We start from the raw sequence: 143,293 nt of genomic DNA, 5'->3' as shown, positions 1-143,293 counted from the left end.
AGCGACACGATACTATAGGCGATAGAGTTCATTGACTTCATGAAAAGTAGTATTTTGTGCTACAGTCTTCTGCCCAAGTTCGTTGTTTTTAGGAAGCACAGGAGCGCTGCCAAGGTTCACGGTATACACCGCGGGCGAAAGTAAAGTCTTGCATTAAAGGAAGGCCCACAAATTTTCAGTGATTCAATAGTTTACGACCTTAACCGTTTTGGATCAGTGACGTACACGGGTTAATCCCACCGAAAAAAATTGGGGTTGAAAGCTACGCCTGGGTTATATATGCAGCGCGCCGTAGGAGAGAGCTGCGGATTAATTTTAACCACCTGGATGTTTTAACGTGCTCAAAAATTATCACACACGGTCGCTTTCGTTGCTGTTGTTCCATTTATTTTCATGGGCGCACATACGCTCACAGAGAGAGAGAGAGAGAGAGAGAGAGAGAGAGAGAGAGAGAGAGAGAGAGAGAGAGAGAGAGAGAGAGAGGGGGGGGGGGGGGGAAGCGCCCAGCGAGAGCAAAAATATCTTCCTTTTTTTAGGAGAGCGACAGCCCGTCAAAAGTGTTCTGTTCTAATCCTTTGCACACAGCGCCGACGCGGCAACTCGCGCGTCACATTACGGGAATTCCCCTTAATGTTTATTCTATGATAAAATATGTTGAATGCTTAGCTCGAGGAGTAGCATTAAGACCCCTTAGCTCTCCTCAAGTGGTCGCGTCAAATCCACTCATCCGGTAAGGTTCCTCAATCTTTGTGAACTATAGGCTCGCCGCAACTGTGCATGTATAATTGCTCGACAAGAACCGTCAGTAATGCCCGAACATTGCAACACCACTAGCTTCATTCACATTGTGTGTTCGCTTCCATTACTCTTATTAAGATGGGTAGTTATTTCGTGTTTATCAGCGGAACCATTAGCGGCACTGCCGACCAAGCAGTTTCCCTATCGAGCGGAGTAGCACTAGTGTTTCGCTCCGAATGAATTACAACAACGCAGAGTTCTTAAGTAAGCACGGGTCGTCGACTCAAAGGGCGTTTTTTTTTCTTTCGTCACGTTTTATTTTATCGGCAAAGGCCCCGCCGAAGCTTTAAATATAACCACCAACTCGTGCAGGAGATCACCTTCTATCAACCGCGGCTCCCGTATATAGAATCAGATCATTCTGCCTTTGCCTTCTTTCTTTTTTCGTCGTTATGCCGGGGATACGGAAAAAGCGGCGAAAGTGGGACATTACTGCCTCAAATGTGCAGATAGCGTTTTTATGGAGGTAGATTCGGCTCGAAGTAACGAAGCGAGTGGCATTAAAGTGAAGCTAGGTGCCTCTTGAATAAAATGGAGCGAAACGGAGGGTAAGCGTATACACCCAGAGTAACGTCGGCGAAATACGGTCCTGTGCCTATGTTAAGAGCCCGCAGCAGAGTGTGTTCCCATGGTGTATTCCATAAAATCTAACGTCGAGTGTACGTCTCAAAAAAGCTAAGTTTATTTTTATTTTTATTTTTATCGCCGTTTTCGCGTCGACAGAGTAAGGCTCGCGCTTTGCAGCTCAAACAACTTTTTTCTTGAAGTTTTTTTTTCGAACAAATCCGGTGTCTAGAATTATCTTGAATATAGGTATTTCATTCGAGGACTAGGTATTTCAAGTAGGTTACTCGAGGGATAAAGACAAGGCAGATTCAAGTCGTCTAAACCATTTTGTTCCCAATCAAGTCGTATCTCAATCTCTCTCTCGGATATGACAGGAATAACTGATAACACTCTCCAGCTGTATTTTTTTTTTCTCAAGACGAATATCACCTCGAGTCTTTTTCATTTTCCTTGTTAGTCAAAATGGCTGTTTTGTGTCTCTTCGAATATAAGGTAGTGCTTTTCTGGGTGCTCTGTATCTTTTTACATGCATTCGCGTTATTTTTATTTTGAAACTTGTTCATCGTTCTTTCTGGGTTTTTGAACGCTGTGTTCGTTTCTTATTTTTATTCTTTTCAGCACAGCCTTTTGTGACGGGTAGGTTTGTACTCCGTCCCTTTTTTTTCTTTTCCTTAATAATTCAGTACGCTCTACGAACACGCGGTGCTTGAGGGAAGGGAAAACGCGCAAACCAGGTAAACTCTACAAATGATGTACACACGCAGGCGAACGAACAGACAGATGGACAGACAGACAGACAGACAGACAGACAGACAGACAGACAGACAGACAGACAGACAGACAGACAGACAGAGTCCCGAAACAACTATAATGCATATGAATCCACTGGTTTCATTTAACAACTACGAAGCAAGTGATCTATCGCGTTTCACCCAATTGGCGGCGTAAGTACAATTTTGACGAGTGTTGAATTTGGTCGCATCGACGAGAAAATGCGCCCAACTAAAATTGGGACAACGGAGCAGGCGGTGCAAGACGGTTGCACGCAATTAAATTAGGCCATAAAAGTGGGCGCACACGAGAGCCCGCGAAGTCAATAAAGAAAGAAAGAAAAAACAAAAACACTTGCACAGAGGAAGGGGCCGCCGGCGAAGATGACACTGAGAGGATTTCATAATGCAGATAGCCTGAGTGTCCGCCGTAGAGGTTTCGCAAGAGCCAACTCCGTTTCACGGCGAGGCAGCGAAAAGGCGTCGTCACTTTTTTTTTTTTTCTTGCGCCCCGCTTTATCTCTCGCCGGTATTATGTGTTCAAAACAGAGAGACACGCCTTTTGGAGGGGCTGCTTGCGAACTGCAACCGTTTTACCTTCGGCTCCATCTCCGCCGATGTGTTTCTTTCGGTCGGAAACTCTGGTCGGCGTTCCCGCGCCCCGTGAGGAATTACCCGCAGCGTCAGCGTCGCCGTGCCGCTGGCTTCAGTCGAAGAAAGGAGAGACGAACAGAGCTCGGTGCAGAAACGGAAGAAACGAAATGTTTGAAGAAAAATTAGCAGGCGACAACGCGCGCTGACCCGCACAACAATAGTATGTTATTGAGGATATATATATATATATATATATATATATATATATATATATATATATATATATATATATATATATATATATATATATATATATGGAAATAAGGGTTGGCAGTCAAGAAAACCTCGGAAAGCAAAGGGGAGGTTGTGGTGGGTCATAGAAAGAGATGAAGAATTTTTTGAGTTGAAAAGAAAGTGATGAAAAAATGCCTGCCGGGTGGGATCCGAACCCACGACCTCCAGGTCGTGGAGGTCATGGGTTCTGGAGGTCATGGGTTCGGATCCCACCCGGCGGGCATTTTTTCATCACTTTCTTTTCAACTAAAAAAATTCTTCATCTCTTTCTATGACCCACCACAACCTCCCCTTTGCTTTCCGAGGTTTTCTTGACTGCCAAGTTCCAACCCTTATTTCTGTGTTATTTCTACGAGCCCCTCATTTCCTATTCTGATTCGCTATATATATATATATATATATATATATATATATATATATATATATATAGAGAGAGAGAGAGAGAGAGAGAGAGAGAAAGAAATGCCGGCATTTCTTTCTGTATTTTTCTAACGTATTTTCCATATATATTTTCCATATAGTTTGGAAATGAGGGGCTCGTTAGGAAATACAGAAAGAAATGCCGGCAGTCTACAACGTCAAACAAGGCATAGGGGAATGGTTAGACTATTTTTTTACCGTTAGTGACGTTACATTAATATTTTTTATTATTTACGTGAGAAAGAAAGAAAGAAACACACGCGCCTTTAGTGGGGACCGAACCCACGCCTTTCGATTAGATCTCGAATGCCTTACCGATTCGGCTATCTGGGCGACTGTGTTCTCCTTCACTTTCTGGGGTATTTATATTTACTACAACTGTATCTGACGCTTGAGGGTGGTAGCACCTTCTTTTCAACCCCCAGGGCGTGACTCTAACTTCTACAGCCTGTCATAAGCGGGTAACTGGCGGGAAACCCTCTAATGCTCTAACCTTGCCCTCGCCCTTGCTACATTTTCTGTATATATATAGCTCTGAAACGAACTTATTTTGTACTCTGAAGAAAGGGAGTCCTCTCCCTGAAACGTCAGTAAACTTATTTCTATTTTCTACGTCTTTCTCGTTTGTCTCTGTCTCTACTAACCTGATATATATATATATATATATATATATATATATATATATATATATATATATATATATATATATATATATATATATATATATATATATAAAACGGAAGAAAGAAAGAAACTGTCGAAATTGTCCTAGAGATCTTGGGGGGGGGGATCATTGGGCGGTGTGCTCGTGGTTGTGGAATCTTTTAGGGGGTGTCGAAGTCCTTCTGGGAGTGTTAGGGGGGTGTTGGGGGGCGTGTATAAATCCCTGGGAGACAACGCCAGAGTATGCGTTTGGTGATGACGTTCAGTGATGACGCGATCACTTCCTGAGGCGCACCAGCTATATGCGTCACCGCCGAGAAGACTGCCGTTCGCGCTGCGCTCAAACAAATTTCGCCTTAGAGAGCATCGTAATCATCAACCTAAATATGTTTTCTCCCGGTTAGTTCAGATGGTAGAACGACTGTATCTTCGGGTTCTATTATCCTGATGCACGCGCTACGGAACCCGTCGCAACCAAACGGAATTGAGCGTGACCCCTGGATTATCTGTTTTGTAGAGCACGTCGCATGGCTAACGCGAGACAGAGAAAAGTGAAGGAAGCTCACCCTAAAGCGTGAAACTTGAAGGTGCCGAAGCTGTACCGAACCTTCACGACGATCACGAAGTCCACGATTGCAGCCGATTTGCTTCTTCTTAGCTGCCGATGCGACCTTTACTCCATCACTGTTGCTATAAGTGTGAGCTTCTTTAATTTTTTTTTTGGAGGTGATAATCATTGTACATCATCTTGGAGTGGCGTACGCCATGACGTGTCTTCCTCGTTCCGAGCAAGTGTTGCCACGATGAACGCTGGAGTCTTTCTCGTTCCGAGCAAGAGTTTCCACCATTACGGCAAAAGCCCGACTTACTTTTTTTTTTCGATCTCGGCCAATCTCCCTTAGTGGGTATGCTTGGCTTGACAAACGTGCGCTGGGGACGCTGGGCGCTCGTCGCGAGGCACGTACACACGAGCGCTAGGCCTTTTCTTGGTTTTGTTAACTGCCGGGCGGTCGCCACGAGACCCGCGCTTTAGTGCGCGCGCCCGGCGATTTCTTGGTATTTTTAACTGCGAAGACAAAAAAATATGATTTGCTAAACAGACAGGCAGATAAGGGAGAAGAAAGAGTGGGCGAGGATAAATATATGCATATATACCGGACAACACAGTTAAAAGAAAACACGGCCACAGTCCAGTCCGCTACCTGGAAAAGGTCGAATAACAATTACCCGTATCTAGTAAGCGGAGTTTCCGGCTTTTACGCGTCCTATTCGGCGATGCCCGAGTGTCTTACGTGGCAGGCTTGTGTAACACTCGGCGGGGTGTGTAATGTCCTGCGCGTGCACACAATAGGGCGCTAAGACACCCGAGCACTCGGTTCTCCTCGTCGGTCTCCAAAGGCGCGAAAGAGAGCACGTACCTCGGGTGTTTATGTCCCGAGTATACACGTGCTGCTGGTGGCCTTGACAAAGCGTAGCAACAGTTCGAGGGTCGCCTCCCCTCAGCTTTGCACCGGCACCGGAGGTACCATTTGGGGAATTCAAGAAGGGGCGGCACCTAAAAATGCTTTAGCGACTGGAGCCCCGTTTACATTGACCCGACGAGGGCGCGTTGAGTCGAAATAAACAGGTTTTTTGGACTCGACACCCCCATGTATAAGCGGACGGGGTGGGTCAGAAAGCCGTCGCGGCGAGTCCAGTCAACTCGGAGGCAGGGGGTGGGTTAGCTCCCTCGTCGGGCTGAGTCGGCGGGCCGCGGGGAGCAGAATACCGTATTTGCGCGGTTCTAACGCGCCGCCAATCGTAACGCGCGGGTAACTTCGAGCAGGAAAATTCGAAAAAAAAAGTGTGACACTGACGGTACTGCGCAGATGGAAAAGACATGTCACCACGTACCTGGAAAAGGGAGATTTTATTTGGCGTATGCACCTCTGGAAGCCAAAAAACGAATTGTGCTTCACAAGGTTGCTTATCCAGCTGCTGCTGGAAATACAGTTATTACGGGGAACACTGAAGCTGCTTGCGATTTCAAGTGCCTTGATCTTCATAATTATAAGTGTTTGGGGCTAAGCAGAAGCACAAAAAAATGTGCAACAGCTGACCAGGGTATGCGGCACGCCATTGAGGAATCAGTGCGCCGAAATTCAGTCACGTTGTGTTGACGGATTGTTTTTATTGGATTGAGTTGGATTTTGCGGGTGCTTCGTGTCCGTTGCGCATGGCAATGCTGTTGGTCGCTTTAAAGCCTATTTCGGTTTTGAGCCCGATTGTAACGTGCACACAAATATTAAGCTACCTTTTAGCAAAAGAGGGTGCGCGTTAGAATCGTGAAAATACGGTAGCCCCTTTTCCGTGACCCCCGCCGCTCCCCTCACCTCGATTCTTTGGACGGGGTTCACATAAACTCGGACGCGTCGAGGTAAGCTGAACCCGCCACTCAACTCACCCCGCCCCTGTCGCGTCCATGTACACGGGACTTGGCACGTACTCTGAATGCTCTTTTGAACTGTATATATATTTCCTTTCTCCGGGTGTCAATTTTGTCTACGTCATTTACTTCTACCTGGTGTAACGGCGTAATTTGGTCCAGCACCGCTACTATTGAAGGATGAGTCCGGCGAAGAAGCACTTGAAGATTCCAGAGGTTCAAAGGTTAACTGGTTTAATTATGGACACTTCGATTTGAAACATAGCGACAAAACGTTACAACTGATACATAAAACAAGGAGAAAGCAGGCTATCAAGAGTACTTAACGAAACATAGTTGGCGGGCGAAGGGCTCCCGGCGTCTGGCCCCGACGACCGGCAGCAAGGCTCTGGTGCAGCTGCCGCCCCCCGCAATAGCCAGCGGAGCCGCGTTATATTCGCTTCAAGTGGTCCGGTGGGGGACGTATTGGGGGAAAAGTGCATCCTGGAGCGTGCGGACCTAATGGAACAAGGCTTTCTGCAGCCAATCGGCGAGACGCTTCTTAGCTCCAATCAGCCATGTCCCCGCCAAAGTGAAAAGGAAAAATCAAACACAGACACAAGGCCGAACCCGAAAACGCGCGCTTGGAGAACCATGGGTGTACATAAAGTAGTTTAGACAAAACGCACTAAAGTAAACAGGAAAAAGAAAAGGAAGGTCGTCTGAAGAACACTGAGGACATGGAGCCCGAACGCGACCAGCGCGCACTCCACGGTGGGGTATGGAACGCCGCGGCCGCCGTAACACAAGCCGAGACGATGGCTCGCTCCCCTCAACAGCCACGTCTCCGGTCGGTGAGCGCGCAAAGACACACACGCCGGAGCCGTTTCTCAGAAAAAAGTGGGCCAGGTCCCAGCCGCGTCCGAACCGTTGTCACACAAAACACTTGAAAGCAAGAGCCTTGGCTGCGGGCACAGAACTCAAAACAACCAGAAAACATCAAGAGACCTCCGCTTCGCGACACTGGTATGTGCCTTTTCTGCACACGCTTATTTATAGCAAGATTTATTTCTCTACGTTAAGGATGTGAGTTACAGAGACATTACAGAGTGTTTAATACGCCTGTTATACGCCTTTCAGATTTTGTCAGCAACATTGTATATTATTCTAAAAACAGTTTTATGCAGTTCTGCTTACGATATGTGTACTGAATTTTTTTTGTTATGTTGAGTGTTTTTATTGTATAGGGTTATTTCAATTATGTTTTACCTATGACGAGTGTCATTGATGCCATTGTCAACGGGGCTGGAGCCTCTGTCAAGCTGGATTCACAGCTTATAGCTCCAGCCCCCTCCTATCAAAGGAAGATATAAGAATTGAATTGAATTGAATTAGGATGATTAGTAAAGCATTTTCCAATTACCTCATTAGATTACAAAATCTGAAAAACGTTTAGTTCATACTCTGAGCTTTTCTTTCGGCCGATTTACGCGCATTTATAATGATGAGATCGGGCTCGGAAGTGCCGTTACCCTCGCACGGTCCTACCCACCAATTTTATAACGTTGGCTATGGCGACATAGGCCAAATTTTAGCGCATTGCTAGCATGTTTAACCTGTGCAACCTGCGCGCGAATAGAGGAAGGAGGCTAATGGCAGCAACCACAATGCCTTGCATGTTACCAAACAAAACAAGAAAAATTACACTTCCTTCCCGAATAAAGTTGATTAAAGCACGAAAGCTGAAAGTGCGTCCAATCGATCGTCGAACCTTCAAAGACGCAAATCGCAAACGAACGACGAAAGCCCGTTCTACATGGGGCGAATTTCGCTTGCGAATTCACAGCTGCGGCGCCGCTCGTGAACCAAAACGATCTATTCTCGTTGCTGTGGCGATTTTCCAAATGTTTGGAAGAGTCGAACTTCTCTTGTGAACGCCGCTTAGAATTTGGCAATATGTCGCAGCAGTGAAAATGGGAAAATAAATCGTTTTGGCGCACGGGCGGCGCCGCAACTGCGAATTCGCAGGCGAAATTCGCCCCATGTAGAACGGGCTGAAGCCATGCGGCGATTTTTCACTCACTAAGTATAAACGCTTCTACGAACGATCTAAATGTATACCGATACGTGTTTTATGGGATTAAAGTACACTACCCCTTCTTCACGATAGATGCGTTATTGTCTCATCTAGAACCATTCCCTTTTCGCGATTTTCAAGTAACCGTTTTGACACAATGGAAACCCGGTTTCACGCACGCGCAGTGTGTCCAGATATCTTATCTTTTCGGTCGACCAACCGGTCTACGGGGAAATTCATTAGTTTTTGACAAGACGCCATCGCTACCACTAAGAAAGCTTTCGCTTTAATATTCAGAAGGCCAAGATAGCACGAAAGTATACACAGGAAACCAGCGTGAGTAGTAGTAGTGCCAATGTGACGTCACAGCTTGTATGGGGCATTGTGATTTCGCTTCTGGCGCAAATTGGAGATAAACTTGCGCTAAACAGTCGAATAATTAATTACGACCTGGGTTAAACTACCAAATGCGGTCACAAATAAGTCTCCGACAAATTCACGTCAACGTCCCGAAGGAAAGGGGGGGGGATAAACTTAAACTAGAATTAAAAAAAAGAGCAGATTGTGGAGGAAGTGCTGAAGCTAAGAAGGTGACACACAGAGGTGACACAGAGGTGACACAGAGAAATCGCTGCCTACCAGAAAAAGGTTTTCTGGAATCCGTGAGCAACACAGCGCGAAAAAAAGACCGGGGACGAGACGAAGACTACAAACAAGCGCTTGTTTGTATTCTTCATCTGTCGTCCCTGATCCTTTTTCGCGCTGTGTTGCTCACGGATTACCAACTAGCCAAAACCCTCACGCTTTATACAATCCACGAGATCTCGTGACCTGAAATAGGTCCTAATTTAAACGCCGGAATTTAGGCTAGTCTAGCGCGAGCGAAAGCCTGAGAATATCTAGCCCGTTGAGGAACCTCTCTTTTCCGTTTTTTTTTGAGCTCATCGATTTATTTTTTGTAGGAGTTTGTGCGCACCGACAAACTTTTTTCTATAGTGTTTTTTTTTTTCGTGAGATTTGGATACAATACCTCGACAGGCAAGGCGGCGTACGTGTATCGTACGGATGAATAATTAACCTTGACGACACTTTTCAAACAGTATAGCTTGGCCTATAATGATACGAAAACAAAAATAACGGCAATTTAATTAGTGTGAAAGGGCAAGGAAAGGGAAAGGAGGAGGGGGAGGGAGAAGGAATGCGAACACACAACGCTTTCGACAGTTGAGCCTGATGTGCGGGCTACCATATCTGCACAATAAAAGAAAATAATGATGGTGGCTTAATCAGACATGTCATAGGTAAATTAGTGCAGGAAAAGAAGACGGGGAAAAGCACGCAAACGGCATGGCGCAGATTGAATATAAGCCGTATACAAAAATTTAAAAAAGAAAGCTTCGTACGCACAATAAAATACGACGCAAGCTTATAGCTCCACATCATAGAGCCACGCGCGAACATTCACGCACCCACGCAAGTTTGGATTAGCCATGAGCCGAGGAATACTTTGATTTCTTCAAAAGCAGGGAGGAGCGTGCACTTATAGAACTTTATTAAATATGCAACGCACTAGTTGCTCCGAGTTCTCGTCCCATATTTAGTGTACAGTCGGGAAATCATGCATTTTTCAATGTGGCGCTGCAGTTCTTGGCATTGTTGAAGCAGTCAGAAAACTAATACTTGAAAGTCGCACCGAAATCAATTTTGTCGATAAGTAGAATGTGAGACTGAAGCATTATTAAGATTGATTGATTGTGGGGTTTAACGCGCCGACGCAACTCAGGCGATGAGGCGCGCCGTAGTCGAGGGCTCCGGATTAATTATCTTTAACGTGCGCCGAAATCTCGTAACACACGGGCGTTCTTGCTTTTCGCCTCCACCAGAAAAGCGACCGCCGCGGCCGGGAATCGAACCCGCGACCTCGTGCTCAGCAGTGCAACGCCTTAGCCACTGAGCCACCGCGGCGGGTAAGCATTATTAAGGCGTCGTCCTCTCCGTGAATATATGTTCCATCTGAACTGTTGCGCGATATTTTTTTTTTAAATATAGTTTAGGTTGTTTAGCCGGTATTGAGAGATGCGCGATTCAGGTATAGTTCGCGCGCTACACCGCACTGAAGCACACCTGCTTCTTTCATTGTTGGCTACCTGGTACCCCAGTTTGCATGGGAGTGTATTCTTTTTAAGTGGACACGGGTTCGATTCCCGGCCGTGGCGGCCGCTTTTCTGGTGGAGGCGAAAAGCAAAAACACCCGTGTGTACGAAATTTCGGCGCACGTTAAAGATCCCCAGGTGGTCAAAAATAATCCGGAGCCCTCCTAACTACGGCGCCCCTCATCGCCTGCGTTGCGTCAGTGCGTTTAACCCCACAATCAATCAATCAATCAATCAATCAATCAATCAATCAATCAATCAATCAATCAATCAATCAATCAATCAATCAATCAATCAATCAATCAATCAATCAATCAATCAATCAACCAATTGACTGATTGGAACTGCCCAAAACGGAACTGCCCACTGACCTTTAATTATAGCGGGAAACCGGCAAACTACACAAGACATGACTTTGCTTGCCGCGGAATTCCCTGCGCTGCTTTGTTTCGGTTGTACACTGTTCGTTACAACGAATTTTGATGTAGATCGAATTTCTACTTTGGTGTTAAGTGCGCTATGATGACATAATACGACACTGTTTAATGCGAAAGAACTAGCCTTTGGCAACCCACCACTCAGTTCCATTCCAGCCGCGAAAGACGTCTTTTAGGCTGAAAAGAAAAACGAAAAGACGCACGAAGCATTAAAAAATTTTTCAAAATTTCGTGCTACACGACGTCACCAGTGACGCAATAGAGATAACACTGAAAACATGCTGATCAGTGTGCTACCTGCACGCTACACACTTTTTTGCGCCCTTTTTGGCCAAAAGGCTTAAGTGGAAAAAAGGTGTTGGGAGGCCATTACACCCCTTTTCTTGAATCTCAACACCCTTTTCGTAGCTCTACACCCCTTTTGTGTGGAATAAAGAGTGTTGGCCAACTTCAACACCCTTGGTTTTTCGTAGGGTGTTGAAAGGATGGGGGAAAGGTGTTCAGCTGCTGATTGATTAAGGCCATGCATGCATGCATAATTGCACTGTCAAGTAGAAGACATCTCCTTATACCCTTCTCTCCAGCTCATAAAAAATTTTCAAAAGAAAAAAAAACTGTTCGTCTACAATGATCGCTCGTTTCCATATATGGTGTGACTCATGTCCCAAGTTTAGCTTTGGCACGTGAAACATCAGTTCGAACTTTAAAAAAAAAAAAAAACCTATGTTTGTGTGGTGAAAAGGGTGTTGACCGACTGCAACACACTTGGCTTTCTGTAGGGTGTTGAACGGGTGTGAAATGGGTGTTCATTTGCATAAAAAACAGGAAAGCTGGGGGTCGACCTAGCTTCTTCCGGTGTTGCCAAGTTTTGCTGCGTTTTGCTAGGCTTTGCTTAGTTTTGTTAGAGTTTGCGTTGTGGTTGCTACATTAAAGCGGTACGATTAAACGGAACTGAATGTCCCACTGCAATCGCCCAGCCACGTTTTCTGGCGGTGCCTTTGGTCGGCGGCAGCCAGTGGTACAGACGTCATTTTGTGACGTCATAAGGACCCAACGAGAAAGTGGCCAGTGTTTCGCCTGTTTCATCTGCTCTCCTTAACATCTACTTAATTATGTGCTGGAGTTTCGTGACAAAGTTTGTAGCACTGTTATTTGACCCAATAAGTCTTTTCAATGAACTAAACTTGTATTCTAAAGCGAATTCCTTGTACCACTAGCCCCCAAGGGTTATGTTGCGACCGTTGGTGTCAACAGAAAACTCCCGCGAACAAATAAAAGACGTTACTGGCACCTCCAGGAATCGGACTTGGAAGGAACAGAGAAGCGGAGCGAGAGCCCGTTGTCTTACCGATTGAGCTATGAGCCCACGCGGAGACGGGGGAGACAGACGGTGCACTCACCGAGCGCATCTGGGGGTTTACCCCTGCGGTCTCGCTGAATTCCACGTGGTAGCGTCACGCGACCTCTCGCGCTGCTGTGCGCTCCGCCCAAGGGACGTGTAGCGGCCGTGTGCGCGCCTTGCGATTGCGCTAGGAGTTAGTAAACGTTAAAGGAAGCTCACACCGTCGCATGGCATCTCCCTTCACCTCCGTTTCTGCCGCCGATCTCGTCGCCTCCGTCGGCTGCGGCAAAGACGGAAAAGTGAGATCGTCTAACACCGGGTTTGAGCTTCCTTTTATTTTATAAAAAAAGAGTTTCCATTCATTTGCTTCACCAATACAACTCAACCAACCACCATTAATGGATCATGCATTGATTTAACCTTAGCAAAGAAAGTGTCATTGAAGTAATGAAGGGTGTGGTTAATACATTTCACTTGTCTCTGGTTTCACTCTTGGCAGAGCCACGTGTGTGAATTCAAGTCACGTCGCATGGGTGACCGTTGTGGGTGTCGTTTACAGCATCGCTTTCCAAGCACCTTCACAGTGTGGATTGGTGCGCATTTTTTTCTTCGTGGTCCCTTTGCCAAACAATTAAGAAAGCAGACGTCATAATCCGCTTACGTGCTTAATCTGACAACTCGGTTACAGCTGAAAACGCATATTTTGCTATAGATAGCTGCTCATGATTGATGTCGCTGGGAAAAACAAAACAAAACAAAGGAAATTTGCCAGTGTTAAAATGTTCGGTTCAGAATCGCGTGACGACGCTGTTTCTCAAAGCCATCAATCCGGTCAAGCAGCGCTGGCGGTCCGCATACAAAAGAACACACGCCTTGCGCGCACGCCACACGACTACCATGCACGGTTGGGTGCTCCTCAGAAGACGAAACTTATCTGCTCCAATACATGAAATTCAGATAATCGATTTGTTGACTGTAAGTACCTGTGCTTATGGTCACTATACATTCGTTCATAACAGATTTGCGTACCCTGAGGGCTCTACAAGCGTTGTTACGGGTACGGAGGAGTGGGTATTAAGAAAAATAACGTACAACTGCTAAAACAGGAAATGGCAGCACTAGGCACCATTCCGAAAAACGGTGAAGGAAAGCATACGGCTACAAAAACCGGCTACAAAAACCATTACACACATACGTACACACACACGCGCGCGCATTTTTAGCACAACCTACATACATGCATACATCCATACACGTACATACAAATACATACATACATACATACCTACATACATACATACATACATACATTAATACATACACACATACATACATGCAAATACATAAATGGGCGGCAGAAAGTTAGATGGGCGGATGAGATCAAGAAGTTTGCGGGGATAAATTGGTCGCAGTTAGCACAGGACCGGGGTAATATGGTGATTAATGGGAGAGGCCTTTGCCCTGCAGTGGGCGTAGATAGGCTGGTGATGACATAAATGCATACATACAAATACACGCATGCAAACAAACATTCGAATACATGCACACATGCAAATAGGTACATACATACACACATACATACAAATACATACATACATACATTCAAATACACGTATGTACGTACATACGTACATGCATACATACATACATACATACATACATATATACATACATACATACATACATACATACATACATACATACATACATACATACATACATACATACATACATACATACATACATACATACATACATACATGTAGCGAATCAGAAATGGGAAATGAGGGGCTGATTCTGATTCGCTACATGCATAGCGAGGGCCTCTGTTCTGCCAGTCTTGGTGCCAAAGGTAGCTTAAGAGGGTTCAAGGCTGGTCGACCACTCTCTACATGTCATAGACACTCGAGTCACGGCCCGGGGGTTAAAAAGAAGGTCCCCTTGACCCCGAGTAGTCCGAGTGGCGCTGGCTACCACCCCCAAGTGCAGGAAACAAAAAATACCTCAACATAAATACCTGAGAAGGTGGTGGGGAAACAGCCCCGCCGGTAGCGTAGTGGTTATCGCACCAGACCGGTATTCTGGAGGTCGTGGGTTCGGATCCCACCCGGCGGGCATTTTTTCACCACTTTCTTTCTGACTAAAAAAATTCTTCATATCTTTCTATGACCTAACGCATTCCCCCCTTTGCTTTCCGAGGTTTTCTTGACTGCCAACCCTTATTCTACATACATACATACATACATACATACATACATACATACATACATACATACATACATACATACATACATACATACATACATACATACATACATACATACAAATACATGCATACATACATTCAAATACATGTATGTATGTACATACGTACATACATACACACATACATACATGCATGCATGCATGCATGCGTGCATACATACATACATACATACATACATACATACATAAATACATAGAGCGAGTTAGCGGGTTTTCATTATAGTGCTATATATCTTATACGACGAGCACATAAACAGAACATGCTACACCAGGTTAAAAGATACGCAAGATGACCTTGAGTGACACTGTCTGAAGGAGAAAAGTTAGAAAATACACTCTGGCCTCTGCGCGCTTTCGGAGTTGTTCCACCGTGAAAATTTATTCGCTGATGAATATCCTAAGAACAGAAAACTACGAGCGAGTTTTGAAATGTTTTGGAAGAAATTATCGAAAATTACTTATGATGCTCAGGCACTTAAAATGCTCCCTTAATGTAAAATGCTCTCTTGTAAATGTTTGTTGCTCCAGTCTGAGAATGTGTTCGCTGGTGAATATCCTAAGAACAGAAAACTACTGCAGTTTTAAAATGTTTTTGTACAAATTATCGATAATTACTTATAATGCTCAGGCACTCAAAATGCGCCCTTGTAAGATGTTGGGTGCTTTATACGCACCTTAACGTTATCTGGGCCAAATTGCCTGTGCCATTGTAAACCGCTCATGAGACTAGCAGCTTCATAGCGGTAATGCGAGTGTGCGTTCCTGTATTATCCTGTTATACGCAAAATATAGGCAACGTCAATGAGAACAGCGCAGGTGCATAATCAATCAATCAATCAATCAATCAAAATTTTACTACCTTCTAAAAATTGTAAACGCCAGTTATATGCAGAAGGAGGTCTCTCGTAGTGAGAGACCTGCAATGAGACTTCCTGCTGCCGTGATAGGCTCCAGCGAGTTTCTTTTATTTCTCCGGCATCGCTTGGTCTGAAACAAAGCGTGTAGAAAGCATTGTCAGGACTTTTCGCTCCAATAATCGCTGTTTACGGTAAAGCAAGCGAAGCCTAGCTAAGCGACGGCTTCCAAAAAATAGACGGCGATAAACTCCCGACTCACGATCCACCTTCATTCTCACCAAACAGAAATAATAATTAGAAACACCAGGAAACAGAAAGCCTAGCTTTCTGCCTTATGAAAGTTAATATTCAGCATTCTTACCGACCGCACATCTGTCCGCCCGTCCGGCCGGTTCCAAGATAACTTTCGTCACGAGAAGCAAGACAGCTACGGCATCGTGAGAGGCTTGCCCTTTAGCACTGTCTTTATTTTACTTTTATTTTTATTTCAAATACCCTCAGGGTCAAAAAGGCATCACAGAGGGAAGGATTATAACAACAGTAAAGTTATACAAAATGCAGCTGTAGGTAATACATAGAGTAGAAGTTCCTAATTATACATTGTTAGCTAACAGGCTTTATAGCAAATGAAAGCACGGTAATTATGAAAGAAAAATTAGAACAAGAAAAGGAAAACGAAAAAAAGATAAACAGTTTACAGGAACAATACATTAGCAGGTAATACAATAGTTTGATGACTGGAATTGTACACAATTAGTTAACACACAAGGCCGCTACACGCCGCTGATGTCTGATCTGGTCAACGCGTTCTGAGTAATACTAATAACGAGTATTGCCGCCTCTTCTCTCACTTTTAACTCTTGTTTTCTTGCGCGTATACGATTTAGTGCGTGTTGTAATTGTACATAGGGCTGGGCGCTGGTTAAGAACATTAACATGATTAATCGGTAAGCTTTAATCGGTTTATTGATCGATTTATTGCGTTGGTTTATGGAGAAAAGAAAGTTTATAAACTTTATTTTAAATAAAGTGGAGGAAGAAACTTTATTTAAACTTTAGTAAAAGATAATACTTATTTGTAAATAATTGTAAGTAAATTTGCAAGTAAAAATATTTACCTTTTGGTGGGTATTTTTACTGTCACGTGGCCCACACGTACGCGTACTTCAGGCATTCATAGCGAGTTCGCGGTGCTCCGCTGGCAAACAAGTTAACATTTTCGCGTAATAGTATGCTCGTAGGCCTGCTCACAGACATTTCAGGTGATGTAAAAGCTGATCATAATCATGCCGCTGATGCGGCCGGGACGCCTATCACCGCGGTCGTCACTTATTTCTGGAATCGTGAACATCGGCCCGCGCCGATGTCCTCGCATGGGGCATCGAGCAATCGGGGTTCACTTACGTCGGTTCGTCTATCATGTGCCAAACGGTCCAAGTTCTTGTTTTCCGATTGCTGTACTCTGTATAGGTCCTTGTATTTGTATCATAAATACCCACTTTCCACGTCTGCCTTGGCTATCAGCTTGAGGTTTTTACCACTATCATCTCTCAGCACACCTGCAAGGTTTCCTGCTGTGACGTAAGGCCGTTTCTGTGAACACGAGTATCAACCTCGGCATACGCAGAATTGCAACATGACACTAATTCATGGTGCTCACATGACTTCAAGCGATTAACCGGTTAAAAAAAATTAATCTTGTCTAAAGCGTTAGTCGATTAATCGGAAGGTTAATCGATCAATCGCCCGCACCTAATTGTACACCTTACTGTTCTCTGAGAGGGCATCATTTCTTACTGCTACGTGTTTTCATTTTTCCTTTCTGGAGTTGCGACCACTTCTGGGGAAACCCTCAAAATGCCAGGGATTCAGTGACTACTGTTCTTTCTCCCTTTCTATCTCCCCGTCTCTCATAGTGTCATATCGTTCTATAGATATAAATACCAACTTAGTTTGAGTTCATACGCAAACGCCGCCACGCACAGACAGACTCGCGCAGACGAACCTCTATTTGCATTGTCACAAAAACGTTCACGAAACGAAGCCCTTTCCATCGAAAACAAACGAACAAAAAAAAAAAAAAAACAGCGCCACCTCTTCCTACGTTATTTATGCGTAGCTATGTTCGCAGAGACCGTTCGCTGTCGAATGCAGGCGTATGCGGTGTTTTTGTCATTTTATCCGGCGTTCCGTGTTGCGCGTCGTCCGCACGTGTCAGGCGCTCGGTGTCTGCGACTCCCGTCGTTGATCGCCCCATCTCCTCCTCCTCTCCTTCCTTCCTTCCTTGCCGAGAGTAAAAAAGGACGAAAAGAAAAACACTGAATGGTCTCCGCTGCGTTGTGTGTGTGTCGTCGACGCTCCTTCTGAGTGATGACCGTTTAAGCAAGCTGGAGGCACATTAAAGTCCATAGTGTTTTACCAGTGCCTTGCTGATATTATTCAACAGCGCATGGACGGGACAGAAGTGACAGACCGATCACTTCGTCTCAGTCTGAGTGTGAGCGCTCCACGGACACATTTGAGGCAAAACAAAACCGAGAGTAACAGCTTTCTTTTAACGACGGAGCTGTTAAGTTGCAGGAAAAAAATTGCAGGAAAAAATACCAAGAAAATTCCTAACGCTCATGAGCGCGTGCGTCGCGGCGACAGTCGAGTCCCCGGCTCGCGCGGTGGCATTAGCAAAAAACAAAAGCTCCAGCGCTGTCATCAAGCGCTACCGGACATGTAAAAAAATAATAAAAGAAAAACTCCAGCGCTAATGCTAAAGATGAGAAGACACCCTGCTTGGGAGGGGTCACTGCGGCCGCCGCATTCTCTAGAACCCGTGATGGATAATTGGAGACATGGCTACGAGTGTGCCAATCCTTCCCGAGACGACTTGCAGATCTCGCCACCGTTAATTGCCTCGAGTCGATGACGAAGAGGTGGTGGAAGTCTGCAATGCTGAGGATGACTTTGCATCCACAACTCGCCGCGTAGATGACGACGACCTCTTCGATGCATATGACGACGATTACTATCACCGCAACTGTGCAAATAAACAATGATACTGAAACTTAACTATGTCTCTGGCAATGCTCACCTGCAACAGCTCCGCCATTCAAGCCTTGCGCGTGCGTGCAAGCTTCCCTGAATATTTTTATTTAAGATACAAGTTGCATTGGCCTGTATCATACCAAATTAAGAAAAAAAACTATGAGTTATGAAACGGGTCCCGAGAGAGGCGAGATAAAAGCGAGAACGGAAACGAGACATGTCGGCCCGAGCTAATCCAAGCTCAACAAAAACAAATGGTCCCAACAGGTGGAGCGCGAGCAGTCAAACGCGGGAAAATTGAATTTATTCTGCGAGCCTCCATTGTCTTCATCACGGAAGTAGAGAGTGAGGAGGGGAGGAGAGGAGAGCATTGGCAGGGGGAGAGAGGAGACTGTGTTACGTAGGAGGGCTGCAGAAGACTACATTTGATGTGAAACAATCAGATACGCGGACACTTATTTCTTCATTCACTTATCACAGGGACGCTCTTAGCCTCTCGTTGGTCGGAAAATTCCATCTCGTTGCAAGCCAAAAACTCAGGCTTATAGTTGAAGGGAAACGGCATAGGCTAATCAGGCATACAACGTAGATCTCAGTATTCGTGTAAAGAAAAAAAAAAACCAAAACAAGCGCCGAAACTGCATTAGGGATGATGAGGCACCTATGAACAATGGTAACACCCCTCCCCCCACCACGTGTTCCTGGCAAAGATTAGGTCTGTCGCTGCTCTAGAGAAGGGGGGACTGACGTCATTCGAGGGCGAGCGCACAAGCCCGCCGAGACGACGAGGAACATTTTTTACCCTCCCCCATTAGCATGTGTGCAACAGTTTCGCTCGACATCCACTTTATTTATTTATTTATTTATTTATTTATTTATTTATTTATTTATTTATCATGCCCTCAGGCTCATAGGCTATCTAGAGGTGAATAGCTGCACTAACAAAGAGAAATAGCATTAGAATAGAGCGAAATACCAACAAACATAAGAAAATCTCCCTACCAACATCAGAGTTGCCGTCCCCATCCCAAGACACATGTACACGAAATGCAACAAAGGGAGAAGACAAGCAAGACCAAGATACTTAAGCGAGAAATTCGCCGACAACACTGATGTCTATTACACAGACGTCGCAAGAAATCCCGACCGCCAGGCCCACGTTGCAGTGGTCGTGGGTTCTGATGCAACAGCAATCTCAGCTGCAACAGTCAGAGCAACCGACACCGATGTCGCTGCAGAAATACCCATCGCCCTAGCGGCCACTTCCAGAAAAGCCCACTATTACCAGTCATCACTGATTCACAACAGGCGTGCCGGCATTACCCATCGGGGCGAGTATCTCTGGATGCACTCACTTCTACAACACGCCAAAGCTCTACCGACCATTCACATTGTTTGGACGCCTGAGTTAATTTTCGCCTCTCCATCTCCTTGGTGACTGATGAAGACGAAATTATGAAGTTCTTTTGATGCGTGAGCCGAGAGGACGATCTCGACTCGCTCCGATGACCGACGTCCGATGCTTGAAGCAAGTGAGGGTGAGGACTGCCTTACTTGCTGGATATTAGGCTTATTTACAATATTTACATTACTCCAAGTATTCACATGAGGACAGAGTGACGGTTACATTGTCACTGCCTGCAGCAGCCTGTTCGGCCGAGATCTATACTGAACTAGATCCCTCTCGACCGACCCCCAACAAAACCCAACACTCAGGTTTTCATCCCAAAAACCAGGCCTCCAAAGGGGGCGTTCAAGAAATAGCGAAAACCCCTTTCAAAATAATTAATATGAAGCATTGATTTGCCACAACAGCCAACGAATCCCACACATGTCCCCCCCTGCGGTCACGTGACCCAACACTCTCTCTCATGCACTCATAGTACGTTTCCCACGCACGTTGTTGCAACCGACCAGCAAGTACAAGACATCTGCACCCTAAAGTCACTGACCGCGCGGAGTGTACACACCATTACGTTGAGCGGGCGGCATCTGCTCAAAAGCCAAGCCGAAGGCTTAGAGCGGTCTCCGCGCGGCTAACCTCTTCCCGCGTCCTCGCCATGGCGCCTCGTCTGCGCGCGTGCCGGGACAATGAGGGAGTCGTTGCTAATCCCCTCCCAGACCAAGGGACGCCGCCGCCCGCCGTCTGACCCACGGGAAGAGGCGCTCCAAGCCCAGGAGACCATCTTCGAGGCGAACGACCCATCAATGAACAGCGCCGACGCCGGCTTCGCAAATCCTCAAAAACTACGCCGCGCGCCTTTTTGACAAGAGACGGCACCCTTTCGCTTCCCGTCAGCTCGTCACCGAACGACACTCGGGCCACGTAGAAAGAAGTATTTGACTCGGGCTAAGCACCCCCGTCTTTTGCCACACAAAAGGAAGGACACAAAGCATGCACTCGGCGGCCCCCAACTTCGCGTCCCGCGGTTGCATGAAAGGAACGCAGCCTGACAGCTACAAGCGGAGGCTAAGCCGATACATGAGCCACCGGCGGCTTTCATTAATTAAATGAGGAGCCCGAACTTAACAGCCTGGCCATGCACTCTACCCGGGAACGAGGCGGGCATTCCCAACGGAGGCCGACAACCGACCTCCAATTGCCTCCGCCAGTCTCTCAGTTCAGAAAAACATACGCGGTCATCTTATACCGTTATCCCCGGGAACGCCGTATTTACCCCCTCCTCGCCCATCACTCAATACACAAGACTCACGAATCTGGCGCCGAATTCAAACGCAGGCTTTCTACAACATGACAATTTTACATCCCATTTCAGAAGCTGTTTTTTTCCTACGACTGCGCAACCTGCCATACACCAAAACACCACCTATCACCTCGTCCGGGAGTGCGTCAAACATCATCACCATCATCATTATCGTCAGCTTGTGTACGCCCACTGCAGGGCAAAGGCCTCTCCCATAGATCTCCAATTATCCCGGTCCTGTACTAACTGCGACCAATTTATCACTGCAAACTTCTTGATCTCATCTGTCCATCTAACTTAATTTCTGCCGCCCCCTGCACCACTTGCCTTCTCTAGGGATCCACTCTGTTACCCTTAATGACCAACGGTTACCCTGCCTTCGCATTACATGCCCTGCCCACGTTCATTTCTTCTTCTTAATTTCTACTAATCTGTCGTTAACACGCGTTTGTTCCCTGACCCACTCCGCTCTCTTCTTGCCCCCTAATGTACACCTATCATCTTCCGTTCCATTGCTCGCTGAGTCGTCCTCAATTTAAGTTGAACCCTCTTAATGAGCCTCCAAGTTTCTGCCCCGTAGGTGGGTACCGGTAAGGTGCGTCGAACACCCCACCCCATCCCATCACCTACGTTTGGCCAGTGGGATCTTACAGCTTCCGGCTCGAAGGTCAGGAGTACCTCATCTCCCGGGCGCGGGATGCTGGGGGGCCTGAAGGCGGCCTGGACTAAGGCCGCCACCCACTATACTTTCCCCCGCCTCTTTCCCTTAAAAAAGAAATAAATGTTGTTCCTCCTCCTCCTGGTGTTACAATAGTGAGAGTGACTATCAGACGTAAGCGGTGAGCTCACTACGTGTGCCTACTTGTTTTAATGTTTGATGCATAAAACATTATTCCTTGCGCTTGTCTCATCTAGCTACTGCCGCGAAAAGTGCGTGTGCGTGTGTGTGTGTGTGGGGGGGGGGGGGGGGGGAGGGGGGGGTAGATATTTCGAATCTAAGAAACCCCCCTCTCTTTGGGCACTGCAATCTTGGAAAAAAAGGGGGTGCTTAGAATCGAGTAAATACGGTATATGCAGGAAGGCGGATCTAATTTCGGAATGTTCTAAGGAAGACTGGCTGGAAAAAATAGGTTGCGCTACCTTAATTGTTCTATTCCTATTCTACCAGCATGGTCGATTCGACATGATATGCGTATTGCGGCTGACAGATCAATTCGTTCGGCATGATTGGATGCGTGTTGTATGCAGTTTGTGCAACAAGGTTAAGCGAAATGTACTTCAATGGGCAGCTAAAAGTGCAAATCCGGTATCGAATTTTGCTGACGTCATACTTTCGATACGGTTTAAATTTGAGTCAATGTAGCGAGTGTATTTATTCTGGACCAGTCCAGGGACGGCAAGTACATTGTTCTTTTTTTGTGTGTGTATGTTTGTGACAAGGGTTCCGTACCTGTATAGCATACTCAAGTTTCGATCTGATTGAGATTTTGATACACATAGCATCAGTGAAACGTGCAGTTAAAGCGTAGGCACCCTAACACGAGATTAGCTTTGTCAGTTATTTATTTGATGTAGAGCGTGCGATTCAAGTTAGCTCAAATGTGGACACCCAGGTACAGTCGGTTGCAGAAGTGACAGTTAGATGTGTGTAGAAATTTCTCTAAAGGCGTCATGTGCCTCAAAACAAAATTAAATAATATCTAAATTAGACCAGTGTACAGAAATGACCGCTTCCGTGCACCTAGATAAATTACAGCGAGCAAGATATCCTAGTCTAAGTTTTCTTTTTCGCTTTTTTACAGTATCAGCTATCAGCGCCTGTATCGTTACCTTCGCTATCTCTGGCATCACTGATGCTCACGGAGAGAGAGAGGGAGAGAAAACATCTTTTTTTGCCCTTCTATAAAGCCTTCTGCGTTGCTGGTGGAAGGAGCTGCTGTTACCAGTCGCTCCCAAGTACTGCCTCAATATGTTGGAGGAGGGCCTCCCAGTGCTCTTCTTCTGTCAACCGTAATGAGGAAACGGTCAATTGTCGGACTTGGGGTGGGTACCGGCCGGCGCTTTTCGCGCGCTTGCGGAGAGCGAGTTTGAGTTGTTTTGGGGGGTCCTCTGGGGGGTCAAACCACTCCGTCCAAGTGCCAGGAGAAGGGAAGAGGGAGTCTGTGTATATGTTCCTTGTCTGTATAATCTCTAAGCAGTCCCACATGTAGTGCTGGTTGTTGGGGTACCCGTGACCGCAGCGTGGGCAGCTAGCTCACGGAATGTTGATGCATGGCCCATCCCGAAAACAAGCATCTACTATGTAGCGCATGCCCACAGAAGGAGACCAGTAAATATCTGATAAGACGGCTCTTAAAATCAATCAATCAATCAATCAATCAATCAATCAATCAATCAATCAATCAATCAATCAATCAATCAATCAATCAATCAATCAATCAATCAATCGATCGATCGATCGATCGATCGATCGATCGATCAATCAGCCAATCAATGTCACATATGGGGCCCCTTGTCTGACCCATTCCCGAAGTGCCCGAGATGCCAGGGCTACCCCTATCAGCATCAGTAAAATCGGCAAAGTGGCCGATCACCGTTGTGAGAGCCGACGTTGAAGCCGCGTCGCTCGCGGCGCAAAGGTAACCATCAGCACTCCCTATTCGACGATAGGCAAATTTAGTGTCCTAGTCCATCTCCAGACCACCCGGCCTCCGAGACGGAATATTTTGGGAGAGGCAGCGGTACCTGGCCCCTTTCCCCTGCTTACGCCAGTAGCAACACGTCTCAAAGCACCGTACGCGTGGCCGCCTGCAGGTGGGGTGGGGGTCGCCAGACGGGGGAGGTGTCGATAGCTGGCACCCTATCGTGGCGCTGCGCTTTGGAACAAAGCAGTGTGCAATAAAAACTCCAAGGACACCTGAGCACTTCGTATGGGCTGTGAATGCGAAACCGTTATGTCCAAGTGAATGCCGCTGAAACTCAATTTAAACACCACAGGGCACTCTGCCCCGGCTCACTGGTGACTGTTGCGCCGGTGGGCGAAGCTTGTGGCAGGTGAATTCGTGTATAATGTTCACGGAGCTCGAACAGCGAACAAAAGTAATTGGTCAGTCAGTTATACGCCACAAACAGGCACCGACATGCATTCATGTGAGCAACAAGCCGTAATGTCGAAATAAAGACGCTATTTATGCTCGGAAACACGTTTATTTACAGGGCAGGGTCGATTTGCAACACATTGTAATCACTCTGGGCCGACTTATTCTGCGCGGAGTAATGGAAACCAGGGAATCCCAGTTCGAATTAACCGTTCTAGATACCGATGCGTTCGAATTATCGGGAGTTTTCCCCCATTGAAATATACAGGACTGTGCCGTGACCAGGGCGTCACTTCGAATTAACTTTAAGTTCGAATTAACTGAGTTCGAATAAACGAGCTTTTACTGTAATATGTATGGGAGCATTGGGAGGACAGAATCCAAGAAACAGGTCCTTCAGTGTTCACGGGCGGTTCGCAAATGAGCTACGTATTGGCAGTTGTTCCAGCAGAGCCAACGACCTAGCAATTCGTGTGATCGCTAGGTGTGTCCGCTGTATACTTGTGCTTAATATGGTACGCGTATGTTAACCTTGTAGGGAGGCAGCGCATTTTGCTTTTTCAATTCTTGGATTGATGTATAATGATTAAGATTCTATTGATGCGGAATATTCGGCATGTACGTGGCACTTCTAAGCTATTGTTTTTTCAAGAGGCGGAAACGGCGACATTGGAGAGATAGAAAAACAGATATACGAACAAGGCGTCTGTGCATCTCTTTATCTGTACTTCTGTTTCTGAACTAATAAATCGCCGTTTGCTTCTGCTGCCCTCCTCGTCACACATGGTGCCAGCAAACACATTCGCGTATCTTGTTTCTCGGAGCTCTTCTCTGCCCTGGCTATGTGAAGCCGCCATATTTGTCTCAAAATTTTGAATATACGAAAAGGGTCTGTCTAAAGAGCTAGTTTATTCAAGAGGCGGCTTTGGCCGGACAGCAGTGTTACCAATTAACGCTAACTGCCAACAACTAATCTAAAAACAAAAACCCTAAAAAAAGAACAGTTGAGACGGTGGTGATTCATCAGCCACTTTTTGTCCAGGTCCTCATGACGTCACGGGAACTTGTTCGGGTGACTGGCGTCCGCTGGCAAAAGCAAGAGCTATATCCCTAGTTTTATCATACCACTTTATAGCTGATGTGTAGTTAACACGCTAATAGCTGTTTCTGTGTTCCCCCTGTTACTTCACTGCTGACGTCATGTTGCGCAATATTTGAACGCCTTTTTTTTTCACATTTCTTAGCTTTCTTCGGTTAAAAAGCGTATTTCGTGGCTGTAATTTAGTTGGGTGAGTTACCAAAGGCTAGTTCTTCCAATTTCCTTTTCGAAAGCTTGCTGTGCAGCATAATACGGGGAGACGAGCGAAGTTCTCTCTGGGACACAAACAGCACTCCCTCGTCAGAACAGGATCTCTCGGTTCGGAAAGGCAGTCACTGGAATCTGAACCCGGCAACGTTTAACGCTATGACTCTGTAGAGATTAGCAGTCGGCCGAGAAGAACACGTGACAGGGATTTAAGGCGTTAAATAGCGGGCACATTTTGTGTGCTACCGAGGGCACGGACAAAGGCAGGAGTTTCTTGATACACTAAGAGATAGCAGGAAATGTGATTTTACAGCATGGTTTTACAGCATTAGCGAAAGGGTCGCAACCGTTGTTAACAAGCTGAACAAACGATAGTGCAAGCCCGTGCACTGACGTCAAGCTACGATGACGATGCTGTATATAATGTCCACCAGGATGTCGAACCAGTGATTAATAAGGTAAACGCGAACTATACGATAGTGATGGGAGGTTGTAACGCAAACGTAGGAAAGGAGCAAGGAGAACGCGCAGTAGGAAAACTTGGAATGGTTAGTGGGAATAGCCGAGGAGATACACTGATGAGTGTGGACTGGCCGGCTGGTGGGTATATTGGCATTTCTAAGGCACAGCGCACTGGACCAGGGCACAGAGGAGGGACGCGGATTACATTGCTTCGTGAGTACTTGTTTTGCTTTTTTTTTTCAAAAGTATATATGTTCAACCTGTCAACAAAACCTCCAGTTGTTAGTCAACGCTGTGTCCGCGTCCCTTCTTCGTGTCATGTTCCTCAAGCGATACTTGCTGGGTTTGCCGAGAGAAATACCGTATTTACTGGATTCTAAGCACCCCCCTTTTCTCGCGATAAAGATGCCCACAGTGAGTGGGGTGCTTACATTCGAGAAACATAAATTAACCCCCCCCCCCCCCTCCTTCACACACACACCTTTTTGCGGCGGTATCTCGACGAGACGGGCGCAAGCAATGATGTTTCATTTGGCAAACACTCAAGAGAAAAAATTCTACAGACAGTGGACCCACTGGTTACGCCTGATACTCAGTCACTCTCACCACCACTTGAGTCCACTGCATCGTTTGAGCCATCGCACTCTGTATCCCACAGCAGGCCGTCTCCCGTTCGATCGACGTGCTTTGTGGTTGAAGAAAAATTGCAGAAAAATCCGTACTCGTGAGCTTTGTGATTGAACACATCGTAAATGACCTGGTCACGACATCAACTTAAAACACGTGTCCCAAATCCACCTTGCGATGGTTGCTTAGAAAAGAGGGTGCTAAGATTGGCGTGCAGAATTTTTCTTCTAATTTTTTTTTTTCTGAAAGCAATGAAGGGTGTATATAATAGGGGGGTGCTTAGAATCGAAAAATAACGGTACCCTCAAGAGAATGAATGCGTTCTTAGAAGAAAACCAAGAACGAAATCAAGGTCATCCTAAGTGGCCGTCCAGGTACTGCCCACGATGCTGAGGTGCTAGTCAAGATCAAGAGCGTGCAGTGACCACTGGAGGGCAAGGGGAAGCACAAGGCTTGATGTGAAAAGGGCAAGTATGAGACTAGCTAAAAAAGAAAGCAGTAAAATAGAGGCTGAGCAGAGGAATTTATAATAACACTTCGGAACAAATTCGCGGTCTTAGCCGGTGACATCGGAGATTGCGTAAACTGAATGACAACCTCACGGCGATAACCACAGGGTCAGCAGTAACTACTGGAGGAGGTTAATGTATAGAGAAGAAACTGGCAACGTATTCCAGGAAACGAAGTAACTTATTTTAAAACACGGGAATATGAAAGAGACAAGAGCAGAACAGCAAAATGAACTGACGGTAACAACTGCCCCTTCTGCACGGCTCCTGCCGAAGACGCCGAAACCAACCACCTGCTATGGACGTGCCCTTCCCTGAGTGCAGCGAGATCCCGACACCTTCGTGACACAGTCCTGCATCCTGGGAGACCCCCAATCTTCAGTGATGGCTGCGGGGGCCCCACCACCGCTGTCCTCTGGACTTCCTCCGGGAAACGGGTGCCAACTTGTACCTGTAGGACCTTATGCCAAAGGGCCTACTATCGCAATTAAAACAAAAATAGAACTGACGGAACTGTCGATGTTAACACGAATAAGGTTGGTGACATTCATACCCACAGCATGGCGAGGGTTGAAGCAACGTCAAAAAATAAAAAAAAAATAAAAAGGAGACTTGAAGGGTACCAAGAAGCTTGCTATTGGCAAATGCATAATGTGGGCAATCAGAGACGAAACAGGTAACATTACGCACCTTAACATTGCGCACATTCAATGAAAGCAGCGGATGATTTTATGCCTTGTACGGTAGCAGCTCCAGGCCAGGAGACAAGGAATAACTTGGTTGGCGTAGTCACCACCGGCGAGATGGAAATGCGCTTGACGTCTGCCACTGTAGGGCACGGATGAAACCAATGCACACTTCCGGTAATGACGCACGGGCACATAGACATTAAAACGGGTTTATCAAGAATTTCGATTTTGGGGAGGTGTCGAAAACCTATTGGGGGGCTTTTCGGGGGGGAGGGGGGGGGGGTGGGGGGTATAAATCCCTGTCTGTGCGGGGTGCAAGTAGTCGTGGAATCTTTTCGGGGGAGGAGGAGGAGAAAGAGAAAAGCGAAAGGAAAGGCCGAGATGTTATCCAGGCTTAGAGCCCGGATTGCTACTCGGCACTGGGGGAGGGGTGTTCAGGGGATAAAAGAGATGGCAGGCGAAAAAGGGGGGATAGGAGCGGGGTCGCGCACACACTTTAGTCCCTTCACTAAGCGCCTAGGAAGAAAACTTAGATAGGTCCAACGAGCAATCGAAAGGGGAATGGCATAGGAGTAGCTCTAACGGCTAGAAAACGAGCGTTTCATATCATAGAACAAACTCTGGTGGAATGGCGGAAAGTGTCATAGATCAAATCACGAGGGAGACGTGTAGTGGACTGGGCATGCGATGAGAAGTGACAACCACTGGACCACCAGGGTAACAGAATATAAATACCGTGATAGAGGAGTAGATGTAGGTGGAGAAGGAGATTAACTCGATGGTGGGATGAATTCAGGAAAATTCGGAGGAAAATAATAGACTAGCGCATCGCAAGACAGGGGTGGCTGGAGGCATACGGGAGAAGCCCTTGACCTGCAGGGGACAGAAATAAGCTGGTGACGGTGATAACGATGACGAAATAACGAGTTCTGTACAGAGATTCCGACAACGACCCATCCTGTTGGTGACGTCAAAAACCTCAAGAGCGCCTTAGACTCGCGACTGATCTTCATCAAGAGGGCTGGGTTCCAGAACATCTTCGAGTCGTTTTCCCTGGACCCTTTCTTTCGGACCCTTTTGCCCAACCCAACTGTATACAGGGGACAGTGCAACAGGAACACTTTACGTTCCAAGTTAAGTCGATTGTATTAAAAAAAAAATCAGAGGTACACTGCGACTCTCCTCCTTGTTGATGCTACTTTGGTAACAGTAAGACATAATTAGGACGACACAGAAATGGGAGACCAACTCGTCTTGTGTGGTCCAGCACTTAGCATCGCGCTTTACGCAGTGCATTGGCATGTTTTTTGTAACTTCGGTCTCATACACGTTGAACTCCGTGTAGAAATCGATGCATAGCCCCCTTGCCCCCACCGATCAATCTTTTTAGTCGAATCTTAAGGAGGGAGAAGCTTGGTTGTTCTGCAATGTGGTGCTGCTGCCTACCATTCCAGTGTCTGAAAATTCAGGCTGTATTTTTCAAGAGTCTCTCCCTTGTCATGGACCCCAAGACGATTCAGCTCTGTGCGACCTATCGCAGTTTCAATAAAATGTCCTGTTCGCTTCGTCTTTGTCTCTTAGTCACACATGCACACAACAGCGCAATTCACAACGCGTCATGGGGGACACATGACAAACCACTATGCTCGCACACATTTCTCCAAAAGCCCTCTAACAGAAGTGGTAGCGGAGATCGTTTGAGGGTTTTCTGACATGAAAAATGAACATTAATTCAATATGTTTTCATCCTCTGAATTCTCAAGTCAGCCTGTATGAACAAGTGTGTCCAGAGAACAAAAACACACGTTGTCTACCGCGAGAGTTGCGAGTGAGGATCTTTAGGGCGATGTAGTAGCGGCCACTCAGCACACTGTTGCAACTCAGTGCAGCGGCTTTAAAGGTCGTCCAGGAACTGCCGTTCTTTACTGTCCTCACTCATTGATCTGAAGTGCTAAATCATGAGCTTTGGAATCTCTCTCCTCGAATCACCTCCCTCCAAATTTCTGGGCGTTCATCTTGAACCAACGTCGAGGTCATCCTACCACTCCTGCCAACTATTTCTACTATTATACCCCTCAGTTTCCATAAACCCTCGCACTGTCGATACCCCTACCCTCACACTTACACTAGTACTGCCATTACTATCATCGTCGCCATTGTCATAACCGAAATAGTTTAGTGACGCCCACTGCTGTACGAAGTCATGTTCAGTAGACATCAAACCAATAACTTCCCTCAGTCAACTTGTAAATATTGCATATACCCCCCTCTTGTAACAAGTACACTTTGCCACATGTAAATATTACCCTTATCCAGCTGCCTTTAATTCAGTCCTTCCACCTTTATCTTTAGCCCCGCTCCTCTGTTCGAGCTGTGGACAAAGCCTGACGACCAGCGGCGACTTGGACGCCCAGCAACTGTTGGTCTCTACGGCTGAGGCAACATAATCGTGCCATGGTCTCCTAGAATTAGGGACCACTTCCTCATCATAACATCAGGCTAAAATGAAAGTGTTTTCAACAACAACAACAACTACCTGTTGATCATATCTTCCCTGGCTGTACAGTGTGCAGGCTGTGACCGTTGTAGACTACTCCCGTTCTTCGCAATTCCGGGGCCTTCTCGAATTTGTGGGGAAATGCGATTTGTATTCAGAGTCGCGTATACCGTTGCTGTCCGCGCATTTCCACCTTTGATGTTATCCCATATTATTTCGTTTCAGCCATACCCTACTTAATTATTTCCTTTGTTTGGAAATGGGAGAGGATTAAGTTCCTCTTGCTTTGCATTTCAGGTACTTTTTGTTCAGAAATGTCGGTCATGTTTATTCATTAGCTTTACGCCCTATAGAAACACTGGCGTCTGGTGTCGAGTTTGCTTTCACAGCATGCAGAGCTCTTTCCTATCAGCATTTTAAAATGTTTTTCCTGGCGAACGCATTCAACGTTTTCCTCCCCACGTCAGTATGAATATAGTCACGCTTCAAATTCTTGAGGAAGGCGCCGCGTCGAAATATTTATTCAGGCTTCCTCGGGTATAGCCTAGCTGCCTTCGATTGCATAATGATACGCCTATATTTGCAGTAGCAGTACCGGCCTCGCTGTTTCCAAGGTTCCTTGCCATGGCATCCAAGGAGATTGCCGTGTCTAATCCTTCGTCCGTAGTGTTTGCTCAGCATTGCAAAGTCCAAGAGACGGCACACTGTTAAGCGCACCACAATCAGGTCCATTTAGGCTGCTCTTTGCTCACGCGAGTTTTCGGAGATATGAAGAGGCGGACTTGATTTTCTGGCATCGAGTACGTGGCGTTGGCGAAAACTGGCAGCAACAAGAAGAACGGACAGCAGACGCTGTGGTTTGTTGTGTTTCGTACCAAGCAACCAACTCGCTCAACTTTTCGCATTGGCTGTCTGGCTGGTACTGTCTCTGCAGTCCTTCGTGCTGTCATGCGCCATTAATTAAAAAAATAAATTGGTGCTTCTTTGATCTGAAAGCACGATTCAAACGAATAAAATAAATAATATTTTGTTTCTCGTCGCCTCGTGGCTATGCTCTCTCTATTTCCTTAATGCATTTTTTGGTGTGCTTTTGCGGACAGTGACGATTATTAGCATTTGAGGTTCCACAAAAAAGGCGTCTTATCTCATCGCATAATTGAAAATGATGCTAACTTCATCGCGCTGCAGAGAGATCCAGGGCTTTTGTTCTAGGCAGTTCCAGGAGGTCTGGAGAGAGAGAGAGAGAGAGTAACCTTTATTTAATTTGCCAGGAGGTCTGGAATGTCCAACAATAGTTAGTGTTTCCGTCGTCCAGACGAGGGAAGAGGCCTTAGAAGACATCAATTTCTGACTTACCCTCTTGTTTGCTTCAGTTCCACGCAGGTCATAATTAGGCGAACCATTACGCCGGTCAGGGGTGCCTTTGTAACTCCAAGTTATTTTATTAATTGGTTATTTAAGTGACGAATATGCAAGGCACTGACGTTATGTGCTCCCTTCCAAAAATTTGCTCCTGCAACTGGCCGTTTGGCGTCATTGGGTAGCACACTCGTAGGAGTTTAGGGTGATTGTTTTTAGTTCTTGTTTTCAGTTTAAATTTATTTATCGTACAATTTCTTTCGGTATTATGTTAGCCTCGGCCTGCACGAACGCTCCTGACGAGACAATTAAACTGAATTGTATTTACCCCAAACCAAAGAAGATGTAAATGCTCAGTACATAAAAATGTTGTCAGAAAATCCGAAACAACAGTTTATAATAATTATCGTCTCCTGTGTTCTTTTAAGTCCGCGTTCAGTGTTGCTCAGTATAAAATAGTTGTTTCAATATATGTGTGCGGTTTCCAATCTTAGCTCGAAGTTGTCACTTTGGTCTGCTTCCAATTTGGCACGTTAAAACAGTTGTGCGCGTGAACGATAAACTGCCGATACAGACTTCAAGGGCTTAAATGGCGACTGACATGTGTGCATTTTACAAAGTGCCAAATACTTTCCGCTCGCTAGCTGTAGCACGAAGAGTGCTGGTGACGTGGGGTTTGCACTCACCACTGCAAGCGCTTTTCGCGCCCGTCATTTGTTATGCATGCTTTTATTTCACGAGCAGTGTTGGATTTGAAATCAAAGTATAGAAGGGTGGTTAGTTCGGCTAGTTGGTGTGGTAACACATGCAGTTCACGGAGAAATGCGCACTCAAAATTAGTTTGCTTCATTGTGGCTGATCAGTTTGAGGGATCCGGGGTTTGCCTTTTTTAAAATGTAAGTCTAGAATATCCGAAATGTAGGTATCAGCCGAGTTCTTGCAACTAGCACGCCACAAACCGAACTGCATTTTATAGTGGCTTTGTTACAAACCAAATCCCCCCTTTGGCAGCTAATTCATGCTTAGACTATGTTTTGTTCTCAAATTTTAGAGCCCTAAATATGCGCTGCAGCGCGGGAGACGAAAAAAAAATACCCCCAATAAAAAAACAGGGTTACGAGGTGGAGATGAAAGGTTTCATATTTTGATTGTCTCTATGCGGATTTCATAATCCGCTGCCAGGGAATCTAATTAACTAGGCGCGTTAACCACTAGCGACTAAAGGAAGTGGGGCGATGAAACACGTCACGAACTAATTAAACGGGCAGCTTTCTGCGCGAAAATTGAGCCGAGCGTCACCGTCGCGAGTTAAACACCAGAATTCCCGCTTCCCCTTTCTTACAAAGGCATTCGGCCTCCACAAAACATCGCCCGTTCATAATTCCCAAGCGGCATTGTAAAAATCGAAGTCTCACGTCTGCCGTTATACTTTTTTTCTCTCGTTACCAGCTCATCAATCCCTCCCGGCTGAAGCAGCCACGACCGACGGGACTTGAGCCAGGAGGCCACCAGGAAGTGATGGCGAACAAGCGAGGAGCAAGCCCCCATGGGCCTAGAATAGCAGCGAGCTCGGCGGCGAAAAACTCGGCTGCTGAAGGCTACTATCAAATTTCACAGCCAGCTTCGAGGCAGGCGCAAATGAGAGCATCTGTTGGCCTACGCTGCCCCAAAGTACGCCCAGGGGCACCAATAACCGTTTATTTCGCCACGCGATTCGAATAAAACGGCCATTTCTACTAACAAAAACCGCTCCCGATCGGGCGCGCGAAGCGATCGAAGCCCAACCGCTGTTGGCGCCGACATGCTGGCGCGCACGACGTAATGGCGGTGGGGTGGGAGCGTCGGCGGACGCGCGTTCCCCGAGCCCGGAGTGGAAGGCCCGAAGGACAGCCGCTATCGCAAACAGGCTCTCGGCGGCCCAAAGGTCGTCGGCGCCCCGTTTTCCAGCCGCCCCGGCTAGCAACGCAGCTGCTGCAGCCTTTTGCGTATCGCCGGCCCCCACGCCCTTCCCTGCCTTCAGCCAAAGCAAACAACCGCAAAAAAGGACAGGCGGACAGGTCGCCACGCCGCGTCATTTTTTCACGTGACCAGTCACGTGATCAAGTCTAGCGCTTAGCGCCCTCCACTAACAGACCCCGGCACTACGCCGTGGCAACGTTTTAATGCAATGAAACTTAAAACTAATTTAGGCTTGCTTGTATGACTATTTTCAAGCAGTGTTTTGGCAAATTAACCCATTTCTGTGGATAAAAAATGCACAGTTGTCTTATAAAAGTTGATTTGAGGGCCTTGAAGGTGGCCGGACTACATTTCCGCGCGGATGCGCCCCGACGCGCGTCGTCTGTTTTGAAACGGCAGAATCGGCGGGAAAACACCAGGACGCCATTTTGGATGTGAAAAAGTACGCGGCCCGATTTTCGTAGCGGTGTCGAGGGCCGCTTTCCAGATGAAACCATCGGCCGATCTCCACGTACGGGACTGGCTCTGATCGCGGGAGTGACCAGGGATCGCCGGGAAACACAAATAACCGAGGTAAGCGCGCCGTGGCGCCTCCAATTTGCTTCATTTCTGGGGGTCCCAGCGCCGGAGCCGCCAAGCCGCCGCGCTCCTCATGACATCTAGGGTGAAACGGAAGCACTACGGCGATAGCGCCTATTCCCGCTGGGCAATATTGGCGGCGGGCTAAGGAGAAAAAAAATGGTCGCCGATTGTCGGGCTGCGTTGGTTTTCAGTACGCGTTTGCCGAGCGTTCTAGTCGTCTTTCTGGTTGTGTATGACTTTGCTGGGTGGCGAAAACGCCGGCGAAACGGCACTGCAGGTACGGGCCGAGGTTGCGCCCGACTGTTCGCAATGGCGGATTTATCGCAGTCCTGGCGCTCTCGGCCCGACTTGCCGATGTGTCAGGCTGCTCGCAGCGAGATGTTATGGATTGCGCGCCAGCGTTGCGTCTCAGTTTGATGTTTCCGCGACGTTTCGCGAGCTGAAGACGACCGCCACTTGCGGGGCGATCTGCTCGGGATAATTTGCGCCTTATGCTCCGACAACGCTGCTCCCGTTCGTCGGAGCGGTTCCGTTTTGTTTTTGTTACTTGCTTTCTGCCCTGGCTTCCGTGTAGCCGGCGGCTGGGTTTTATAACAGGCCAGCTGTGCGCGTTTAATCGGCTCGTTCCACGCGAGTTAACGACGGCAACGCGTATCATATTTGTTGCGAGAAGCGTGCCCCTCCCTTCATGTCCGGAGAGATTCGATTTCGCTCAAGGTGGCGGGAAAAACGTACCGCGCGAGATCCGCTTTGGTAGTGAACTGCGCGCGCGGAACTGATCACTGGGAAAGGTAACGTGCAATAAGGCGTTCGTTCTCGACATATTGTGCTCCTGCAAAATAAAAGTGCGACGATCAGAAGAAACTAGAGGTATTTTCTACTTAACATCGTTTTGCGCATTCATACGGGCGCGTATTTTGTACAGGCGGCGTACCCATTGCCAATCTCGCTGTAAATTTGCGCGAAACACGCGGCAGCATTGGATACTTGATCTCGCCACCTCCGAAATATTTCAAAACAAGCAAAAGGGAGTATTGCAGCAGCATGTGTGCTGTGACCTTTGCAGATTACGGCGATGTGCTGAAAGTGTGTGCCCTGTGACGCGCAGTGCACACGCGATGTCATGTTAGTGTGACGTAATGCAGTTACTGTCGATAGCTTTCAGTGCACTTTTTTAGGGGTTTCCCGAAGGGGGAGTTATTCAATGGTCCTGTGCACTGACTTACAGAGAAGGAACGAATGAGCAAGCAGTTTGCTTGTAACTGAAGTATGCCAATTGTAGGGCAAGTTTGTATCACAAAAGGGGCCTTTTAGTGGCAGTATGAGTGGTTGGTGGGTGCTACTTGCTAACTGAAAGAAAGGGAAGAGAAGTGCCCTCTAGTTCTCGGAGGAGAACAAACAAAAAAAATTTCATTCAGATTGCACATTTTAAAAACTTTTTTATTGTATCAGTTTCTCAGACGGGGTCCTGGGTTCATAAATGCAGTAAATTAAAATTAAGTCCAATTTTTGCAGGTGCAGCACAAACGGGGGCTTAGCAAAAACTACTAACTTCAAAGATGGAAGTATATGCGACAGTTCTTATGTCGGGCGTTCCGACGAAGTAAAACTACTTAAGGCAAAAAGGGGGAATTACTACATTGTGTCTAATGTTGGTGGCTTTTGTCTAATACGTTGCCAGGAAGGAATTCACAGCTTTTATGGTCCAATTACAACTTTGCCTGATAACCTTTATCTAGCTACAAAAATATTGTGAGGGTGTGATTCATGGCTAATAAAAAAATACACCGCTTTGTGAACTTGGTGGCTGCATATTGGGGGAGGTTGCCTTTCTTCAACCCTTTTTTACCAGGTAAGGGGAGAATTTTGCTGAGTTGGTCGTCTGGTAGTAAAAAAAACTTGGCAACATTCAAGTCGAATGACCGTGCCTGTTTCATTACAGGTTTTCATCTGAGCCAGTATATATAGACAAAAGCCTTTTCCTCTTGTATGTTTCTTTCTAATAAGCATAAAAACAGCATGAGGCTACGTAAGGACTGGGTGAATGCTTGTCGCTTGGTTGATCTTGTTTATTGAGTTTAAGTTTTCGTATTGTAACACCCTGAAAGTGCTTATCATTGTAACTGTAGCAAACAATTCTGATATTGTGGAAAAAGGAAGTGTCGCCGGAGCCATGATATCGACGAGGCGACTTGCCTGAAGAAATGTCTCCTTGTGCAATCATAAACTCCAGCAATGTTCCTGTCTTACGATGATTTCTCATGATCTCAAGCCTCCATTTCCCCTTGAACAACCACCTTAATTAGACTTCTAATAGACACTATAGAATATCCTGAAATTTTTGTTATAGAAACTAGCATGAGCCGTTTTAAGGAAGCAATGGAACAAACAGATAAGATAGTTGTCCTTGGCAGGCCTTGCAAAAACTTGTGTAGAGGTCACAAGCTTGTTTTGGAGGTTGACGTGGCCCTGAGGCAAGCTGAAGAAGCGATGGCTGGATATTAGTGCTGCATTGCATTAATTCAAGAGATGAACTGAGGAAGCAACAGTATACGTGAACCTGTATCTGTCAAATTGGAAGGCCTTTGGAAAATATTTTGATATGTAATTTTGTATAGGACCAGTTTGCAAATGCAGGCCCGGGCATAAGTAACCGTGTAGCACTTTTTCAAAATTAGCACTCGCATAAAGTTCTTGTGATTAATGGGCTGCCGATGCATGCAGCCGATATTGGCATCCCAGCTTTTTATGGGACTGGGAGAAGAAAAAATCATTCAGCCTTGCTATGAATTATTGACCGCTAACTTACTCTAAAATTGCAGTTCAATAAATAGCAAAGCTCAAACTGAAAACTTATCTACCACGTTCGCCCTGGATTGACGTATAGGAATGGGTTTTATTATCACAGTTGCAAGATTCCAGATGGGCAGGGGAGAAGGGCAACGCTCATTCTCACAGATTGAACGTAGTGGAGTTAAAATGTTTTGATGAGACCATCGAATGGGTTGTTGGAAATGTAGAATGATGAGACAAGTAATTGGTTGATGGCAGTGGGTTGACTGCATTGTCAAGGGACCTGGCTCAAGAGGCCACTGCTGTAACTTTTTATTTCTTTTAACCAGGATGTCGAACCGAACCGGTATTTTTGCCGGAGCTAAACCCGAACCCAAAGAGTTATTTTTTGAGCGTGCTGAACCCGAACTGGAACTGAACCGAAAAGAAAATAGCGGTTACCGGTTCATGACAAAACGGTTCACGGTCAATGGCATTTGGGACTTTCCCCTTTCACGTACCATCAACTTTGTAACTTTTCGGGCACTTGTTCGAGCTTTAAATATAAAAACTTTTTAAGCACTTTCGAACACGTGACCTTGAGGAAAGGTTCGCGCACAATGACCCAGCCTGCCGGCGATATGAAACATTTACTTTGCCCTTCCCTTGCTACGACTGTGTGAAGACTGTCGGGTCGCGAGATTGCTGCACTACGCAATGGTTAATGCCCGCACCCAAAATGTGCATACGTTTTTCGTTTCACAATTTGCTTAAAAAGGGTCGTGCACCTGGAAAGTGTAATTGCTTGACAAGCATGATGCTGCTCTGTGGCTGGGCCATTGGCTGCTTACCGCAAGGATGTGGGTTCGATTACCACACCCGGGGACCACTTTTCTGGTGTAGATTAAAAAAACAAGAACTTCTGTGTGTCTAGATTTCGGCGCAGGTAAAGATTCCTAAGGCCTCATAGCACAGGAGTAGCTTCGGGGCATCGAATGCCTGAATATTTTTTGGCCGCTGTGTCTTTCCACGGGCAAACAACAGAGAAAAGGCCCACGATGTGGTTTTAAATTATTCTGTGCCAAGTTCCTACGCGAGTAATTGAGGCTCTTTTTTTTTGCTGCCTTCAACCAGTGAATAAGGAAGACCCCGAAAGGTAGATTTTGCTCTAGTCATCCCTTTGTTCGTCTAACCTTACATACCCAGACGTGTCATTACGGCGAAGGCAGCGAGTGCCATGGTGCCTGGGTATAAGTTTTTCAGGATGCGCAGAGCGGACAACTTCGCGTTTTTTCAACATATTCAAATAATGATTATAAATATAGCAGCCAAAACTGTTAGCATATGGCACTCGCATTCTCACTTTGCTAAAACTTGTGTCCCCGAACTTGCAGGCCTTACGTATAGTTTGTCTTCGAGAAAAAAAGTGCATTAAAGGCAGAGAGAGAAAGCAAAAAATTTTTATTGTTTTCTAGAAAAAAGCCCAGTGCTCATAGTTTTCGCTTGTCCTGTTTTGTCTTTTTGTAGGGCTGCATATTGTTTTCGGAGAAGCCCTTCACTGACTTGAAAGCTAGTCTAACTTGCTACTCGGCTGCTACTTATGTACTGGTTCTGAGTGTCTAAGTGAAGCTCACTTTTAGCGAAATTTTGGTTCATACCCTCCAGAAGGTGACAGCTAACAGATTGTCCTAGGTGGCCCAACAATTGAATTCATGAGTAGTTATTTACGTGGTTGCTGTAGGATTTTTTTATGCTACAGCCGACAAAGAAAAGCACACAGCTGCTGTTTAAACAAGTCGGTGGCTAATGTGTGGAGGTGACTGGCCGGTACGCAGTTTTAACTCTAGGGGTTTAACAGGGAAGGTGATGAGCGATTGCAGAGAGAGTATAGAGACTTGAGGTTTCAACAACAACGAAAAAGGAAGCCGGAGAAAGCATATTTGTGACAGTCATGGTCCTTGGTGGTTGCTTCAGGTAGTCCCTGGGACAACGTAAGGGCTGGTTGGCAACGTAGCTGGTAAATCATCACCACTTCATCAGTTTTTTTTTACTGTTTTACTTAATTATTTACTGTTGTCTTTAAAATTGCACATCTATTATTGGGGGAAAAGCAGTATTTTGAATGCACCAGAATTGCATTTAGTCTTTAAACTACGAAACATTTTTTTCATGCTTCGCTAATAAACTCATCGAACCAGTTAAAGCGTGCAAACCGGTCGGCGAACTGATTCGGATTGTGATTTTGTCGAAGCGGAACTGAACCAGTACAAAATGAATTCACCCGAACCACATCGGAACGGGTATTTCTTTTTCGGTTTGGCACACTGCTTTTAAAAGTAGTGGTCTTTTTGACCAAAATATGTAGCTGTCATGCCCCCTAACAGCCGGGATTACTGGAAGCAAGGTCCTGTATCCAGTATTGTTTGCTGGCTTGCAGTTATCCTCAAAGCAACACCACATTTGCGAAAAGCCCTCTTTAATCGGCGTGGTTTGCTCTTTTGTGTATCAAACTACTGGGGTGCTCGGGGTTTGGTGTGGTGCAGACAAAACACAAGTTTGGTTAATTCAAAAGATTGCCTTGTTAGAATCATACTGACACCACTTTTAATGCACATTTCGCTCAAATAAGCTATATAATTTGGAAAAAAGGGAATGGCCATGCAACCCTCTAGCTCATTTCCCGCAACAGAACCTCTGATGTCGTATGCGCAGCCGTGTGATTGGGTGAGGCCGGCAAAAGCAAACACAACTTAGGCAGGGCTTATAAACTTGCAGAATGAGCTGTTTTCGTTTAAGGGTAATGCACATTCCTTTTATAGCAGTCAGAATGGTGGGGGAAACAATGGATGTTACGAAAGTATGTGTAAACATAGAAGTACCAGTGCGTACTGCTGTTGGTACTGTGCGCGCTTATAGCTGCACAGCAGTCCGTCACTTGTTGTCTCAGACGATAGTAGCCAATTAGCGTAAGTGACGGTGTCTTACATGACCATATTTGTGGAACATGTTTCACGCAATGATTACTGCCTACCACGACAAAAACAAGCCAGGTGCAAATACGGTTAAAAGCAAAGTGAAGGCAAATAGTGGTGCGGAGCAGTATGGTGGCGTCACCTTGGAGGATGGATGGTAAACAAGGCTCCGCAGTATCCACACAGCGCGCCTCCGCTCTAGCCTGGCTTGAAGTTCGTTTGAAGACCCGTGCATGTGACGTTACGGCAAACGTCACGAGACACACGATTTGGTGGGAAAATCAATATTTTAACTCAAGTGGATTAATTTCTCAGTGAACAAAGCATCACTTGCCGCCAGAAAAGCGCCGGGGGCGCTATAGAATACCAGATCTTTCGAATAAAACAAACTTGTATTTTGTCTGCATGGCCCCTTTAAGCGTGATTTCCGAGCGAATCTGGGGACTGTTTTCCATGGGCAGTAATTTGAAGCAACTGGGTTTCATATGAACGAGTCCGACTGCACATTTTATTTGCGGGGGAGTGTTCTTTCATGAGGGCCCTGACGAAAGTTAAAACTAGTTTGGTATTTGTTAAGGCTGAGATGGCAGGGTTGAAGAGGGTCCTGGATAGCCATTCAAGATTGCAGTTTCGTGAGATGCACAGAATTCGAGGCAGTGGGAGTGCCATGCTTGTAGTGGATGAAAGCAGCAGCTGTATTTTTTCATCTTGTATGCTCGCTAAATTATGGTCCCCGTGTTTTTTACTCTACAGCGTTATGGGGAAGGTCGTTGTAGGCAGAGCTAGTTGGGTGCTCTGTGCATGGTTGTGCGAGCACCCTAGGTAAAAAGTCTTCCATTTGACAAGTTATGGGGTAAGCTTGCTTTGTCCCAAGGCAAAGAAAGTTGGTAAAAATAGGCTTGAACAGGGACAAACAAGGATGCAAAAAAAAGTACACGAGGGAAATTTTTTTGCTACCACTAAAAATTAATTTTTGTGCTTGCTAAAAGACCCTGCCCTGAGCCATATCAATTTTCTTCTCAACACAAGCCAAGCTAGTCTACAAGCTGGCGTCGTCTACACCATAACAGGTTCTATTTCGTGAACTGTATTGTTTCCTTTTGTGTGTAGCATGTAACAAGAAGTATTTTTAAAATAAGAATGTCCATAAATTGTTAAACCAAGAGTTTGTGATGCACATTGAAGCCATCTCGCTTCAGCAGTCTCGATATACGTGGGACATGCTCTAGGTCACTCGGCCATCCTGGAAGCGTCGTCACCATCATGATTTCAAGCCGTGTACCAATGCTACATCAGTTGTAACAGAAATACTTTGTGTTATTTCTGTACTGACATCATTTATGGACTGTAAAGCGACAAATTACAGTAAGGTTGAGTCGATTACGTAAGTCGTAACTTTAGTTTCTATTTCTGGTTCTGTCAAGCAAGAAAAAGTTTTTACATTGGGTGTATTTTTATGTTTGTGTCAGTTTCTGTCTGACGTGACGCTAGTAGCGGCTTGACAGTGCAAAAGTACAAGCTGTAAGGAGGCGACGTTAATGTACCACAACCACATGCATAAACAGTGCGGAAACCACGTGTCCGGCTCTCTAGAGCTGTAAGACGAAGAGGTCATAGCTTGTTGGCAGAGACGGGGTCTGGTCCGTGCCGTGAACTGTCCATCTTCAAAGCATCTCCTTCACTGTGAGGGGTTTGCCTAGCGCTGTAGAGATTTTCATTGTTGAACACTCACTAAGGGAAGGCCACACTAACTTAGGACTGCTTGGCTGTTGAATACGACAAGCAACGCCCAATATCCACTAATTGAAAGTTAAATTGAAGGTGCAATCACAAAAACAATTTTGCAATCTTGTAATTCAGCTGGTTGACCTGCTGACTGTTGTCAACTGCCGCAGTGGCCGAGCGGAGGCTCGAGGAGGAGGAGGGCCGAGGGGGGAGGTGAGGAGGCGAGCGGGCGGCCGGCGGCAGCGCCATGTTCTACGCCCACTTTGTGCTGGCCAAGAAGGGCCCGCTGGCCCGCATCTGGCTGGCGGCCCACTGGGACAAGAAGCTGACCAAGGCGCACGTGTTCGAGACCAACATCGAGAGCAGCGTGGAGGGCATCCTGCAGCCCAAGGTGAAGATGGCGCTGCGCACCTCGGGACACCTGCTGCTGGGCATTGTGCGCATCTACTCGCGCAAGGCCAAGTACCTGCTGGCGGACTGCAATGAGGCCTTCATCAAGATCAAGATGGCCTTCCGGCCGGGAGCCGTCGACCTGCCTGAGGAAGGCAGGCAGGCCGCCCTCAGCACCATCACCCTGCCCGAGGTGTTCCACGACTTCGAGGCCACCATGCCCGACCTGGCCGGCATCGACATGGAGGCCGCGGTGACGTTGAACCAGAGCAGGGCGGAAGACATCACGCTCAAGGAGGACTACGGCTCGCTCAGCCTCATGCACGACGACGGCTTCATGGGCGACATGGGCTTCGACGACCCCGAGATGGCGCGCGAGGCCACCAACATAGACGAGGCCTTCGACCAGGCCAGCCTACTGCTCGGTGGATCCATGCTCGGGGGTGGAGGGCGCCCCTCCGAGGCCACGCCCCGGGCCGACCGGGGGGACGACGACGGGGCGGGGCCCTCCACCTCTGCGGCAGCGGCGGCAGCGGCGGAGGACAACTCGGCGCTCGGAGCGCTGGCCCCGCCCGGCGACTCCATGGAGGGCGCCAGGAATGCCGGCCGGGAAGCGGAGGCAGCGGACCCCTTCGGGGTGGCATCGAGTTCAGCCGACGCGGCCGGCGGTGCCAGGGAAGAGGGGCTGCTGGGTGAGTGCTGCGACCTGCAGGGGAAGACACGCTTTTTTTGCATTCTTGATTTGCAGGCTTAGACAGTAACTTAACAGCGTGTGGGTTTGAGCTAGTTGGTAATCCATTACAAGATTACTAGCGCATGTCTAGATATTTGGCACTTTAAAATCTGATATTACAGTAATTGCTCTGTTTTCACACGTGGATCAATGATTGTTGGCGCTAAATCTTGCTTTAAAAGGGGCACAGGCAGAAGTTGCGTACAGTCATGGACAAAGGAGGCATTACTGCATAGGAGGCATTACCACATTGCAAACCACTGTGACGTCGTTAAGGGTGCATAGGGTTCTTGCTCCCCCTGGGCTTTGCAAATAGGAGTAAGGCCCTAGACTTCTGTTAAGCACTCAGATCAGCGGTTATGAAGTAAAACTATATAATGCAGCTACAATGGCTGGAGGCAGCAGAATTCTGTGATGTCATTGGGGTGCTTTTATAGTAGTGCGAAATATTGATTGCGATGGTGCTCTGATTGGGGCACCTACTAGGTATTTGGTGATTTGTACAGTCATTTGCAGCTTTGCTTTGAGCAGCAAGTCTCCAGTATTTGGATTTCAGTGTTTCCTATTGACAGAGACCTGTAATTATGCACAAGATAGCAGAGACCGGGTCAGGGACTGGGTATGCCCTGTCGACCTCGGTGGATGACCTGAAAACGATATTGTTGCCGTAGTAGTATATCGGGAAAACGCTAGTTAGACGTTGTTGTAGCAGCGAGATGTTTGTGCGCTCTTTCTTCTCGAATTCCTTAGTTCCCTCCTCATTGTCGGAAGGGGAACATGTCAGGCTCGTTTTGAAGCCGATTGAGTTTCCTTGGGAGTTGACTATTGTGTCTCTTGTTGCAGAAGGTGAGCCAAGCGGGCTTTTCGAGCCAGCAGGTCTCTTTGACGACGCCCCTCTGGGTCACGTGCCGCTCGATGGCAGTGGGTCCGACCGGGACGGTCCCCTCGGGGCCCCGGCGACCGCACCAGCCGGTCCTGATGTTCGGCCTGCCGAAGAGAGTGATGATGACGACGACATGTATGGTGAGTCCTGCTGCTTGCTTGCTCTTAAAGGGTTGTATCCACTCCGATGGTCCGTTGGGGTGTTGTGGCGCAGTCATGGCTGGGGTGATTGGCTGGGGGCGTGCCTGTTTTAAATTAGGTCAATCAGTATACGAGGGGTCATTGAGTGCATATTACTTCTCCTTTTAGGATGTTCTTAAGTTGTTTTTTTTTTCTTTTTTAAGTGAGTGACCTGAGGTGGTTCAGATTAATCTGTAGCCCTCCATGCAGCATGCTTCATGGGCCGAGTGCAGCTTCTGCAAGTGTTTTCTTTTTCTTGTTGAATTCGAGTATTTTCTTTCTAGGCTGCTCTTTTCATGCATGCACATAATCTGGGATAGTGGGTAACAGGCTGTGTTATGGCATGCGACATCTGTGTTCGATTAAGGCTGTGGCGGCTGCTTTTCTGTTGGTGAAAAGCAAGAAAGCCTGTGTGTTCGAGATTTAGGTGCACGTTTAAGATCTCCAGGTGGTCCAAATTAATCCGGAGCTGTCCACTATGGCGTGCCTCATTGCCCCTGTAGTGCCGGCGCATTAAACCTCGTAATCAATCCCTGTGTTATTGCACCGGTGCCTGGCCAGCCGAAGAATTTGCTTTGTCGTGTGACGAAGACGTGCTGCTCTTTGATGCTTCCCCACAGACATGGGCCCTCCGTCGATGGGTGCGCCATCGGGGCCTTCCAGTCCCGGAAGCTCAGTCGGGGATGTCCGGGACCTGGACGGCGGAGCCAGCACGTCGGCAGCCGCCGGCATACCCGGCCCATCATCTTCGGCCATGCCTGCCCTGGACGATGGCCTGGCCGACCAACAGCTGCTGGAGCAGGCGGCGATGCCTCCGCCGCCGCGGCCGCCCTCTGTGGATGCGGCTGCGGCCATGGGTGCCGCTGAGCCTGTTCCCGGAGACCAGACAACGCTGCTGAACAATGAGGATGAGAGCTTCGCCCTGGCGCCACTCGACGCCACTCTGGTCCAAGGTGGGAGCCGCTGTTGCCTTCTCGAGCCCTGAACTGCATTTCTGAGATTGTGTGTACAGTCCTCACTGTACTCCAGCCCTGTGGTTGTTAGGCTTGTCCGTGATTAGGTTACCTCCCTAAAACAGCTAAGCTGAATGTAGTAGTTTTGTCATTCATCGGAACATTGGCATAAATTCAGTTGAGTGGTAAACACTGTAGTTATTCCATTTAATGTCTTGGACTCTTCGCGCACCCCCTGGGAAGCAGTCTGGCATTCATTTTAAGTGTAGAGCACTTTAGGGGCTCGCCTTGGCGTCGTAGCTCGCTCGCTTGACCCAATAAGAGCCCCATGGCGTTCCGTCGTAGCGGCTGTCGTCACGGCGTAACCCAGAGGCTTCAAAAGCCAAGCGGTTTATATAGTCACAAGCGTTCAAAGCTCGTGAACCGCTGGCTCTTGTCATGTCATACATCTCCCCGTTGTTTAGCTCAAAGAAAATTGTGGGTACATTTGAGGCAAAATAACTGTAATTAACTGGCAGCGCCCGTGTGCGTTTAGTTAGGGATGCTTGTTCGGTTGGTTTTTACGATAGCAAATGCAAAAAAGGTGGCAGTGCAATGCTGATACGTGCGGGAGGAATAGCAGGCACAAAAAGAACAGAACTCCCGTTGGCGCTGATTCAGGCAGGGGGTGTGCATTCACTGCGAAGGCGGGAAATTTAAATGGCATTGGGTGGTAGCAGCGAGCGAATAACGGCGCTGCAGCCCATTATGGCGAATCACTGCTCTGCGCTTCCGACGGCATTCACATTGAGCGGAACGGCCTTAGTTTTTATTATATACCCCTATGGCATCAGAAATTCTTGGACTACTTGTGCACTATCTGCGGTGAGTCCGAGACTCTACACCGAAGAGCCCCACTAATTGATGAGCAGCTGAAACGGGATTGAGAGTCCCGTGTTGTCGGCAGTGTCGGGTTCCCCCTCCCTCACCCCGCCCGTCACACGTGCAGGCCTGGAGAAGGCTCGCGCCAAGCGCAAGCGCAAGCTGATAGTGGACGAGGTGAAGAACATCTCCGGCGAGGAGATGAAGGCCCAGCTGTCGGACACTAGTGACATTGTGACCACGCTGGACCTGGCCCCGCCCACCAAGCGCCTGATGCACTGGAAGGAGACGGGCGGCGTGGAGAAGCTGTTTGCCCTGCCCGGGCGGCCCATCCTGTCGCGGGCCCTGTCGCGCCTCTACCAGCGCCACCTGACCACCCGGGCCGTCGAGAACGAGCTGGCCGCAGGCGAGGAGGAGCCTCTGCTGCAGCAGCTCGAGAACGAGGAGGAGGGGCCGCAGCACCTGCACCTGCAGCAGCAGCAGCACCACGAGCAGGACGAGGGGCACATTCAGGAGAACACCCTCGGTGAGCGGTTTGTACAGTGAAGCTGTTCACGGGTACGGCTCCATGGGTTCTTTACGTTCGTCAACAAATCTGGCTGTGTGATAAACTCGGCTGCCAAATGTGATGCAAAAGCAATGAGGCATTCCGATGCGCGAGGGTTTATATAGCACGAGTGGTTCGCTTCTGAAGCGCGAGGCATGATATAGCATGGGGATTCCGTGTGTGTATCGGTCTTTGAAGCACGGGGTGTTCTAAAGTGCGAGGCTTTTATGTCTGTGCATTTGTATTTGAAGTACGAAGCTTTTGTGCGAGTGCGTTTGTCTTTGGAGTGCGAGGCATTATATAGTGGAAGGCTTTCGTGTGTGTCCATGGGTCTATGAAGCGCGGGACCTTATATAGCGCGAGGCTTTCGTGTGCATGCTATGGAGCATGAGACGTTCTATAGTGCAAAGCTTGTGTGTGAGTGCATTTCTCTTCAAAGTGCGAGAAGTTATGTAGTGCAAGGCATTTGTGTGCATGCGTGTGTCTGGGATGCATGAGACATTATATAGCTTGAGGCTTTTGTGTGCGTGCATTTGTCTATGAAGTGTGAGACATTATATATCCGAGGCTTTCATGTGATCTGTCTATGAAGCTCGAGACATTATATAGCATGAGGCTTTCATGTGCGTGCATTTGTTTATGGAGTGAGACATTCTATAGTGCAAGGCTTGTGAGCACGTGCATTTGTCTTCGGAGTGGACGTTATATAGCACAAGGCATTCGTGTGCGTGCATGTGTCTGGGAAGCGTGCAACTTTAATAGCGGAAGGGTTTTGTTTGGCGGTTCCTAATATGTCAGGGGAACGAGTGGCAACAACAGGGAAAAAAAACGACCGTTGAGAAAAAACGACCGTTAGCAGTTCTGTGCACATTTTCAGGTTGCGCTGTAGGGTTTGGAACTTTCTATGGCACAGCAACAAGTACATTGTTATCAGGAGGGTGTTCAAAATGGGTGCACTTGGAATGACGTATCCTTGTGCAGATGAGGCAGAAGATGGGGATTGTGCCATTGCTGGAAGTAGCGACAGAACCATTGGCAACACCAGATTTAGCACTGCCCTGTGGACAAATTTTATAGAACGCTTTGTGAAACTTGTGGTTGGGGTAGTTGGTTTATAGTAGAAACATTCTTTTTATGTTAACTAGTGCAGATGAGTGCAGTGCCGTGCTTACCAGGGCAGAGCTAAATTTAGAAAAAAGAAAAGAAAAAACGCTCTGCTATTCACAAAATATGTTAGTGCTGAACAGACAGAACACAAGAGAGACGGATAGGACTTGTGCCCCCACTGCTGCTGTTGCAGGCTGGACATGTGTAGTGTCCTGAACTTGGCTCCATGCGTTGTGTTGGCCCAGCCAGCATTGTATGACTCCGGTGTTCCCTGGTCTTCTCGCCCGGTACATTCATAACCGCCGGCTCTGTCCGTCCTCCCTCCCCCCTCGCAGGGCACCATGCCAAGCGGCGGCGCCTGGAGGAGGACCTGATGGGCGGCGGGGCCCACCACCAGGGAAGCAACGGGCCGTTCGACCTGGGCGGCGACTTCCCCCATGGTGGCCCCCCGAGCCACCTGAGCACGCACGGCGACCCGTACGCCTCCCACATGGCCCCCCCTCCGCCCATGCACCAGCAGCACCAGCAGGAGTACCAGCAGCCCCAGCCGCAGACGCCCCTGCAGGACGGCTGGCCCACGCCGGCCGACTACACCTACGCCCAGCCGCCGCACACCCCGGTGCCCGACTACGCGGCGTACCAGCTGCAGCAGCAGCAGCAGCAGCAGGCGGCCATGATGGCGGCCGCCCACCAGCACCACCCCATGACCCCCCTGCACCACCCGTCGCCCCTGCCCCACCACTTGGAGGACGAGCACCACGCCCACCACCAGGCGGCGGCGGCACTGGTGAGCGGCACCCACCCTCCCCCTTGTCACCATTGTGAGGAGCAGGTTGTGCTGTGGGATAGTGATTGCACACTGGGTGGGGTGGGGACCCTACCAATGTGGGGCCACCCCACTCATGGTGAACCCACTCTTCCCATGGTGGAGTCACTCCGCTCAAAGTGCAGTGGAGTGAATCCACCTTGCCCATGCGGGTGACTCACCATGAGCGGGGCTATAAGGTGACAGCTGGTGGCCAGACGTGGCAAAGATTGTAAGTGCGTTGCAAGCATTCGTTTGAGAGAGAAATTGGGGTGCCTGGAATTAAAAGGAGTGCTCATGTGTGGTAACTGCCTATGCTCCTTGCCACTCTTTGGCTTTGAGCATGTGTGCTGCTGACATCAGGTGAGCACTTTTGGGCCCACCAGCTTCCTTGCAATTTTTAACGCGGAGCTTTAATGACCTGCGTCGCAAAAAAGTCGGCGTTGTCGGCGGCGTTCACTGTGGACGAAAAATCCCTTAATGAAACCATGCGGCACCCACTGAAACCCCCTCTGTAGTGATGCACTGCCCCAAAAGATGGTGTGCGAGCAGGAGGGAAAAGTTTTCACGGGCACCACCAGTATGTACAATGACGTCAGCACCAACACACAGTTGTGTGCTCACTTTTGGTACGCGTGTAAATGGTGCGCTGCTTCCTGCCTGTGCCGGACGCACTACTGTCTTGCTCTTCCGCAAGTACGGTTTTAAAGCCATCATGTTACACACTGAAAGGCTAAGTTTGAAGTATTCTCAATTCATTGAGACGCCTGTGCCCCTTGCAGTTTCCGACGCTCCAGCCAGACCAGCTGCAGTCCGAGTACCCCGTGCACCCGGCAACCCCCGTCCCCGCTCAGCAGTCGCCCCCGGCGGCCATGATGCCCCCGCAGACACCCCAGCAGATGGGGCCACCGCCCACCCCGCAGATGATGGCACCGCCCACGCCGCAGGTAGCGTGCACGCTTCTTTTTGTGCGTGCCGTCAGCTTGCTGCTGACACTCTCTCGTCAGGAGGGAACTACTTGGGGTTCCCTGGAGGCACCTCAAAAGGGAAGACAAAGATGGGCCGTGGAAGGGAAGATGGTTGGGGATAGAAGGGGAACTTGGGGATCATAGAGGCTAATGCTAGTATGCACTAGAGGGAAATGTGGCGCCAGTGTCTAGGCAAGCCATGCTTCAGCTAGCGTTCCATCATGTAGTGGGAAGCTCCTCTTGACCTTGGTGCGGCCCACGGACAGGCTCAAAAGTTGCCTCTGGCTGCAAAAGAGCAACGGGATTGTAAAAGATCATTTAGAGTTTAATTATTGGAAAAGCGGAGCTTTAAAAGTTATTAGGCAGGAATTATTTGGAAGCTTCATGCAGGATGAACAAGAAAAAACAATGTTGCCCTTTTGTAGCCCAGAGGCGCTCCAAAGAACAGAGCCCACACTGGTCATCAAGAGAGCAGAACGTCTCTTTATTGCCAAAGCCAGGCTCGCTCATATACAGTTCTAATGTAAGAGAGGAAAGGGACGAGGGAGAGGAGCGGCGATAGCGGCTGCCGTGCTTCAACGAAGGATGCGCACTTAACCACACGCGCAACGTAATGGTGACAGTGGCGCAGTGTGTGCAACACTTTTTTGACATTGGTTTCGAGAGCGAAAAGAAGCCATGTGGCTAGCCAAGGCAAGCAGGAGAGGAATGCAGCTAGCTGCTACGATGGCAGCCACAATGGCACGGTTGCAGTGACAGATTTTCCTCTGTTACATGCTGTTCCTCTGTTATATGACCTGACCTGGAAGGCATCCTGGTATGGAGAGAGCAGGTAGCGCAGTGGGTATAATGGAGGGGAAGGAGTGGTGGGCTGGTTGGACCTGCAAGGCAAGGACACCAGCACACGGCCCCTGGAGTCCCAAGCCTCATACCAGCATAGGACATAAGCTGCAAGTGTTCAAAGTAGCTCTGTAGCGGATGATGTTGCACCTGGCGGAGGGTCGCCGAAACAAGTTCGTCTGTGGGCCAGTGACGGAGAGGGGAACCTGACCCGTACGCTCCTCCAGCAACTGAACCGGTTTGCTTTTGGATGCAGGGAAGCTTTTGCTGGGATTTTCTCTGCTACACCGCCACACTGTACCATTGTCAGTGTATACATGCATGCCTCACCTGGTATTTTCCGCTCGGGGTTAGGGGGAGATGCGCATCAAAAGATCGACTCTGTCTCAAAAATTTTCGCTTTTGTGTGTTTTTTTTTTGTATTATCATCTTTGCACATTCAAGCTTGCCAGTACAAAAACTGAAGGGGAAATTCTAACCAGAAGTTAACAAAAAATGCACCCAAGTTGCTGCTCGCGGCAGCAGTAAAACACCGCGAAAGTCTGCGTCTTTTCATTCCTTGCATCTCGAGGCAGCGGCACTGCCTGCCATTTGCAATCACTCTTGCATGTAGTTGGTCGTGCCCTGTCGAGCACAGCTCAGGATAGGAGCGTTTATGAGGTAAAAAAAGGCATCACACGTGACGTCGCGTGATGATGTAGTGAGCGCGCCATTGGCTAGTGCAACGCCCACTTGTGGCTACGGCACTGAGCAGCGTCTCGAACAGAGTTGCAGAATCTTTTTTTCGATTATCTGCACATTGAATCTGCTTGAAAACATGCCTACAAAACTGAACCACACCCAAGTATCACTGAAAGTGTCGGCAAGTGCGTCGGAAGGAACGGAAAAGACTTCGCGCCCACTGGCCTAACCGCAGCGTCAGTGATGACTTTGGCAGCAGCAAGATTGACACTGCCGTGAACTTACTCACCGCTTGTCAATTGGGTAGGATAGGTTTGTTTAAAAACAACCAAAGGCAAGTGTCAGGGACCAGAATGCGTGTCAGTGCTGTGCGAAATCCAGTGCGTTGATGGTACTTGTGGCTGACGCAACCAAGTACTCGCTGTTTGCAAGCAAGCTGAAAGGGGCAGGGGTCGAGCTCGGAAGGTCCTCACGGAAGTTATCTACAATTCGGGAAGAGTTGCAGGCCTGCGTGGGATTTCTGGACATTTTGTTTGTTGACTGGGGGCAATTTTGAAGGGGGGATGGAGGCTAAAACCAACTAAAATTTGTGTTTTTTTTATTATGGTGCCAAAATACGATAACATTACTCGAAAATGTCCACACACAGTGGCATCCGCCAAGTGTGCCCACGCGTGGCCCTGCCTATCTACTGCAAGTTCTGTGTGATGTGCAGTGGTATTTACTTTGTTATTTTTTCTTCAAAAACACATAATAACGTTTAGTTATATAATTACTTACAAATGTGACGCTTAGTTACTTCAATCTTCGGTTGCTTCAATGGCTGTGTGTTAATTCAGTGGCGCTGTTACTTTAATGGTGCTCCGTTAATTCAAATAGCATATTGTGCATGCATTGCGAAATGTTTGTTTACGTCTGGTCAGTTGTCTGTCATTCTGTCTGCGTGCACGTAATTGATCTCTTTTTTGACAGGTTAGAGCAATTTTTCACAACTAAAGTGCACTGTGCTAGTAGCACTGCCTCGCTTTTCTCAGAATACGCCAAAGAAGAAAACGAAAATGAGCCGAAAAAAATGAAACGAGAACTTTGAAGTGGGATTTCTCAAAACACGATTTTCACTGAGAAAAGGACCATGTTCTCCAAGTATTGGAGCTTCCAAAACCATTTTTTTTTTTTTCAGAGTTGTTTATCAATGCTGTTTGCACATTGTGAACCGAAATAATTATTTTCTCATCACAATTTGTTTTTTATTCACACTTTTTTTCTGTTGAAAATCATTAAACTTTGTGTTTGTACGAAGTAATATGTGTTAAAAATCAGCAGTTGTAGCCTTCTGGTTGAGAAGAAAGCCTGAGGTATTTAACGCAAATGGAAAATATTTCCGCTCTGTGTCTATAAAAACATTTCTGGAAATGTTCCTTAAGGTGAGAAAAAAAGAGCTAAAGAAACTCTAGAATTTTCTTTTAAAGCCTTTTAAAATATTTCTGTATGAAATTTGCACACACTTAGTATATGTTCATTATATACGTACTCCAAAATGTCAAGTTGGTTGCTTGAAAAGCAGTGAAGTTAGCTGCAGACGTAGTAGGACACCTACGTCCACTATCTATGGCCCGTTTAGCGTATTTCAAATTTCAAATGAAAGTTTCAAGTTCCTTTTTCTCCCTTTGTAGTTTCCAGCATTTTTTGTTTTGTTTTGTGCATACATTTCAAGTACTTCCAATAGTCAGATATTGATGAAGTTTTGCCCACAGCCCCTACAAAGTGTATACTATTAATAAGAATGTTTATATGAAATTTTAATATCATATTTTTTTGCAAAAATTTAAAGTGTTGACTTAGAGTACCCAATAGAGTGACTTAGAGTTAGAGTACCCAATATAAACACTTTTGGTGTTACTGATTTTTTTTTTTGTGAATATAAGAATTATGTTAAAAAATTTCAGGTAGCTTTCCTCGTACTTGACGTAAAAAGCAAAATGAGCTACTGTAAGCTGCTCTAAAGATATAAAAAAAAGTGCACGAAAAGCACTACTGTCGAACCTGGATATATCGAACGCCAGGGGGATGACATTATAGTTTAAAATATTGATAATTCGAAATATAAAATCTGCCTGTTGGAATATTATCTGATAACTCCGCACATCACTAAGAGCTTTCCGAGACTGTAACAAGCGGTAGGTTACAGGAAATTCTAACCACAGCGCAACGACCACCACACTTTATTTAGCATGAAAAAAAGTCTCGGAGATTTGCTTGCTTCTTCCTCTGCGTCATGAAGTTCACCAGACAGCCTTCAAGCTTACGTAGGCTGTTCATATGAGAAAATCTGGCATTGTACACTGTGCCACAACAGGCGCGAATGTGAACACTATTGTCAGCTTGGCTGCAGTAGCCGGTTGGGAATGTTCTCAGGACTGGTAGTAAGGTGCGCTTCTTCGGCATCGGTGATGTCCGCCACAGCCTGCGCATTGTCGTCAGCACTTGGAACTCGCGTGCCATTGTGTCATGTGGAATGGCGCACGGGAATGCTTACCGCTGTCAAAATTCACTCTCAAGGCACTCAGAGCCGTCTGGAGCCGCGAAACGAAGCCGCTTTGTGCACGACACGCTCCAGAACGGCCGGGCCGTGACTGTGCTGCCTTCGCCTTTACGTCAGGGTTGATGCGCAGCATCACACTAAAAAATGCTGCGAGAAATGTCGAGTACCTCTGCAACTGATATCTTCGCTGGCCCGTACCCATCGATTGGATGATGTCCGCTTTCGTCGCTAAATTCGAATTTTTCTGTTTTCATGGCCATGGCTCCGAAATGCGTGCCGCGGGCAAAACAAAACGTGCACCATGCCGCTTCGGTTCTTCAGCTAGAGCCACTACTGGTAATCACACAAGCGCACAAAAAATACCAGAAACCGAGCACTTCCGGTCAGTTTCCCATTCACACCCAATCACTCCCCGCGTTCTTGCAACCTCGTGGCTGCCTCCATGCTAGCGTGCGAGCAGGTGTTGAAAAAGCCATCAAAGCGACACTGCGGGAAGTCATCATCATCATCGCCTCTACCCCGTCAGGAGCAGCGCATGCCCGTGAACGGGAGTTAGATACACGCAAGCAACAACGCTATACTTTTGCGGGGGGATTTCCAAGGAGATGTTTACGCTGTTTGATATAGACAACAATTTGGTATATTTGGGTTCTATATATCTGGGTTCGACTGTATATGGTGCTTGTGCAGGCACTCTTAAAGAAGAAACAATAAAGCCACGCCAAAACTAAGGCCATACTTAGAACCAGCATTAAAAAAATTCAATAAATGATGTAAGTTTCGCAACCATTGGTACAATATTGAAGAAAAATCTTTTTTCAGGTCAGAAAAACCCAGAGTCTGAAGTCTGCCAGACGGTACACAAAAGGAAGCCGTAATGTAATGTCCCAGGAAAGCAGGCACATGGAGGTAACTGTATGTGGAGTATTTGCAAACAAACCGTTGCACTGTTGAAAAAGAGAAAAGATTTCATTTTATGTATGAACAGCATGTTAATGCCGCAGCTGAAAGCATGATACTAATTTGCAATCGTGCTAAGCAGAAAGATTTCACCGTTTCAAGCTAAACGTCACAGACCAGATCGTGCGAGCAGACTGAAAACAGTACTGGCAACAAAATTGATAAAAAAAAAATGAAACAGCAATAAGCCATGTCGTAATACTTTCAAACATTGCTCCAGTGGGGTTGTGGGTATTATTCCAGCGCACACAAGGTCAGTGGCCTAAATAAATGTTACCCGTGACTTACCTGATAGGCCAGGTGTGGCTTTGACGCTTAACAACACGGTTAGACTGTAATTTGGTGTTGTTACTGGTGCAGTAGTTGACATCCCGTCTTTTAAAACTAACTGCATGCGTAGCATTGTTAGCATTTTTCTCAAAAGCAGCAATAAACAGTACAATGCTACGAACTTGCTTCTAGGGTTAGTAGAACTTCTCTTCACTTGAAGGCAACATTATTCTTCACAAAAATAGCTCAAAGTGCACATTTATTATTGCTATTGCATCTGCCCTAGAAAATAGAATAAAGTAATAGCACCTTTTTAATAAATCCTTAGCTTGATCACTTGCACTCTAATGCTCAATATTTGTTTTATCTTGGCTGGCTGGCGCTCTTTGCCCTCAGTCAGCCTTGCGCCACAAAAATCCAAACATATTTTGGCTGACAAAATCTGCACTAAGGCCACACCCACTGCTCACATCTCTGTAAAACTGCTCCTCTCCGGGAAAGTATTTACCATATTTTGGCGCGTATAACCCACTCCAGCATATAATCCGCACTCCCACTTTCAGCCCGCCGGAAGAGAAAAAAAAAATCCTCACACGTTCCCGTACATTTGATACAGGAAAGGCTGCACCAAAGCTACTGCTCATACTGTGTAGACAGCAAAAGCGGATGCTTAGCAAGTAGAATACACTGACTGCAAGGCGAAAGTCGCAATTCACTAATAAAATTCAGTTGTTAGAGCGCGCTTGTCTTTGTTTTTTCTTCCCTGTCCTTGTATGTTTTGCACAATCGCTGCCGTGGAAGGCTTAGTCAGTGTTACTGCGTAGGAGCTTCACGGCACAGCGTGCATTGCCATCAAGCTGCACTAAAGGAAAAACCCTGCGTATTATCCGAACCCGTACTTTGCCGTTGAAATTTTCGCATTTTTGGTGCGGGTTATACGCGTGAAAATACGGTACTTGTGCATAGTGTTTGCTTTGGTTTCTCCGAAAGGAAAATGTCATGTCAAAAGTAGGCATACAATGAACATGTTCCTGGTGTCGAATGCTTATAGCTAACAAACAGCTGTAGATGAGTTACTTTTTTTGCATTTTAATTTTAGTGCGTCGCCTAGCTTTGTCAGGGGGTATAGTTTCAGTCCGATTTTGCAATTTCATTTCTAATATGCAGTCAGGTGAAAATTAGCTGAGCTGACGTACACAAAGCTTAACGACGTATCGTAAGCACAGACTGTTGTTGGCCTTCGCCCGGGCCCAGTTTGTTCCCCGACATGAGCGAGATGATAACCAGGGCTTCTAGGCTATTCAAAGCCGCTTCGATATTTTACTAGCAAACAGCTCTGTCAGTCCAACCACTATTTTGTAACTGGCAATGTAAAGGCTTTCTACCCCTGCAATAGCGAGCTGTTTAAATTGCTCGTGTTTCTGTTTAAGTCATGTTTTCTTACAGTAACCACCGTTTTTACATGTACTTAAATGAAAGTACGTTTACGTTGTCTAAAATCTGAGTGCAGGTGGCCTTTAAGAACAGGCATGCAGCGGAGTACCTCACTGGCAGGACGAGGACCAGGGGTTGCGAGGTTGGTTGGTGACATGCGAGAGCCCTCTCTGTTATGTGTAAATGTGTAATGTCTTGTGAAGTACTGTACACCCTCATTCAAAAGCCACAACCTTTTTTTTAAGTGCGGAGCACTTTAGAGGCCAGGCTTATCATATCTCGTATCTCATCGTCATAATCTCATCCGGGGTCACGGAATCTAGTCACCGTAGTCATGCGGAGTCACGCACCCAAACAGAGGCTACAAACATATCAATGCTTCCCCTGGCCGGGAGCAAACCTGGGTCTCTTTCGTTATGAAGCTGATGTCAATCCCATTGCGCCACAGAGGCACATGTTACTCATATGCAAAGTGCTGGAGGGTATCTTCGCGCTGCGCCGTTGCCACGGAGGCTGACGTTGCTGGGCCGCGAGTGAGTGCACAATAAATATAAAGTAAGGCAAAAGTAATTAATGCATTTATTACCTCGAGTTAATGAAAACTCAATCCAGTGTGTCTTTATAGGGCTGCGGTGCCCTCCTTTGACTACTTTCAGTATCAAAGCCACGCTGATACTGAAAGTAGTCAAGAGAGGGCGCCACAGTCTCTCTGGCAAATCACTTGACATCTCTCAAGTTCAGTGGAACTGCTTGAATTTTTTTTATCCACCATTCACAATTTATGTGAGCTTATACGGGTTGAGGCCCGTACGTTGCCATTGCTGGTGGGTTGCCCATGCGCTGTTTGTGTTGGAGAAAACCACGCCTGTAATGAGCCGCGTCACCGAATATTGTCATCATGTAGCCTTCATTTGCGCACTGGCAGACATTGCTTTTGCCCTTGCTAAGGTAGACTGGGCATTGCGTCGCAGAGGCCACATTGAATGCACTGCCACTATCATCTCTCCATAGCTGCCTGTGTTGTCTGATTGTCATAGATGCTAGCACTGTCTTGTGAACGTACTCGAGCCGTGTGCAATATATGCTAAGGTGCAAAGGGTCCTACTGCAATGCACCAACTGATACCGTCATCAGGGGTGCAACAGGTGTGCCAACTTTGCCATTTTGATACAATTTCATATCTTCGAGCCAAAGTGCGCCAAAACCATGAAATCCGTTCACATTGCGCCTCACTGCGCCCGAAGGCCGGACTTGGCATAAAATTTTGTTTCACTTACTTTAACAGAGGACGCTTTGGCAACCTAAGGTTTGTACATCACCCAATCTAGTCGCACAGACATGCGCAGTTGTGGAGGAAAGGACATCTTCCTTTCCTTCATGTATGCAGTCCATAGCCTATGCGGCCTATGCCTCTTCTAGTTTGGTATACCTATGGCAAAACTGATCCCCCAAAAGTGTATGAAGGGACTTTAGCGCCAACAAGTGCTTGGCGGGCAACCAGTGTATCATTGTGTCGTGGATCGCTGTTCAACGCACTGCCTTTTTGTAGTAGCAGAGCTTGCTTGCACGACATGTTAATATGTACCCGTTTTGCGTAGGGACTGGTCGACTAATGATTTTGACTTCAGCATGAGCGTGGTGACCCCTGTACTGTTAAAGTGTGGGAAAATGGCGAAGGCATGACTGACAGCAGGCACCAACGAGCGCACCAGTACAGCTTATCTCCAGCAAGGAAATCTCCATAAGCATCTTCCGCTATCTGTTCGGAAGTGTGTGTGGCATAGCGCTGTTGGAGCTGCTGTAAACGTATCGCGTGCTTTTAATAGGATGTAGCGTTCGCTGCCACCTTCTTGTGCATGACCGCCAAGTGCACCGCGGAGGCCGTGGTTGGCGTGTTGCTTGCAGTAACGGAAGCAGCTTGCTGTATATGTGCACGCGGTCGCAAGTGGAGTGGGTATGAATAATTTTCCCACGCAAACGTGCTGCTGTGGTACATACACCAAGCACCCCAGTGGTGAGTGCGTGAGCTTAATAGGTGGCGTACCGCACAAAACTTGCAGGTGATCCGAAGCTCTGAGCAGACTCTTCGATAGCTTGGTGAACTCTAAAATGTCAAAGGCAGAGCATTCATGTCGTATAATGAGATCTGCACTAGTGTACCTGAATAGTTTTGTCTTATTCGTATGTAGCGTAGCCAGAGGCTGCTCAGGTGGAAGAGCTATTTGGTGTACAATTAGGTTTAGTGCTGAGCATTATTTATAAGGGCACTTTGGAGTATGAATAAAAATATCATTTCCAGTTCTTATATCACTCCCTTCTTTTTTTCTTTCTCTGCTTGATCTTCTAAATACTTTAAGCATTCAGATGAACCTGCTTTGCAGATTGGCACACGTACATACACCAGGGCTTGCGGCTTTCGGCAGAATCGGTTGGTCACTTTTTCTGGACCTGTCCACTGAAGCTAAAGCACATCTGCACTGACGTGTTATGCTGCAAATGTTGGATTAGGTGCTCCAGAATGCTCCAGGTAATCCAGAATGTTGGATTATGTGCTCCAGAATAACCGGCTACAAATTTGGATGTTCCTGCTCCAAAATTTGCCCACATCCTTTTTGGGCTGCTGCACCCCATCTTCATAGAAGGGTGTTATTCTGCGCTGGACAAGGGCAGTTGACGCCTGGCATTGCCCCCGGCTGCTCCCCCTGCTTCCAAGTGTAGGGGTGGCCGTGTTATCCCCAAAAGAACTGCAGATGTGCATAGATCCGTACCGCCGTCACTGTGATGTTTGTGCCAGCTGTTGCGGATAACCAGCGCCTCTAAGACTCCGCTCACAATGTGAAAGGAAGGGTAGTCAAGATAATACCCTGGGGTGTGCCCGTCCTGCAGGTGGAGGGATTATGTGATTTTCCCCAGTGGCCCTTCCCTGAGTGTGTACAGCAGGCAGCATTAAACTGTGGTGAAGTAGCTTGCTTAGCCGTGAAAGAATGGTGGCGAATTATTTTTGCCCCGGGCTCCCTCGTTCCCCCCCAGATGCAGCCCGCTCAGGAGGAGCCGAGCATGGAGCCCCTGGCGCCGCCTTCCGAGTTCGACGCCCTGGTGGCCTCGGGCTCTGCGCTGCACGGCTTTGGCGCACCCATGGAGCCGTCGGCGACCATGTCTGAACAGCAGCACCACCAACACCAGGACCAGCAGGAGCCGCAGGAGCAGCAGCGGCTTCCCGAGCCGGAGCCGCAGCCGCAGACGTCGTCCGAGCGGCATCCGGAGGAAGAGGGGGAGGAGGAGGACGAGGAAGAGGAGGAGCGGCGGCGACGGGAGCAGCAGGAACAGCAGGACCAGTTGGCCCAGCTGGACGACGACGATGAGGACTACGGCGCCCCAGCGTCTGTCGGACCAGTGAGTCTCTTCTTTCTCTCCTGCTGGGGTCCGTCCTTGTGGCAATCAATCGCTGGTGCATCGGGGGGTGGGTCCCGAAAGGGGCTTCAGTGCTTACCCTTTCCGAAACTCTCAGGCGGGGAGGTTTCTGAAAAACTGGCCAAAGGAGGTAAACTTCCGTTTCTTGATTTAGATTACAGTGATGGGACGTAAGGCTGAGGTGAGCCTGCATGAAGAGAGAGAGAGAGAGAGAGAGAGAGAGAGAGAGAGAGAGAGAGAGAGAGAGAGAGAGAGAGAGAGAGAGAGAGAGAGAGAGAGAGAGAGAGAGAGAGGGAGGGAGGGAGGGAGGGAGGGAGGGAGGGAGGGGGAGGGAGGGAGGGAGGGAGGGAGGGAGGGAGGGAGGGAGGGAGGGACTGGAAGAACACCGCCAGTTAGCTCCAAAGTGGCCCCCCTTCCCTTTAATGAAGGCCTTGTAAATGGGCGACCGAATAGAGAGCATTAGTATCGGCGGCATTAACACTCTAGGCTCCCCAAGTGTTTTAGGGCACTGCACCACCACGCATGTGCATAGCCCAAGCTGTCGTTGGGGCTTTTTCGGTGTGTGCCAAGCACGCACATGCATTGCCGAAATAGCGAGTGTCTCAGAACTGGCCCCTAGACAGTTCTGGCCCTTGCGCCCTCCTTGCAATCAGCGAGACTCTGCATGAACATGGAAGAAGCGAAGGCTGCTACTGCTTTTATTTCCAGTCAACATTGTGGACTACGGTGATAGCTTAGCAGAGTTTGTAAATTTAGTGCATATTTTGCGAGAAATGGATAAAGCTGAAGAGCACGAAGTGTTTTCTGGGTTGCTGTCGTGCCTGCTCTCCTGAACTGGTGTAGGCTGCAGCAGCTGCAGATTATCACCACTTCCCAGAATGGAACTCATGGCAAAAAGGACGTTACCATCATTCTCAAAGGGTGTTTAGGGAAGCAAGAAAGCTTTCTCACTGCGTCAAAACCCTCGCTAAAAGTGCGTCCAATCAATCGTGAAACCTTCAAAGATCCAAATTTTGAACGAACGAACCCATGCGACAGTTTTTCGCGTGCTACGTAAGTGCATCTACAAACAATCTAAACAAGAATCGATACGTGGTTATGGGATAAAAAGATGTTACTGTACTCTTTCTTCGTGATTGATGCATGTACTGTCTTATCTAGGACCATTCCTTTTTCGCGATTTTTCAAGTGACCGTTTCGGTACGTTTCATGCACGAGCTTGTATCCACAGATCTTCTCATCAGAGCTTTTTGGTCGATCAACCGGTCTATGGGGAAATAGTTTTTTGACAGGACGCCATCGGTTCCACTACGAACGCTTTCGCTCTAAAAAAGCAGTTGCACATGCAAGACGGGGGATGATAGTGCGGAGAAAAACAGTGCCACGGATCATTGTCTGAAAGTGACTTGCATATCTGCAGCAGGGCTAGGCCTAAAGTTTCTGATGCAGACTGGCCACGGAGGGTGGGGGCTGATTCGTGTGCTTTGAAAACGGCACTATAGGTGCGCCCTCCTCTCTCGTTAGAGCAGTCAAGCCCCGCCCATGTACTGCACATTTGGACCTTGGAAGCCACGGTGCTTTGCGCGGGAAACTCAAGCTGCCTGCAGGCCGTTGGGAAAACTTGCCTTAATCTAAGACTTGTCACAACCGTTTGGAATGTGGTTGGATTGTTGCGATTAGATTACCGTTTCTTATTGGTGCCCCCAAAACTGGAGGCTCCCCTATTCTACAGAACAAACTCTCTAGTTCATTCACTGGTTTGGTTTGGCTCTTTATGTTAACCCCGTTTTGTAGTCTCTTTTTGCGGGTGAGGCCCATGGCACTGCAGGTGTCGCAAGTGCCCGGCAGGCGTGCGAAAATGACTCGCAGTAGGGGACAGCTGCAGTGTTGCGGTTTAACTATAAAATGGCAAGGTAAAAGTCCTGTGGCCAGTTTGGTGTGAAAATAAGATTACACTGCCCCTGAAGTAGCAGCAACGCAGCCTAGTGCACATGCTGCGAGTGTTCCCAGTGTGCAGAGAGCGTCTGTGTGGAATAGTTAGTGCGGGTACACGAGGTAGCAAAGCAGCGCTTGAAGCGGCGCTCTCCTTTAACAGGCCGAGGAGCAGCTGGCGGACGAGACGTATGAGCAGTTTGAGGAGCGCATCCTGAACAAGCGCACGGTGCACATGCTGCACATGGTGCGGGCGCCGCTCGAGGCCGGCCGCCAGGTGCGCTTCTCCGACGTGGCACGCGGGGGAAACCGCAAGCAGGTGAGTGGCGGGCTGCTTCTGCTCCTACTTTCGCTGTCTTGTTGTTGTACTGGAAGCAGTTCTTCCTGGATGGTGGGCCGTGAAGGCAAAGTGCAGCTTTGTATGATTTGAAAGATCAAGACTTTCATGGTCATGTTTCAGGGCGGTGGCTTTTGCTGGCAGCCATTAATCACACTAACAGGTCTGTCACAATCGTAAGGATCTGGCACATGGTGGCGGGGGGATGGCCACTGCTTCCTCTGTTTTCCTTAGTATACGGATGATTTGTTTGAAGTTTGCGATGAGATTGGCATCCTTGTTGTTTTTAGCACTGTTTTTAAGAAACCAAATTCGTACGTATTTTGACCTCATGGCCCCTCCAAGCCTCAACTGGTATTTACCCCCATCGGTGATTGGAAGGGGTCGTGATTTCTTTGTTTCACGGGTACGTCCTGCGCCTACTTGAGCGCAATTGATGAATGGGGAAAAAATTAACTGTGCAGGTGATCTCGGCAACACTGGCTATTGCATGTACCTTCTGCAGGGGGCGAACACAATTATATCTGTCAGTGTGAACAAGAAATTGTGGATGCACCATGAAGTTCCAGTTTTTGGAAGGGCCTTTCAAAGGGTGTACAATTTGTTTCAGGCCATCAATACGCGTGTTCAACACAAGTTAAAAGATTTCGTGAACATTGCCTGGTTGAGAGAGATTGGATTGGACTGGATTGGATTGGGCGAACATAGCTGAGCAGTGCTGGTGGGTTCTGCGCCCTGTTACCTCAGCCACCAAAAGGACAACACTCGCCAGTGTTGCTGCAAGCCTGCTTCTGTCTCTGAGTACATGTGGCGCTGTCGGTAGTCTGTCTCACAAGCGATGTGCAACATAGTCGGAGGTGCAGTTCCTTGAGCCCATGCCTATCTTATAAAGGGGCCCTGTAGCCCTGATACAATTGCAACGTGTGCCCGCTTGCGTTGACGCGCTTCTTTGCCCCGCGTGCAGGTGGCGCAGAAATTCTACACCTTCCTGGTGCTCAAGAAGCAGCAGGCGGTCGAGTTGCGGCAAGACGGCGCGTTTGCCGAGCTCTTCATCGAGCGGGGGCCCAAGTTCGAGCAGGCCCTGCTGGCCTGAGAACCTGCCCGCTTCCCCACCACCACCACCACCCACACCATCATCGTCTTTGGAGAGCACCCACGGACGACGCCACCGCATCATCACCCACCCCGACCCCTCTTTCAGTCACCTTTCATGCCACCTATCACAGTCACCCCAGATGCGAGAGTCGCGTAACTCCGCTGCCTCCACCCGTGCCTCCTTTCGGGCGGGGGGGAGCGTTGTAAAATATTTGCCGCGGTGTGCTGGAAGAGCCCGCCGCCGCAAACCGCGTCCACTGCGCATGCGGTTCTTAGTCTTCGTCCCGGACACGCCGTGATGAAACGAGGGCAGCAAGGTGAGAGAGCACGCGACATAAAAACAACCCAGCAGAAAAGGGGAAGTTGGCAGGCGCGTGACATTTCGTTGTGTCTGCCACTTGCTTTTCCGCGCGATTCGCGTTTGTGTTGCGTGACAGCGCGCTGACGTGGCGAGTGGAGAGCCCTCTGGTGGAGTTTGCCGTTTATCGTACCCGTTTTGCGACGGAAACACTTGTCGACGACACCGCGGCAGTTTTAGCCTTGTACAGCAATTTTTGACGCTATTCTTTTTTTTTTTTTTTTTCTTCGAAACTTGTGGTGCACAGCAGAGAGGGTGTGTGTGCTTTTCGACGACCCTTGTCTGATAGCCGTCGGTTTGAGTGTGTGCTTGTCAGCGTTTCAAGCAACCATTGTTGCGCACTGCAAAAGCAAATGGTGAGGAAGAATGAGCAAAAAGCAATTCTCGCTCGAGTATTACCGAGGAATTTTGGAAACGGGCCTTCCAGCGCATCTAATTGCGGGTAGTGGGGGCAGTGGAGTCGCAACCCCCTCCCTCCATCTCCCCTCTCTCTCACTCTCTCTCTCTCTCTCTATCCCAAGAGCAATCACCTTGCCGCCATTGTACATAGCTTGCTTCATCTTTTCACATCGGTGGGCCCCCCCCCAGGAAGGGGGAGGATTGGGCATCGTCATATCGTCTTTTACGTTGAGGTCCTTATTGCCATTCAGTTTCGCTTCTCCTTAATTAAGCCTTGTTTTTCTATTCAGAGTCTTTTTTTTTTTTTTCGTCATCTTTTATTCAACTTCTTTTCTGTCGTGCCACAAAGATATTCAATCATGCCAGAACATTTGTCTGCGCCGGTTTCAAATTCTTTTTATTGGACCTTTCTCTATCAAGGCCTTAGCTGCTCCAAACAGCGGCGTTCCGAAAGGAATTGTCAGTTCAGAGACAGTTTGTTTAGGCTTAGTGGCCAAACTATGAAGCAGCCGATTTTTTATTTCAATCATAACTTTTTCTTTAGATCGTGATTTTATCTTTGGACTGCTGTATGGTGCGGTTACGTTGGATCCAGGATTTTTATTGTCGAAGGTGAAATTAATCGAAGGCGATGTGTATAGCGTTGGAACCACAGTGACGCCTTGGTAATCTTCGACGTTTTGTCGTTGCTCGAGGTTCCTGGGGCGACAAGCTCTCCAAATCAAAACGACGTCTGCTTAGCGCCAGGGAAGGTGAGCTTTGCTGCTGGCAGTAGCTATGCAGTAAACAAATTTGGTCTAGTCGCTTGCTTGCCTTGTTTGCGCCCCTTTACCTTCGGAGGCCATCTTTTATGTCTTCGTTGAAGTGTGTTGATTGGTAGGCATGGCGAAAGTTTGGAAGTCAGCCTTGTTTGAAGCGTATTTCGCTACTATGCAAGCTTGAGTGGGAATCGCTGCATTTGAGATTGTTTTAGCAAGCGCGAAAGGCGTTGTAATAGTGGGTGTGAAAATCCGAAAGTGGAACACTACACAGTTTGCTCCATTTTTTTAACAGTTTGCTTTTAGTTACATTTAATATGGGAACTATTTCACTTTCAAGTTTTAGATCTTGCCAAGACGGGAAGATCATGGTGGATACCGGCATCTGCCAGAGTTTGTGAAGGTTCTTAGTGGAGTCTGCGTTCGAGTGTGTCGAGCTTTTATCAGCGTAAAGCTTGAGGTCGCGTGTGAAAAAGAAAGCAAAAATCCTTTAACTTGGTAAATTTCCTTCGAGGAAAAAAGAGTGCTGTTTTGAAACTGTCAAACCGTAGAACGATTCCAGTGACTATAAGCGAACAAATCCTGTCCCTCGTTCTGAGCTCTTTATATTTGCTACCACTCATGTGCAAGAACATAAGGCAGTAATATTGTGTACAAAGCTTGTATGTAATTCAAGGAGTTTGTCGTTTTCTTCAGCAAGCATTCAAATTTGTGGAAACCAGTTCTTGCTGATTAATACCTGGAGTAGTGATTGTTGCCGTGGGAATTCATTGCAGCACCATTGACAGTCAGCTGCTTGTACATTTTTAACTAAACTAACCGTGGCACTAGCTCCGATGCTTTTTGCTTGATGCACTGCAGCGTTATGTGCGCTGTATGCGCGCAGTTGGTCTCGATGCATTGTAATCACTGATACACTGCGTTGTTGGCTGTAACATTTTTTTTTAGAGGCCAGCCTGAATTGAGCGACGTGATGTGATCATTTGTGTGTGATACTCGTATCATCCTGGCGATTGCTGTAATTTCCAGCAGGTGTGGTGTTGTTTCTCGGCAACACACATCGAACCTTGTCCCCAGCTTCATGTTAAATATTTTTTTTTTGTCTTTCGGTTTTGTATGTCTGTTCTTTCAAAAAAAGATCTCCCAAGAGGGCAATTTGAATTTGTTTATGAAAGAATTTTGACCTGCGACGTATGACTGAATTGTTATACATGGCTCCAGAGCATTGAAATTTTGTCAAAAATGTCCTTGGAAATCGGAGTATATCTGCCAATCTCTTGCAGTGTGCATATGTCTGTGTGCATGATGGAACACTGCTTTTTTCGACCAGTATTGAAATTGTCTCTCTCAACGCCTTTCATCTGCAGCCCTGTACTGCACTTTCATCCAACACGCGATGCGAACTCTATTAGGACTGGACTTGAAATTGTCTCGTTCATTCTTGTTAGGTGCGGTGCAAAATTTAAGATGGTCTTAGGTATTTCCAACTCTGCACAGTCCACATGTTTGTAGTACCGAGGAAAGTGAAATTTTATTACATATTTTACCTTCTAGATAGGCGCTACCAAACAGAAGGGCTGATTACTGGACAAAAGTTGGAGTCGCAGTCCAATGTGTGTGGCACAGTTCATGTGACACCGTCTGTGTAAAGCTTGCTTCCTCACTAGAGCTTTGGGGGGCATTGGTTTTAAAAGTGGCACGCATTCTGGGTTCTAGGTGATGGCGTGTCTGTTGTGGGGCAGGGCTTGTTTGCGTGTGTCTGTTTAATCGTTGTTTGTCGCAAAGGTGCGTCGAGACTGTCTAGTTGCGAACTCATTGTGGTGTGCGGAAACAAAGCGGTCATCTCGAAAGCGCAACTTTGTTTGCAGATCATTGCGGCAGCGAGTGTTGTTGCCAGTTGTACATTTCCAGTGAAAACAAAAAGAAAAGGGGTGGGGAGATCTCGGAGCCTTTGGGGGCGCCATGTAAAACCAGAAATCAGTGCAGTGTATATAGCCCATTAAAACTTGCACATATTGAAGAAGAAGGGTTTGGTCATGTCAATGCAAATCTCTCTGCCATTTCCATGTTTTTTTTGGTTGCACGGGAGTATTTTTGTCTATTTGGCACGAATTTCTTGCCGGCAAAAGAAATGGCAGAGGAATTGACCAGAGGGGGAGGGGGTTATGTTTGCCTCCCCCTACCCCCCTTCACTCGTGCTGCTGCAAAGTACATGCACATTCTTATGTTGAGAAGCGTAGCTATGTTGCTGACCAGAGTGAAGAAACACAAGATTCTTACAATGTCTAAAGAGCAGTTATAGCAAAAGCATATTGTTTTCTTTTGTATGAAATAAAGATGAAAATATATTGTGAATACACCATCAACACTCTGTGTGCCTCAGTTTCATTCATGATGTTTGTGTGCTTCTGGGTATACGGAAGAAAAGTAGCTTTAGCGACGGCTTTGATGTGAAAACTGCTATGGGGCAGTGCAGCCCAATGTTTGCAAATGCAGTGTTCTGTCCCATGAGAACACACCAGCTATACCAGTGCTGGTGTTGCCAGCTTCACTAAGCAAAGGGCCTGGCACGGAATGTTCTGGGAGTGTAACATCGTGCACAAATGATGACTGTCCTAAGGTGCTTAGGGGTAGTTATAGAACACACAACAGCAGCAGTTTTGAAGTTTTTGTCTTTACTATAAATTTGAGAACATTTACAACAAAGTTGGCATTAATAAGAATGACACTGGGGCAAAATACAACAGTGCTAATCATCATGGATGTCCGAGCTGCAAAGTACACGTTAGCGACGTTGATCACAAAAATCAAGTTCAAATGTGCACATTGTTTCACTCTAGCCCGAAATAGGCGGAATTTGCCAAAAATTTAACGAATGTAATGCAAGTACGTACGTGAAAAATAAAATGCAAGGTACTTCAGCTATGACTGGCGCAAGAAAACTGCCGCATTATTTATGACAACACATCGGTGAACTGGCACAATGTTTTGTTCTATGCAACATCAGTATGCTGCGATTTGAGTCTGCAAATAATTATGCTGTGACAAGCTTCCTAAATGGCATCACAGCTGCCAAGTCCCAGCTCTACCCATATTTCAGAGGTGCATCACATGGCCTAAGCTACACAGAATGCTCTGTTGTGTGGCCAATCACTCCAGTCGCAACTTCATTAATGTTCATATTCATACTTGTGCGCTAATGGGATTCATTAAAATTTCATCTTGCTAGAATTCTATTCTGTTTAACTCTCGCCAGCTAACGTACAGCTGCGAGTTCCACTCAAATTTGTGTTGGTTTCCACAGGTTCAATAGGTTTTAGTAGGCACATTGAAAATATTTTTTCCACCTGGCAGACGTTTAATAACCTTACATTATTCACTAACCCCCAAGTATTAAAGACATCACCTAAACATTACTATCAAATGCAGTGCGCAGCCTTCACAGGACAGGCCCAATAGAAGCAGAAACACAACACGTACATCATAATACGTGATGACGTATGCATACGTAATGAATACGTAATGATGTACATGGTATACAACAAATTTCTGTTAGCGAATGAAAGTAAAAGAAAAACTGGTTTCATCTCTGGCCACAAGTTAAGATAAAAAAATGGGATAAGGAAAGGTTGAAAGGGTGCGTCGTGGGCTGCGCCACGACAAGAGGGGAGGGAGACACTTGGGAGAAGGGTGTTGCGTTGCTATACTTGAATACGCACAATACAAAAGATTCTCTCAGCGCACAAAACTGTCATTCAAGCACGATTACTTCCGAAAAGAAAAGAAGAAGTGCCTTTGGCTCTGGCCGCTTGAAAACCAGACGAGAGACTCGATAAATGGAGACTGACAAGCAGAGTGGTCAGTTCTGGTTGGCGCAGGCCGTGGAGGAAGATCAGGGGGCAGCGGCCGAGGGGTTCTTGGCTGCCTCGATCTTGCGGCCGAGCTCCTGACCGCGGCGGGTGGCCGCCTCGACGGCCTCGGCAAAGGCGGCGCGCACGCAGCGCCCCTCGAGGGCCGACAGGCCGTAGGCGGTGGTGCCGCCTGGGGAGCACACATTGTCCTTGAGCTCCTCTGGGTGGTAGCCGCTCTCCAGGGCCATCTTGCCAGCGCCCTGCATTGCGCCGGTCGTTTAGTGTGGGCTGTCACTTACACTATGCTGTGACCATTGGACATCACCCTCAATGACAGCAGCCACGCTTATGCACTCCATCGTCTGGAAACTTGCAGATGCAGTGTCGTCTTTTTCTGACTGACTGAAATAAGCTGTTGTGGTGGTTGTGCAGCAAGTATTTATCGTTTCGCAGTTGCTCACCAAAATGAAAGTTTAATTATTCGAGACAGTTGTCAAAAGTTGTAAATAGTTGGTAGATTTTTGGATCACCTAATTTCAAGTGACAGCCACTCTTGCTTCAGCAACCACAGAACTTAGCGCTGCTGACTTCGACCTGAGCTTTGCAACGACCATACAGCACCAGTAGAATGAGGTGTGCTCAGATATAAGCGTGCACAGATTAGCCACAAGTGGCAGTTTGCGGCTTCAGTAGGGTTGTAGCCTATGCCAAGGGGCCCACCACTGTTAGGCAAAGCGGGGTTGACAAGGACAGTATTGAAGGCCCCACGGTAGGTATAGTGCCAAAGACATTGGCACTCGCACATATCTCACCCCCTTTTGCTGATATGCTGTGATGACAGAGGGGCGCACTCACCATGACGGTCTGAGCAGCAAACTTGAGTGCCAGCTGCCTGGGCATGCCCATCTTGACCGCCCCGTCTGCCATGCCCTGGATTACCAGGAACACCTGCAAAGGGGGAGGGGGGCACCACTGGGTCTGCACTAGGGGCACACCACTGGGGCTCGCCACCAAATTAGGGCTCCCGCAGCTAGCCATTTGTTTACGCAGTTCGAAGCACAATTTCATGACAACTTCATGATGCAACTCAAAATGTAGCATTCGGTGCAAGGCGTAAAGAACTGCACACGCTCGGTCCACAGCTCAAGCTGGCAATGTGCCCCACAAAATTAATACAACCACCTATATGAGTCGTCACAAAATCTGGACCCTTCATTCTTCGATAGCCAGCTACATCTTTTTTCATCTTACTGCTGTGTTCTTTATAAAGCAACAGTGCAGAAGACACTAGTTGATTGATTGATATTGGGGTTTAACGCGCCGACGCAACGCAGGCGATGAGGCGCGCCGTAGTGGAGGGCTGCGGATTAATTTTGACCACCTGGGGATCTTTATCGTGCGCCGAAATCTCGTACACACGGGCGTTTTTGGCAGAAGACACTACAAGGTAGTTCAAGATTACACCAGCCGTGAGATGCCATAGCTGCCCGGTGCGTATTTTGATTCCCCCAAGCCTTCCAGCCCTGGTGTTGTCATTCGGTGACACCACACAAAAGTGTCCTCTAGCTCCTTGAGAACAAAACCTAAACTGCTAGTTTTCTGGGCATGAGTTTCAAGGGTGCCTCTTGCGATACACATCACTACTATTGCATTTTCGCGCAGCTCAAGCTATAAAATAGGAGAAGCTCAGTGGACACAGCGTATAAGGATGGGGTGGGTAAGAAAACTGAAATTTCGGGGTGCCAAAATGTCCATAAATCTCTAACTGCTTGCTTTATTTTTTCTCTCTAGGCTCAGGGTGTCGTAGCTTTTAGGAAAACACAAAAAAACTTTTTCTACGTGACAGACACTTGCATTGGCTAATGATTTATTAATTGTCATGGCTGTAAATTAATAAATACTTGCATTATCACCTTGATTATTTGTTTATACACTTAAGGTTGAAAACTACTCTAATTATTCGATTATAAGGCGGTCACGATTATAAGGCAATCACGATTATAAGGCAAGGGGCAAGTCTGGACAGTCAAAGAAATCGCATATATATGTACTGAGCTTCGAATATAAGGCAGGGTATGACTTTGAGACTGGATTTTGGAAAAAAACCTCGCCTTGTATTCGAATAAATACGGTATACAAATACACATAGCAAAACAATTTTTGTATGAAATAAAAGTTTCAGGGCTAAAAGGGCTAAGTGTACCATATTCCAAATTTTCGGGGTTTCATACACCGAAGATGCACTTGGGCTACAAGGCGGGTGGTAGCAGACAACTACAAATTACTTTTAGGATCTTTATGTACGCTAAGATCTCGGCACACTTTTGGCTTTTGCCTCTATCAGAAAATGGCTGCCGGGACAGGAATCGAACCTGGATCCTCGTGCTCAGCAGCGCAATGCCTCATCCGGTTAGCCACTCTGGCAGCTAATCTGGCAGTGGTATCGAACGTCCAATAAGCTGAGCTGTGTCCTCTGCTTGAAATGACCCAAAGCCACTACACCGCCCTCGATTCTGATAAAAATGGACAGAATTACTGTAGCCGAACATTTTTGTTTTAGAACAAGTCATTTTCCCCACCGCCCCCTGAAAAAAAAGAGTTATTCCACTGTGAAAGTTGTCAGAAGTGCAGGGCAGTGATTCATCATAATGGGCTGTAGCGCCGTTATCCGCTCACTGCTACCACCCAATGCAATTCAAATTTCCCGCCTCCGCTGTGCTCGCGCACCCCCTGCCTGAAATGGCGCCAGCGGGAGCTCTGTTCTTTTTGTGCTTGCTTTTCCTCCTGCTCGCGCCGGCATTGCACTGCCATTTTTTTTCACTTACTATCATAAAAACCAACCCAACCAGCGTTCCCAACTAAATGAACATGGGTGCTGCCGGTTAATTACGTGTATTTTGACTCAAATCTGCCAGCAGTTTTGTTTGCGCTAAACGGGGAGATGTATGACGAGCACCAGCAGTTCATGAGTTTCGAACGCTTATTTATGACTAAGTAAACCGCTTGGCTTTCGACACCTCTGCAGGAAGCCCTACGATTGATTTATTGATTGTAGGGTTTAACGCGCCGACGCAACGCGGGCGATGAGGCGCGCCGTAGTGGAGGGCTCCGGATTAATTTTGACCACCTGGGGATCTTTAACGTGCGCTGAAATCTCGAACACACCGGCATTTTTGCTTTTCGCCTCCATCAGAAAAGCGGCCGCCGCGGCCGGGAATCGAACCCGCGACCTCGTGCTCAGCAGCACAACGCCTTAGCCACTGAGCCACCGCGGCGGGTTACGCCCTACGATGAGTACACTAGGCTCTACTTGGGTCCGTTATTTTGCTGCGCCACCTGATTCCGGCAGTCGCGTGACATTGAGTGTTACAGCGAGCTACGATGACAAGGCGAGCCCCTAAAGTGCTCTGCACTTAATAGGAAGTGCCACTGCCAGAGCACTCACGTAGGCAGGCCCCGAGCCGGAGAGGCCGCAGACGGCGTCCATTATGCCCTCGGAGACCTCCTCGCAGATGCCGATGCTTCCCAGCAGGCCCATGACGAGCTCCACGTCGTCCGCGTCCACGTTGGGGCCCCGGCTGATGGCGCACGTGCCCGCACTCACCGTCACGCACGTGTTGGGCATGCAGCGCACCACCCGGCATGGCGAGTGCAGCATCTGACGCGAGACCAGAAAACGTCAAATTCCGATTGACCTTTCGCAGGGATGTATCAAACATTTGGGGTTAAGCATGTCGGTTTGAGATGGGTGGCGAGGCAGTGGAAGTGGTAACAGAATATATCTATTTAGGCCAAGTTGAGACCCCGGATCCCAACCATGAGGCAGAGATAATTCGAAGGATAAGAATGGGGTGGAGTGCGTTTGGCAGACATTCTCTGACAATGAATGGCAGCCTACCATTGTCCCTGAAGAAAAAAGTGTATGACAGCTGCATCTTACCAGTACTCAGCTACGGGGCAGAAACTTGGAGGATCACTAAGAGGGTTCAACTTAAATTGAGGATGACTGAGCGGGCAATGGAGCGGAAGATGATAGGTGTAACATTAAGGGACAAGAAGGGAGCGGAGTGGGTTAGGGAACAAAACGTGTGTTTATTGGTAGAAATTAAGAAGAAGAAATGGATGTGGGAAGAGCATGTAATGCGAAGGCAAGATAACCGTTGGTCATTGAGGGTAACAGAGTGGATCCCTAGAGAAGGCAAACGTGGCAGGGGGCAGCAGAAAGTTAGATGGGCAGATGAGATAAGAAGTTTGCGGGGATAAATTGGTCACAGTTGGCACAGGACCGGGGTAATTGGTGATTCATGGGAGAAGCCTTCGCCCTGCAGTGGGCCTAGACAGGCTGGTGGTGGTGGTGATGATGATGGTGTCTCAAACTACAGCTGGGCTGCGTATAGGTGCGCCGCAGTGGAGGGGGGACTCTGGATTAATTTCCCCCATTTGGGGATCCCTAACGGGTATCGAAATCTCGACACACGGTGCTTTTGCTCTAGACTCCTCTCACTGTGTGAAACTCTACGACAGCCCCGTATGGAAGATAGATTCTACCAGCTAGTGAGGCAGTTGACGGTGCAGTGCATACCGCAGTCAGGTGGGAGATCTTGACGGCGGCCGCAACGCTGATGACGAGGTGGTTGGTGGTGAGGAACGGGTGGATCTCGGCAGCCACCACGTCCACTATGTGCGGCTTCACGCAGAGGAACAGGATGTTGCACTTCTTGGGCACGTCAGTGTTGCACTGCGTCACGTTGTAGCCTTCCTCCTGGGAACGGGACGGAAGATGAGGACGCTGGGATTGACAGCCTTGCATTGACAGTCTTGGACTCACAGCGGACAGTGCACGAGTAGTCTAAAGACCCTCCACACCGTATAAATACACGTGCAAAAACAAATGTCGGGTTGCTTCTCAGGGAGTCCGCGGTGAGTCCAAGACAGATGACTGAAGAGCCCCCTGATAGACACTAATTCAGGGGAATCGAAAATGCACTTCCATTTCATGCCCAACTGAAAGCACTAGCTCGGAAACGTTATGATATATTGTAAGGAAAGGGAAGTGATCTAGCAAATTTTAATGGGTGTTTGTAACTGTGAAATTCCATGAATGCGAGCGCATCCTGGATCGCCCTGCATAGAGTTAGTGCTTCTACATGTACTCATAAGCTCACACGGACAAGAAAAAACTGTGCAGAACTAATGGAAAGCTCATGAGCTATTTTAAGAACAATTGACAGCTAAAACATTTGTGTTAGGCTTGCTTTACACCACCTTTACTGTTGGTAATGCAGCTATTGGGACAGACTTCTAAATTGCCTTCTCGAATGGAAAATTTTATGTGTTGGTTCTAGCTGCAGAAAATAATTTGACAGCAAGCTGATGATGGTCGCACTGGTGGGACCGTTCTGCGCATGCGATTACTCTCGCTCATTTCGTCCCTTTCCGCCGTGGTAAGGCGCTGACCCACCCTACAATCGGCACTTCCGCAATCTTATTAGAACTTTACCACCCCCTTCTAAAGAAAGTTGGGAGAAGCGTGAAAATTTTGACATCAGAACTTCATCAAAAGTGCATCTAAACCTTCGCTAAAAGTGCGTCCAATTGATCTTCAAACCTTCAAAGACCTAAATCGCAAACGCAGAACGAACCCATGAGACGATTTTTCATGCACTAAGTAAACGCAGCTACAAATGATCTAAATGTATACAGATACATGGTTTAAGAGATAAAGGTATACTACTGTGCTCCTTCCCAATCGGTGCGTGTATTGTCTTATCTGGAATAGTTCCTATTTCACGATTTCCAAGTAACTGTTTTGACACAATGGCAGCCTGGTCTCACGCAAGCACCATGTGTCCAGAGATCCTATCAGAGCTTTTCGGTCGACCAACGGGTCTATGGGAAAATGCATTAGTTTTTTGACAGGACGCCATCGGTCCCACTAGAAAAGCGGTCGCTTCAAAATTTGCCAGCCACTCCACTCGGTGGAGGCGGTTGCCCAGGGAAGCTGCATGCATTGGGAAGTGCTAACACGGTGCTTCTTTGGCGAGTGTGTGTCGGACTTTTGTGTCTGCGGTCTGGTAGTTACCAAACCAGTCTGTCGCACACGTTGCAGCTCAAGCCGAAATGACGATCGAGACAGTCTCTTTGGAACTGGGTGTACGCACCTTTGAACTCTTCCAAGCTGGCACCTCGGCGCCGAAGGTGCTTTGCGGCATTCTCTGACTTATGATATGCATCGTTGGTTCTCGCTCGTTGCTCACCTACTATCGCGATACATTGAAATACAAACAACGGAGCGCGTGGCTTTCAGTACATGCCGCGCAACCTGGCGACAGGCTGCGTATGCGCAGAAGGAACAAGTTATGAGGGTTCGTGATCAACCTTGGTATGAAAAGACCATCGTCTTTCCATCGTGTGTTGGGTGCTCGGGACGAAATAAAAAAATAAAGAAATGTAGGTGTGTGCACTGTTTTCACTCAATGCAGTGCCAAAGTTAGCACTCACATGAGCTGGTACCAAACACGGCAAAAAGGCAAACCAAAATGCTTACTTGCATAACGATGGTCTTTCCATACCAAGGTTGGACACGAACTCTCGTAACTTTTTCGTAGTGCTCATACGCAGCTCGTCGCCAGGATGCATGGCATGAACTACAAGCCACCACTCCATTGTTTGTATTTCAACGTATCACGATAGTACATGCCGTCTCACAGGCACGGTTGTTATCGGCACACCATCGACATGTTACACTCGCATCTTTGCTCGGGCCTTGTTCGCATTGCATTTTTCTTTACGAGTACATTTCACTGTGCAACACGCAATGCGGGAAAGCCAGCCCACAAGGACCAAGCTTGCACCGATCTCCTTATAATCACTTCTAAACAAATGCATTGGTGGGAAGACAATTTTTCAGGGGCAATATAAGCGGTCTTTATCAAAATATGAACGCCACAGGACCTCATCCCTGTAAAGGCCCGTTCACACTGCGACGAAACCCGACAATTAGATAAAAACTATCGTCGCGCGACGGAGTTCCCGTCGCTTTCGTCGCAAGTGTGAACGGGCCTTAAGATTGGTCTTCGTAAGCCGGCTTTCCCACATCGTGTTTTTCCGTGCGGGCGCACTAAAATCCCGCATCCCTTACATAGACAGCTTCGCTGTAAAGTGTTGGCTGTAGGGCGCGGGAGTGCATACGCCACCGTCGTGCGGCATACGCTTGCTGGCCCTTGAAACGAAACGCAATAGCGCAGACCACTCCAACTACTTCGGGGGCAAGGGGAGTTTTATGTCGCGCCAGAACTGGGCGACGGAGCTCTGGCGCCAGAGCGATTTTGTCGCTTATCACTGTCGCCAGCAGTCTGGTCAATAGCAAAAAACCTTCGTGGTTACGCCTTTATTCTGTGGCATATGAAAAGCTCGAGGGATTGGTAACGGGTGTGCGAACAAAATTATACTGCATGACCTACACCCGGTGGCACAATTAGTAGGCTTGTAATTAACGTATGCGATAGAGATGCGAAGTTTTCAAACAGCACGTTTCTTGCGTGCTTGAAATGTCAGGCTTGTTGGTTGGCGGTAGGTGAAAACAGACCACGCCCCTCGACTGTTGTTTTTCCGTAATTTCACATGATGCACCTTTTTACGGTTTGCGAACATCCGTTTTCAAAGTTACCGCTAACGCACATTCAGTGGTAGGAGCTTTAAATTTCCCGCTTTAAAACCCCATGCCGGTGAAATCGACCGGAGCCATACCACACGCGGCTGACAGCCTCGCGGAAGAGAATGCCAAGCGCACAAACCTTTAAACCGCTGAGGTTTTTCATAGATGGAGCACTGATCCATATGCTGCTGGCCGGTGTGCCTGTTTTGGGGCGAAAATTTAGATAGAAGCGTCAGTATCGTGCAACTCGCTACATTCTGATAGACTGCGTAATCTACTTGCCTGCGGCTTTGATGCCTTTTACGATGCACTGGGCCATACTGCCGGCTCCTATAAATCCCACATTTTCCACCTTCTTGGTCATTTTCGTCTCTGTACCCATGGGCGAACGGAAAACGGACACGATAGCCCGACGAAACAGAAACTGCGATAAGCGCCGTCTTGAGAAACCGGTGACGTCATTACGAAACAAAAAAAAAATGAACATCTAGAAATATACCTCCACGAATTCGTTGCTGTTATGTGTTCAAAAATAAAATTATTAAAAAAAAATGGAGATAAGTTTTAAGTGAAAGTGACTAATTATGTTCATGTTGTTAGTTTGTACGCAACTATCATAGGACCGCCAAACGCGGAGGGGCCGAAACGGCTTGCCCGCTGCAGTTGATGCATCTTGTGCGCGTCCCTGCTACAGCAGCTGAGTCATTAGCCGCATTCGAGGGCCGAAAAATCCGCAAAACCAACCCGCAAAATGACCAGGGGACTGTTTTTCGGCTCCACGACGGGCAGCCAGAGCCACAGCAAGTATCTCGTCGAGTTCCGAGCCGGCAAGATGACGCTGAACGGCAAGATGGTTCATCCTGACAAGCGCAAGGGAACCGTCTACCTACACCAGAGCGAAGACTCGCTCATGCACTTCTGCTGGAAGGACCGCACTTCGGGAACCCTCGAAGATGTGAGTGAACCGCGCGCGCTTTCTCAGCCTTGCCGTAAAATGGGGATTGCAACTACGCCGCACTGCGAAAAGCTTAGTAACGAGGCGTAGCGAGTGATGAGGTTTGCTCTTTCAGCCGTAAGTTCAGTCGCCTCCAAACAGTATCTTGTAGTGTTGTCTTAACTTACCAAACACGCGCGACGTAAAGGCAGGACACAGCTTGTTTACCTACGGTTGTATTGGCGCCGTTTAGGCTGCGATCGGTGTGGTTAATGGTGGGTCGAGTGTCTGCGTAGAAACGTAGAAAGATTACTCTGTTTAGAAGCACCACGGGCAGGACGCACGACGTTAAGCCAGTGGCTTGCCGACGGGATCGGGGTCCTGTCAGAGGATGCCCGTTCCTCCTCTCCCAAACGCATGTGCGGTAGGTGCTACCGGGAACGGGACAGAGTACGATGAAGCGGAGACGTGCAGCGTCATTCTGTCTATTGCGACCGGCTCCGCTGTGTAGAGGGGCTTGAGATTGAGATGCTGCGCGAGTGAAGAGTCAAAATTATTTGACATTTCGCCAGTTAGCTCAATTAAAATCAGTGCATTCTCTCTTTGCACGCTTTGCTTATGGCGCAATACTTGGGACGACATACAATTGACTCACACAACACATAACATGGAAGTTGTGTGTATTATGGATGGGCCACACACATTCACACCTGCTCACAGGATCTTCAAGACTCCTGTGTAGCTGGTGCAGGGAACACCTATCCGTTTATCAAATAATGTGAGGCACTTGACACAACACGACACAGGCACTTCTCAGAACTGTACAGACAACATATTCCACTGCATCCATCATACTTTCTAGCCAGTGATCCCATGGTTCATAAGCGCATTTTAAAATTTTTTACAGGGTCCAATTTTTACACTTCATTTCATATTGCGCTCAGTCGCAGGCTGGTCCAGTACACCAGTCATAGTAGGTCTATCCAAATTTTTAGTATGTATACTTAAGGTAGTGTATTATCATGGTAACCGTGAGAATGTTTCACTGCAGTCGCCGCTTTTTTCATTCTGGTTTTTACTTGGTCAAGAGGTCAATGCACATGACTTCTAAAGTGAGTTGGATTAGGTTTAATATAGGTTTCCTTCTGTGTGGTCTGGCTGGGTTAGGTTAGGTTTTCTGCAGTGGGGTTGGATTTGCGTAGGTTATGATACGTTCGGTTAGGTTTGGTGAGCTTAGATTAGGTTACGTTGGGAGGTAATATTATTCAGCGAATTTTAGGCCAGCCAGCTATTATGGAAACTGCCATGAGAATTTCCCGGAGGTAATTCTCACGGCTGCCGTGGGAAGCCTGAAAGAAGAAAAACTACCTTGCGCGGTCTGCGGCGGCTGCAAGAACTAAGGCAGTGACATCCATGCTAGGTGCTACGTGATTGGACGATGTCCAAGATTAGAATTCACACCAGTTTCGGTTCTGTGGAACAACATGCTTGGCATCCGATGTCATTGCTGGCTGGGCATTCTTGATATCTCAGTAACTGGCATACCGCGCGTCTGCCATGTTGTCAGCTGTAAAATGCGTCAGATAAGCCTGCCAGCACGCCTTGGAGTCGTAACGATCACTAGCCGAGGCGTGCGCTGTGGGTGAACGCTCTCTGCGTTACCGAACACACTCAAATGCATTGCGCTTCCCCCATTTTTGGAGCTTGCCTCGCTTGTGCCTGTATCGTAAAAAGTGTGTTCGCACCAGGCCAAGGGTCCGCTGATTCGGGACAAGCAGTCAGTGCTTATGGCAACACCATGCCAACGAGAACTCGCCAGCGCGTTAATGTCAGTCTGCACACGTTCTGCAAACTCGCTCGTGGTGCAATGAATGTTACAGCGTAAAAATGGTGAATTCAGTATAGAAAACACTGCCCAAAAACAAATAAATAAACTTAAAAGAAAACAAAAGAAATGCTCTCGGGGATTCGAACTTGCGAACTGTGAAACAAGGGGCTAATGCTACACACCACTTAGCCATAAACCAGCACTGTCAGGGAAGAATATATAAAGTATATATTTATTATATAGCCTGTTTACATTTTCATTTAGTTTTAGCATATCAAGCAGCTTAGATGACTATTTCTTCAATAACGCTCGTGTAGCAAGCGTCCCCAAAATTTCCACAAACATCTCACCTCTAGTGACTGCATTGCTTAGGCGGAAAAGCGTTTGCAGATGTCTGGTGATGCTGCTGACCGCTGTGCTTGTTTCCCCATCATAAGAAAGTGCTTCCTGCATCCTAGTTTTACGCTGTACGGTAAAAGTTTCAGTTGATTTTAATTCCTTATTCCCTATATTAACTTCGCTGACTCTTCCGCCACCTTTAATATTGCCTTAGATTTCTCTACTACCTGCCACGGTGGCTCAGTGGCTAAGGCGTTGCGCTGCTGAGCACGAGGTCGTGGGTTCGATTCCTGGCCGCGGCGGCCGCTTTTCTGATGGAGGCGAAAAGCAAAAACGCCTGTGTGTACGAGATTTCGGCGCACGATAAAGATCCCCAGGTGGTCAAAATTAATCCGGAGCCCTCCACTATGGCGCGCCTCATCGCCTGCGTTGCGTTGGCGCGTTAAAACCCCACAATCATAGATTTCTCTACTAATGTATCAGTCAGTGAAGTGTCACATGTGCACTTGTGTAGGGCTACTTGGACTTGGAGCTAGATACAGTCTACAAACTAACTAAAGGCATATTCTTCCAGGCACAAATGTATCATTAGTTTCAACTGACCGAACGAATTGCGACGACGTGCCGGCGGCCGACCGACTGATTCTGTAGGGGGTTCGGCGGGCCGTGCAGTAGTGCAGTGAAGCCAAGCCATCTCATTTGGAAGTCGTACGAAGCGTCATAGGAAATTGTCTAGGATGATGCAGAGAGGAGGACAGCATTTTCAAATTGACTATTAAAGTCGCGTAAACGCAGCGAGAGTGGTTGAAACATGGCCTATAGACTCCAAACTACCATTTCCGCTAGTAATACCGTAATGTTTAGGAATCACTTCAGTGTCCCTTTAACACCGCTTTTATTTAAATCTTCTTTTTTTTTTTTTGCGCTGCTTACCCTTGGCCGTGCGCCATGAAACTGATAACCATCATTATCAACATGCATGATAATCGTTCTGCTTGACAACGAAAGGCAGAGCTCAAAAGCCTTTCTTATGTAACGAAGAAATGCGAGCCAATTGCCCATTTTTGCCACCTGTATGTCTAGGAGATGGATTTTTCGATAGTTTCGGTGGCCTGGTTTCTGTAGTCGAAAGTGAAAGTTATGGAACAGAGCTTTTGCTGCGTGCTGGAATAAGAGGACATTTCTTTGTGCTGCACAGGATCTGATCATCTTCCCGGATGACGCCGAATTCAAGAGGGTGACGCAGTGCACCACGGGTCGGGTGTACGTGCTGAAGTTTAAATCGTCTTCACGGAGGTGCTTCTACTGGATGCAGGTGAGGAGGCCACGGTGGCTGCAACCCACCGCGGTGGCTTAGTGGCTAAGGCGTTGTGCTGCTGAGCACAAGGACGCGTTTTTGGTTTATGGCCACGGCGACCGCTTTTCTGATGGAGGTGAAAAGCAAAAACTCCCGTGTGTACGAGATTTTGGCGCACGTTAAAAGATCCCCAGGTGGTCAAAATTAATCCGGAGCCCTCCACTACGGTGCACCTCATCGCCTGTGTTGCGTCGGCGCGTTCAACCCTACAATCAATCACGGTGGCTGCATGGGGTTGAATATGGGGGGGTTGTAGAAGTTGTGCAGCAGAATCTCTGCAAATAGAGCGGTTGGCTTGCGCGTACAAGCAGTATCGGGTGCGCGAGGTATTTGAGGACGTTATTCCTTATCGCCATACACACCGGCAGCCTCATCGTACATATCTAGGCGTATGGCTTCTTGTTCGTCGACCCCTTATCATTCATACTGCGCAGTTTGTTCAAAGATGGAAGGGTACGAGTTGAAGCAGGAAATGAAACGTCATGCAGTCCTCGTCGCCCTGGCCGCGCACCACAGCCACTTGGAAATTGCCACCTTCCTGAAAGTAGCAAAGTCTTTCGTTTAAAAGGTGCGGACCGAGCTGATTTATTCTGGCGGTGACGTGGCATTTATGGCGAAAAGGAAAAAAGCGCAGTCAGCGGTCAGACATCATCATCATCAGCCTACCTATATACGCCCACTGCAGGGGAAAGGCCTCTCCCATGGATCTCCAATTACCCCGGTCTTGTGCTAACTGCGACCAATTTATCCCCGCAAACTTCTTGATCTCGTCTGCCCACCTAACCTTCTGCTGTCCCCTGCCCCGCTTGCCTTCTCTAGGGATCCACTCTGTTACACTTAATGGCCAACGGTTATCTTTCCTTCGCATTACATGCCCTGCCCAGGTCCGTTTCTTCTTCTTAATTTCTACTATGTCCTTGAAGACATCATCAGAACCCCTTAATTTCTCCGGCAGTGGTGTTATCCGTTGTCTGCAATGAGGGTGACGGCATGCTGGCACACTTTTTTGCAGGACTCCGCATTGATGCTGCCGGTTACGTGGATGTGCTTGTTACCGTTATAAAGCTATGGATAGAGAGTGTTTCGAAAGAAAGATCATATGTCTTTCAGCAAGATTCGGATCCTGTCCACACTGCCTGCATCACCCAATAGTGACATGGCCGTCAACTTCTGCGACCGCGGCACTCCCAACTTGTGGCCTCTTTGTTCTCCTGGGCCCATTTGCCCGCACGCATAAGTTCTCGATTACGTTCCCGCATACGAATAGGACGCCAATAAGTTAAAGTCGGCCACGGGAAATAAGCCGGTTGCCAAAAAACCTGACGGAAACGCTACCTTAACCGAGCGTTTACATCAGTTTCGGGCAAACGACTTATTACCTAGACATCCCTGAAATCGTAGTTGAGAACTTATTCCCACACTTATCGTGTTCAGGCAAACGGGCCCAGATTTCAATCTGCTCGTCTACTATGCCTGGGGCGTCGTTGAGAGAGAGAGGCCAACAAAGGCCGCGCAAAACATAAGACTTGCTGAAGGCCGCCCTTTCTCACTCAATGGCCAACATCTCTAAGGAGCACCTGATCCGTGCTTGCAGCCATTCGCAAAGCCGAATCGAATCGCTCATTGCCGCCGATTGCGAATTCAGTGAGTGGTTATGGAAATAAACCATAAGAGAAGTACTTCCCCTAGTTAGGTGAAAATATGTCTGATTTTCCTGGAGATATTCTGTTGTGCCTGATGCCAACGTTCTGTTCTCAAATATCTCGCGCACCCGGTACTTGTTTGTGCGAGTTGCTGGATCGTTGCTGAAAGTGCAGGGTTTACACGAAGACAAACGTTTCTTCTTTCCTTCTTTTCGCTAGCTTGTATACTGCCTTCTTGCAATGCTATTGTTTTCTGGAGTAAGTTCGGTGAGTGTTGAATCAGATTGATTGGCAAAAGTTTGACTAGGGATGTGTAAAGTTGATTAGGAGCTCAGTTTGCCCAAGGCCCATGGTTTTTTTTTGTTTTTGGCTATAAAGTTCAAAGACAGTTGTAACGTTTCTGATTCGGAAAGTTTCAGACAGATGGCAGATGCAATTCGCAAACATGGCTTGTCCCCGTGTTCAGCCTTGTTGGCATAAGATGATTTTCTGTTCAGATAGTCTTCTTTAAACCTCTCCAGCACCACCTGGCCAGATGGGTTTCGCTTTGCAGGAGGGAATGGCAAGTAACCTCGTGATGCGGAGTCATTGGTTTGGTTGCCGTGGTCTCTGCTCGGCTTTAAATAACAAGGTTTCCCCTAGAAATAACGTTGGTGCTCTGTGAGCATTGATGTGTCTTGATTTCGAAAGGAGCGTGCATCATGGGAGAAAAGTTCACATGCTCGCATAACGCTTTGCTGTATAACCATTGGCAACAAAGAGCTTTGATCACGAATAGTAGCTCACTTCTTATGTGCTGAAGCGTGTGAGCAGTTGTAAGAGCTACTTTTTTCCTCCTAACAAGCACACAAGTCCACTTGTTTTAGTGCTTACGGATATAAATCACTGTGCAAAAAGCACCTCGCTGGCATTAGAGGTGCCTCAAAACACTTCCGGTGCATCACAGATAAGCCTGCAATGACATTAGAATACACGGCCACAAACATCTGGGCCAGTGATTGCACTGTGACATACAACGAGCGATGGGCAAATTTGAATAAAATTTCACTGTGCTTTCAATTAAAGCTGCTACACCAATAACACGGGTTATACCAGGCATTCCGATTTGAGGTATTTTGGATTTGGGTGGTGGAGGCCTTTTGAGAAGGTCAAATTTTTTGTGTGAAATGCGATCCTCGAGGGTCAATTTTTCTTAATGCTGATTTAAATTCTACGGACGAATCTATTTCGATAAAAAAATGTTGTGATATTTTTAGGGCGAACACAAAGTGGCAAAAAAAATCGTTTGTGTTGTCACGTACGCGTGGTTTATTCATGAGTAACAGTAGAAAAATTTTAAAGAAGTTTTGCGAGCACAAAAAGGGGAAGAAGCGCAAGAAATGTGTTAGGCGGGCTCACGAAGCGGGAAGCACCTGGAGGATGAAACCGTAACTAGCTGGAGTGCGCCTGCGTGTCACCGGATATGCGAGCGATAGCCAGTGCACGCCTGTTGTAAAGCATAAAAAAAAAAAGGACCATCGGCGCAAGAAAAAAATTTCTCACATTTCCTTGTATGAGCACATGCCAAGCGAGAGAAATGACTGAAAAAAGCACGCTTTTTGAATTTGAACATACAAGTGATGACGTGCATGTACGGCATTGACCATTTTGAAGGTGTTTGCAGGGGACGTGCATGTACGTCGTTGACCCTGAAAGGGTTGAGCGTGTGTTGGGTGTGCGCAATCCTCACGCAGGAGCCCAAGGAGGACAAGGACGAGGAGCTTGTGCGCAAGGTGAACGAGTACCTGAACAACCCGCCCGTGCCCGGGTCGAGCCGCGCGGGGGGCGGAGGGGGGGCCGGGGGCGGGGGCTCGGGGGGCCACCTGCACTCGGAGCTGAGCAACATCGGGGACGACGACCTGCAGAACCTGCTCAACAACATGAGCCAGAACCAGCTCGTCCAGCTGCTCGGTACGAATTATTGGGGGGTAGATGCGGCCGTCTCTCTCTCATTTCGTTACTTCGTGCAATGCCCAAAGAAAGAACGAAAAGTAGAGTTATGTACCGAAGAGTAACCACTGTTCGTTGTGTACCGTATTTTCATGCGTATAACGCGCACTAAAAATGTGAAAATTTCGGGGGTGAAGTGAGGTGCGGATTATATGCGAGGTATTTCCTTTGGTGCAGCTTTACAGCAATGCGCATTGGGCTGTGATGCCCCTACAGCAGTAATGGCGACTAAACCACTGTTATCCCTTTGAGAGTGCTTATTTTGCACACACAGCTCAACAATACACCAACCTGAAAAAATGTATGCAGCAAGCCATCTAGTTGCGTAACCAGTTAGGTGAATTCTTTTGCATAAATAAATGTGTATAATGTTGTTTGAGTAGTAGCTTTGGTCTATCCTGTTATGTATAAATTATGTGGGATACGGAGGGGTATAATTTTTTTTTTTGTTCGTCGACGGAAAGTGGGGGTGTGGGTTACATACAGGGGCGGGTTATACAGTTAAACCTAGATATAACGAAGTCGTACTTGCGGGCGAAAATTTCGTTAAATCGAGAATTTCGTAAAATCGAGGTTTCGATTTTACAGTTAATTTAACCAGTTATTGAGGTTTCAACACCTTGCGCATCGCTCAGAAACAACTGCTATGTAGTTACCTCTCCACTTAAAGCGAAATCTGTACTAAAACTGGCCACGAAAATTGTGTGAGTTAAGAGCTTCAGCAATGGAATTCGGATATCCGACATTAGTTTGTGTCGTTGTAAAACCGGTGCTTTTTCCGCAACGCCTCATTAAATATGATAGAACACTAGGTTTCCACTTTTTCTTTTTTTCATTTCGGTCACTACTTAACGCCGCTGTTAGTCAATTGAACCCGCGTCCATGCCCCATGAACTTCACCCCGGCGAGGTGCTGGTTCGAAGTTACGCCTCTTTTCGTCTGTTCAGTGGTAGGCTTAGGTGCGGCGTTGAGGGTTGCGGCGGGCCAACAGCGGACGAAGCTTTCGAAAGACTTTTTTGATGCACAAAGGCTCTGCAGTATGGGCGCGTGATGCAACCACGACACTAGAGATAAAGCCATCATTGAGAGTTGAGTGGAGTACACACGGACCTCTTCCCGTTGTAGAGCAGCACTTACGTGCTCCCGCAAAAGCAGAAAGCTTACATTAAATACCTTCTGGCCAAATTTGAATACGCAATTACTTTTATGCCCGCTGAGCCCTAAGAAACCGATTTCTCTACATTGCAGCTGTCTAATGAACACGTTCTGACCACGTTCGGAGAGCAATTTATTGCCACCAGCACTCTATGGTCAAGCCGTAGTGAAGAAGTCTGTAAGCAGTGCTTGGCGTTTCTTGACCAGGGTGGGCTTTACGCGACGCTCGTATGTTGACAGCGTTAACAAGGCTTGCTCTTAAACATTCGCTTGCGCCCGCGTGCCTCCGCAGAACGTCGATGGCACCCCATCACTTCGGTGGCCTTCAGTTTCACTGACACTTCCTCAGGCTCTTTTACGGAACACTTTTCTTTCTCTTGGAGTGCTCATGCTGCTTATAAGACTCATCTAATGATGGATGAACAAAATATAATGTGGTTATCAGCGAGCACAACCTGGAGCAGCCGCACCGTGAGCAGGGACGTGTAGAAAAAAACACTTGAAGTAGGCTTCGGCAGCCTAAGCATAGACGGCGCTGGCGTAGGCAACGATGGAGACGTCAAAATGGTGGCCGCACTATTAAACCGTCCATGACCGCTAACGGTTATTGAGCAGCTTCTTTCATCGCTTTTAATTGTTGTCAACCGCATAATTCACCGCTTTTATTTCATTTTAACCTTTTAAGAGTTAATGTGAGTACTGAATGTTTTCAATGCAGGCTCTGAGAGGCAAACTAAAATGTGCCTCGACCGGAATTTCGTTCTTCCTTTCTTGCCATGACTTCGTTAAATCGAAAGCACCGCACTAAATTACTTCGTAAAATCGGGATAAAAATACATGGATTTAGAAAAATTTGGACAGAAAACTTGAAAAAATTCGTTATATCGCGAATTTCGTTAAATCGAGGTTCGTTATATCGAGGTTCAGCTGTACGTGTGAAAATATGGTACGAGGGTCGTGTGTTGGAAACCGTAGTTGATTGAGGCAGTCATGATGCATGGCACTTGTAGAAAAGTTCACATAGGGCTAACTTTGGTGTGTCCATGTTCATGCCTGCTTACACAGACCTGCAGAGGTTAATGGGCTTGACCTTTCGAACCAAATAATTTCGAGCTGTCAATTACGGTCAGTGAACAGTGTTGAAGCAATGAATCAAACAATTTCACTCGCGCTATTACACTCAGTGAACTGTTCCAATCAACTGGTTAATGTTAATTCAGTCAATTATGTAATTTCAGGTGGCAGAGAAAGTCACGCCAGCTCTGGCCCCTCAATTTTCATTGTAGTAGTAGTAGCGCACATCACAGACACTTCTGTACTCGTCTTGGTGCAATCTTGGTTTCTTGGGTGCAGCTCGGTTCGACAGCATCCTGGGAGTAAGTGAATGCCATGTCTACAGAGTGCTATTCTAATGGCAGCTCTGACATATTGTTGGGGTGCATCCATCGAAGATTGTTGGATTCTGCCTCACTAATCAAAATCGAGCGTCTTGACTCTATGGTGGCTCAAAAATTTGAAATTGCTTTTTTCACAGGGCTAGGTACTTTATGTTTGTTTTTTATCTTGGTTTGTTATTACCTATTCTTTTTACAGCGTCGCTATAATAGGCTAGGTTTGCGTATATTTTTTGACGTCCTGATCTTGCTGCTACATGTGCAGGGGTGAGACAGTTGCACATATTGCGCACTTTTGATACAAATCTGCTTTCCTGCGCCAGGCTGCTCCAAAAGCTTGAAAATTGCAAAAATTGCGCCAAACTGCTCCAAAACAGTCTGAGAGCCAAGGATTTTAACGCTCCCGCCAGTTTCAGTGGGGGAAATGCTTACTGACGGCATAATTTTCGAGCACCCCCAAGATGATCCTGTTTGTAAAGGTTTAATTGATTGATCATTCAATAAAAAACCCGCATAAAATTCTCCCCAAGATAGTTTTTTCGAAGGTCACCATGTCGGGTTTTATTAAGTTTTCCCATGAAAAACAACTGCACGGTCCTGTAGAAAAAAATACGTATGTGTACTGAGGCGACAAACTACTGGTGAAAATTGATGAAAAGACGGCAATTTTCGGAGCGCCGTATCTCCGGAACGACATTACTGGGTGCCGCCATCTTGGTGTGGTGCATATAGGAGCCATCTTGGTGCATATGGTGTGGTGCATATGGTGCATATATAGGTGCATATTGGAAAACATGGCCGTCGGGCGAAGCCGTTTTTCGTGGTTCAGGCAGAGTGCTCTTCGCCCATTTATACTGTGGTTTTGGTTATGTGGGTGGCTGGGTTTTCATTTAGTCGTTTGATCTGTTTAGGGAAGTTGCGTGACTCGAAGAACGGGGTCGTGTTCATCAAAAACAACATGGGGCCCGCGAATTCGCCGTGTTTCGGCCTCGAGTGCGAGGTGCGGTGCGCGCTTGAAGTGAAATTTCACACTCATTGCGGTGTTATAATAAAACGCTGAGTTATTGCTGCCTTTGACAGCGAGCTTGCGAGTGGCGGAAATGGGACGATCGACACTGCAGAAGTGGCGGCGCAGGCTACATCGCCGCAAAATGTTCTAGCAGTGGCCGATAATGGCCACTGCTGATAGTGGCCGGGTTTATTCATCTGAAGTGAAATTTAATGCCAAGAGGCAGGTGGTTAAACTATACCAGCGTTATTCAAATTGCGATCGTAGTGAATACGCACCTTGGGGATTGAAATGGGCTGGTGGGGTGCGAAGATTGTCATCTGGCTTTGCGCAACTTTTGCCATGCCTCTACAATTGTGTGTAAAGCAGAGTCTGGGATTACAAATATAATAATTTCAGCATTCACATGATAATGAAAATGCCTTGCAATTGCTTAGTTTTTCGATTCGATGTTTTCAACGGCACTCCATGCTATCTATGCGTGGAGCCTAAGAATTTATAAATGGCTTGTAAAAAGGTAGTGCAGTTCGCTTCTTGTGATACTCTAGTAGAAAAAACTTAATTGAAAGGCTGTTTCAGTGTTATGTACGTTCAAAACCCATTAAAAAGTGCACTCCCCCTTCCCCCCGAGTTGCCAAAAATTTGATTTTTAGGCTCGTAAGGTGACATAATAAATGTCATCATTCTGCTCCAAATCAAGGTTCTTCTGCTCCAAAATCGAGATTTCGCTGCTCCAAAAACTGCTCCCAAATCTGATTCAGCTGTCTCACCCCTGCATGTGCCTTTGGAGCATTAAGTGTTCGGTAGCACAAAGCATTCGATAATGCATTTAACAGAACAGCTGCTCATTTAGGCTGACACAAATTTGTCCGTCGCACCAAAAAACCTCGAAGGTGAAGCCTCAAGAAAAAAATGGGGTTAGGGAAGTCCCGGGAATCCAACCCGGGACCTTTACGCTGTGAAATTAGCAACCTAACCACTGAGCCAAGTACCAAAGGCCCGATGGGATGTGTACGAGATTAGCAGGAGGAGGGAACATACGCAGCCAATTAGAAAGAAAAAAAGGTTGTGTTGGCACACAGTGCACACAACCGGGCTTTGTCAAGCTGCAAAAGTGGCTTTTACCCGAGGAACCATCCACTTGTGGAAAATAAACTGAAACTGAAACTGAAACCTGCAAGGAAAAAAAGGCAGATAGACTTTTTCTTAAGTATTGCAGCCAAATGGGTTAATTTTTAAGCGGGGAAAAAAAAAATAGCACAGCTGGGTCTCCAATGAAGGGAGAGGGGCTGCCAGCTCTGCTGCTGTTTCTCCAGCCTTGCACCAACCACTAATGCAAGCTGTGCCAATTCTTTTAACTTGGCTGTAGCAAAGAGGGACTGGTAGCGGTGCAGTGTGTAGAAGACAGATGAGAGCCATTTGGAAGTGTATCGCGGAAGCTGATTGTGAAGCAGATTGTGTCCAGTGATGAGAGGACAAAGTCTTTTGACAAAGTGGCCAGGAAGCAAGGCGTCTCAAGCGTTCAATTAGGCATTAATGCTTTCCACAAACCCTTGAGAAAGCTTTAGGCATCCTTAAACTGTCGTCAGACACTGGGTAATCGTTGCGATGACACTATCTGTGAGGTCGTAACTGCCGATTTTAATGTGGATGTATTGGGACCAACAAAAGAGTGGTTTGCACGGTTTTGTGTTGGAGACGTTTGGGCAAGCAGGCTGGTTAGGGCATGTAACAGCGATGATGAAGCCATCGCAACCATTTCTATAAAGTGACAGTGACTGCACAGTTCCACTGACCATTCGCATTCATAGGACAAAAAATGGGCTTGAATTTTGGGGGGGGGGGGAATGGAGCCACACGTTTTTGGATACGACTGTAGTCATGTTTTTGCTGAAATGTGTTGAGCTTGGTTGAAATTGAAAGTGGCAAGCTGAAGGTCCTTGGCCGGTGTAATAGCAAGTCGATGTGGGTGCCGAGAACTTATGCTGGTTTCTCTTCGTTTGTTTTTTCTTAGGTGGCATTGGTGGGATGAGTGGAGTGGCCAACCTGAGTTCGCTGCTGGGTGGAGTGCGGTCGGCCTCCCAGAGGTTTGTCGCTCATTTTTTTCTAACGTTTCTCTTCGTTTTACTTTATTTGTTGTCTCTTGCTGCCCTTGCCTGTGTCTGAACCTAATGTTATTAACGTGCAGTAAAGAAAAAGCAAAAAGTGCAGTTTCACTAATTGACACACGATTGCGGCTTGCTCCAAGGTGCGATGATTGCAGGGAGGCTATGACTGAATCGGTACCAATAGCAGGATATTGGGCAGCTGGATGTGGTTGTCTAATTCAATAAGGATTTAGGGAAAAAAAAGAAGCCTTCATGATTCAGTGCATTAGAGGCGTGCTGTTAAAAATAAAATGGGGTGTGTAAACCACATTTTTAAGACCCTATTTTAAAACCCCATTTTTAAACCCCCCCCCCTTGCAATCCAGTGCAACCATGCAAAATTGTGCTGGATTGCAAGGCTTAGTTTCATCTAATCTAGCCGTGATAGCGAGGCTAATGTCATTTTTTTAAGAGGTACCCGTGATCGTTGACTGGTGGAGGAATTTGGCTTGTTTTATTCACTTTAACGATAACTGTTTAGCAAAGCTGTACAAAGGGGCTGGCTGGTCTGACATGAATAGAAGAAAATGTGCAATTGAGATAAGGCCTTTGCTGTGTGGTGTTTTTCTCTCCTATCTGTCTCATCAGTGGCGCATTTCCTCCTGATGGTTGCAGCAAAATAAGGAAGACCGGATAAAATGTCGGTTCAGTAAGGAGTTCACTCACAAAGCAATCCTCGTTGAAAACACCTGGCTTGAAGATGAAACCTTGCGGGTGAACTCTTTTTCGTATAAGTGGTTTCTAGACGCATGCACAGGGTTAAAGCTTTGAGAGAAGGCTTCCAGTGAAAGCTCCCCGGGCAGTTGTAGTGATAAGACTTCTGTCAGTACTCTGCTCTTAAAGGGGGAACATGGCTCCTAAAACAGCTTCATTTAATCGATAAGTAAACTCAGTGAAACTTGTCCGTCTTGCTGCTTTTTTCCACTGATTTCAAATGCACTCAAACCTTGTAACAACGTAACGGGATATAACGAAATAATGGATAAAACAAAGTAAATGAAATTCCCCTCGAAATCTTCTTAGAGAACCATGCATTTGAAACCTCATTGTAATGAAGTAAATTGACCTGTCAATGGATATAACGAACTAATGTTAGTCCCCCCCCTCCAAAAAAAAAAGAACCCGACCATGGTGCGTGTAGTAGTCCGCGGAGCTCGACACTTGTTCGGCGCGGTTGTTTTAAAATTCCTGCGTTGACCTCACAGCCAACCGACAATGCTATTGTCGCTGATGGCACCGGACAAACCGATGCAAGTGATGACAAAGACGGCGTGGTCTCCCATGAAGACACGGTCGACGTGCCAATGTCGTAGGAAGCACTCGATATGGTTGACTTTCTGCGTCTTTTCTTCGGCGCCCATGGCGACAGCGAAAATGGTAACAGTACGGTGGCCACTGCTGAAAAGGAAGTCTTTCACTTGCGATGTCCGAAACAAAGGAGCATCGCAGGCTTTTTCCTAGCTGTGTCTAGCGGACAATAAAATAGGAAGTGGGTGCATTGAGCGAGCAAAATGTTTGTCTTCTATTCGATATACGAAGCATGCGTGGTCGCCTAGCAGCTACAGTGGGCCGCGAGGCGGTTTCCTTCTTTGCATGCTTATCAATGTGCACCCAACTGAGCACACACTGGGGGAAACTGTCATAATTGATATAACGAAATTATGGATATAACGAAATAAATACAGGTCCCCTTCAACTTCGCTATAACGAGGTTTGAGTGTACGCCAATATTTTTTGAGTAAGTCAATGAGTTACCAAGATAATTAGAGATAATTAGCCATTTTTGGAGGAACAATAGACAAAACAGTGCTACTCACAGAACTGTACCCTTTATATTTTCCAATACTATGAACCCTGGGGAGTGCAATAAGAGATTCATTTTTCTGATGCGTTGCTTAGAACTAATTTTACAGCTCATTAAATCTTGGTGGCACCAGTGGCAAGGAACCATGTTGAGTGCCCATTTCAAACACCGAAGTTTAATGAGCTGTAAAATTAGTTCCAAGCGATGCATCAAAAAACCGGTTCTCTTATTGCACTCACAAGGTTCATAGTATTGGAAAATGTAAAGATAAGTTTTATGACCGACACTCTTTTGTCCATTGTTCCTCCAGAAATGGCTAATTATCTCTAATTACCTTGGGAACTAATTTACCAGCTGAAAAAATAATGCCATTTTTGAAATCAGCGGGTAAAATCCAGCAAGACTGGCAAGTTTCACAAGAGTTTACTTAACAGTTAAAAAAAGGTGTTTTAAGAGCAGTGTCCCCGCTTAAACTGCCAGTGAGAAGGGCATACCTCTGCTCAGCACCCCACACAGTGTCTCCCCTTCCTCCCCCAAGCGTGTTCTTTCCTGGAACTGGATGTTGGCCGCAGTGAAGACAGTAGCGGAGGAAGGAACGGTGTTCAGTTGTAGTATCACAAGTGTCTTCCCAGGGGGAAAGTAATTGACGTTGCTTTGTAGTGCGTGGTCTTGGGACGGCCATGATGTACAGGTGACGGCACTGGTCATGTTTCATTGGGCCGTGCGCCTATTTTGCTGCTATCCATTGTCGTGGGAGAGAACTGCCATCTTAAGCTGCCTTTTCGAGGTTATGCATAGCGATGCCCAGAGGTTTTTTTTTGTGTGTGTTTGTTGTGGACGGCAAAGAAACTACGCTTCTGGATTGTGTGTGCTAATGTGCGCGCATAATGAACTCATAATTGCCAGAAAGGCCTTTTGCCACTGCACTGGGCTTTCGTGGAGGAATAGGGAAGGTGCCCATGCGTGTGAAGGCCCATAAAGTGCAAGAATACAGTGTGGGGTGCATTTATGGATGGTCACAGTTTTGTCGGGAGGTTAGTTTCCTTGACCATAAGATGGTCGTATGCAGAGAGGTGGATTTTAGTTGGTGGAAAAAGCCACACTCAAGTTTTCAACAATACCCAGCTTTGTTGTTAACACAGTTGGAGCAAGCGATAAAAATGCCGTGCACTGGACGTTACCAGTATTGAAACGAAAACTACATCTGCTGGGTTGGCTTACTGGTTAAAGCGTTGTGCTGCTGAGCCCTAAGAAATAAAATTGGACCGCGGAAGCCATTTTTCTGTTGGAGGTGGAAAACAGAGACACCTGTGTGTCGAGATTTTGGCATGAGGCGGTCGAAACTTATTGTCCTCCTTTGAACGATTTTCCTGCTACTTGGCAATAGAAAGAAAAAAGGAGCTCTTGCCTCAAGGAGACCACTCAGTCATCGTCAGTCATGTTGTGTTCCATTCTGTCATGAAACCTATTTATTTAATTATTCATTTATGATACCTTGTTTATTTATGATACCTTATTTATGAAACCTAGTTTGTGGAAATGGTCCTCTTATCTGTGTCGTTAGTAAAGCACATATCCGCTACCCCCCAATTTGAGAAACTGCTGATAGAGCAGTGATGTGCAAAGGCATTGACTGACATTGAAAGAACGCCGGCCCCTCTGTCCTTGTGGTTACTGGGTACCCCTGCAGCAGTGCCGTCCGCCAGCACTTGAAGCAACCTTCACACACTTGGTCCATTGGAGGTAGTCTGAGCGCTTCCTTCAGAGCAGTGCCGTTGTCTGGGGTCAATGCTCGCGAATGCTTCAAGCAGGGGGGGGGGGACCCAGTGGATTGTTGCCGTTTCTCAACAACCCCCGTACTCTGGTTTGCAGTGGAGGAGGGGGAGGAGGTGGCTCGGGTGGCAGCGCAGCGGCTGCCTCGGACAGCACTGCCACCACCACCGCGACGTCGGCCACCAGTTCGGCTCCGGCCCTGAGCACCAGCTCTGCGGCTGCTGCCCCCGCAGCCGCATCGGAGTCCACCAAGGCGGCCACCCCAGCTGCTGCCACCACTGGCGGCAGCACAACCACCCCGTCGGCTGCGGCCACCACGGCGGCTGGCGGCAGCGGGGGCTCGGGCAGCACCACCCCAGGGGCGGCCATACAGCTGAGCGACCTGCAGAACATCCTCTCGGGCATCAAGAGTGAGTCTTTGGAATGTGGGATTGATCAGAGGGCCACAACTCTGATCAATTTGAAAGAAACTAGTTTTGCGAAACTCACTCAGCTCCATTTCAGTCACGAAAGATACTTTTCTTTGCTGCAGGAATGTTATACCCCTGTCACACGGGCACTTTCATTGAGTCGATCCGGATCGAGCTCGATCCGGATCGGGCCGCTGCTACACGGCAGTTTCAATCGCGATCGAGCTCGATCCCGCTTGAACTCAATCCTGGTTTCTCAAGCGCGATCGAACGAAAGCGGCGATACTCTCGTCCCCGCTCAGCAATGGCACAGAAGCTGACAACTTCAATTAACGCAGCAAATTGTGTCAAATAACTTGACCGAAATAAGCGTGTAGTAACATTTACATACCGTATTTTCCGGTGTATAAGTCGCGTTTTTTTTCTGAAATTTTCGTTGGTGCGTCTTATCCACCGGTGCGACTTATGTATGGAATAAATCCAGTTGGCGGCGGTCACGCGTGGCCAGCGGACGTTGAGACACAGCTCTATGATCTAAATGAATCCGAAGCCCACCGCTACGGCGTTTCTCATAGCCCATATATCGCTTCAGGACGTTAAACCAAAGAATTTGCAACATTTCTAGTCAAAAACAATGATAATGGCCTGCAACAACTGCGCGTCACTTTCTGCCATGCGCAGTAACTACATTTCAGAATAAATTCAAAGTAACATCAAACTGGGTTGCAAAAACAAAATGCAGCTTATAAATTATTACAGTTACTCTGAAGGAGGTAAACGTGCTGCTAAGTTTTAAAATGACAGCTTGCTGATAAGTTCTGAATTTTGGTTCGCTTTCGTTCGCGTCACTTCCGTCCGCCATGACACCTTTATTGCGCGGATTTACGACAGCACGCCAGAGACTTGCGACGTTTGGAGAGGTGGCCAAGTCGGTCTCCGACTCTTGGGACTCCATTTATACAAAAACAGTTGCAGCTGGGTTGATAAAGGCCGGAGTGATCCGGTCCGCGAGTGGTTACGATGTTGCCGAAGAAGACATCAGTGAGTCGGAGGACGTAGCTATACGCCCGCGGAACTCCACTTGAAGTTGCTGAATTATTTGTTAGCGAGTTTGCGGAAGAAGACTTCGATGGTTTTGCGTAAACACCTTCTGTAAGTACACGCCATCTGTGTGTATCAATAAACTATTTTTCAGAAGTTAGTTCTGTCTAGACTTTGGACGGTATATGCACGTCTAGCCCTCCTTACCGGGGGATGCGTTCATAGGCGGCGGCCGCCGCAACAATGTACTTTCGCCACACTTTTTAACGATCTGATTCACTATGAGTTAATTAACAGGTGCGTCTTATACACCGGTGTGACTTATATACGTTTTTTTTTTCGGAAAAACTGGCATTTTGAGAGGGGTGCGACTTATACAAAGGTGCGACTTATAGACCTGGAAATACGGTACAGTTAAACCTCGATGTAACGAACTTCAATGTAACGAAACCCTCGATGTAACGAACCACGGAATTTTTCGTAACTTCAAGTGTATGCACACCATGTATTTTCACCCTCTGTGTAACGAAGTCCCGTTTGCCGAAATTTCAATGTAACGAAGTTTCACGGAGAACTAGGCACGAAATTTTAGTTGTAGAGGTATATTTTGGGAGACGCAAGCGCCGAAATGGGATCTCAATAAAACGCAAACGGCAACACGGGCCGCCCGATGCCGCGGAGTCTGAGCGAGCCCCTTGCTTAAAAACTGTGTGGCGTGCATACACGGGTGGCGCACTGTTTCTGTCGGAGCCTAATCGTCTACGCGGGCATCAGCGTGAACGGCATGGGGCGTTTTCTCACCGCAAAAACGCGCCCCGCAAGCCATATGCGCGCTGACACAGTCGCGGAGACCACCCGCGCGATGTGGGGTAGCTGCAGCGACGGCTTATAACCGCTCGCTGAAACGCAACTCAATGGGCAAACGAGAGGGGCACGCGAGAAAAAAAAAAGCGTATAACGTGGGCGAAATTTTCACAGTAAAACCATAGTAAAACGTCATGCGCGCCTCTTACGAAAGCGCCCACCAAACATCCTCCGCGTGGTAAGCCTAATCGCCTCTTGCGGGGCCGCCGCCGCCGCATGCCGCCGCTTTGCCCTTCGTTCGAGTTCGCTCATGCTCGTTGGGTTTCATCGTTCCATCAAGCATTTGTGAAGCTTTATGAGCCTTGTGTGCGCGTTTTTTTTTACACCCGCGTCTGCGATTGGGGAGGCGCGCACCCTATGGCGGGAGCTTCGAAGCGCTCGGGGATGCCGAGGATATTCGATTGGCGCTTTCATAAGCGGAGCGTAAGACGCTTTACAGTGAAAATTTCGCCCACGTTATCCGCTTTTTTTTTTTTTTCTCGCATGCCCCTCTCGTTTGACCCTCGAGTTGCGTTTCAGCGAGCGGAAGCGCTCGCTGGAGATACATCGCGCGGGTTGTCTCTGCGGCTGCGTCAGCGCGCCTGTGGCTTGCGGGGCGCGTTTTTGAGGGGAGGAAACGCTCCATGCGGTTCACTCTAATGCCCGCGTAGATGATTAAGCACCGATAGAAACAGAAATAATGCGCCACCCATGTATGCGCGCCACGTTTTCTTTTGCAGGAAATGCTTCACGGGATGAACACTTCATTAAAACCGCGAATTTCAATGTAGCGAAATTTCAATGTAACGAAGTAAATTACAAATTTTACCGACTTCGTTACATCGAGGTTTAACTGTAGTTACGTATACCTACGACCGCGCGAAGTTACCAGACGCCGGCTGCAAGTACATTGTTTACGCCATCTGGCGAACACGAGTGCAACCAGTGCGACTTCTCGATCGCAATTGAAACGGGCCGTGTAGCAGTGGCAGTGCGTCGAGCGCGCTCGAAAACTCGATCGCGATTGAAAGTGCCCTTGTGACAGGGTTATTACAAGAATTGAAAACGCTTCCAAATTTCTCTCAACAGTGTAGGAGTGGCAGTCAGCACTAGAAACATCGCTCTTCCCCTATCATAAATCCAGGACCGTCTGCGAACTGTCTGGGACACAATCTGGCGCCAGTTTTATCGCATATTGTAATCAAACTTTCTGTCCAATGGCAGTACTGCCCGCTGACGGCCCATGACAAGTAAATCGAGGATGCCCACAGTTATCAGTGCGTAAACTGCACGTTAGCATTCAAGTGACGCGGTCAAGCAGAACTAGAGGCCCCGCCACAATCGCTCACTCGCGTTACTCGGTGGTGGTTTTGATGGGCAGGCACCAGTTGCACAAGCATGACTCCGTTGTGGGCTGCTGTGCAGTCGCCCTGGCTTCGTCTGTTTTCCTTAATGTGTTTATGATTTTTTAAGTTTGCAGTGAAATTGTTACTGTTGTTATCAGGACAAAGAAAGCAGTCTTTTTGACGAACCCAACGTGCATTTTGTCTCCACAGCTTCTGCACTTTTTAAAGGTGCCCTAAATAGGCTTCCGAAGGTCGCCATTTCAATCGCGCAATCGCTAGAGTACCCCTTCACGACAACGTGTACCAAATATTACACCTCTGCGTAAAGCAGGGGCCGCACAAACAGGAAAAAAAGATTTCACTTTCTCTCCTGGCTCACCAACCATACCTTGCCGCCACACTTGCGCGCTCTGACGCAGTTCTTTCCGGCTCTGACGCGCCTCTATGACGCACGAGACACTGCCCAGTGCGGCGCCGCGAACGCGAACCACAGCGACAGCGCTCACCGTGCAACCGGAATCTGGTGGGCGGAGCATGCGCGTGGAGTGCTAAAAAAAAAGCGCGCGCAGGGCTTGGCGCAGCCAATGACTGCACGTACATCAAGGAGGGTGATGGATTGCCCTGTTTCTCTCGGTGGTCTTGCGCCGGGTCGATGACGTCGCGGCTTCCACAGTGCTTCGGAGGAGCTACTAGAGGAGGAGAGCCCCAGGCCTTATGGGCGGCCCCTTTTAATGAGCGATAACTCGGCTAATACTTAACGAATTTAAACAATTTTTGCGGTATGACGTTCCTTGGATAGTACTCCAGTGACTGCGCACGCAAAATCGTAACATTTGGCAGCCTATTTAGGGCCCCTTTAAGGGTGAATCCCCTTAGGGGCTGGGGCTGTTGGCGTCTCCTGTTATCGCCGTAATTGTCGTTTCATGTAGTTACGGCGCTAAAACACCGGGACACTCATTTACGCCTCGCGCTCGAGCACTTCGTGCTTCCAAGCCAAGAGACTTTTACAGCAAAGTTGCATAGCTCAACCCTCCAACGGTTTCATCTCCGTTGGCAAACACGCCAAGAATACACTTATGCACTGCATGTTTCGCCCCTCCCCAAGTTTCACCTTAGTGGAGATGCCCCGGGGATTTTTTTTTTTAAGGGTTTTAGACAGCAATTCGTTAGCGTGCTACGCGATTGGTCTGGTTTAGTATCTGTGATCTGTGAAAAAACAAGGGAAGAGAAGGGGTTATAGGCTTTGGTTGTCGTTGAACAGCTGTGACGGTCGCTTCTTTTTTTTTCCGCTGCAGTGCCAGCAGAACAAGCTGGAGCAGAGGCCGGCAAGGAGGCTTCTGTCAATGGTGAGTTGACTTGTGGCTATTGCTCTTCCCATAAACACTACAAACTATCCCTGGTGAAGTAGCTTTGGTTGGCTGGATTGGAGCTTTAAGGACCCAGTGCAGTGGGATAACATGGAATGATATGCTGCGCCTTTTTAACACTTTGCAGTCTCTTGTCAGGCCCTGCCCAACAATGCAACGCGGGCATTGTTTGTCTACATGATGCGCCACCTCTTGAGGGATAAGTGAACCTTGCTTGTTGAAGTTTTCTTCTTTTTGCACGAGGGTGCAGCAGGGGGTTCCAGCCCATTTTCACGTGCGCACTGTTCGCTGAGAAGCATGGCTGCTTTCTCATCATGTGTGTTCTACGGTGACGCACTTAGCGAAAGCAGTGATTACCGCAGTGAGGAAGAGAATTGCGGGCCTCCATCAGTTAGTTATGAGAGTGATTTGACAGAATCAAGTGAGGAAAACCACGACGGCGGTGCGGACCATCTCTCTGTGAGCTACGCATTTTGTCGAAAGACAAAGAATAAGTGGCGAAAGATTTTATCCTGGCATTTAGAGGTTTTCATTGTAAATAGTTTCGTTTGGAGGTGCACACAGCTGCAGAAACATGGCAAAAAAGAGCACGTATACCTGCAGTGTCGCCACAACCTCATCCAACAGCTCTGAGGGCCCGAGTCAAAAAGCAAGGCCCGTGTGCGTGTATGGAGTGCGAGGAAAGGCTTGATGGGATGAGCCATTTTATCTACTAGCACCCAGGCCGAAGCAGCAAGGACTGTGCTGTTTGTAGCCCTATAAAAACAAAAGGAGGCAGGAGGGAAACTAATTTTCTACAAAACCCACTGTTACAACTCTGTCCTGCACCCAGGAGAATGCTTCGAGCGGATTCACATGCTGCTCAAATATCGGTGGAGGAGTTGCAAGCCGAATGCAAGAGAAAAAAATAAATATCGTGCGAGTTTTTCTTGCACAGTGTGTCTATCTTCACGGCACCAGAAACTGCCCCAAAATGGTTGCAGACCGGAACGGCCCGGAAGAAACTGCCCCAAAATGGTTGCAGACCGGAACGGCCCGGAAGTGGGCAAAAGTTACGGACTGCAAACGGTCGAAAGTTAATCTGTTGTAGACTCTCCTGTGGGTGCCTGCATGCAACGATAGCTCTGCTGTCTTGCAGTAGCAGTGACTGGTGTTAGCTGTTGCAGTAACTCGGGTGGAATTTTCTTGTCTGGTCGCGTATCCAGGAATAGCTGGCCAATATTTTCAGCAGTAACGCATAGTTGGCGAGCTTGAACACTGTGCAGGGTGCGTGTTTTCAGACAACACCAACGCATTATAAAGCTGTGTAAGACATCGCGGCGGTTTTATTTTTCAACGAGGGGCAAGATCACGCCATATTGTGGCACATACTGCGTGGATTCATATCCGAGGGCACGACTGTGTTTTTGGAGTGGTTCTTGAAACCGTATCGGCCGAACAACCTAGGGTGCAGTCGGACAATGCTTGGGAAGGTCCTAAGTTCAGCTACAGTGAGCTGTCCGCTGTGTTAGAAATGAAAGTAGCTGTCACTTGCCGTCCACTCCCTGGTGACTTCCTCATTGGCAAAAGGCGTTGTAAGCTTGCTATAATAGACGGGAGTCTGCCGTACCAGCTTTGGCTGTGCCAAATCTTCATCAGCGTGCCAAGCAGAGAGGTGTACTGGTACATCACTGCTGGGGAAATTGAAAGAACCTCTTGCTTTCCCTACGATTGGAGCGTTAGAGCCGGGTGATCTTGTCATGGCTGAAGGTTGTTGTGTGGCACCGCCCTTGCCAGGAGGCAGCGACGTGCAGTGTTATTACGCTGCATTAAGAGGAAGTTTATATCCTGTGGTAACCAGGACAAGTGAGTGAGTGCATAACTTTATTGAGCCCGAGATGGAGGTAAGGGAAGAAGTGAGATGGGAGTCCCCTTCATTCTTCAAGAATCACCACCACCACCACCATCATCATCATCACCACCAGCCTGTCTACGCCCACTGCAGGGCAAAGGCCTCTCCCATGGATCTCCACTTATCCCGGTCCTGTGCCAACTGGGACCAATTTATCCCCGCAAATTTCTTGATCTCATCTGCCCTCCTAACTTTCTGCTGCCCCCTCTGCCAGACTTGCCTTCTCTGGGGATCCACTCTGTTACCCTTAATGACCAACGGTTGTCTTGTCTTCGCGTTACATGCCCTGCCCACGGCCATTTTGTCTTAATTTCTACTAATATGTCCTTAACTTGTCATGTGCTGCGAAGGGAAAAACAAGAAAATTTTTAGAATTTATTTGAAAGGTTTGAAGGCTGAGGGGGATCAGTGGAGCTTGGAACATCGGTGCACGTATACAAAGTGTACACCGTGAGGGCGACTTCAGTGTCAAATTGTGCATGTCATCGCATCATTGAAGACGACTCGCTGGTACGGACTTGTTTTCAAAACTGTCAGTCATTTTCAGTGCCTCTCATTTTGAGGAAGGGTACGAGCGAAGAAAGTTCAGGCCCATTTCATTGACGCCAACAGAGCTGCCATAACTGACCTCGTCATTGACAGGAGTGCGTTTGGGGGAAACGATTTTGGAGATATTTGTTTTTTTAGGAGCGAAGCCCCCTAGGGGCTTGGGCTGTCGGCCTCTTCTGTCATCATCGTCATCGTTTCATGTAGTCACGGTACTAAAACATAAGGAAACTGTTTTTCCAACACCTTGCACTAGAACGTTTCATCTCAGTGGGCAAAAGTGTGTACTAAAAAGAACACGCCAGAACACTTGTTTTCCATGCCTCGCGCTAGAGAGCTTTGTGCTTCAAAGACACGAGGCTTTTACAGCAGAGCTCTATACCTCTATTCCCAACGGTTTCATCTCCGTGAGAAAAAATTCCAAGGTGCTAAGAATATGCTTATACGCTGCATGCTTCGCCCCTCACCAGGTTTCTCGTTAGTGGAGATGGCACGGGATTTTTTTTGCCTGCAGGGCATGTACAGTCTTTGTCAAAATTTTCTAGGCCAAGCCGAAGGTGCGCAGGCTGCAAAAAATTTAATGTACAAGCTTAGGAAAGCTAGAGAAAACACCTTTTTTTTTTCTTGCTGTCATAAAGTATTTTTTGTCACATGTAAATGTAGAGCTTATTCTTCGAATTCTTTGTGGTCGAGAAGGCTTAGGATTGGTCCAGAAAATTTTGACAAAGGGTGCACACTGCTTTTTGCACAGATGTCAGGCGCAGCCTGCTTTGCTGTGTCATGTGCTGCACATGGGCCCCATTTCACTGTCACTAGTGTTTTCACAGGGAATGCAAATAAAATTGCAATTACAGTAGAACAGGTACCTTGGAGGCTGCAAATGAAAAGGCAGGTTCAATTTACGAAAGTTTCCTCGGGGAAACCAAACACCGCATTTTCACGCGTATAGCTCGCCCCTGCATATAACCCGCACCCCACTTGCATTTGATGAAAAAAAAAAAAAAAAAAGATATCCCCGCGTATTGTCCGCACATTTTATACAGAAGCCACTAAAGCAACATAGCACATTTGTTGACGCGAGAATACTTACCTATATTTTTCATATTTGATAAACTTTCTGCACAGCCTAAGCCACACCCACTCATTCTCACTGCTCTCGTTAGAGCTATTGCTTGGGCCGCAGTTGTCACTGTCATACACAATATCATCTTTAGTTCCATCCATGCTTCATCGGCAAAAAAGCCGTTGAAGGGTTGAGACCCAACAAGAAGAGTGCTTGCAGGGAAACGGACGTTTTTGGAGGGGCCCGACGTAAAGGCTGCCAGGAAATTCCTGTTCCTGTCATGCTTCGGCATTTGCTCCAGCATTGGGGTGTGCGTTCCAGAGGCAATTTCAGTGCGCCTGCTCCTTGAGGGAGCCGCGTGCTCTGTGGTGTAGTTCGGCGACCGCTCCCGATCTGCCGTTGAAATTCAATATTTAAAACTCTCCCGTGGTCGCAACACCCATCATCTCACACACACACACACACTCGCCAACCATTGGTCCGGCAAAGGCATCCGGAAATTCCGACGGCTCACTCCACACTTCGGCAACGCCGGTGTCAGTTTTGTTGCACCCCTCACTGTTTTCAAAGTCATCATGGGCGCGCGCAAGGCAGCACATTTGATGTAGTTTCGGGCGTTTTTTTTGGTAACATCTGCCCAGAACCTACCTTGAGGAGGTTAATCTAAGCTCCCTGCGGATTGTGCTGAGGGTGGTCTTGGGAATCTCGTGCACCGGAGGGATGTTCGACTTCTCACCGTGTTCGACTCGATTTACAATTGTCAGCTTCACGACGAAAAGAAAATTTGGGCGGTTCGCGCTAGCTAGCACCATGAGCTTTTTTCAGCTACACTTCGGAAGAATGCCCTCAAAGTGTAAACGACACAAACACAGTGAACGAAAAGAAAAGGCATGGCTCGCGGGCCAGGATCGTATTTTGCATGGGGGGTGTTGATGGCTTCACTTTTAGGGGTGTACCGGCAGAATTTCTTCTCCGCCCCGAGTTAAAGCCAACTAGGGGGGGGCATTTCTGCGGCATTTGGCGTTCGATACATCGGTTGTCACTGGTATTTTTGTTCAGTATAGGTGTAGACTTTGCTATATATTCTCATTGCAAATACACCGTGACCAGGAATAGTTTGATATACAGGAAAACTCGATGTAAATGGGTTTGATATAGTCAGGTTCGACCATGCTTTACGGATAAACCATCCATGATTGACTTGGCATTCATGTGCCTACGCTGTACTGGTACCATGAAGCTACACATCCTGTTTGCAGTTAAATTTTCAAGAAGTGGTAGGTATGTTGACGGCAAAATTGTAAGAGCCTTCGAAACCACCTTTTGGCAGCTTCGACTTGTTCTCTCGTTTTAAAATAAGAGAGCCAACACACCTGCTATGGTGGCTGGGTGGCTAAGGCATTGTGCTGCTGAGCTCAAGGGTGCTGTTTTGATTCCTGGTCATGGTGGGTGTTTTTCAGATGGAGGCAGTAACCAAAAATGCATGTGTTGTTGAGATTTCGGTGCACAGACCTCCAGGTCCAGGTGGTTGAAGTTCCTCTGGAGCCCGCCACTATGGTGGGCCTGATAGCCCAAGATGTAGCTTCGGCGCGTTGAAACCTTACAAGTTCTAGAACGACTGACATATATTAAGGTTGGTTTGGTGTATAACCTCTTACATTCCTGAGTGTGCCACTGTGTTGGTGTACAACTCGATTGGGGTGCTCGTTTGACCCGTGCTCTGCCTCTTGCCGTGCTCAGTGGACCTGTCGTCGGCCATCACGGCGGAGGTGCTGCAGCCGCTGCTGAGCAACCGTGATCTGATGCAGCGCGTGGAGTCCCTGCTCCCCCCTCCGGCCTCCGAGTCCGGCTCCCGACCCGACGTAAGCGAACACCTGCAGGCCACTGTCCAATCCCCACAGTTTCAGCAGGTACTCACTAACTACTACTGTGATGGCACCCCTCCATCCCCTTCTTGCCGCCAGGGGCACACGTTTAAAGACCTGCTTCTTGTTCTTAAGAATAACGCGGTCTTTTCCGTAAAGTTACGGAAACCATTTGGTTGAGGCCCCTTCTCCCCCCAAACATTTCCCCACGCACAAGGGTCACCACTGTTGGTGTTTGTCCGTGCGCATGACCTCTCCCCGCATGGTCCTGTGAATTTGGGTGTTACCTCGGTGGTTTAAAACACTGCACGTGAATAAGAAGCGGTTGGTCGGTCCCTTAAAGGTGTCATGCAGACAAAATGAAAGTTTGGTTCATTCGGAAGATTTCCTCATTAGAATCATACCGACACCACTTTTAATGTGCACTTTCCTCAAGGAAGCTATATAATTAGGAAAAAAGGCAATGGCCATGTGAACCACTAGCTCATTTCCTGCAACAGAACCTATGATGTCATACAAGCCAGCTCTGCGATTGGCGGAGGCCGGCGAAAGCAAACGCAAATTGGGCAGAACTTATAAGCTTGCCGAACGAGCTATTTGCGCTTAAAATTAGGGCACATTTTTTATAGCTGTAAGAATGGTGGGACAAACAGTGGAAGTTACGAAAGCACACGTAAATATCGAAGTATCAATGCGTGTTGCTGTCTGTACTGCGTCCACTATGCTTGTTTTAGCTGCACAGCAGTTTGCTGCTTTCGAGTTTTCTTACACGACACTGGCCAGTTGGCGTAAGCGACGTTGTCTTACGTGACGCTGTTTGTCGAGGATATACCATGTTTCACGAAGCGATTACTTGCTACAGGAACATAAACAAGCAAGGTGCAAATGCAGTCAAAAAACAAAGCAACGGCAGACAATGGTCAGTGGATGAGTATGCTAGCGGCATCTGGGAAGACTGACGGCAAGCAACGCTGCAGCCGAATCATGCAGTGGAAGTTCGTTTGTATACGTGCGCTTTTGGCTTCATTGCTGACGTCCCGAAAACGGACGATTTGGTGGGTCAATCGAAACGTTAAACCTAAATTGATTAATTTCTCGGTGAATACGGCATCATTTGCTGCCGGACAAGTGCTAGGAGCGCTGTAAAATGCGAAATTTTTCAAATAAAACAAACCCGCATTTTGTCCCCATGGCCCCTTCAGTTGCTTGCACGGTCTGTTCAGACGTAGAGGGTTTGTCTGGCTTTGTTGGACCGCTAGCGGGGCCGTTGCATGTGTGGTCCTCGCCGCAGTGCACTTCAGTTGCGCGTGCACTTGGGCGAACATTCGGGTGGTTGTCGCTGAACTTTTCAGTTGCCATTTGCTAGTGGAAACATTATGTAGCGAAACATGTGATCCAGCAGGAGGATTTAAATCTTAGCTTTACTTGCAAAATTTCTCAGTGAATAATACACTGTTTGCTACTGGCCAAGCGCTGAGGTGCTGTAAAACGTAAAACCAACCTGTATGTTGTCTTTGTGGCCTTTTAACTGTGACGTGTGTGTGTGTGTGTGTGGCCGCTCTGGTAAAGCGGGAGGAACATCAGTATGGTAGTCGTGTCCTTGTGTTGGCGTGTGTTCCCAGTCAGCTGTATTTCTGTTGATGTCAGTAAGTTGCAGTTAGGGGATGACAAAAGAAAAAATCAATGGATCAATGGGTGGTTTGGGGACAGCATCGCCATTGGAAGTATGCGTGTATTTCTGAAACGTGTTGTCACCTGGGGGATGAGCGAGCCCATTTAGTTAGTGCAGGCGCCTGAAGGTGTGCTGTTGAAGTAGAATTTATTAAGGAGAAAGAAAACCTTATGCGTCTCATGCAGAGGCATCCTTGGAAAAAGTTGGGCCAAAAGTTGAGCGAAAGGTTTTAGGACGCAACGCATACCAAAAAGCAACACGTGGCCACGAGAGGGCTGGCAGCGGGAAAGGAAGCTTACGAGCCGTGTATTGGAGGCAATTAATCAGCGCTGGGCCCCAGATGCCTGCTTCCGGCTGATGAAACGCCCGTATGTATAGTTTCTTCTTGAAGGAGTTTAGTTCTATTCAACGAGCTTTGAAAGACTGCTAGTCGAAGGTGCGCGCTAATCTTAGGTGCTAGTCCAAGGTCTAGTCTAAGGTGCTACTCTAATGAGCTAAGGTGCGCGCACATCCCTGTTTTGACCTTAGCCACCTCTAAAAGGCCTGGCAGTGTATAGTACATGTCAACACTGACGTTTGTGCCTCTTAGCCGAAAGCTAAGGACACCTAGGAGTTTTTGACGTTTCGTAGCATTTTGTGTGTTTTGCTCTTCTGGAAATCCTGGTGACGCTGATGGTGTGCTCATCAATCACAGTCCTCCCCCTCTTCTCTTTTTCATCCCTCTTTCCTGCCCACCCAAACCGAAAACGCTTGGCAACAACGCCAGGCCCTGAGCATGTTCAGCACTGCCTTGCAGTCTGGCCAGCTGGGGCCGCTGATGCAGCAGTTCGGCATGGAGGAGAACGTGGTGGCCGCTGCCGCTTCTGGAGGTGAGGGGGACTCCTACTGTTGCCGCAGGGATGGGTACTGGGGTACTTTGTGTTACTACTGCCCACGTATGTTACACTCTAGCCTGGAGGTGGTTGGCTACTTTTGGCTACTACAGCTTGTCATTCCTATGTTTTGGAGGAAGAAAGTGAGTCAACCGTCTAGTGAATTATTTTTTGTAGTGTAATAAGTTTAAGGGGTCTTGATTAATCATGGGACAAAGGCTTGTTGCTTTTAAGACAGAAAGGGAAGGGTCGATGAAGGGTCATACCTTTGTCGCACGGCAAATGTAGTGTCGTTCAAAGTTAATGACATTAGCTGTTAAAGGCAAACTGCAAAGAAGTTTTCGGCTCCTTAAATGCACTATTTTCTGGTAGTATTACCTTAAAAGTTCCTACCTGCAAAATTTGGAGGCCCAAACATGCGTGACAGCATCGTAAACTAAGATCAAAAATGCTCTTTTCAAACCGAAACTGGAAAGAAAGGGGCGGCCATTACGTACAGCCAGATGGACTCTATTCCTGCACCCACTCGGGAATCGAGTGGGCGCAGCCAGCGGATTGTCCCAAAGCTGCCTGCGGGAAGACTGCACGCGTTCGATATTTTTTGGGTTGTCTGTTTCTTCAAACATTTAAAACATGCACGAAAGGGGTTGGGAAGTTTGTGCAACCATTATTGCTTCGCTGTGAGCTGCTGAGACGCGCCTACAGTCGTTTGGTAAAACGAAAACACGGGCATCGCGAGGTGTCGTGGCAAAGCTGGAAGCTAGGAAATACGTACACAAAAGGCAGTGTTGAGCGCTAGATGGGTGCCGGCACAGTCAGTATATGCCCTGTGCCGGTCGAACCATCCTGTGTTTGTGAGAGAAAAGAGAAACAAAAAAAAAGCTACTGTGGGAGGAAAGCGTTGGAAGATGCTGGCTAGCATGTAAGAACTCGGTTTCAGCGCAAGTTCAAATTTAGAATTTTATTACTTTCGTTTACACGGGCAGGTTTGTTCCTGTTAGCAGGGTGCCCGCGCGAAATCTTTAGATAAATGATGCCATGCAGCAACGAAAGCACTGCAGTGTCTTCGCAGGCGTCGTGAAACAGGTACCTTTCCCGAGACTCGGTGCTGCCGAATGTGCCCCCATTTTTACTGTTTTTTTTTTTAAACTGGTGAGAGAAATATTGCCAACAGCGGCTAGTATTTGTTTTTTGACGAAGCTGTTTGAACTGAATCAATTCTGTGCAGTGCGCCCCATGCTGTACTTGTACACGCCCCGACAGGCGCGATAACAGTGACAACAGTGTATTGCCTCGCGTCGGCCGTACGCTCTCGAAGAGTCGACCGGCCGCGAACGTGCAGTGAGCCGCACACCTAGCTGCCATACTCATTCACGCCCCGACCGGCTGCACAGCAGCATATCGTCTCATGCCGGCTGTTGTGCGTTAATGCACTCGTAGAGATGCCCGGCCGTGAGCTTGCAGTGCGCCGCACAGCTGCCGTAGGCTTGCAAGCGCCGGTGCACCGACCAGCCGCGCCAACAGCGTATCGCCTCGTGTATGCCATACACGCGTCTCGCGTGCTCGTCGAGTCGACCGAGAGCCTGTTGCCGCCGTCGCGACCACGAAATCAGCTGTTGTGCAACTCGTACTCGCTCGCCGACGGATTATTGCCTCGCGTCGACCAGCCCCGGCACTCTTTGGATTTGCTCTTTGTCTCAGCAACCCAAAGCTTTTTCCGCTTCTCGCATTACGGAAACACGTGAAAACAATTATTCATGCAAGAGGCACGATTACTCTGCTCACTCGTGTGAGGCCGCGCATAAAAAGTCTACTGAGGAGAGGCGACGGACGCACGAGAGCGCTGACTGGCACTTCACATCCGGAAGTTCACCACAGTGGCGACAAGTTGTGGCAACACTCGCTAGGTGCTGCGTCGGCTGAAGGGGCGTGTTTCGAAATAGTTTTAATAAAAAAAACTACGCATTTGTGCAGTTTAAAAATAGGTCACAAGATACTTTATTGGTGCATGCCACACGTTGAAGCAGAATTTGGGGCAGGTAAATTTTCATTGCAGTTGGCCTGTAATGACATTAAGCTTGGCTGTGCGGGTCTGTGCGGCGAAACAAGTGTCATTTGATACCGATAGTGGTAATGATTACCAAACTCTCAAGATTGCAAAATAATAGTTCAAGTGTGTCTAGAATGTTTTCATAATACATAATAGATTTTCAAAACAGAACAACTACAGTAAAACCTCGTTATAACGAAGTTGAAGGGGGAGTCATAATTACTTCGTTATAAACATTAGTTCATTATATACAATGTTCATAGTATCTACTGCTAATTAACAAAGAAAAGAGGATGTACTTGCCACCGAACCTCACAGCAGCCGCCACGAGAGAAAAACGACCGTGGCGTGGAGAAAAACCGCCGGAAAAAAAAAAGAACAGCAAGAATCACAACTTTATTCGCGCGAAATGGCTCATCACTGATCGAAACAGCACATCAGCCATTGCGGCTCACTTTGCAGAAAAGAAATCCTTGATGGATTGCTGCCGCGTCTTCTTCAGACGAATGATAGCTTTTTCAGCTGCAGCCGCTATTTCGATTCCGTCCTCGCCGTCATCATGCGCGCCAAAGAAGCGGCGCAGCAGGTCTGCCGCATCCAGCGCTTGTGCGGACGTCGGTACGTCGGACTCGCCGACATTAGGCTCCGGGCTGTCGTCGCAGCCCTCATCAGGCACCCCGGTCACCTCACGTACAATTTCCTCCTCTGTTAGCTCCTCCGTCATTACCGCGTCAGCATTGGCACTGACGTACGTGTAGAAGGTGTCGCAGTCGGGGATGACACCGGCGTGAAGAAGAGCGTCCCACGACGCCAGGGGTTGGTCGCCTGCTGCACCCTCATTGACGGCAGCATCTAGATCGTCGCTGTCACCACTGCTAACGCCAAATGAGGCGTGCCGGAAGCAATTGGCTATCGTGCTTGCCGAAACATCCATCCAGGCACCCTGCAGCATGTCGATTGCCATGTACAGGTCGATCGTCGTCCCGCGCTCCATGCGCATGTTCACGAGAATTCTGTCAATCACACGCTTGCGGTAGCCCGACTTGAAGCTCACTATAACCCCTTGGTCCAGGGGTTGCACAACAGCCGTGCAGTTTGGGGGCAGGAAACATAACTCGATGTTCCGGAGCGCAGTGGCAGTGTGGTGGGCCGCGCAGTTGTCCAGGACGAGGCATACCTTCCGGTTCTGCTTGCCGAGCCGCTCGTCCCATTCCTGCAGCCACTGTGCGAAAATGTCCCTAGTCATCCATGCTTTCTGGTTGGAAACATAACTAACTTGCAGCTTCCTTTTCCCTTTGAAGCATCTTGGTGACACACTTTTGCCGATCACGAGGGCTGGCAACTTTTCCGAGCCGTCCATGTTTGCGCAGAGCGACACGGTCTCGCAGACCTTGCTCTGCTTACCCCCCTGGCAGCGTTCACCCTTTAGAGCTAAGGTTTTTTGCGGCAATATTTGGTAAAAAAGGGCGGTCTCATCTGCGTTGAATACATCTTTCAGGCTGTACTTTTCCAGTAGCTGTCCAACGTTTTTCTCCACCCACGCCACAGCAGCTTCACGGTCGACAGATTGAGCTTCACCGCTGACGGCCCTGCCGACGATGTCGTGGCGCTCCTTGAAACGCTGCAGCCAGCCGGCACTTGCGACAAAATCGTCGTGTCCCATGTTGCATGCAAAGTCTCTCCCCTTCCTCTGCAAAAGTGCCCTACTCACAGGAATTCCGCTTGCTCTCGCTTCCAAAAACCATTTAAGGGGGGACGCGGGTCTTAGAATGGTCAAAAATGGCCAAAATATCGATTTTGAGAAAATCCAATTTTTGGAATTATTGTACCTTCAAGCACCTGCCTTCAAAATATCAACGCGAAATTCCATCGGGAAATACTCTAAAATCATGTTTTGAAACGCCTCGAGGGCCACGAAATGCCCCGAATTGGGCAAAAGTTGCTTCAAATTCCCGCGCGCCCCGCGGGCGAAGCAGCCGACCGATCGCCGCCATCTTGGTCTTGTTTTGAAGCTTGTTTCTTTGTGCGCATTTTGCGATATCTCAAAATGGCGTCGCTTGAGTAGAACGACCGCCCTTGCCAGTTTTCCGAAGGCACCTTCTCGGCCGCCGATTGGCTAGAGCGGGCGCGCGCGGTTTGAGTTCGCCGTACGACCCCTCCCATTGGTCGGCGCGACTGCCGTCATGGCGGTCGCCATCATGGCGTCTGCTACGCTCGTCTGACGGAGTCCGCTCTTCTGGCGCAGCGCTCGCTTAGAGCAGTTTTTTTTTACAGTTTCCTCTAATTCTTCCATCGCGTACTTTCGTGAATGATGCCAGGACACGTATGTTTGAAGAAGACGACCCGTCATGCACACGGGAAGCGAAAGCGTCGTCCGCCTATCCCAAGGTCGCGTGGTGCGACTTCGGGCCGCTCGACTCCGCCGGATGAGAATCGTTCGCCGCCTCGTATTGCCTCGCCTGCCCCATCGCCTGACCAACCACCTCCGGAATCCATACCTGGTCCAAGCACGTCCTGCCGGCTTGACACGAGGTATTACACGGCGGAGGAGATCGCCGCGCGTACGGAACAAGCGGACGAGGTCAAGCGCGGAATGGAGACCAAGTCAGCAACGCAGCGGAAATTCGACCTCCTTGAAGTGGATTTGGCGCACTCAGAGGAAGAATCCGGCACAGATTTTGTCTTAGTGGATTTTGCAATGCTGAAGGACCTTTTTGCGCACGTCAGGTGCGGCAAGTGCGGGCTGGCGGCGCCGGATTTGAGGAAGCCTGACCGGCAGTACGGCCTCGCCGTGAAGCTCGAGGTGACGTGCTCGGTTTGTGAACACCGTGTAGAACGTTTTTCCTCGCCAACGACCGAAGGATCTGGCAATATCACTCTTTTTGAAGTGAATATGAGGGCTTTGAAAAGTATTCAAAGCATCGGGAAGGGGGTGACTGCTCTGTCAGATTTTTGTGCTGGTATGAACTTGTCCCACAGAGGCCTGCACCACAAAACATTCATTCCAAGCGCACTTGAGGAAAGTGGTTCAGGTTTGCGAGGACACTGCAGCAGCCTCTGAAGCTGATAGTGTGCGTGCCATCAAGGACTTGTACTTGGACTTTGGTCAGCCGCCAAACAACGTAGATGTGATGTTTGATGGCACGTGGATGACAAGGGGATGTTTGTCACACATTGGAGTGGGCTGCATCATTGAAGTGTACACCGGCTTGGTGATTGATCATGTAGTCCTGTCTAACTTTTGCTTAGGTTGCGCCATCGGACCCAAAGCTTCAGATGAGGGCTACGAAGATTGGCTGGCAGGCCATGAGTGTCAGCGAAACATTGACTGTGGTGCAGGACGCATGGAGGTAGAGGCAGCCCTGATAATGTTCAAGCGCTCGCTCTCCAAGAATGGGCTGCGGTACACAACCGTGTTGTCCGATGGAGATAGCCGCACCATGCACGGCTTGAAGGAAAAAGGCGTCTATGGGTTTATCCCCATAGGCCAAGAAAGTTTGCCTTTCGGCTACATTTATTTTCCCCAAAAGACCCTTTTGAGGCCAACAACATGATGCATTTGCGGAAAACACACTGCGCAGTGTCCCACCACTGTATCTTCTCAAACTTCCAGCATAAAAACCGCGAATGAAATAGCCTCACCGAAGAACAAAAAAAAGGGGGGCACCTACAGCAAGTTTCACCCTCACACTTTTGCCGTGCACAATATTCTGGGTACCACAGTGCACTGTAATAGATGATGGCACTTCACGAAGGACTGTTGCAGTTTTCACGACGCCAGCAAGATGCCACCAGATTTCACAACGTTAACAAAATGCCAACCGATTCGAAGTCGATAAATTTTGCTAAATTCCTGATGGGGTCCGTTACTTGGCCTTTTGTATCTCCAGTTCTAGTTGGCATTTTTGGAATCCAAAGACAGATTTGAAAATGGGAAGAACATGTCTTTGTTACTGGGAAATTTTGAAGCTACACTGCTGACGGTTCATCTCATAACACATGGCCAAACTTCAAATGCAGTTTTCTCAGTTTCATATTTTTGGTCACTTCCCTCAGCCTTACGCAGCTTTTTGGAAACTTCTTTTTGCTTCATAAGGTCAATCTTGGTACCATTTTTTTCAGTACAGCCTGAGGCAGCCGATGACATTCTTAGTTTTTCTGTTTAGGCTACGCATAAATAATGACTTGCAGTTATTTTGATGAGCCAAAATATCCAATACTGCCATTTTTTGTACTTGACATATTTTTTTATGATGCCGTGACTTTAGAGAAAAACGAAGAATGTCATCGGGTATGGGAACTCTCTGGCTATCCATTCATGTAATTAAAAGCGACAAAATGCAATGCGAAAGTTCATTAAAGCTGCGTCAGAAATTACCTAATTGTGGTTTAGACTTTGTATGATAACTTTTGAACTAACAGCACCAGCTCAAATATAATTGCATATTTGAAATCTACAGAGAAAAGCACATCCATGTGCAAATTTTCATAAGTTTCTACCCATAAATAAAAAAGTTAGTTTTAAGACCCTCGTCCCCCCTTAAACACGGCCTTCTCTACCGCTTCGAAGGCTGGGGCTCGGAGCTTCTTCCTGTTGCCTTTGACGCCACGTGCGACAGCGTGGACAGCGTGCTCAACGCTATGCCGAAATCTTCGACCACTTTTTTTTTCTTCGCGCCCGACTCGACGGCTTTAAGCATGGCCGCCTTCTGCTCGATTGAAATTGTTTTGCGCTTCCGTTTGCCGTTGCCATCGTCCATCTTCTTTCTGCTCACACGGCCGATCAGATTGAAAAGCTGACACTTGAATGATCGCAGGCAACGCCAAAAGCCGCGGTCGGCGCAGCGCCCCAAACATGCCCGACGCGGAAGAGCGGGCGGGTCAACGAGTTCCACGTGGAGAAGGAGACTGGCAGACGCGCCCGTTCGCGCGTGTTGCCAGGCGGCTTGTTGCCATTTTAGCGCGCGGGAGTTGGCGGCGGCCCTGCGAGCGGGAGTTTTCAATTACCTCGTCCGTAATGAGACGTTAACAGTCGCGCGCTATAAGATTATACATTGACCTGTCGGTTGCAAAGTGGTCAGTAAGTGCTCGTTTTGGGGGAAAAATGGTTCGTTATACCCATTGCAAGGACATTTTAGCTTCGTTAAAACGAGGTTTTAAATACATGGGCATCTATGGGAATTTCTAGGGGAATTACGATTGCTTCGTTATATCCATTAGTTCGTTATATACCGTTTCGTTATAACGAGGTTTTACTGTAATTATTATCTTTAATTGAAAAGAAGAAAATTACCGTTTTAGGTTACATAAGTGCACATCACTTGCCGAGACAATTTCGCAAGAAATCCGTATCAGGGTGGCACACGCATTGGTGATGAGATTTTTTTGGTAACTCCTTATTTGTCTTTTATTTAAAAAACAATATGGAGGGGAAAATAGGGAAAATATAAGTTTACTGATAGTTTTTAGAAACAGTATTTTTTGGTTTATTACTGAACGTTATTATCTAGTGATGTGCACTGCTGTCGAGGCTACTTATTTGGCCACTGAATCAGCTCCCCAACCTCATTTAGCTGCTAAATGCCATTTGCCTAGAATGTAATTTGGTATTCTCATGTAGTTCCAAACTAATGACATTTAGAGCAGATGACATTAGCTCTAAATGTCATTAGATCTGCCATGTGACAGGGGTATTAGTGGTTCCTTGGAGATTATTATTATTATCAGACACACACCACATGGAGGAAGTGGTTTGAATCGAAGCTGTGATGAACATGTAAATGAACTTTGCTTGAAACTGGCTGTTGGTTTGTACAGTCAAGCCTGATTACAACAAACTTGGACACAGTGATTCGCGCTGTATATGAAGCAAGGGCAGTGCTTCGTAGAAATAAAACTGGCAAAATATATCTCTCACGGTGTACTGAAGATTAGGTATGTTGAACTAACTACACCCCTAACGGATGCTCAGAATGTTTGCTTCCTTCAAATTTAGAAAATAGGGATGAACATGAGGTATGTTGAACGAACTTAGAGCACCCACAGACATTCAGACTTCCTTTACGGGACGGACAACCGATTTTTGTCGCGTATATGCTCTCTAGCTCGTATGAAAGCCAGCGTTTTATATAGCCCGGTAACCACAAGAAAATTCTAAACAAATTGGCGGAAATAATTTTAAATTGGCAGCAAACTTTCTGAAATCGGAAGGGTGGCGGTTCGTAGTGTCGAAACTTGACACTACAATATGTGCCCTGTCACGTGCCTGCAAACCTAGCAGCTACTGCAACTGCTGAAACGTTTATTTACGTATTGAAAACCTTTTAACACAATTATTTGTGCAAGGTTAAATTGTATATGTATTTCTAAACATTATTTTGAAAATTTTAAAAACGCCACCCGCCGTCGCTGGGTTGCTCTCAGTGTGGCTAACTGAGCCTCCATGCCCAGAATCAACGGCAGCGTTCAGTAAACAGACCCAATGAAGGAGCTTTGATGATTCTGCCTGAGTCAGGGGCATTTGTTCTGCCGAAATATTTGATTTCAGTTTCCAATTACGCCAACGGCAGCTTAAAAAAAAAAAAAGAATGTCGTGCCCGGGGAGAATTGAACTTCCCACCTCCACAACGTGAAGCCAGATTCTACTTGTCGTATATCCCAGCAGATGGCGCAAAATAGACCGTTGCATTAAAAAAACAAAGGAACAGGAAAGCCTGCGATTCAAACTTTTTATAGCTGGGCACAAATTTTTAAATATCGTTTTTCATTGCACATGCAGACAAAAGTATGTTGCCGGGCTACTCTATGTCATGGTTGCCAGCATTATTTTTGGGAGGGACACATACGGCTCGTAGGTCTTAAAATTTCGATTTAAAAAGTTCTGGGGTATTTTCAGCAAAACCGTCTCTCGTCAAGGTGCTTTAAAGGAGCCATGAAGAGAAAATACAACTTTGTTTAAATTGAGAGAACTGGGATTCACTATCTCACTCAGCTCCATTGCAGCCACAAAAGATGTTTTTTGATTGAAAAAAAAAAGCAAGAAGTATGTAAACACTTCCAAATTATGCGCCACAGTGATGTGTTTGAGCAAGAATGACGTCATACGGGCCAACAATAAAACGTAATTTTCAGTGCGTTAACTGCGCGTTAGCATTCAAGTGATGCGGTCAAATGGAACTAGAGGCCCCATTACAGACGTCCAGTCATGTGTCGTCGCGACAGGTCAGTTAGGCGGCTGCCAATCGGACAAACAAGGTTCTGTAACGTCATAGAAAAGTTGCGGAAAATTGGCTAGGGGGTCGCGACTGCTTCACATGTTGTCTTTCATATCTCCTTTATTTGTTCGAACATTGTGATGATATTGGTATCATTGTTATCAGGACTAAGCAGTCTTTCTAATAAACCCAACTTGTATTTTGTCTTCATGGCTCCTTTAAGTGATGCCCTTTCATTTGGGATAGAGAATATATACTCGACAAAAATCGGTTGTCTGTCCCTTTAAGTTTAGGAGATAGTGCGCTGTAGAAGCCCAACCCACCCTTTCCTTGCCTTGAAGTTTGTCCCCTGGTTCTGCGTGTTTCAGACATGGGAGCCTTTGTGAAAGCTCTGCAGGCATCCAAGAAGGCCGGCGAGCAAGGCTCGCCCAAGAAGAAAAAGGAGGACAGCGGCGACGAAGACATGGGCGTGGACTGAGCACTCTGTTTTTTAACCACCATGCATTGCCACAAAGCGCTTTCCAACTCTGGGAGGCTGCTCCCCAACAAGATTGCTTCTCCTCTCTTTGAGTGGCATCAAATGTTTGTGAAAATGCTTCGCAGGAATAAATTGTGTTGATGCACCCTATTCCATTTTCATCATCGGGCTGTGCGTGAATCAGGGGCGCAGAATCTCTTGGCTTGTGTCGAAACAGTTGAACACATTTTATTAGAATGTGCTGTCTCCGTGGAACTTCAATCACACTTCCTTGAAAACATTGAACGTCTAGAACAGGCACCAATAACTCAAGATTATTTTAGGACCATGGACTTGTCCCTCAAAGCAGCACCAAGCTCAAACAGAGTGTGTTCTCTTATCTGGATGAGGCCTAATTTCAAAACTAAATTATGTGGCTTAAGCTCAGACCAAAAACCAAATGTATGTAAGTCCGTTATCGTGCCAATTCCACGACATTTTGTTTCTTTCTTTTTTCTTTCCTGCCCAGCTCTTTCTTGGGCCTTTTCTTCCCACATCCCTGAACTTCAGCAGAGAAGCATTTAGGTGACTCTAAATGCCAGCAAACTTCTCTGCTTTTTCAATAAAGAGCCTTCTCTCACTCCCTCTTGGCGAGTAAAACATTTTTGCTGAACGGCGTGGTGTAGAACATTAGTGGCTTGCTGGTGGGAAAGAATGATGGCCAGAGAAGCGATAGGGGTCTTCCATTCTGGTGTGTCAGCAGGTGGACATATATCACGGAGAAATGAGTGCAAGTGCCGCTTGCGGGATAAGGGGGTGTGAGCGACAAGCGAGATTCCGTTTCCTTGTGGGTACAAGCTCTGCATTTCCTGTGCACACGCAGCACCGTCTACTGATTTGTTTGGAACGCTCTTATTTTTCTGTGCAACTGCTAAAAGAGTTCCGCCCTTCTCCCTCGGTGCCCTACGGGTAGAATCGCGAGCGTGCAGAGCGAGCCAGGCCGCTCTGTGCGCTTGTATCGTCCAAAGGGTACGGGTCCACAGCCGACATGGTAATGCAGAAACTCAAAGAAGAATAACACACACCAATTTAACCGCAAACCTCGAAAAAGCATAGTTAGCTACAAACCTCGAAAGCATCAAGGTAGGGATACACTTGCGGTGAGTTACTGCGCTGGCATGCCGTCGGCCGTCGGCGGCGTTGCGCCGCGGGTGAAAGCCATACCGGCATACCGGCAACTTGTCGTAGCAGCAGTCTCGTCCCTTTAATCTAGACACCAGGATTTGCCAAAGCTTAACGTTGGGTCTTTGTACCCTCAAATAAAATCTGTGTTACCACCACCACCACGTGGATGATGTCCTGTGCACATGCTGTAAAGCAACATCTCACTCCGCCTCCTGTCAGGAGAAGTCAGTATGTTATCTCTATGAGTAAACCATATTGAAATTCATTCTTGCGAAGACAGCGTTCTCGCGGAAGCGGCAATCGAAAAATGGCTGTGGCTTAGCTCAGCTAACACTGGATAGGCAAAGTGGAAGCTTAGCTTAGCCTGGTTAAGTCTTAGTTTCACTTGGTTAACCCCTGACTTAGCTGTAATTATTGTACTATTGCACCAAATCCTGGTTTGCCTACTGTTGTAATCCTGCTTCCGCCATTTTTCGAGCTGAATGGCTTGCCGGGAACATCCGCAGGGTCGTCAGACGCTGCTTGATGACGGTGACTCAAAGCCTCCAGCAGCAACGCTCGGCGAGTATGGCCCACACATCTCTCTCATCATGGCAAGCTTGCATGCACGCACCGAGTCACATGGACTGCACTCGAATTTCATCTGGGCCAAATTTACTTTCAACGTACACTACGAACCACCAAACCAACTGAAACATTATTGGTAGTTCCGTGAAATGTGTTAATTACCATAGTTACTCGCGTAATGATCGCCCTTTTTTTTTTCAAAAAATTTGATGCAAATTTAGGGGTGCGTTCATTCCGCGGGGCAAATTTTTCGCGAAAAAGTTGTGAGCACAGAAAACGCAAGCAAGTTGTGGGTCAAAATGTTTACGATAAATAAAACTCCGCACACCGCCGCCAGCCGCTTTTCAAAGTAACACAAACTGCAGTGTTTTCATGAATTGCGGAAAGCGCCGGAGCGAGTTTGCTGCGAGGTGAGAACAGTTCGACCAACAAGTGGCTGCCATTGTCACATTGCGGGACATCAAAACACATGGCTGTCGACTCAGCAACCCGAGCGTGTTTTTTCTTTGTCTTTCGAGTACATTTTGTGCATTTAGTGAGTTTTTCCCGTCAATATTGAACGCATGCTTGCAGACCCTTTGCAAAAAGGCGGTCAACACTGAGAATTCAGCGGTGGTAACACTGGTGGTGAACGCGACGACGCCATTAGAAAGGAAGCAGGTCGTAGCAACGCCGTTGCGGTGGCACGTTTTCGCCCACGGCTTCACGAGTCTGTTGCCCCACGACGCGTATGCAATTAAGTGGACGGTGGACGGTAGCTACTCCATAGAAACTCTGTGCTCGCAGCCTTTTCGCTTCCTTTCTAATGGCGGCACAGCGGGTGCACAGTGTTGACAGAGTGGCTTGCTGCTTTTCCGCCAACGATTTGGCCATTTTGCAAAGGGTAGCCATGTCCTCTTTGAAAGGGAAAGAAACAGAGGAAATGCCCTGTTTGAAAGGGAAGGAAATCATATGTACATATGACTTTGTTTGTATTCAGATGCATACACGTGTACATTATTCTTTTTTGTGTGTGCTTTTTATCTAATTTCTGTAGAAGTTCAACCATTTGTATTCATTTTTCTGCTGTTCCTTTCGCTGTCATAAAATAGGGCAGAAACCCTGTCAAGTTGCTTCTTAGCAGATTTTTGTTTCTGCCCTTATTATTTTAGCTTTGAACGAAATTACAATGCTGAATAAATGAACTTCGAAAAAAAAATATACGCACGGCCATCATCAACTAGACTTGGTACACGGCTAGTTCAGGGTGCGTTCAATGCGCGGGGAATAAAAAAGGTCCAACTTTGACGACAAACTTCCGGGGTGCGATCATTCTGCGAGTAAATACGGTATATTTAGAAACGTTTAAAATATCTCCGTTGCAAGCGACGCTGCACCTGCCGACGGATCGCGCAAACTGCCATGAAGCGGAAGGGAAGTGTAAGATACACCTTTTCGACAACACGACAACTGAGATGGGCGAGCTGATAGCCATTCAGCGAGCTGTTCAGCCGCTAGAAACACAAGAACGTTTCAAAGAATCTGTGATTCTTACAGACATGATCAATGTCCTACGCCATCAAAAACGACCAGATGAAACCTCCGAGGTCATATACATATCCGGCAACGAGTCTCGTGACCTTTTTCTGGATACCGGCTCACGCGGGAATCTCGGGCAATGGCAAGGCCCACGCACTTGCGCAACAAGCCGAAAGGGACACATCAACTAGGAAAAGCTGCATCACCCCGGCTTACCCCTTCTCTTCTGAGCATGCATGGACATTCTCCTGAGCTTCCTAGTGCCATCATCTGCATCTCAGGATGAGCAGACGGATGAGAACTGTGACAACACAACGGAGGAACCTTCACCTACTTCGAGCTCGGAATTTTACACCCGCCGCAAGGTGGAAAGGAAGTTGCAACTACGAGCAGCTCTAGGAGTGTAGCGTCCAGTCATACCTCATCATTGGCCCCGGAAATGGCACACGATCGTTCACAGGATTACAACTGGATCGGCAAGAACCCCACACTTTCGCGCCACAAGATTCGGCAGCCTAGATGACCCCGAGTGTTCGCGGTGCTCAGCCAATAATGTTGCATACATCCTGTGAAACTGTCCTCGTTTTGCCGGCTGTCGTCAACAAGCCTTCAAAACCTTAGGATTGGCAATCCCACCGAGCCTTAATGATTGGCTTTATCCAAGCAGTTCCAATCAGAGCGAAGAACGGCGCCTGCTCGCCGCTCTACGAAACTTCGTCGAGAATTCTGGCCTTCACCATTTCCTTTAATTACACACCCAATTGGATGTACCATTGGATGTATTATACTTTTTCCCAACTCCCATTACCTCCCTCTCCCCTAGAACCAAAATTCGCTAAAGCGTAACATGGCGTCTTCGTATCCCTTGTACATGAAGTAAATGCGCTGACGGAGACTACCGATTCGAGACGAGAACATCGACAAGAACATGATGGACGAGTTTCGGCGCCTCGAGCACCACCGCCTACTCACGTACCGTAACACAACAGTACTTGCGTAGGCGTGCGCAGAGTTCTAGATTAGGGGGGGGGGGGCAAAGTCTTACCGCTGCGCCCCCCCCCCCCCCCCCCCCCCCCCCACCCTTACACCAACTCCCGATCTCTTCCCACTGAAGGCCTAGCGGTCCGAACGCAGTGCAGATGGATGGTTATAAAATTTTTATTTCAATGCGATGGAACTGCAACACATACAAAATATTTCTGAGCAGAAATTTGTACTTTCATGTGTTACATCGGCAAGGTATGGGACAAATTTGGCGCCCCCCTTCAGATGATTAGGGGGGGCGGCCGCCCCCCCCCCCCCTGCCCCCCCTGTGCGCACGCCTATGAGTACTTGCGTGCCTTTGCCACCGGTGTGGACCCGGACGTGGAATTCCCTCATGCGCTACTAAACACCAGATCACTCAACATAACGGCACCACGCCAGCTGCGCGATAAGCGCGCATGCGCGTCTCCTCTCTCATCTCCTCCTCTCCACTCCATCTGCTCTATATAATAAACCCGGTCCGCGCGCCGTTTCCTCAGTTGCTGCGGTTGAGACACGCTGCACCATCGGATGTGCTGAATGGACGCCAACAATTCTGCTTTGCATCACCACATAGTTCCCTTCGGGGAGATGGTGTAATTTTTTTGATGGTCGTTTGCGCCGCGGATGCGCGCATTTTAGCAGTCATATTTTGTATCTTGAAGTCTCGACTCTTTAGGCGGACTGTACAGAAATAACGTTTCCAAGAGGTTGAAATTTTGAGCGCAGTTGTCCTAGCTATAACCAGCTGCAGAGGGTGCATGCGCCAAGCCGGCAGCGGCGAACGCGGCCGTCGGCAGAGCTGGGCCCAAGAATAAGTGTATTCTTGGCGCCTTGGCGCTTTCGCCAACTGAGATGAAACCGTTGGGTGGTAGAGGTGTACAGCTCTGCTGCAAAAGTCTCTTGTCATATAAGCATCGAGCGTTCTAGCGCAAGGCGCTGGAAAACGAGTGTCCCGGCGTATTAGTAGCGTGACTGCATGAGACGACGACATGATACGCCGATAGCCCGAACCCCTAAGGCTAAAGGTCTTCGCCCCCTAAAACCCACCGGTGGATAAAACGTCTGAATGGAGGCGGCTGTAGCATAGCGACTATTTCAGGCCAACAGGTATCTGGGTAGATGGTATTCGGTGAGAAGTTCAGCTGTCAATTTCTTCGCTTGGCAACACTGGAAACGACCACGGACATGGCACAGCTTGTGCCACTACGCCCGCCGCCGAAAAAAAAAAAAAACACCGGCGTGCGTCGTCTGCTCCGTTTGAACCCGATCCTCAAGGGTGGTGTCAATCAATCAATCAATCAATCAATCAATCAATCAATCAATCAATCAATCAATCAATCAATCAATCAATAAATCAATCAGTTTATTATTACAAAAATACATAACACGGGCAAAATATACAGAAGGAGCAAGGAGGTCTGTCGAAGACTGTAAGGGGACCTCGTAAACAGAGATGTTAACAGATATGTTATTAATTGCGCTCACATTGGAGTCGAGGCATCACTTTGCATTCGGTGAGAGAGAGAGAGAGCTCTTTATTAGAGGAAAGCAGAGGTCTGCCGGCATGTTAACGCCTGCATGCTACTCTGCGGGGAAGTTCTGGTCCTATATTAGCTCAGCGACGCCGATGTCATTGAGGTATTCAAATAATGCGGTCAGCACTTTACGCCGAGACGAGGGAGATGGCCATGCATGGTCCCAGAAGTGCTTTTAAAGTTAAGGAGATGTGGTTGAGGCACTCGATCTTCTGTGCGAGGTTATTTCTTTCTTGACCGTACGTAGTGCACTCCAGTAAAATATGCTCGACGGTTTCTGGTGAACCGCAGTTGTCACAATACGGGTTCGAGGTGAGGCGAAGGCGGTACCGGTTCAGACGCAATCGATGGAGCAAAGTCTCTAGCCGACGTGGAAGTCGCCCCGGTAACCTCAGTGCCAATGTTGTATCGACATGATGCAGGAATGGGTGATGGTTTTCCGGACGAGACCAGAAGGTGCTTCTTTCCCTGAAAACAAGCTCCTTTGCTAGTCTAGAGGCATCGCGCTTCGTGAAGATGATGTTCCTCACGTTCCGCAGTCGCGATCCTAGTAAGGAAGTAGCCTTGCATAGCTGCCGGCAATTGCTCCGCCTAATCGTCCCCAATACCATATCAGAGACTCTCAAAATCATCACACCTAACTTAGTCCTAAAATAACAGACACACAATGTCACCACACCTCACTTAGTCCTGTGGGCTGCAAGAATCTGAGTAGGAGATGAGACACCTCTCTTCGCACAATCCAGTGGTCCCTAGGAAAAATAATGTCTTCCGATGTAGCATGGGGCACTCCTAACTTCTGTACATCACGAATCCTCTTGGCAGCCTCATCTGCTTTTTCATTGCCTATGATGCCGCAGTGGGCAGGGATCCACTGCAGTATCACGCGGTGCCCGGCGACGCAGACTAGATGATTTAGGTAGGAGACATCACGGGATATATGTTCGTGAATGCTGAAGCAGCTGGCCCGTCGAAGAGTTTGTAGCGCTGTTTTCGAATCTGCGAAGATTACCCACTGTGCTAGCTGCTGGCGGAGAATGTAGCGAAGTGCTTGTTTAATGGCATGAAGCTCAGCAGATCTCGGCCTTCCTAAGGGCTCATCGTGTCTTGGCCATAGGTCGGCAAAACAGAAAGAACTCACTCAAACTCAATCACAATTTTTTTCATTCACGCTGTACTCAATCAAACTCAGACTCAAAAAGCTGGTCTGTTCACAAAATCACTCGTACTCACTCATCAAATACTCATTTGTAATCATACTCACTTGTACTCAAACTCATTTGTCCTCACGAGTATTCGTACTCAATCTGTACTCATGAGTACTCACCCAGTACTCATGAGTACTCAATCTGTACTCATGAGTACTCAATCTTCTGTACTCATGAGTACTACTCATTCTGCAATCATGAGTACTACTCATTCTGCAATCATGAGTACTACTCATTATGCACTCATAGTACTCAATCTGTACTCATGAGTACTTAATTTGTATTACTCACGAATAATCAACTTATCTGCACTGTTAGCTAGGTCGTATCTCGAATGAAAGACTAAATAGAAAAAAATAAAATGTTTAATTGATTTGAAAAACAGGATCGGGCTCAGGGGAGCTCGGGGCTTGTCGGTGCGGCCGTGGCCGTAAACTGCTGTTTTCTGCGTGTCTTCGGGTGGCAGCTTTTGTCGTCCGTTTTCGTTTCCAGGCGCGCTGATACTCTCCTAATCGTGCTCCAAATCAGAATTGTGCCTTCCCCCAGGCACAATGAAGCGTTTCTGTAGATTAACGTCCGTTCGTATCGAGATCACTGTCCGCTTATTCACAGATGCTCGATGCTGGCGTTTGTTTTTTGTTGTTCCGGATACTAGAAACTTCATTAGGAGGGTGTTCGTCTCATTGAGCTTCGGTGAATTTCAAATCTGCTTTCTTTTATTGTGTGTGTGCCGTGGGATTCACTTCGTCAAAGCTGAACTTGACAGTGTTTACGGCGTTGCGTTAGTCGCGCCGCTTCCGTCGGCGATTGTGTTCGTGTAACTCGTCGCGTGCTTGATGCATGTGGGGGCGTAGACGTCCGGTGGCGAGCTGCGCTGTGTAGGGATGGCATAGTTCGGCGTGTTGAGGACGTTGCTTGAATTGACGTGTGCGTTGCGTATGATGCGGGAGCCGATTGGCTTTTCGTTTAGTGTGCGGTAGCGTGGCGTTTTCGTAGGGTGGCATGGCTGATCGGTCAAAGTCTTTGCGGCTCCGTGCTCGCAGTTGCCGTGGTTGTTTCGGAAGTGAAACCGTTGTGGTGGGGAAGCGGGGGTAGTTCGTGCCGTCCGTTCGGTCCCACATTCCTTGGCGTCGCAAGCGTGACTTCATTGTTAGGGCATTCGATGCCTTCGTCTGGATCGGGTTCATTCGTTGTCGTTTTTGTTGTGTCCGTGTCGTCGCTCAAGCCCTCGTCTTTTGCCCGTTGTTTCGAGAATGCTATAATCGCTATCTCTCCCATACAAGCAGGCTCCGTTCGTCCCGAGTCCGCTTGCTCGCGGTTGCGTCCTCTTGTACGAAATAGTGTTTATCGTGGAGTCTCGGTCGGAGCGCGGATGCCGGCGATCTTGTTCGTTCTGGCTCGGACATGCCGCATGCGCTGGCCGTGTCGTTGCTCGTCGACGGACCTACCTGCACGAGTGTGATATCGTTCGTCCGCTGGACTCGGGCTGAAGCAGCGGCTGTCGGAGAGCTCGTACGTTCCGGTAGGGTTGAACCGCGTGCGCTGGGTCTTTTGTTGCTTGTGGCCATGTGATTTCTGAGGTTGTAACATTCGCTGGCCAAGTCGGGATAGCAGCAGCACGAGCGGAGGATGTCGCGAATAGCGGTTTCTTCTGTGTGTGCTGGCTTGGCGGCGTTCCATGCGCTGTGCATTTCGTTCGCCGTGGTCAGCTCGACTGGTTCAAGTTGGATGTCGTTCGTCACCTCTGGTGCGTTTCGTGCGCTGTGCGCCTCGTTTTATCTAGGACACTCCACTAGAATTGGTGTGCGGTCGTTCGGCACGTATGGTGCATTTCGGGCGCCGTGCGTGTTGCTCGCTTGTCGGGGCCATATCTAAAAATCCGGATGCGATGTCGTTGGTTGCGTGGACCGGCGCCGGGACAGCACGAAAGAGGAACGGGCGAAAGAAGAACGGACGACACTGCAATACCTCGCGCTACGCAGCGTGAAGTTGCAAGTTTCACGGCGCAACCGCCACAAGTACTCCCTCCCTGATGTATTTACCTCTTGGCTAAGGCTTGCGTGTTCGCCGATCCACACGGCGGACCAAAACGATTTTGGACCGCGGTCCGTGCATCCCGTGATAAGACGTCACCAGTTCACGCGCCGCCGTTGGACCGCGCAGGACCGCGGCCTTCGCGGTCCAAATATTCTCCGAGGCTTTTCGGCCCGCAGTCTCGACGGCGGACCACGACATCATAACAGCGGCCGTGTCGCGTGGGCGGAGCCGCATCCAGTTGCGCCAATAGAGAATAGCGCGGGCAGCGCGGCTGTTTCGAAGCGCTCGAAGGAGCCTGTCAATCACCCGCGGTTGGATAAGCGACGGGCTAGGCTTGCAATCGCGACGCATACTTCATTCGCGCTTTTTCTTGCGAGTCCTGACTCTTACTAGTGCGATGTTAGCTATGATTATCACTTTGTTTCACGCATGTGGACCTCAATTTAGGGAAGAGTTCGGTTCCAGCGAGCGGTGACGAGCCGTATGCAGCCCGGATCGCCCCGCCGTCGCCGCTCGTCGTGTCGCCTTCATGCGAACGACGGCGGCGGCTGCGTGAGCACGCCCGCCCGGCTTGCATGCGGGTGGCCGTTATTGTGGGGATGAAAGGTTTCGTGCAGGCTCGTGCTTTACAACATGTTGTCGCGGCCAAACGGCGCCTGTGTTCACCCTTCTGGCTTGTGAGTTCAGACGGTCGGCCATTCGCAGTCCGCTCAGCCGGCCCGCCGTGTGGATGCGCTCTGCTTAGGATCGGACCGCGGCGGACCGTGACGTCTCATCACGTGACCGATTGGACGGCGGACTCGGTCCGTTGTGTGTTCGGGACGCAGGGAAAGGCGTCAGGGTGGCGCGTCGCTTCTTTATTTCTCTCCAGGGATGCTATCACGGTGCCAGGAAAGGAGCTGAGGGCAACAGGCAATGGGATGCCTCTCATTGGTCGATGGCGTGGGTTAACCGAGGTCAGCAAAACAAACAAACAAAAAAGCGGATTTTTCGCCGCCTTGTGCCGCCGGTTGCACACTCTTTCTTTGTACTTTCACGCTCGCGCTCCCGGTGCCGGCGCGCCAACGAGGCGGCTCAGCGAAGAGGGGAAAAAAAATCGCCCTTCAGATGCATTTCTGACTCCGTGCTCTGGTGTTTATTTTTTTTTCTTAGCTTCATGACGTACAGTTCCCGTAATAGCTCGAAAGCGCGGCAACGTTTAGTCGTTGTGTGCTCCATTGTACATATAAATAATGCACTGTCGACGCCCGTAGCGTCAGAAAGCGCACGGCTGTTAGCCAAGCTTGTATGGCTACGGTTCCGTGTATAATTCATGTCTGTAAATAAGAACTCCCGAGACTCCATGTGTCTTCGAAGCGCGCGGGGTTGTAGCCTGAGACTTTCACTTTCATATCACTTTCGTATTTATGTCTGGGTTCAAATATCCCTGTTTTATTTTTGTTGAACAAAGCTGATAAATAGGAAGCATGGTACCAGCTTTAGTAGCGAGGGAATATTTTGCCAATATGAAGCCCTCGATTAAGGATTCTTTTAACTTTTGGCCGAGCGGCTGAATGGCGGGGCAGTTGGCCAGTTGTAGAGAGGGCACATTATGTACATAAAGCTATTTAACGGTGACCCCAGTAGCGGGGCGTGATATTAAGTTGCAATAATAAATTATCTTTATGACAGACACAGACAGACAGACTGACAGGCCAACATTGTCCCGCTCAAGTGGCCAAAGAAAGGCTATCGTCTTTAAAACCAGCTGGAAAGAGACGCTGCCGCCACTGTTCCGCATTCAGCGAACATTGCGCAACCGTACCCCTCGCAAGCGCCGCCAGCCCGCAATGTAACAGATAAACAGAAAGACGAAAACCGGCTACCGCGCGAAAAGCCAAAGAGGGAAGTCCCGCCGCGAGAAAGGGACAGGACAGGGGCGCTACGCGTCGTTGTGTCTATTTCCGTTAACAGCACGGTCAAAACCCCCACGGGTCTGACCTTAATCAATAATTTTTGTGTGCGTGTGTGTGCGGTTAACCAGAGCGCCCGACACAAATTTGCTGCACCTGGCGACACGCCGATGGTGGGCCACATTCGCGCCTCGGTCAAACAGCTCGCGGCAGACGTGCCGCGACTTGGCGGCACACAGCGCCGCCGAGTCTACTCTCCTTTTCCCATCGAGACCGCCGCACCAAATCATGCCTGGGACGACCGGCCCGAAAAAGACATGCAGCAAGTAGACCCTGGAGACGGCGCCGCTGAGTAGCCTTCCCTTTCTTGTCGTGGCTCGGCTGACGCAATTCCTTCGCTTTCAAACTGCGGCCAGTGATAGTCCTGATTGGAAAGATTCGAACTGCACGCGGCTGCGGCGGCACCCCGGGGGATAAAACCAGCCCTGAAGCAGCGGCTGTGCAGCGGCATTTCATTGGAGGCACGGAGTTGAGAAGTGCTATCGCCTTTGTGCGAGCCATGTAACACTCTTGCTACCTTTGTATATAGTGTATATAAATGCAGCTTAAAATCGCTGTCGGCTCGACAACTTCATCGCTCTGCTCTGCGCCGCGTCGATGACGGACTGAGCAGGGCAACGTCGCAACAGTGGTGACTGAGTAGGAATGGCCCAGTCCAAACAGTGTGCGTGTGTGTTCGGGGGGGGGGGGGGAGGGGGGGGGGGGGCGTGGAGGGGGTATCGCTCGCAGTCGAGGGCCGCAGGGCACCCAGTTGCTGCCGGTGCTTGGCAGCCGTTCCAGCAGTGTCGAACTGCGCTGCCGTGCTTCGTGCACTCGAGAACAAAGTTTGCAGACGCGTTTTTCGGAGGCGTGATAGCTTGCACTGACGTCACTGTATTGCCGTGTTGGTTGGTTGATTGCACCGTGGAAATCTGCAGCTCTTATCTCGAGCAGTGCGGATGAAGCTGACAGCGATCGATCAAAAAAAGCGGTGGCGTCGTTATGTGCAATCCACATGTTTTACGAGATGTTCCAAGACGTGAGCTTAAGCGACAATCCCAGCGTCTGGCGTTGGCGTTCATCACTTCAAAACGATTCTTTCACGAGGCCTCCCACAGTGCGAGCTTAAACTCGACAGTAGCTGCTAGCGAGGGGTGTGCGCCCGCCTGTAAACAGTAGTGAAGGGTAGGGGAATAACAACCACCGAAATTCATCATCATCGTCAGCGTCGTCATTACACGGTGGCATAAACGAGAAGCGGCGAATGGGGTTGCCACTCGAAAGTAAAGCCATTCGAAAGCAAAACGCTCCTCCAGCGGCAAGATGCCAGAGCTCTGCGACAAAATATGTGAGGCTAAACAAGGCGTCTCACGCGTTCAACTGGATATTATGCCGATTCACAACTCACAAACGTACTTAGGTGTACCCGGATATTTTATTTCCATTGCTGGGGCAAATTCCACCGCCGCGGTTGCACGGTGGGGCTGTATGCTCACTTGTAAATGGCACTACACGAGACCATATTACTAGCGAACCTGAGCAAAATGTTTCAAAACGGGAACCTAATAAAACCATATGAGCGCACGTACATCAGCCAAATTGTCGCTTCAATACACACAGCGAAATGGTGCGGACAATTTCGGTGAGACAAACGTTACAAACCACGTAGTCGGTTTGACGCGAGTTACGTAAACTAACTGCGACTGTTGAAATGAGCGGTTCGGTTCACAAAACGACTACACAGCGCGACATGCGTCTACGGAAACTTCTGAAAACCGAAAAAGAGGGATTTCAGTACGCCTAATGCGTCCATTGTTAGCAGCCTCCACCACCTCTCCCCTAAAACAACTGGAAGGGAGCACGCGCAATGAAGCCGCCATGCCTTCACAGGCCGCGTCAACAAAAATAACTGCGGCAGTCAACAAGTGCCGTAGAAGAGCAACTGCGGCCGCGTTTCCCGCCGGGCCCTCACCCCCTCGTTTTTCCCTCTTCACCGTGACCCCTTTGCAAGCGACCGCCGCGAAACGCTTACAGCGCCAAACATGGACCGGGAAAGAGGGGAGGTGCAGTTTTCGTTGTCTAATTTTGACATCCTTGACAGTTAAGCTGCACAGCGGCACTGCTAATGTTTGCGACTCGTACACGCGCGTCCAAACTTGAGCTCATGATAAAACTTGTTTGCAGTACTGTACTCACGAGTGCACATAATCAAGAGTGCAAGCGCTTGCAAAACCAGTATTCATGAGTATTGTACTCATGAGTACTGTGTACTCATGAGTACTATGTACTCATGAGTACTGTGTATTCACGAGTACTGTGTACTCATGAATACTGTGTACTCATGAGTACTATGTACTCATGAGTACTATGTACTCATGAGTACTGTGTACTCATGAGTAATGTGTACTCATGAGTACTCATACTCATTAGTACTCAAACTCGTGAGTACTCGTACTCATGAATGCTGTACTCATGAGTACTCATACTCATGAGTAGTGTACTCATGAGTACTGTACTCACGAGTAGTTGACTTACCCCTGTACTCACTCGTCATCATACTCACTTTTTTTTTCTGGGTGTGTACTCACTCATCATCGTACTCACTCGTGAGTTTGAGTACAAATGAGTACAAATGAGTGTACTCACGAGTGAGTACGCCGACCTATGGTCTTGGCACTGTCGCAGAGGCTGGTTGCTTACCTTTAGATATTCTTAGAATGCAGGAAACATTTCGCATATACCTGAGGCATACGCTGCACGCCAAATCCAAATTCTTGGCAGGTATTGTAAAATGCAACAAAATTTCGAGCTTCGCAGAAACGATAAATACTATAAACATCCCTGTACCTACCCAACGACAACTCATGCCATCTGATTTCCCGCCTTCAACTCGATCACCCCTACACATAAAATTAAACATACCTGGACTCACCTCAAAAAAAGTTATGCCTCACACATGCCTCTTTTTAAAGGGACCCAGAAAAGCCTTCTGCAAAAGTTACAAAATGCCTGTATTGTCGCGTAGCACCAATATAGCGATGCAATGCCGTTGGAATTATTGATCTACATTCAGTATTAGCTGCTCCAGAAGCAATTAAATGCACCTCTCCCCACTTGCCGATCGACTCCTCCTCCATCTCTGCTTCCTTCAAAGGAGCTGGAAACACTGGGAATAGCCATGTGACATCGCGACGCTTGACTTCCGTTCTGCGCTAGCTACATTCCTGCGCCTATAGCACGCGTCAATCGCTGTGGACCCGCCTTTGCCGCCTTTGCCTCCGGATCACGCAGGAAGGAAGAATAGCAGCCGGAAGCCAATGGCAGTGACGCCGCCGGCGGCCGACCTCGCCGGCGATTGGGCGAATCAGGGGGCGCCTTCGCCGTTGCGTCAGCCGCGATCGCCGTTGTGTCAGCCGCGGTCGGCTCGCTGCGGCGTCGCGCTCATCGGCTGAGAAAGGCGATCTTCAAAAATTGTTTACAAATTATCCGTACAACATATGGGGCTCACACTTGGCTCAAAAATCCCCCGTTATGTGTTCTACCACCTGAATGCATTTGATTGCCACCTTCACAAAGCTTTTCGGGGTCCCTTTAACACTTGCCCATATAAGTAGTCAATACTCTCATATGACCCACATTTTTACTGATGGCTCATCTACGCCTGACTGCAGTTCTTCCGGGCTCTTCATTTCATCAACCGGTCAAGCACTTTCATACCGTCTTGAGCGCCCAACGTCATCTACATCTGCTGCGTTCGGTGGGGTAGAGTTTGGAACGTCCGACGCAAGTAATGTGCTTAGCACGGACAAGTACCTCCACCCTGCGGAGCCTGATGCAACCAGTAACGGCGCACTCACATGGTTGCGTGCATGCGTGCCTCGCCAGTGAATACAAGCTATACAACCGCTGCTACCCCGGGATGTAGGTAGGTAGGTAGGAATAACTTTATTGATGTCGGCAACCGACGGTTTAACTCGTCGTGACGTTGGCCAAGCGTCGACCCGGGGTTATGCCCTACTTTGCAATACCCCAGTTCGGCCCGTTTGTGGAGGTCGTGAGGCTTGTGCTTTTCGAGCGCACCCCGGGCCTGCTGGACGGCCCATAGTTGAGTGTCCTTGTCTTTAGACTCCACTGCACTTTGAAGTTCGGGCGGGTATGTCCTGGAGGTATGTCCTGGAGGGCGGGTATGTCCTTCAGTCGGGAACCTGGCGCAGTCCTACATGATGTTCCATTGATCCGCCAAACCCACTGCACAAACACTGCACATACCACATACTGGGTGAAGCACGTGTAGCACTGCCGGGGCGGGGAGTGACCTGGTCTGTATCTGCCTTAAGAACACGGCCTCCTCCCGACTGAGTGACGGGTGGGGAGGCCCCGGGATGTACGATGCATGCGTATTCTAAACTGTGTGGAGCACCAGGGCGGCCGTGGCACATGTGCACTGGGCCTGGTGCGGCCCAACAGAGCGACAACCTGATCCCTTCCACATGGGGGACAAGGACGCGAAAGGAATAATACAACAATACAAAGAGCGACGGAGGCAGCTTTCGTCCCGAGAAATAACGGGGCCAATGGGTTTGGAAACCCCGCTACACAGGCCGCAACCCCAGCTCCAGAAGAACGTAATCCAGCTGGCTGAGCTTGCCGCTGGGGCCCATGGGCTTCTGGCCGCCACTCGACGATGCTCTTTCCTCGCCTACTTTCCTACTTGCGTCCAGCGGGTCGGCGGAGGATGCGCAAGTGAACCTTTTGACCGTAGAAACACCCCTGGCGACATACCTCTCGAAGCGCATCGCGTGATTCTCCGGGCCCGCTTTCGGCGCTGCGCGCAAGGCCTCGTTTTCAGTCGTTCTGCTCATATGAGCGGCGGCTGCCGCCGCGGTAGGGGCCGATTAGCTGATCGGCAGCACACCACCCCTGCAGCCTCCCATGCGTGCGCCGCTGGGTCGTCTCGGGCTACGTGATTCGTCTCGCGCCCGGTGAAGAGGAACGGCGCGTTCGCCGTGAATAAACGCCGTCTTCGCCGGCCTCCTCCTGTGTGCGTTGCACGGGACCGAACGGCTTTGAGCCGTGGTCGCCAATACAGCTAAATCAAAGGTTAACCAAGCGAAACCAAGACTCAACCAGGCGAAGCCAAGCTTTTGCTTTGCGTGTCTAAGATTAGCTGAGCTAAGCCGCCGCCATTTTTTCGCTCCCTTCCCCCGTCCAGTAACGTGTCGGTATTGAGATTCCAGCAAACCCTTAGGCTTTCTCCTCTAACAAAAAGCTTTCTCCCTCTATGTTTGGTGGTGTGTTCTTTGGCCGCCACACCTCCTGGGAGGGTATACAGCGAGCGGGTGAAATTCATCGTGGAGGAAATTTGTGACGAATGTACGTAAGTGAATTCGGAGAATTTTTTTTCCGGGTTCTGGGCATTCCCCGATAAAAGGCGCCAAATGCGCGTGGAAAAGTGACGAATGTAGCAAGCGTAAACAAGGAAGCCTTCCGGTGGACGACCCTGGACAAAAGAAACGCGAACATGAACCGTATACTATTCGACCAACTCTATCAAAGCTAAGCTCTCTTGGCCTCACTGATGGGGGTGTCGTTACCTAGAACACAGTGCAGGAAGAGAGAGAGAGATGAATTTTATTGAGGAGGAGGAGGAATAAACTTTATTTATGCGAGCCTTAGGTGCTGCTGTCTGGGCACCCGCCTGGTGGGGGGTTTCCTCTAGTCCGGGATACCCTGGCCTGCACTGGCCCCCAGGGCCCTCTCTACCAGGCTACGCTGGGAGGAGAGGTCGGATCTGGTCAGTTCTGCCACCCACTGCTCGTAAGTAGGTTGGGGATTGGGAGTAAGGGACGGGGTTTGTTGACACCCTCATACCAGATGGTATAGGGTGCCAGGATGGGGGCAGTATTTGCAAGATGCGGGGTAGAGGGTGGGGTACATTGCATGGAGTAGGGTATTGTGGGGGTAAGAGTTTGTTTGTAGTCGCCGGTGTATTGTACCTTCGGTTCTAGATAGGTGTGGGTGGGGTGCTGGGTATTGTTGGCGCCCGCGCCGGTAGTGGGCGAGTATATCGGCATATTTTCTCAGGGGCGTGGGCTTGGGGATGTCGCCATCTTGAAGTTTGTCACCCTCTCGGGAAACGGCCCGGTGTGTATGCGCGCGGGCGGCGGCGTGTGCCGACTCATTTCCTTTGAGGGTTTCGTGGCCAGGTGACCAGACAATCTGTAGTTCAGGAAGTCGCTTAATTTGTTTTAGTATAGCCAATGCTGGTAGGGATATTCGTCCGATCAAGAAATTGCGGCATGCAGCTTGGGAGTCTGTCAGTATTACTGTGTAGTTTTCGCTAGTGGTATTGAAATGAAAAAAAAAAAACAATTGAAGGAAAGTTTGACCTGAGCTTTCTTAATGCACCAATTTTGGGGATTCACAGTTTATTTATTCGTTTATTGTTTGTGATCAAATGACTCTTGTGCAGGATAAAATTTAGTCTGATTTGTGCCTGACACAGGAATTTTTGCATGTGTTGCTTGGTAGTTTCTAACAAAATGTGTACCCTATTCAATTGCTTTGTTTGAACTTGCTGTTTGCACCAGTAGAACAGCTCTTATTACGGTAAAGGAGTCAAACCCGATTATAACGAACCCGGATAGAGTGAATTACGCTATATATCGAACAAAAGCAAATTCGTTACGAAAATGCATGCGAAGCTTATTCCTTATAACGAAGTTCACATCGGATATATCGAACTCGGCCACTGAAATGCATTGTCTCGGAGCGGCGATTGGGATGATGATTGTCCACGATTGAGACGTTGAGCCTCGCATGGAGCGACGTGACGCCTGACACTTTCCGTAACTGTTTCCTACGCGCGCGATTCACGATGGATCACATCCAGTCAGCGAGTCTGGACCAAGACGGCATCATCGTTGAACTGCGCGAAGAGCTCGCCAACGTTTCAGATGCTGTGCCTAAATGAGTGCCCCGGAGTATTTCCTGAGTGTCAACGACTTTTCCGTCACTGTGAGCCCCTCAGGCACAGACAGTGTCACTGATGTCATGGCAGCTGGTGCTACTGAAAGCACTGAAGAAACTGATAATGTCACAAGAGACATCTTCGGTCTCTTCGGCGCTTTAATAAAGGTTAATGAAGTGCTTTCGCCAGTCGATGTGCTCTGCCAATATTGCTTCGATATTGAAGGGCACGGACTTGAACTGGCGCAAATGACGTCTCCGTCAAAACGAAAGTGGAAACAAAAATCACCATTTTTTTTGTGAATTAGGCAGTTGAGGTGGAAAGTAGCTTTAGTGCATGCAATAAATTGATTGTTTTGTGTCAGGTAATGACGCAATTTATGCGTTTGTTTCTCTACATAGGAAAGGCAGGGGGGGGGGGTATCCCGTGTATTGTGAATTCGTAACAAAAAAATTCGTTATAGACGGTTCGGCTATATCTAACTATTGGATATATCGAACTAATCGCCATGCATATTACAGTTCGCTATAACCGGGTTTGACTGTACACATCAAAAGACCTATTAGAGTAAAACACACCAACAGGCCTTATATGCACTACCAGTACGTTACGTCTATTAGTGACAATAAGGAATTACAACATTGGTTTTGGTTTTTTATAAGATTTTTTTCCTAGGGATAATACTGTATAATGCGGAATATAGGTCGACCTCCTTACCTTGTAGCCGAAGAATGCAAAAAAAAAATAATTAGGTACCAACCATTGTTTTATTGAGACTATTACTTGTTTCGTCTCAGATTACTCCTTTAAAACTGTTGTCTGAAGTATCGTCAGACGACTGCTTCTGGCTCGCTGTCGCCCACACAGCAGGTCGTCCTCGGTGGAGTCCAAGGAATTGCTTATGCAGCACTTCTTAAACACTCGCAAAATCATGACATCGTGAAGCGAGCGCAAAGCGTGGGACACTCGTGTGCAGACCGGTGCGACAGCCAGTCTGTACAGGCGGTCAGCAAACATCTTGGGCTATCCACTCGTAGAGACATCGCACGACGCTAGCGGACAAAATTTGCCCCTTTGTACAGCAGCACAGCAGCGCAGAGCAGCGCCCATGAAACGAGGCCTTCCGAGCGTTGCATACCGAGAGCTGCCCCTTCAGCTAACGCCGCTAGCAACACTTCTTTGGGCGATACCGAACTGGCGCAAGGCGGGCACGTCATTGGCCTTTGAAAACCCCAGCTTTTCTTTGAAAGGCTGCTGTAAACTTGCACCAAGTGCCTAAACTCATTTTGAGCAAGAAGAAAATAGCACGCACACATTCGCCGACAGCGACAGAAGCAACAAAACAAAGATGGCGTCGCGTCCGATTGATGGTGGTGGCGATGGTGCCTTTGGGGTCGGGGTTTGCATGGGCTCGATGGGCTGCCTGGTCGCCAGATGACAACTGCCAGTGACTGCAATATAGGTCGAGGGGTGACTTTTCGGCAAATTTTTCTGTAAAAAATCTCGACCTATATTCCGCATTATACGGTACATCTCCCATGCCTAAATGTACAGCAAGAATAAGTGAAATAATTCCCATACATGTCAACGTTTCCATCGCAAACAAAACGTTTCGCACATCTGACGCATGATCCACGTGCACTGCTGCAATCATTTTTGTTGTTTCAAAACCGACGTCATGTTTAGGAACATGTTGCAATAAGACAAAACCGCCACACCAACAGAAAAAGTTACTTGTTGGCGCATGAGTGTCAAACAGCCGCACACCTATGAATAATGTTGCAGTCATCGGTGATCTCAGAACTCTGAAAATGGGAACAGTTGTGCGGGTGGTTACGGGCAATAGCTCGTAACTCTCTTTCCAATGCAAATACTCTGAAACCTACCCCGATTTCGGCACCCCATCGTTATGTGGAATTTTATTGGATTAATAGGATCTAAATGCATTAATCCTCTGCCTTCTCGCTCAAAATTACTACCACTCAGGAACCTATAGTGCAAACATTGCATGAAAATATTATTTCGCATATAGCAAGGCATCCAATTGGATATAAACATTCTAAAAAGGGTATACAAAACGTTGTACACTTTTGAGTAATTTACAGTAAAAAGTTATTTCCAATTCATTTCAATGTGATCGTTTTCATATCACTGGAACCTGGAAAAGCCACTAGCCAAACTTGACACTGCGTACAAACCAACCTTCCACAGTGCAGGAAATCATCTTTGCACAATGGCAGGGTACATGGTGATGATGATGATACAAGAAAAAAAACGCTTCCCTGGAGGAATCGAACCTGGGTCCTTCGCGTTATCCGATTGTGCCTCGTGTTAGCGACGTCTGTCCGACTGCGCCATTCCGACTTTTTTTTTCTTTATTGAACTGCGCCATTCCGACGACGCGGTCGAAGCAGTTTGGATTTTAAAGCGAATTTGAACGCTCCACTTTGAATGACGACGATGGGTGGGTGGCAGGCGCCCGGCTTTGTCGTGAGGGATTCGTTTGCTGTCATCTGAGTTTGTTTGGACTTTGACTCGCAGGCAGTTTGCACTGTGATCGTTGACGCCTGGACTTCGACTCTCAGGTGGTTTTCAGTTTGATCGTTGACGGTCTGACTTTGGCACTTCACCATTTGATTTTCGCATGCGAGAAAGCTTCGCGTTTCAACCATAGTGTCGCTATAGACGGCGTGGAATTGAATTTTTTGCATCTAAGCCAAAATATCTCACGGCTATACACTTTATGTGCGCAGCATATCGCCAGTAAAGCGCCAATTATTGGACCTCCGCGAACCATTATTACGTTGTGGGTTCTGGTTCATGATCTGTTGGTGTTTCGTTTCTGAATGACTACATTAATTTTCACAATGGCCGAATATGCTGCGCACCGTAACAGGGGGATGGCATGCTATGACTCAAATGGTAAAAAAATACCCTGCTTCCTCCTTTTGAGAAGGCGTATCTTCTTTTCCCTTCATACCTTTTTTCTGCACCTTGATGGACTTGGTGATGATGATGATGATGATACCCTCAAATTTTTTTGGCACGTACCCGCAAGGGGGAATTGGTCAGGGGTAACTTAATTGCTGAAATTCGCGAGGACCTCAAAATTATAATTTATTACCGGAAAGAACGAGGCCATAAAATAAAACTTCGTTGTGATTAAAACCCCAATTACCCATTAATTCTTACCCTTCAGTAATTCAGGCGACCGGAACGAGAAAGAAAAGCTTGAATACAATTATTTATATATCCCTTGTTGCATACCCAAAATTTATTGCGCCAATAGATGTTATAAGTGGAACCGATAAAGTCAACCCCAAGCGCTCAATTGGGTCCTTCAAAAGCAGCTGTCTAGCTGCCGAGAAGCGGTGACAGGACTTGTCTGTCATTTCTTTTTTCTTTCACTTCGTTTTCTTCAAACCCCTTTGCTTCTTTGGTTGATCGGGCACGCGGAGTATTTGGCGGCCTCAGAAGAAAACGAAGTACCGGCCTTCACCGTGCGCTCGAGCGCATTGCTATCGCCAGGAATTCCAGCTTAGGCTACGCTACGAGACGTGGCGACAACGGGCACCCCTTTCCGCCCATCGATTGACCAATTCTCACCGCGTCAGTCAGCGATGGACGGAAACGATGCCCAACTGGGCCACGGTTCGACGGCGCAGGCAGCGCCGACTCCAGTGGCCGCGCCGCGCTGGATGAGCCGGAGCACTGGCTTCGCGATCGGAGCGGCCGCCGGGGACAGCAGCACGGCTGCTGACAAGCGGCCACTCGGTGTCGCCCCGGCTTCAACTGCGCGTCCTCCGCGCGCCGAACGAGACGCCAACCGTCCACAGCGCGGCGGCAAACCCCCGCCGGCCCACCGCCCCACTTCCGTGGCTGCGCGTGAAGCAAAGCTGGAGGCCCCGCCGAATCCTGCCTGCGCCTTGCGAAAAGCCATGGGAGACTCGACCTCCGTCGCTGTCGCTGCCTCAGGCACAGCGCAACCGCCTAACGCCTTACCACCTCGAGGTACACCGCTCTCCAAGGCGGCTCCCAAGAGGACTATCGACATCGTCATCGAGGTACCCAAGGACGTTGGTAAAGCGATTCAGGACCGAAGCACCGCAAGGCGCAGACATGGGGAGTTATCGCCGGGGGCCCCACCCGGTCAGCCCGGCTTGATCACTCCCTTTGCTAAGCATCCCGAAGTAGCCCACACCTCCGTCGACGTAGGCGACCTGTCCGTCTCTGCCACGGTGGACTGCAGCGTGCCGCGCCGCCGACGGGAGTCATCCCTCTTGAGAAGCATATCGACGACCGTCGACGCTATGTTGGGCCGAATATATCGGAAGGCCCAACATGCTCCTCCACTTGGCGACGAAGAGGCCGCCGTCGGGGTCGCCGGGAGGCAGACAGGCAGCGGTTCGCACGAAGTGTCCGTGGAGGTGCATCTCTCTTCGGAAATGCGCCCAGGCAGACCGCCGCCCTTGGCATCCGAGCCGGTGACCCTTACCGATGGTGGGGGCAGTGTGTGGTCCACGACTGACAAGCCATTGACATCGGGAACCCTGTCTACAACGCAGATCGAAGCCATTGTCACGATTCCTCGAGTACACTCTAGACGGCAAGAGCAGGAAAAAGGGACGAAGGCAAAAGACCGCAGCAAAAAGCCTAAGGCTAAGAAAACGGCTTCCAAAAGATCAGCTGATGTTCCCCATGAAAAGAAAACCAGGAGTAGGAAACCTTCGCTCGAGACCAGGGAAGTGGAAAAGAAAACTGTAAAGAAGGATCACGGTGGAAAAGGCAGCGAAAAGGAACCTGAGACAAAGCGCACCAGGCGGCTTTCAGAAGGGAGTCCAGAGGAAAAGACTCTTGCATCCCCAGCGGAGGAAGAAGAGGTAAAACGCCGTCGACGGCCCTCTGTGGCGAAAGCAGATAAGACCGTGTCGCCGGAGGAGACAGCAGAGACAAAGCGCCAGAGGCGGCCTTCAATGGTCAGTAAGGAGGACAGGTCTGCATCGCGGGTGGAGGACACAGGGGCAAAGGGCAGGAGGCGGCATTCGGATGCGCGTGCAGACGACCAGACCGTATCGCCAGAGGAGACAGCTGAGTTAAAACGGAGCAGGCGACCTTCGCTCGTGAGTCCAGAGGACAAGGATGTATCGTCGGTGCAGAAAGCGGATGCCGAGCGCCAAAGACGGCCTTCGATGGTCAGTAAAGACAAGGCTGCGTCGCGGGTGAAGGACAAGAAGGCAAAGCGCGGAAGGCGCCCTTCGCGAGTGAAGCCAGAGGGCAAGGATACATCGGCAGTGGAGGAAGCAGAGGCGAAGGGCAAGAGGCGGCCTTCAGTTGCGAGTACAGAGGATAAGACAGCATCGCCGGAGGAGAAAGCAGCGACAAAGCGCCGGAGGCGGCCTTCGAGAGCGAGTGCAGAGGACAAGGCAGCATCGTCGGCAGAGGAAACGGGGGCAAAAAGCAGAAGGCGTTCATCACGGGTGAGTCCAGAGGACAAGGAGGCATCGGTCGGGGAAGACACAGAAGCAAAACGGGGGAGGCGGCCTTCGACGGTCAGTAAAAAGGACAAGACTGGATCGCGGGAGGCAAAGCACAGAAGGCCGGCTTCGAAGGTGAAACCGGACAAGGATGCATCAGTGGTGCAGAAAGCAGAGGCAAGAAGCAGCAAGCGGCCTTCGATGGAGAGTCAAGAGCACATGACTGCATCGGTCGAGGAGGTAGCCTTAAAGCTTAACGAGGTATTGTTCTCCCATTCCGATGCTGAAATCGCTGAAAAACCGCTGCAGTGGCCGCGAAGAAGCTTGTTGAAGCAGAGAGCCTCTGCAGCGGATTTAGGCGAGGTAGAAGCGCTGGAATTGACGCCTTCTGGCGGCGCTAAGATACAGGCTGAAGACAGCACCTCTCCTGAGTCTCCAGAGAAAAGGACGGAACAAATCGCAGAACCAGTCGCCACAGACGTTGACACTAGACCACACAAGAAAAGGTCGACATCCAAGCATATCGCGAAGCGAAAGCCATCGCTTTTGCCGGAAGCGAAGAGGGATTTCTCCGCGGAGGGTACCGGCACTGAAAGGGATGGCCAATCATCCGACGTAGTTTCCAAGCCCGAACGCGACAAAAAACGAGCGGGAAAGGGAAAGCGAACCTCTGCGGAAGACAAAATCACCAAGGAATTAGAGACTGGGCATGCCAAAAAAGGCCCCAAAACGAAAACTGCCAAGAAGAGCGAGAAAAAGGGGAAAAAGTCTCCGTTGCCGGGGAAGGACCAGAAATCGACGGAATTCCTCGCTAGCGAAATGAGAACGGAAACGTCAGAAAAGGGGTCCAAAGCCAAGAAGGCTGCCGAAAAAAAGTCTGGGAAGAAAAAGAAGTCTGAGATAACCGGGGAAGACGCGGATTCTCAAAAGCGTCATAGTGATAAAAATCACGGAAAAATGGCATCTGAGAAAAAGAAGCCAGCACAAAGTAGAAGAAAGTCTGTTACGGACGGCAGCGTCACCGAGACGTCCACAACCCACTCGCGGGTCAAGGCAGCGCCGGTCTCAAAACGGGAAGGAGCGAAAACTGGGAAAAGAACGAAGAGCCAGCCAGGCAAGAAATCGTCACTACCACGCAAGGAGGCGAGCCAGAAACACGGCGAAGACGCGAGCGGCCTATCACCCATAACCTCGGATGAAAAAGACGCCGACACGAAAGATCTCGGTGGTAAGCTAGGTGCTGAAGTTGCTGACGAGAAGGCTACTAATGATCCAGGCTACGAAGACGCACTTCAAGGGAAAGCAATGGACCAACTTGACGCTGAAGCCGGGCTTGGAGAGCTGTCACCGAACGAGGGACTAACACAAGGAAGTGCGACGCAAAGCAAGAAAGGATCATTCGAGAAAGGTGTAGTTCAGGCGGAGCTCCCCGGGAGACGCGAGGACGAGGCGCCGCCAGAGAAAGGAAAGTCAGCGAAAAAAAGGCAAAAGTCAGGCAAGGGTAAAAAGCTGGATAAGCCTGCCGGGAAGTCGGAAGGTACCGCTTCCTACCGAAAAAAGCCCGCAAAAAGGAAGCCGGAAGGGAAGCTTGGGGAAGACAGCCAAGTGACCAGGGCCGGTAGCGAGAGAGCGTTGCCTCCGACGGGCATAGCTTCACCCGAAGAGGAAAGCTGGCTGGCCAGCATGGATCACAGGCAAAAGAAACTGGAGTCCTTTGGTGCTCTCAGCAACAAGAAGGGCAAGGCGAAAAAGAAGGCGGACATACGGCGAAAGGACTCTCTCGCCGTTCCCCGGTTGTTAGAACTGAAAGAGAAGGCTCGCGCTAAGAAGCTTCATGAAATGCCGCTAAACGAATCACTCGCGCAAGATGACGGCGACGACACAGCGAAGGGAACCGAGCCTTCCGTGGTCACGGACACAGGCGAGAGGCTATACCTTGGGAAGAGTGGTGGTCGTAAGGTTCGGCAGAGAAGAGATGGCCGGAGGAGGTCAATGGCCGCCGGCGGGACAGCTGAAATGGGCGCATGGCCACCCGGATCACAAGAGGCGGCAGCGTTTGCCTCGGAGGCCACGTCGAAACCGACACGGGACATTCCGGGGCAATTTGTCGGCAGATATTCGAAGACCGGAGCGGATGCCTTCGGTCCTGATACAGGAGGCGATATGAACGCGGGTGACGAGTACGGGCCCGAACCGCCGCCTTGGTACAGGCCGCCACATCCCCCCGGCTACACAGCGGGGCAGCCTCCCGCAATGTGGTTAGCGGGACCACAAGGTCAGGGCGTGCCGCTGCCTCCCGATGCCGACAGGCGCATGCCGCGGCGCATTCGTCGAAAACGTAGCGTAAAGCCTCGCAGAGATTCGTACGCTGCCGGCGAGACAGCGTCGCCAAACTTCTCTCGCATCAAGCTGAACCCTAAGGGCCCAGAGGTGGAAACGGAGCGGCCATGGTCGCCCGCGATGCCTCCTCCCGAGTTAACGCAGCGTCTGGAGGGGGTGTCGCCTGAGGGAAGCGAGCCAGAGAAAACTGACACGGGCCCACAAGTGGGGTCGCAGGTCTCAAGGCGGCCGAGCTTGGCTGCGCCCGCGCAACCAAGCGAAGCCGCCATTAAGCGACGGCCCAGCCTGGCTACCGGAAAATCGGAAAGGAGGAAGAGTTTGGGCGAGCGACGTGGCAGCGTTATCGCCAGTTTACTGTCCAACGTGGCTTCCCGAATAACAGGATCAAGGAGGAGTTCGCAGGCTGCCCTCTCCCCGCACGAAACATCAGAGGTGACGTCGGGAAGGGCTCCTCCAACACAGAAAGGAGACAGACTCGCCGACTCAAAATCGAAAAAGTCGAGAAGACCTACTCTGAAGCCACCCCCCGGAGACTTCACGGTTGAAGAGATGCTATTGCAAATTGAACAGAGAAACTTAGAGAAAAAGGCTGTTCGCAAGAAGCGAAAGCGAGGAGTGCGCAAGAAAAAGGGAGCAGTGAAGAAAGAAGCGGACACGCAAACTTCCCTCCCTTTCGTCGAGCCCGACATTCCAGATGTGATGCTTGAGGGCGGAGACAGGCGACCTTGCAACTTCTTTTTCGCCGTCGGCCTGAACAGGGCCGTACGCGGTGCTATGTCGAGTGACGATTCGCTCATAAGTCAAGCAAAAAGACCCAGGTTGTCTAGTTTTCCGAGCACCGACGATCCCGCAAGAGGACACATCAGTTCAATGGCCGTTTCCCCTCCAGGTGAGGCAGATGAAGTGGAAACGTCGCCAACAGGAAATACCACGGTTGATAATACCGCGCGCGTCGAAGGAAGCCAGAAGCCAGTACGAACACCTTCGGTGAGACCAAAGAAGATTAAGCCAAAACCGTCAGCGCGGAAACCAAAGAAGACGAAGCCAGGAACGGTGAAGAAGTTGGAACAAAAGCACAAGCGGAAGCAGAAAAAACAAAAGCACACCTCTGAAGGCAAGCCAGCATCTTCGGTGACATTCCTGTTTCGATGGCGCCCGTCTGAACCCTTAGGTGCGGAGAGCGCTCTGCGGACGAAGCCTACGCTGTACACGCAATCTGTGCCTAATCTTTCACCCTCTCAGGCGTCCCCCGCGTTTGGTTGGACGGCTAAGTTGGACAAACCTAGCGGTGGTTTGGCAGGTGACACGATAGGTGACACGCTGCCGTTTGAAGAACAATATTTAACCCACACCGAACAGGAGGCATATTCTGCCGAGTACCCTCCTCCTGATGTAAAGACGAAAGACAAGCTAGGAATCTCAACGCAAGGCACCACCAGCCGCCGAGCTGAACCAAAAGACAGACATAAAGGCCGAAGAAAAGGGAAACCAACGAAAGAATACAAGGAGGTCTCAGCGTCATCAGAGAAGTTAACACGGGAGAGCGCACACAGAGGCCGAGACAAGGACCAGAAATCTCAAAAGAGTTCGAAGCGCAAAGAAG

General features: G+C 48.3%; 3 protein-coding genes across 6 annotated transcripts; 2 read left to right on the top strand and 1 right to left on the bottom strand.

Moving 5' to 3' along the window:
• The first annotated feature begins 34,284 nt into the window (after positions 1-34,284).
• LOC144175584 (uncharacterized) lies at positions 34,285-66,748 on the top strand. 3 transcript variants are annotated; one of them, XM_077704644.1, is made up of 12 exons: positions 34,285-34,461; positions 42,110-43,021; positions 43,906-44,085; positions 44,745-45,077; positions 46,066-46,464; positions 47,928-48,379; positions 49,180-49,344; positions 54,251-54,337; positions 56,169-56,234; positions 59,123-59,485; positions 61,599-61,754; positions 62,737-66,748. In XM_077704644.1, the coding sequence occupies exons 2-12, from the start codon at positions 42,187-42,189 to the stop codon at positions 62,863-62,865; spliced, it is 3,165 nt and encodes a 1,054-aa protein (XP_077560770.1). In that variant the 5' UTR covers positions 34,285-34,461; positions 42,110-42,186; the 3' UTR covers positions 62,866-66,748. The 3 variants fall into 3 exon arrangements, with proteins under 3 accessions (XP_077560770.1, XP_077560771.1, XP_077560772.1); XM_077704645.1 differs by lacking the exon at positions 54,251-54,337 and having other exon boundaries at positions 34,286-34,461; XM_077704646.1 differs by lacking the exons at positions 54,251-54,337; positions 56,169-56,234 and having other exon boundaries at positions 34,288-34,461.
• A 287-nt stretch (positions 66,749-67,035) lies between these two features.
• Positions 67,036-76,345, bottom strand: LOC144175589 (pyrroline-5-carboxylate reductase 3-like). Its single transcript, XM_077704651.1, has 6 exons — positions 76,173-76,345; positions 76,030-76,091; positions 72,816-72,995; positions 71,679-71,891; positions 69,089-69,181; positions 67,036-68,493 (listed from the first exon to the last, which is right to left on the bottom strand). The coding sequence occupies exons 1-6, from the start codon at positions 76,270-76,272 to the stop codon at positions 68,275-68,277; spliced, it is 867 nt and encodes a 288-aa protein (XP_077560777.1). The 5' UTR covers positions 76,273-76,345; the 3' UTR covers positions 67,036-68,274.
• Positions 76,346-76,517: 172 nt separating this feature from the next.
• Rpn13 (regulatory particle non-ATPase 13) lies at positions 76,518-116,070 on the top strand. Of its 2 annotated transcripts, none has more exons than XM_077704650.1 (9): positions 76,518-76,845; positions 80,190-80,306; positions 83,725-83,941; positions 89,553-89,625; positions 93,362-93,672; positions 98,198-98,248; positions 103,510-103,631; positions 106,073-106,175; positions 115,811-116,070. In XM_077704650.1, the coding sequence occupies exons 1-9, from the start codon at positions 76,642-76,644 to the stop codon at positions 115,918-115,920; spliced, it is 1,308 nt and encodes a 435-aa protein (XP_077560776.1). In that variant the 5' UTR covers positions 76,518-76,641; the 3' UTR covers positions 115,921-116,070. The 2 variants fall into 2 exon arrangements, with proteins under 2 accessions (XP_077560776.1, XP_077560775.1); XM_077704649.1 differs by having other exon boundaries at positions 103,510-103,679.
• Positions 116,071-143,293: the final 27,223 nt, after the last annotated feature.

This window comes from Haemaphysalis longicornis, unplaced genomic scaffold, assembly GCF_048455015.1.
Source record: "Haemaphysalis longicornis isolate Haplotype H1 unplaced genomic scaffold, Haemaphysalis longicornis Haplotype H1 scaffold_3, whole genome shotgun sequence".
NCBI lineage: Eukaryota > Metazoa > Arthropoda > Arachnida > Ixodida > Ixodidae > Haemaphysalis > Haemaphysalis longicornis.
Note: the sequence above shows the minus strand (reverse complement) of the source record. Positions and strands in the feature narration are given on the sequence as shown.

What these genes read in the sequence shown, in the direction of transcription:
- LOC144175584 (XM_077704644.1), top strand. Translation starts at nt 42,187, where the DNA reads ATGTTCTACGCCCACTTTGTGCTGGCCAAGAAGGGCCCGCTGGCCCGC. An exon ending in TGGCACCGCCCACGCCGCAG is followed by an intron (nt 49,345 to 54,250) that starts GTAGCGTGCACG and finishes ATCTTTTTTCAG; the next exon opens with GTCAGAAAAACCCAGAGTCT. An exon ending in CCCCAGCGTCTGTCGGACCA is followed by an intron (nt 59,486 to 61,598) that starts GTGAGTCTCTTC and finishes CTCCTTTAACAG; the next exon opens with GCCGAGGAGCAGCTGGCGGA.
- LOC144175589 (XM_077704651.1), bottom strand. Translation starts at nt 76,272, where the DNA reads ATGGGTACAGAGACGAAAATGACCAAGAAGGTGGAAAATGTGGGATTT. An exon ending in AAAAGGCATCAAAGCCGCAG is followed by an intron (nt 76,092 to 76,172) that starts GCAAGTAGATTA and finishes GCCCCAAAACAG; the next exon opens with GCACACCGGCCAGCAGCATA. An exon ending in TTGCTGCTCAGACCGTCATG is followed by an intron (nt 68,494 to 69,088) that starts GTGAGTGCGCCC and finishes GGCGCAATGCAG; the next exon opens with GGCGCTGGCAAGATGGCCCT.
- Rpn13 (XM_077704649.1), top strand. Translation starts at nt 76,642, where the DNA reads ATGACCAGGGGACTGTTTTTCGGCTCCACGACGGGCAGCCAGAGCCAC. An exon ending in CCAGCTCGTCCAGCTGCTCG is followed by an intron (nt 83,942 to 89,552) that starts GTACGAATTATT and finishes GTTTTTTCTTAG; the next exon opens with GTGGCATTGGTGGGATGAGT. An exon ending in GTGCGGTCGGCCTCCCAGAG is followed by an intron (nt 89,626 to 93,361) that starts GTTTGTCGCTCA and finishes TCTGGTTTGCAG; the next exon opens with TGGAGGAGGGGGAGGAGGTG.